At 34.5% G+C, this 142,401-nt stretch overlaps 14 protein-coding genes, 3 long non-coding RNA genes, 4 other non-coding genes and 2 pseudogenes across 24 annotated transcripts in view; 14 read left to right on the top strand and 9 right to left on the bottom strand.

The window, feature by feature from the left end:
* LOC125597612 overlaps positions 1-327 on the top strand; it is a 929-nt gene extending 602 nt beyond the window's left edge. Inside the window, exon 2 of the long non-coding RNA XR_007331848.1 lies at positions 1-327. This exon is cut by the window's left edge and continues 35 nt beyond it. This is a non-coding gene — a long non-coding RNA (uncharacterized LOC125597612).
* Positions 328-1,257: 930 nt separating this feature from the next.
* Positions 1,258-5,366, bottom strand: LOC125597611 (C2 domain-containing protein At1g53590-like). The gene is made up of 12 exons (XM_048772211.1): positions 4,906-5,366; positions 4,747-4,821; positions 4,314-4,457; positions 4,063-4,158; positions 3,855-3,986; positions 3,612-3,764; positions 3,485-3,526; positions 3,219-3,267; positions 3,006-3,098; positions 2,738-2,921; positions 2,540-2,663; positions 1,258-2,475 (listed from the first exon to the last, which is right to left on the bottom strand). Exons 1-12 carry the CDS (start codon positions 5,020-5,022, stop codon positions 1,393-1,395), a joined length of 2,292 nt encoding a protein of 763 aa, XP_048628168.1. The 5' UTR covers positions 5,023-5,366; the 3' UTR covers positions 1,258-1,392.
* Positions 5,367-19,006: 13,640 nt separating this feature from the next.
* On the top strand, positions 19,007-33,942 carry LOC111211054. The gene is made up of 7 exons (XM_048772214.1): positions 19,007-19,409; positions 30,919-31,781; positions 31,851-32,114; positions 32,216-32,515; positions 32,589-33,067; positions 33,137-33,245; positions 33,313-33,942. Exons 1-7 carry the CDS (start codon positions 19,007-19,009, stop codon positions 33,940-33,942), a joined length of 3,048 nt encoding a protein of 1,015 aa, XP_048628171.1.
* A 460-nt stretch (positions 33,943-34,402) lies between these two features.
* Positions 34,403-35,760, bottom strand: LOC125597616. The gene is made up of 2 exons (XM_048772215.1): positions 34,939-35,760; positions 34,403-34,867 (listed from the first exon to the last, which is right to left on the bottom strand). The coding sequence occupies exons 1-2, from the start codon at positions 35,758-35,760 to the stop codon at positions 34,403-34,405; spliced, it is 1,287 nt and encodes a 428-aa protein (XP_048628172.1).
* Positions 35,761-36,484: 724 nt separating this feature from the next.
* LOC125597628 lies at positions 36,485-37,727 on the bottom strand. The gene is made up of 3 exons (XR_007331855.1): positions 37,335-37,727; positions 37,164-37,216; positions 36,485-37,079 (listed from the first exon to the last, which is right to left on the bottom strand). It is a non-coding gene; the product is annotated as an uncharacterized LOC125597628 (long non-coding RNA).
* Positions 37,728-38,485: 758 nt separating this feature from the next.
* LOC125575088 (mitogen-activated protein kinase 18-like) lies at positions 38,486-41,537 on the top strand. 2 transcript variants are annotated; one of them, XM_048772235.1, is made up of 9 exons: positions 38,486-38,579; positions 38,693-38,747; positions 38,909-39,445; positions 39,524-39,583; positions 39,937-40,086; positions 40,163-40,530; positions 40,610-40,711; positions 40,801-40,895; positions 40,980-41,537. In XM_048772235.1, exons 2-9 carry the CDS (start codon positions 38,724-38,726, stop codon positions 41,375-41,377), a joined length of 1,734 nt encoding a protein of 577 aa, XP_048628192.1. In that variant the 5' UTR covers positions 38,486-38,579; positions 38,693-38,723; the 3' UTR covers positions 41,378-41,537. The 2 variants fall into 2 exon arrangements, with proteins under 2 accessions (XP_048628192.1, XP_048628191.1); XM_048772234.1 differs by having other exon boundaries at positions 38,501-38,747.
* A 1,208-nt stretch (positions 41,538-42,745) lies between these two features.
* Positions 42,746-45,429, top strand: LOC106451608 (trifunctional UDP-glucose 4,6-dehydratase/UDP-4-keto-6-deoxy-D-glucose 3,5-epimerase/UDP-4-keto-L-rhamnose-reductase RHM2-like). 2 transcript variants are annotated; one of them, XM_048772236.1, is made up of 3 exons: positions 42,746-42,887; positions 43,139-44,716; positions 44,798-45,429. In XM_048772236.1, the coding sequence occupies exons 2-3, from the start codon at positions 43,154-43,156 to the stop codon at positions 45,239-45,241; spliced, it is 2,007 nt and encodes a 668-aa protein (XP_048628193.1). In that variant the 5' UTR covers positions 42,746-42,887; positions 43,139-43,153; the 3' UTR covers positions 45,242-45,429. The 2 variants fall into 2 exon arrangements, with proteins under 2 accessions (XP_048628193.1, XP_048628194.1); XM_048772237.1 differs by lacking the exon at positions 42,746-42,887 and adding an exon at positions 42,929-43,057.
* LOC125597629 lies at positions 45,278-48,137 on the bottom strand. Of its 2 annotated transcripts, XR_007331857.1 has the most exons (9): positions 48,082-48,137; positions 47,922-47,978; positions 47,692-47,776; positions 47,145-47,254; positions 46,971-47,043; positions 46,810-46,874; positions 46,691-46,721; positions 46,243-46,479; positions 45,278-45,574 (listed from the first exon to the last, which is right to left on the bottom strand). It is a non-coding gene; the product is annotated as an uncharacterized LOC125597629 (long non-coding RNA). The 2 variants fall into 2 exon arrangements; XR_007331856.1 differs by lacking the exon at positions 48,082-48,137 and having other exon boundaries at positions 47,922-48,077.
* Positions 48,138-48,316: 179 nt separating this feature from the next.
* On the top strand, positions 48,317-48,419 carry LOC125597631. The gene has a single exon (XR_007331859.1). It is a non-coding gene; the product is annotated as a U6 spliceosomal RNA (small nuclear RNA).
* Positions 48,420-49,245: 826 nt separating this feature from the next.
* On the top strand, positions 49,246-50,364 carry LOC106451607 (phospholipase A2-alpha). The gene is made up of 4 exons (XM_013893554.3): positions 49,246-49,468; positions 49,704-49,746; positions 49,850-49,975; positions 50,067-50,364. The coding sequence occupies exons 1-4, from the start codon at positions 49,361-49,363 to the stop codon at positions 50,240-50,242; spliced, it is 453 nt and encodes a 150-aa protein (XP_013749008.1). The 5' UTR covers positions 49,246-49,360; the 3' UTR covers positions 50,243-50,364.
* A 3,558-nt stretch (positions 50,365-53,922) lies between these two features.
* Positions 53,923-60,408, bottom strand: LOC106451602 (probable LRR receptor-like serine/threonine-protein kinase At1g53430). Its single transcript, XM_013893551.3, has 23 exons — positions 60,150-60,408; positions 58,822-58,981; positions 58,652-58,723; positions 58,487-58,555; positions 58,332-58,403; positions 58,183-58,254; positions 58,018-58,089; positions 57,872-57,943; positions 57,721-57,792; positions 57,566-57,637; positions 57,414-57,485; positions 57,244-57,312; positions 57,098-57,163; positions 56,957-57,016; positions 56,810-56,848; positions 56,672-56,721; positions 56,210-56,583; positions 55,911-56,109; positions 55,613-55,756; positions 55,407-55,528; positions 55,127-55,337; positions 54,815-55,052; positions 53,923-54,728 (listed from the first exon to the last, which is right to left on the bottom strand). Exons 1-23 carry the CDS (start codon positions 60,292-60,294, stop codon positions 54,116-54,118), a joined length of 3,135 nt encoding a protein of 1,044 aa, XP_013749005.2. The 5' UTR covers positions 60,295-60,408; the 3' UTR covers positions 53,923-54,115.
* Positions 60,409-78,725: 18,317 nt separating this feature from the next.
* On the bottom strand, positions 78,726-81,113 carry LOC106451600 (ubiquitin domain-containing protein 2). The gene is made up of 4 exons (XM_013893549.3): positions 80,790-81,113; positions 79,989-80,111; positions 79,091-79,210; positions 78,726-79,007 (listed from the first exon to the last, which is right to left on the bottom strand). Exons 1-4 carry the CDS (start codon positions 80,824-80,826, stop codon positions 78,943-78,945), a joined length of 345 nt encoding a protein of 114 aa, XP_013749003.2. The 5' UTR covers positions 80,827-81,113; the 3' UTR covers positions 78,726-78,942.
* On the top strand, positions 79,387-79,458 carry TRNAC-GCA. The gene has a single exon. It is a non-coding gene; the product is annotated as a tRNA-Cys (tRNA).
* TRNAC-GCA lies at positions 79,573-79,644 on the top strand. The gene has a single exon. It is a non-coding gene; the product is annotated as a tRNA-Cys (tRNA).
* TRNAC-GCA lies at positions 79,762-79,833 on the top strand. The gene has a single exon. It is a non-coding gene; the product is annotated as a tRNA-Cys (tRNA).
* Positions 81,114-83,248: 2,135 nt separating the features above from the next.
* LOC125597617 (E3 ubiquitin-protein ligase MPSR1-like) lies at positions 83,249-83,874 on the top strand. Its single transcript, XM_048772216.1, has one exon. It carries the CDS (start codon positions 83,269-83,271, stop codon positions 83,872-83,874), a length of 606 nt encoding a protein of 201 aa, XP_048628173.1. The 5' UTR covers positions 83,249-83,268.
* Positions 83,875-86,572: 2,698 nt separating this feature from the next.
* On the bottom strand, positions 86,573-91,735 carry LOC106454977 (ABC transporter G family member 24-like). The gene is made up of 13 exons (XM_013897043.3): positions 91,326-91,735; positions 91,009-91,085; positions 90,579-90,851; positions 90,441-90,504; positions 90,197-90,343; positions 90,020-90,054; positions 89,867-89,940; positions 88,723-89,777; positions 87,986-88,462; positions 87,600-87,748; positions 87,228-87,517; positions 87,017-87,150; positions 86,573-86,924 (listed from the first exon to the last, which is right to left on the bottom strand). Exons 1-13 carry the CDS (start codon positions 91,712-91,714, stop codon positions 86,768-86,770), a joined length of 3,321 nt encoding a protein of 1,106 aa, XP_013752497.2. The 5' UTR covers positions 91,715-91,735; the 3' UTR covers positions 86,573-86,767.
* Positions 91,736-93,933: 2,198 nt separating this feature from the next.
* LOC125597618 (putative F-box/kelch-repeat protein At3g17540) lies at positions 93,934-94,323 on the top strand. Its single transcript, XM_048772217.1, has one exon. It carries the CDS (start codon positions 93,934-93,936, stop codon positions 94,321-94,323), a length of 390 nt encoding a protein of 129 aa, XP_048628174.1.
* Positions 94,324-96,266: 1,943 nt separating this feature from the next.
* LOC111211837 (putative F-box/kelch-repeat protein At3g17540) lies at positions 96,267-98,473 on the top strand. Its single transcript, XM_048772238.1, has one exon. The coding sequence runs from the start codon at positions 97,173-97,175 to the stop codon at positions 98,361-98,363; it is 1,191 nt and encodes a 396-aa protein (XP_048628195.1). The 5' UTR covers positions 96,267-97,172; the 3' UTR covers positions 98,364-98,473.
* Positions 98,474-119,664: 21,191 nt separating this feature from the next.
* LOC125597619 (putative F-box/kelch-repeat protein At3g17540) lies at positions 119,665-121,089 on the top strand (the record flags this gene model as incomplete). Its single annotated transcript, XM_048772218.1, has 1 exon — positions 119,665-121,089. A coding segment is annotated over one exon (1,248 nt), but the record flags the coding sequence as incomplete, so codon positions are not given.
* A 4,985-nt stretch (positions 121,090-126,074) lies between these two features.
* LOC106453734 lies at positions 126,075-127,702 on the bottom strand (annotated as a pseudogene).
* A 171-nt stretch (positions 127,703-127,873) lies between these two features.
* On the bottom strand, positions 127,874-130,144 carry LOC106424109 (annotated as a pseudogene).
* Positions 130,145-135,758: 5,614 nt separating this feature from the next.
* Positions 135,759-138,220, top strand: LOC106427337 (tubby-like F-box protein 7). Its single transcript, XM_048772219.1, has 4 exons — positions 135,759-136,148; positions 136,494-136,581; positions 137,271-137,400; positions 137,486-138,220. The coding sequence occupies exons 1-4, from the start codon at positions 135,831-135,833 to the stop codon at positions 138,081-138,083; spliced, it is 1,134 nt and encodes a 377-aa protein (XP_048628176.1). The 5' UTR covers positions 135,759-135,830; the 3' UTR covers positions 138,084-138,220.
* The last annotated feature ends 4,181 nt before the right edge of the window (positions 138,221-142,401 follow it).

Raw genomic sequence — 142,401 nt, forward strand, 5'->3', positions numbered from 1 at the left:
TTACATGTTGAAGGATTCTCAGGTTAAAGTTCATTTCTCAAACCGATAAGTTACAACATCTGAGACAGTGTGGCATCATCGGTTAGGACACTCCAATCCAAGGATTCTTCAACATCTCAACAACAACAAGGATATCATCATGAATAAGAATAGAACAACCTCCAATTGTGAGCCTTGTCAGATGGGGAAGAACAATTGTTTACAGTTTTTTTCTTCTCAGTCTTTTGTTTCTATTCACTTAGAGAAAATACATTGTAATCTCTGGGGACTATCTCCTGTAATATCGAATCAAAGATTCCGCTTCTATGCTATCTTTATTGATGAATATACAAGGTTTTCCTGGTTAGACCCTATAAAACAAAATTCTGAGTTCTTCAGTATCTTGGTACCATTTCAAAGGCTAGTTGAAAATCAACATTCCTTGAAGATTAAACAGTTTCAAAGTGATGATGGCGGTGATTTTTTGAACATGCAGATGAAGAATCACTTGTTGGAATGTGACGTAGAGCATCACATATCTTGTTCGTACTCACCTCAGCAAAATGGTCTAGCTGAGAGAAAGTACAAACAACTTTAAGGATATTATGTTTGTTTAGTAATTCATATGTTATTTTAGTTTTTATTTAATGATAAACAATAAAAATATACTTATGCATTCAAAAAGATAAATATATAAAAATTTGGTAAGAATAATTAATTTTTTTAGATTTTTTATCATGAAGATTTTAAAAATCTCATGAATTTCCCTTGATATTTTAAAAGTTGTCTTATGAGTAAATATAAAAAGAATTCACCTCTTAATAACAGTAAATGTAATTAGAAAAAGAGAATCAATAAGAACTAAAATTTTTGGATAACAATGGATTTAAATAGATTTTGAAAATTCTCAAGTTAATATCAATAATAATAGATTTTGTCAAGACTTAAAAAATCCATGAACCAATGACACAATGAAATCTCATAATTTTCTAAGTTAGAATTCATTTACTAACAACACCCCTCCCCCTAAAGGACTCCCACTAACTAACCCCTTTGTCCAAAGATTCACATAATTTTGGTTAGCAGTAATCTACATTTCTAGATTATTCCTATTATGTTTTCACAATTTTTTTTTTTTTTTTTGGCTTGTACAAGCAATTTAGTTTCTTGAAGCATCTTAGATTTCAAGTTTTATCTCTTGTAATCATCAGTTTATTACTAGCTAATGATATTTATCTCTTATAATCATCAGTTTCAAAACAAAAGACAAATCAAACATATAATCAAACATCTTTTATCTCTTAGAAGGGAATCAATGTGCAGAGTCAATATCCTCCCTTTGGTTTTAAGTTTTGTAACCAATAAACAGAGATATATGTTTAGATACATCAACAAAAACATGCATAAAGGTTTTTACAGTTTTACTTCTGATACTTCTTTTTCTTCCCCTTCGATGTTCTTAGCCGTCACTACTTGCTCATCTTCAGTTTTAGCGTTCATGGCGACGTCCACACCTGTGGTTTCCGAGTCTGCTTCCTCTACTTTCTCCTCTTTAGCTTCAGCATCCCTCGAGCTGTCTGCAATATCAGCACTTGGATCTTCCTTGGCTTCTTCTGCTAATGTCTTATTCGTGTCTAAATGATCCTCATCTCCTGTTCTAACAATATTCCCCTCGCGTGTAAGACCTCTCGGTGTTCCTGCCACCGTTCCCACCTTCTGTACACAGGTGTACTCATCATCATCGTCGTCAGAAGAAGAATCAGAATCAGTTACAGAATCAGACTCAGGAATGATCTCTTGTTGCCCATCTCTTGCTTTCTTGATTCCTTTAAGCGAAAACACATGCTTAAACTGCTTTGCAGATTTCTCAGCTTGTTTCAGAAAGCTCTTTGCAACATCCTTCATATGACCCTTACCGTGATTCTCCTCTCCATTCATGCTCTCACTTTCCACACTCTTCCCTGTAAGAGGACCAGAGAGATTGTCATCGACGATGTACTTAACTCCAACATCCTTTTGGTTCATTGCCTTCACATTGATCCGAGGAGACTGACAATGTGACTCCTCTTCAATGCTCCCTATTGACAAATCATCTTTTTTGTTGTTGTTCCTGTTAAACACTGACCCTATTTTCCTCAGCCCTCTACCAACAGACTTCATTGGGTTTCTTGATCCCTCTTGATTCTCATCGGTGCTGCTGCTAGTTTCGTTGTTTGGTGATCCATTGTTAGAAACTCTTTGCACTTGGTTATCAACACGTCTGCTCTTGCCTTTCCTTGGTTCCCAAATCTGCGAGACTTCAGGTCCAGGTCTTTGCACCCAGATTCCGGTATCTTCTTGCCCTTTAATGTTGATAGGCTCAACGTTGTCTGCAACGCTTGAAGCCTTTTCGGAACTCACTGAAGTGAAAGAGCCTTTGTTTGTTGTATCAGAGGCAAAAGAAGTCTGGATGTCTTCCTTGCTTAGCTTCACTCCTTTGAAGGGATCCTCACTCCACTGTTTCAAGAATCAGAATCACTTTAAGAAACTATCCTGTGTTCAGAAACAGAAAGAGGTTTACCTTTTCACTGTCCTCGATTACGGTTATAGCGAGATGAAGCCTTCCCATTTTGATGTTCTGAAGAGGCAACCACATATCGTTTCTTTGGCCGCCTCTAAACTCTCCAATGTTCACAGAACATGCACTGCAAACAAAACAAGAAACTATTGATATATTCACACTGGTTTGGAGTAATGAAATGAGGGTTGAGGAACAAACCCAAGGTTATCATCAACAAAACGATCTTTGTCTTTAACTTCAACGTTAAGTATACTTGGAGAGTCCCATGTAAAGATTGGTATCTTAAACTCTTCTTGCCATGTTGGGGACAATGTTTTCCTCTTTATGTCTGTTTTGAATCGGTAAGCACCGAGTTTCCCTCTCACATAAGGATCAGCCAAACCTGAAAACCCAAAAAAAAAAACATCCAAAGTTTTTTTCAAAACCTGAAAGAACCTAACGGTCGTGTGGTATATAAAAAACTGACCATTCAGATCAGATGGTTTAACATCTGACGCTTCAACGACTTCAACTAAGACGTGAGCAACTGGTTCTTTCTCATCAACAAAGAACCAATTCTCTGGAGGCCAACACAGACCAAAGGGTGCAAAGTTATGAAAGCTTTAAGAGATACTGATGAATGTAGACAACACAAGCAAGAAAATAAACAAATCAGGACTTAATTGCAATGAATAGATACCTGGCTTTGGGCTAACAAACTTCTCCATGTCAACAACCAGCATGTTCGGCTGCAAGCAAGTTATAAGAAGGGTATATTCAGAACCAGCAGAGAGCAGAGAGCAGAAAACAAAATTACAAAACGCAACTAACTAGTCTAGAGTAAGCACTCCGGCTTTGATTCTTGCTAGGAGGGACTATTTACATTGTTTCGGTTCCAGAGAAACGGCAAAGAGGTGAAACCGCTTTTTTTTTTGTCAAAACAAAATTAGAAAATGCAGTTCTTACCTGAACAAGGGTCTGTTCAAATGCGATAGAAAGAAGCTTGTCCTGATTAAGAAATTAAATAAAATTAAGGATGACTATTTAAAAAGATAAAACAAGAAGATTCAAAACTCTTGTTAAGACTACTTACTAGCCATCCTGCGATGCCTGGAAGTACAGCAACATCAAGGCCGTGAGTGAAGATTGGTTTAACAGTCATCTGGAAATAAGGAGGCTCTGCAAAGCACACACGTAAACGCCCCAAGAAAGGCCATCGACGAAGGAACTTCACTCCAACCAACACCTTTTCAGAGCAGAAGCAAACAAAAAAAAATGTGTTTAGTTTACAACAGTCACACATTCAGAATATGAAGTAAAAGAAAGGTGTTATTACCTTTCCTTCGACCTGCATTCCCGTCAAATGCAACTTTGTCCACATCCCAAAACCAAGCCTTTTCCTTAACTTCACAGCAAGTATCGCACTCATATCATCTGCTGCTAGAAAATTCATTCCAAGTTCCAGTACCTGTATGAACTCTACCATCAGTTCTGCTATAGATAATATCAAAGGGAAGAGATCAAAGTATAATGTTCTACTATACCAAGTGATCATCACCCTTGGATTGGCGAAGGACCCTAATATCAGTCAACAGTGGCGGTTTTTTGCCCATGTAAAGGTGCTGAATCACAGCTTTTTTCTGCACATACATAGTACAGCATGTCAATAACAACAACTAACTTCTTACAACTTGCCATGTGGTTTTCATATTACACCACTCGTAGAAGTACTAAAAGAAAATAAAAAGCCAAATAGATATAAGACTGACAAAATAAGTTTTACTAGAATACCTACCGCAGTCCAGGGTCTATACTTGTCTAAGAACCAAGGTATGATAGGACCAAGAATCTTCTCAGACGCAATCTGTTCCATGCATATAGGCCATATCTTCTCCACAGCATGATTCAACCACCGCACAGATTCAGAATCCGTTAGAACCTGAGAGGGGAAAAAAAACAAAATTTTACAAAAATTGAGAAGCAAAGAAAAACATATCAAAACGAAGTTAATCACTGAACACAGGCAAAAGTGAAAGAGTGTGAATACTTAGCATGAAGCCAGTTCATAAAGAAGCTAAAAGCCAGCACTTTAAACCATTAACCCATACTTCAAACAGAAAGATAAAGCAACCTAAGAGCTTTACAAGTTACAAGATCTCCTCTTTCTCGACATAAAAGATTGAATCTTTCCACCTAAGGTTACAGAATCAAACAAGGTTATAAATTACCCTTCTTTGATTAGCTTGCTTCCTCTCTTCAAACTGTAACTGTCTCTTCAATCTCATCACATAGCGTTCATGAACCTGCACAAAACCAAAAGCAACACTTTTTTTTATTTTACCCAATCAAGACAAGTAACCCAAGAGAAACACAAACAAAATACATACCAGGTAGAGATAAATGAGAGAGAGGAAGTAGAAGAAGCCGTGAGATCGATTCAGCCAAGAGAGAAACCAGAGGAAGAGTAACACAATCACTATATGATGCACTAGAAAAGACTCCATCGTCTGTATCCTTTCTATGATCAAACAAAAAAAAAACCCAGAAGAGAAGATTCACAAAAGATTCAATCTTTTTTTATCAAAGACCCATCTCAGGAATCATCCGAATCGATTCGAATTTGAAAGTGTTGTGTTCAGAAAGATCAGAAGAAATAAAAGAAGATGTCAAACTAGCGCGGAAGAAAACAAAAGAGAAACAAACAGAGGAGAGTTTCCTTCTTTACTCAAGTCTAAAGGAACACGATTCGTTGACTCCCAAAATGTTTTGAGATTTGTGTTTCCCCTCTAATCCTTAATCCAATCGTCTACTGAACTGGAATTTTTAGGGCTGGAAGTTCAATCTTCCATTATTAAGACATTAATATATAATTGTCTATATTAAGATTTATAAGTGGAAGGTAAAAGTATTTTCACAAAAAAAAAAAATTTGTTTAAACATATTCTTCTTTTAAATTAAATATCTTTTTTATCTAAACCAAATTTCTCGAAAAACTTTCTATTATATTTCTAGTTAAAGTTTTTATCCAAATTCCATAGAGAATTTTTCATTTACACTTTTCACTAAACTACTAAGAGTGGATCTGCTACCAAGAATGACACGTGACTAGGGAATATTTTTTTCTTTAATTGACACTTTATAGTTTATTCTAAGCAGTTAGATAGAAAGATGATGTGTTCAAAAAAAAAAAAAAAAAGATGATGTATAGTGAATCATATATATTAATATCACTAAATTAATAAACGCAGTATTTATATAAATATATTCATTTTACATTGAATTGGTTCAGAATTGACATCTACTAAAATAATAAGATAATAAAAATACTATGTAAATATATAACCATGTTAACATCATCAGTTTGTAACTAATTATATATAAATTTAATGTAAATATAAATATAAATATTATTGAAGATAATCAATCCAAGAGAAAAAACTTTTGGCTTAAAGTAAAACGCCAAGTTCTTATTTTCAAATTTCTAGGTTCTAAATTTTGGATTAGATGATTCTCATGTTTCTGTGTAAAACTGAAAACTTCTACAAAAAATATGAATATTCAAATATTTCAAAATAGAGTTGAGTTTTTCTAAATTTAAACAAAAACAAGGAAATTTGTACTATCTAAAAAGATGGACATAGCACAGATTAAAAAGAAACTATCATAGTAGTATCTATTAAATGGTTAAATATATATACATATATTTATAGAATTAGTTTGTTAATAATCATAGTTTTGGTTTCTGGGATTGGGAGGATTTGTGGTTTAGATTTAAGGTGTAATTTAGTTTTTTTTTTATTATTTAGTGAATTCTCCATCTGTTTCATATTAAGTGTCACTTTAACATTTCATAGAAATTAAGAAAACTATATAATAGACTAATATATTTTTATTTAATATATGATTATAATTAGTTAAATGAAAATAATTTAAATAAAAACTTATTAGTTATTCAAAATGTTTAAAAAAATTTAATATACTTAGTTACGTTGGAATTGTAGAATTACTCTTATTTAAAAATAAAATGATATAAATGAAACCGAGAGAATATTATTTTGGTCATTCTTTTCACTATTTGTAATTTTGTGATAAATTTTGTACTTTTTAATAAATTTGTCTTAAATTAACTGTCTGATCAATTATTGTGGTTAATAGTACAGCAATAAAACAATCATGAGCGTCTATTGTTGCAACATGGGATCATGACATGAGACTGATTGCAAATTTTTTTACTGTTGTATTTGATCGTTAATTTTTTTATCACTATTAAAAAAAAAATCTGCAACAATACAGTTAGTTGCAATGATTATCAGTAGCAAAGCTAAATGTACCAAAGGTGGGGCAGTTGTGCATAGGGGTGGGCACTTCGGTTATTTTATCGGTTCGGTTCGAGTTTGGTTCGGTTTAGTTAGTTCGGTTCTAGATTTTTTTCAGCTGAAGTAAACCATAGTTAGTTTGGTTTGGATCGATTTCGGTTCGGTTATGTTCGGTTCGGTTTATATTCGGTTTGGTTCATATTCAATTCGGTTTGTATTTCGGTTCGGTTCAGTTTAATCGGATTTTTCTTAGTTTATTTATTGTACAAGAAATTATGTTTTAATACATAAATGTATGGTTGTCATGAAATAATCATGTTGGTCATAATAAAAAATTAAGTATGTAAATTAAATTTAATATAAAACCAAAATAAAATCCTTTTAAAATGTTACAAATATAGTTTATAACTTTATAAGAATTCAATCAAACCAAAATTAACTAAATAAAAAGAAAAAAACAATATTTTTGTCTCTTAAGAATTAAAAAAAGCATGTAATAAGTCATCTTCCATGTGATATCATCAAAAAAAGTGCAACGAATCAATAATTAGTATATGTTATATATATACTATACAAGTATTTATCTATATTTTTACTATAACTCTACACCCATGATTCCATATTGTTCTTTTCACTAACAAAAATTGAAAACAGAACACGTCTTTGAGAGAAATACAATAATGGTTACACAAAAGCATGAAACCGTATAATAAATTATATTAGTTTCATGGAAATCAAACTATATTAGGATTTTCTTAGTGTAAAAGAAAATTACGTGGGCTTAATCTTAGGATTTTAATTTACTAATATTTTTAATTTAAATAACTATAAAACACTTCGGTTTATCGGTTCGGTTCGGTTTAAACTGAACTGAACTGAACCGTTCGGGTTGGGAAAATCTTCAACCGAATGATTTGAAATAAACTTTGATTTGGTTCGAATCAGTTTCGGTTCAGTCGGTTCAGTTTGATCGGTTCGGTTCGGTTTTTTTGCCCACCCCTAGTTGTGCACCATAAATTTTTAATTTAGTGTATTTCTAAAGTTTTTAATGAATATTATTTCTTATATTATATTTTGTTAATAGATTTTATGTTTTCCTTAGATAAAAATTATTTATAGATTCGCTGCCATCGACGATTATTGTCAAGATAATATGACATAAACAAACAATATTTGATAGAAACATACAAACCAATATGACTATTATTACAGTCGCATGTTTCGGTGACAGGCCGTAGTACTATTAATTGTGAATACGAACTGTGATGGACTTTAGGACCTACAAAAGAAGTTCATGTCACGATGAATCATGAAACAAGATCCTGACTGTTGACTTTTAAAAGAAAAATAATAATGTCGACCAGTTACCAGATTAACATGTCGGCAAAACACCTTTCCTTTATATTTCCTATAAACTGGGCCCATGAATATAGGCCCAATAGAATAGGATCAGGTCTACTTACTTTTTAGTCTCTCTCTCCTCTAAAGATAATTTTTTTAAACACTTTCATTTCATTAACTTGGAGATCAGAGGATCAGAGTAAATCCAAGATTACGTCGAGAAAATTAGAAACAGAGCATACCCTTAACTAAAGAGGTGACTTAGCCAAGTTGGATAATTTACTACACTATTAGCTACAAGAAAGGTCCCTTTGAGAGCATGACGAGGTTGAGACTTTACTCACAGAGTCACAGTCCAAAAAATCATTACTCCTCTAAAGATCTTCATCTTACTTGCTTTTACGTAACTTTTTCAGTGTTTTCACGACCTCTGACGTCATCACTTTTGTGGGTTCCAGAGACTTTTTGATCCATCGTGGGTTCCAGAGATTTTTTCCAGAGATCAAATTCATTACAGTTCTGATCCATCGTGGGTTCCAGAGATTTTTGTTTCAAGACGCTGACGTCATCACTTTTGTGGGGATAAGAAACCAAAGGCAGTGTTTTTAAGACCGGAGAGACTAGCGAACCAAAAAATTTTTGCGTCATGGATTATTATGGTTTGACCAAGTCTGAATCAGATTTGACCGGATTTACTTAGATTACATTAAATTTAATGATATTTTATAAACAATATACATATTCTTACAAAAATAGATCAATATATAATGTTTAGATAGCCATAATGTGTAGAAAAACTTAAAATAATAATTAAAATCTAAAATCAATATGAAAAGCAAATTTAAATTTTATTCGTAAATCTTATCACTCTAAATCTTCATTATCTTTTAAAATAAATTATATACACATTAGGTAAAAGTTATATTTTGAAATACAAATTTCACAAACGTAAATGTTTCAATTATTCAAAGTCATCAAAACAAATGATCATGAAATAAAATTTAAACAAAGTGAGAAGTAGACAAAAACAATATATTGGAGTGATATTAATTTTGTAAATCTTGTAATTTATGAGTTGTAGAGAAGACAAAAGAAAAAACCAAGAGACAATACTTTATTAATCTTCAATAAATCTTATTTTTACTTAAAAAAAGAAAAGAAAAGTAATTATTTCATTAACAAAATTTTATCTTATATACGAACCGGGGTTTGGCCGGTTCATTGGGTCGTCGGTTCCCGGGTTTTTGACGGTTCGATAGGGTTTTTAACTGGTTCAATTTTAGTTGGGTTTTAGCATTAACCCAACCTGGATTATTTTCGGTTCATGGTTCAACCTGGTCCGACCGGTCCGGGTTTAAAAACACTGCCAAAAGCAAAACAAAAAAAGAAGAATATTTATAACAACAATGGTGTTCCTCTTTTCTCAATATCGTGATGGGTTCGTCTCTATTTCTCTCTTCCTCTGAGCTTTTCTTCCGTTTGTCCTTCCAACTTAAAACCATTTGGAGGTAAATAAATTGGTCCATATCACTTATATATTACTTAAATCCTTTTTATATTTTCGATGTGGATCTTATCTTCAACACCCTCCCTCGAGATAATGGTGCGTATAACTATTAATTTCGCAAAATCCATCACATTCCTCCGAAACAATGCTTTATTTCTTTCTAGCAATCCGGTGGACCTGAGCTTTCTCATGACCATCAGCTAATGGGATGATCGGATCTCTTTCCGGAACGGATTAGTGGGTCAGGATGTGGACCTGCTCTGCTACCATGACTAGAGATAAGATCCCACATCGAAAATATGAAAAAGGACTTAGGTAATATATAAATAGATCAACCCAAGTCACTTAAATTTTTTCATATTTTTGATGTGGGATCTTATCTCCAACATCTTCCAGAAAGAATTTTCCAACTTACACTTACCTCTTGCAGACGTTTTCCATCACGATAAACCTCTTATGGTAAGTGTTTTGCTTTCACATGCTACACATGAACATACTGCAGGATGTAATACATATGTGACTGGAGGGGAACCGAATCAGCCCCCAACCAAGAATGGCTTTTACCGGTGATGCTGTACTGATACGGTTCTTGTACTAAAATATAGAAAAAAATCTGCTATGTCATGCATAAGAACTCTAGGAATCTGTGCACTCACATGCAAGTTTTCACACTATATTTTTGGAGATTATGTAAGTTAGATTGAACATATGAAGTTTGTGTTGAACATGAAACATATTTGTGAATTCCACTTTTGTTTGGTTTACTGATTGATGTGTCGACTACTACAATAATTCTATCAATTTTCGAAACAACAACAAAAACATGTGTTTGCTGCCACGCGAACTGCTAAAACCTTCAACTTAATCCAAACAAGTGAGATAGAGAGAGAATGAGCAAAGAAAAAATAACAAATATGAAACCAGGATACCTAGCTTCTGCCATTGTTGTATTGTTGGAACTCGTTTTTGACGAAATGGTTTTAAATCATTTTTGGTAAGTTTCCGAGCGAAGACGTTCGTCGGAATACCGGATGTTGGACACTATAAAGTAGTGTACCTACATGTCAAAGTCGGAGTTAGTTTTGAATGAAAAATAGAGGTCCGAAGTGAGTATTTACAAAAACTTTTATAGCTTTTAAATTTGACTAATATACAAATTAGCAAATGGTACACTTTGAATATTTGAATTTGAATTTAGATTTGAATTTGCTAGTTGGATTTATATCTAGTATTTATTCATACAATCACATTCATATAATAATTTTTATATTCTTAAATATAAAATTTATATTACCCATTGGAAATTATTTTGTTGCTTTTGACCGGTCAATCGATAGTCAATTGAACAAAATCAGTTTCGTAGAGTAACGTTATTATTATTAGTTATGGGAATCATAATGACAATTAATTTGTTACTGAAAACTCCATAACGTACACAATGTGCATTTCATGATTTGAAAGCTATAAATCATGTGTGCTCTCATTCAGAAAAACACACACGAGCAACTTAACAACAAAAAGATTATCCCATCATGAAATAGTTATGTTAATATTCCCCCTTTGTGTCTAAGAGTACATCATAAAACTAGTTTCGTTAGTATTATGATAGAGTGACGCAGATCAGAAGATTTGTGTAGTTATATCCTTGGAATTTGAGTGTTATGAAACCGTCACACTACGAGTCGTTTAAAGATTAAAAGAAAGAGATTAATTATCTCGACTCTACAATTTTTATTTGTTTGTTTGTTTTTGTATTGTATTTGTTAATTTATGTTTTTAATATTTTTATAAATATCAGTTGTTTCGTCCCCTAGACTATATTTGCGAAGTGATTTTGTCACATGTCCTCTCTACAATCATTTTTACAAAAACAATGATAACATAGCTAACAAAATTGATGACAAAGCTTATAGTTAATATGGCATGGTAGAATATGGCAATAACTAATACATTACATTTAATGTTAATTTATATTTTGGTAAACTTCTTAAAATATGGTAATAATTCATAAATCATCACTAAAATAAATATATTGAAATATGCATTATAAATTTCGAAATACATTATTTAATTGTATTTTTATAATTATACAATTTTTATTACTAATATTTTCAAAATTTTCTACATCTTTTTAAAAATATTAATAAATTGTTAATCTTAATTTCATTAGATTCTTTTAGATATCTACAAATTTTATAAATATTATTTAGTTATAAGTTTTAATAACTATACAATTTTTATATGATTTTTTAATAATTTTATACAAGTTGATTTGATACATTTAACCAAAATAAATAGATAAATTTTTATCTAAGATTCTAATTTTAAATATATTACATATACATTATTAAATGTAATTTAAAATAAACAAAATTATTTTTTTTTGCTTATTTTATGCTTAAATAATCAATTTTATATTAAACTAGATATGAGCCCGTGCGTTGCAACGAGTTTTGTTGGATGTTTTAATTTAATAAAGAAATAAATAGTTTTTATTATACTTTAAGGATTATTTTTGCATATGATGTGTGAGACTTATTTTATAATTAAGAACTCGTTTTTACACATAAAATACAGTTAATATTTGTATTTTATAATCATAGTGCATATGTGAATTTTTATCAATTTTCTACTAAATCCTAGAGAAACACTCATACCTATAACTTTAAACCCAACCCAACCTGAATTAAGAATTAGAATATAAAAAAATTGAAAGTTAAATAAGGCCAATTGAGTCAATGACAACATCGTACACTTTCTTATTTAATAATTTAACATTATATTAAACTTATCTGATGCTTAACAATTTTCTAAATTCATATTTCTTAATGATATATTTCCATAACAACATTTTAATTAAAAATGAAGCAGAAAAATATTACATAGTAAAAAAAATGTAATAAGATAACGATTAAACTTGATTTTTTTAACAAAATGCATATAAAAATCACTTCAGTGACAATAATAATAATAATTATGACCAAACATGAAAATATATATCAGACATGTGTATAATTTTCGTATGACCAAACATATATAAATAGCAATCATGAAGACATCCTAATTTTTTATTTTTGTTAATTAAATAGTTTTAACATCATACTTGTCATCGAATTCTTTTTTTTTAATTATTATTACATAATTTTACAATTTATTTTTGTTTAGATTTTTTTAAAGGAATCATTTTCATTTACAATCAAATATATTTATATATATCAAATACTCTTTTAACTTTTGTTTTAGGATTTTATGAAAGAAAAATTACTATCATATAACCTTTTACAATTGTCTTCTGTTTAAAATTTTAGAAAAATTAAATTGTTATCAAATAATTATTTCTAGTTACTATTAAATAAGTTTAAAAATACTATTTATGCAATTCGTATCTAAACTAATTTTAAACAGATTGAGTATTTTTTTAGTATCATGTTCATCATCAAATTTTCTTTTAAAAATATAACAAAATAAAATTTTATTTTGGATAGAAATTAAAAATTTGATACAAAACTCTTCTGTTTATGATTTTCTAAAAATATATCAAATATTCTCTTACAGTTTTAGGGCTTTAGAAAAGAAATGAATATTAAATAATATTTTAAAATTTAATTTTTTTTGGGATTTATAATAACTAAATTACTATCAAATAATTATTTCCAGTTAATTAACTATTTTTGGCAGTTGCTATTTTCAAAATTGATTTTTTCAATATCACTAATGTTGTAACAATTTTTCTTTGTTAATTAAATCATTTTTAGTATCATGTTTATCATTAAATTTTAAATTTTGAAAGTAAAAATTACTATTAAATAAACTTTTAATATTATATTTTGTAAGGATTATTTTTTTTTAAAGAAAAAAAAATCTTATTTGGTCAAAATTAAAAAAGGAATAATTATTTCACAAATATCTTTTATTTAGGATTTTAGTAAAAAGAAAGTTATATTCACATGATGGCATATTTTTATTGACACATTAACATATAAGTTTTTTATTGGCACATGTAACAATCATATCGGGTGAAATATTTAAATTTATTTTGGTGTATAATTTTTTTAACACAAAATTACCTATGAAAAAAGAAAGTTAGTTATTTATAAGAAAAATAATATTGCTTTTACAATTTTAGTTTATTTAGAATTTTAAAAAAAAGAAATTTACTTATTTTATAATTAGTTTTCTTTAATATTTTTTTTTTTAAAACATTTCTTGTATTGGTAGGATACTACAATTCGTTTTTGTTTAAAAATTTTGTACAGCTAATTTATTTTTAATAAATTTTTCTTTTTAACTGATTTTATATTTTGTCTTATACGTACAAACACATATTTATAATGTTTTTCATCTTCATACATACTCATGTGTGATAACACATCATAATTGAAAAAAAATTGTGTTAGCATCATAAAATGTAATAAGATTATAAAAATTTGAGTTTTTATCAAGAAATTAAAATAAAATACTTAGGTAATAATTTTCTCGTAAATAATATTTCGTTTTGTGAAAATAATATGTGAAAACTAAAACCTAAATATAGTTGTGAAATATTTATAGCTATTTTTGGTTTATAATTTTTTAACATACTTACCTATAGAAAAGGAAAGTTTGTTATTTATGGTAAAATAATAGTAATACTTTTACAATTTTCTTTTGTTTAGTCTTTTAAGAAATAATATTACTTATTTTATAGTTAGTTTTAATTTTTGATATTTATTAAATAATTTCTTGTACTTGTAGGATTTTGATAATTCGTTTTTTTTAAACAATTAGTTAATATTTTTCTTTCACAATTTTCTTTCTTTAGTATCTTTAAAAACAAAAATTATATTTTCTTAAACAGAAAATAGATATACTTTCAAATAATATTTTATAATTATTTACTTGTTTAGGATTTAAAAATAAAATAAAAATTACTATCCCATAATTTTAACAATATATAATTGTAAAAGACTATGTAATAGTAATTGTTCTTTTCCAAAATCTTAAAAAGAATTGTAAAAAGATATTTTTGTAATAATATATCATATTTTTAAATCTTAAAAAAGGATATCATATTTTTGACACATGTCACAATCTTAAAAAAAATTATTAACACATGTCGCGATCATGTTAATTAGCAACTTTGAAGAACCAAGATTTATATAATAAGATATTAGTCAAAAATAATATTTTTGGTAAACTTTTTAAAATATGGTAATAATTCATAAATCATCACTAAAACAAATATATTGAAATATGCATTATAAATTTCGAAATACATTATTTAATTGTATTTTTATAATTATGCAATTTTTATTACTAATATTTTCAAAAAAATTTACATCTTTTTAAAAATATTAATAAATTGTTAATCGTAATTTCATTAGTTTCTTTTAGATATCTACAAATTTTATAAATATTATTTAGTTATAATTTTTAATAACTATACAATTTTTATATGATTTTTAGTAATTTTATACAAGTTGATTTAATACATTTAACCAAAATAAATAGATAAAAAATTTATCTAAGATTCAAATTTTAAATATATTACATATATATTATTAAATGTAATTTAAAATAAACAAAATTATTGTTTTTGCTTATTTTATGCTTAAATAATCAACTTTATATTAAATATTAGTCAAAAATAATAAAATATATAATATTAATAAATTTCATTTTAAATATAATTTAAATTTTAAAAAATTTATCACTGCACATGGTGCAGGAAAAGACCTAGTTATAGTAAAATAAGACTGCTACACAGGTCAAATAATCTTTCTGATATTAGAAAGGAAAAAAAACTAATATGAAACAAGGATACCTAGCATAATTTTCCCATTATGCATCTCTCAACCATGTTCCCTAAAGACGATTTCAACACTTACATCATATCTCGACAATATTTCCAACTTAGATCACTCAACAGCATGTTCAGCCAAATTATCCCTCAAACAAAAGATTAGATGATATATATAAAAAATACAAGGCAAAACGATATATATACAAAAACCTAAAACAGTTACCATGGAAAAGACAAAGACAATAAACAGACCCAAACAAAAACATCAAAACACATCGAAAGTTGTCTGTTACGTTAAACCAAAAAAAAAAAGTTGTCTGTTACGTACTTAGAGCGGCTGCAACGGGAGTCCGTCATGAGTCCGTAGCCCAAGTCCTTAGGATATTTGAATAAAAATATTGTGAAATGGGCTTCTTTTTGGACGGATCTGTACGGATCAATCCGTTAATAAGGGATCGAAGGATTGAGTCCTTCGTGTACACGTGGCGTGAGATGGTTGGGCCTTGGATACTTTTGTGTTCCGTTTAGGTGAAAAAAAAAATCATTTGCGTTTGAATCCAAGGAAAAAAAAATCAGAGCTCAAGTGAAGAGGCGATTTCTCTCCTTCGTCGATCGTCGGCTTCCGTTATCTTCAAAGGCAAATCCCGTTCCTCTGTGTAGATTTAAGCATAGGTTAGCTTCGTTGTTGTTCTCGTGACCGTCTTTGGTTCGTATTTCCGTCGAATCGAATTGGGGATTTCTTCGATTTAGGGTTTCAAAAAGTTTCGATTTTAGAATTTGTTTTGAATTCGTTTATGTTCAATTGGGGATCATTTTGTTTGTAGTTTGGGTTTGAATTCGTTTTGGGTTTCAAAACACGAATTGTTTTCAGTGAAGATTTTGTCATCGATTTGTTTTCCTTGTATTGTTTAGCTTCCATGTATAGATAGGTTACTTGTATTGTTTTGAGCTAATCTTATTTTCTGCTTAGTTCCAAAACTACTTAACTAGATCCCTCATTCGTGTCTGTTGTTGCGTTTTGTTATTAATATTTTCTGTTGCTCTTACCATAATTTCTGCAGGCGAACGAACCATGGGCCAAGACTATAGCTACACTCAGCCTTCTTCTTCGTCAGAGGAGTTAGACATCACCTCTTTAATTGTAGCAGAAGGTGAACTCTACGCCAATGAAGTTGAGAGTAATAACTTCACAATTTCACAGGAGTATCAGTACGCAGCTGCACCTGAGGCCGATGAAGGGATACCAAGGACATGCTATTGCGGTAGTGAGCCTGTAGTTAAAACGTCGTACACTCCAAAAAATCCATACAGGAGGTACTTCTCCTGCAACAACGTCGACGATGGAGAGTGCCACATCTGGAAATGGTGGGATGTGGCACTGCAAGAAGAGCTCCGTGAAACGCAAATACAACTTAGGATGCTCAAGGATCAATTCTTTGAGAGTGACCAGAAGGTGGCTAAGCTAGAGAAGATCTTACGTGTGCTAAGTAAGAAGACAGCAGTGGCTAAATATCGGTTTGCGAAGGGAGTTTGTCTACTGCTCTTGCTAATACTGGTCATCGTAATGTGGAGGTAAGTTTCATGACCAAAATTTTGATAATTTCTTTGATTTAAAATTCAAATTTTAATGAAAGTCTTATCTCTTGGCTTGTGTCTTTCAAGGAAGAGCCTCGGAGGATTTAAACATCAGTGTCTGAACTCGAGTTGGCCTTCAAAGGTACTATACTTATTATAGTTTAGATATATTTAGTAAATTAAAAATAACCTCTTTCTTCATGCTTTAATGATACTTCCTAACTCCTTCGATTTGATAGAATCGTACTTGTTAGCTTTAAGTGTAGCTACTATAGAACTTATTATGCTGATAAGAGTGGTGGTAAATGCTTGTTTGCTTTCTACTGGTGGTAAATGCTAGTTTGCTTTGTAGTGGTGGTAAATGCTAGTTTGCTTTCTATCTGCCAAACTAAATGCTAAATCACTTTCTATCGCTTACTTAAGGGTCTGTGTTGCTAATAGAGTAACACAGACCATCATCTAAAATGAATACCAGTAGTGGGTACGTTAATCTGTTGAATAGTCAGAGTTCAGTTGACCTTGAGTCACCCGAACCAGCTTGGTTCGGTAGCCAAGGTCGTGACGAGTATGTTTTCAACCCTGCTGTCGAGTCTTCTGTCCAGCCTGGTATCGAGTCTTCTGTCCAGCCTTCTGCCTCAGAGAGGAGAAAATGGACTGTCAGTGAGGATAAAATCCTCATTGGTGCGTGGCTTAACACCAGCAAAGACCCCGTAGTGAGCTGTGAACAGAAGGCAGAACGTTTCTGGAAGAGAATCGTTGACTACTACAACGCAAGCCCACAACTGGTTGGGCAAGTACCTAGAGAGGTTCGTCCAGCGAAGCAGAGGTGGTCTAGGATTAACGACCAAGTCTGTAAATTCGTTGGATGCTATGACGCGGCGTTGAGGGGGCAGAGAAGTGGTCAGAATGAAGACGATGTAATGAAAGCTGCCCTTGACTCTTTCTACACCATTTACGGGCACAAGTTCGGCGTCGAACATGCGTGGAGGGAGCTGAGGCATGACCAGAAATGGCAAGCGACCTATACGGTTAAAGACGGAGAGAAGGAGAAGCGCAAACAAGTCCACGATGTTGATACAGAAGATGAAGTGGCCGAACCTGAAATTAGACCAATTGTATAGTTAGATGTCGTCTCTACTTGGATTGAGTAGTTAGTTTGAGCGGTTACTTTGACTAGTTACTTTGAGTAGTTACTTGGATTAGTTACTTTGACTAGTTACTTTCACTAGTTACTTATAGTAGTTACTAACACTTGTCTTTTCTCATGTTTCAGGTACAGCAGCAGGACATGTGAACCAAGTCACGGGTGCGTTTGGAATCTCGAAGTGTGTTGTTGTATTGCGAGTCACGGGTTGATGTTTTGTTTAAGTAGTAGTAGTATAAGTAACCCTCTCTGTTTGCGTTTCTCGCTATCAAACTTCTTTCCTATCTATTAAAGGTGTAATCTTCTTGCTGTAATCTTGTTGCTACAAACTCGGCCTCAATTTCAAGTTGTTGTAATCGAAGAAGTTTTAGGTAACTTCTCTTTATGTTCTCTTTCATCAGCAGTCTTTGTTTAATGTTTTGGCTAACTTCTATATAGATTTTGTAGTTAATATGTGTAGTTAATCATAAATATGTGAAGTTAATCATAACAACTATATAGATTTTGCTCAAATATGTGAAGTTAATCATTACTCTATTACTCTATTACAGAATGTTGCTCAAAAATATGTGAAGTGCTCGTGACAACTATATAGATTTTAACTTATTTGGACATGCGAGTCAGTAACTTATAATTACTCTATTACATAAATATTTTAGACATGTTCTATTATATTTTCTGGTCAAATTAATATAAATACATATAGATTTTATCTAATTTGGAGTAAGATTGATAAAACGGAAATGTGAATCTGTTAGATAATTTTAACTAATAGATTTAAAACTTGTACAATAAAAATATTTTTGAAACAGGATATCTAGAAATGTCATCATCTTCATCGGATGAATTCGAAGAGAGATTGGACGAAGTTTTCGATGAAATCTTTGAAGATACTTTCAACAATATAGTGGAGGCCCAATCCATACCGCCAAGTAGACGTGCTTATGTGGAACGAAACCGCGAAGGAGGACACGTCCGCTTATGGAATGACTACTTTAGCGAAGATTGTACATTTCCGGCACATTTATTCAGACGCCGTTTCCGCATGAATAAGGAATTATTCTTGCGTATTGTCCATGGCCTATCAGAGTGGTTTCCATTCTTTCAGCAAAGAAGAGATGCAACCGGGAGGTTCGGTCTTTCTCCATTACAAAAATGTACGGCAGCTATTCGTATGCTTGCTTATGGTTCTGCGGCTGATGCGGTTGACGAATATCTCCGACTTGGTGAGTCCACTGCACTTTCGTGTTTACATAATTTCACTGACGGAATAATACAATTATTTGGAGAAGAGTATCTACGACGACCCACCCCCGAGGATCTACAACGACTACTCGATATTGGAGAGAAACGAGGGTTTCCTGGGATGGTCGGGAGCATTGACTGTATGCACTGGGAGTGGAAAAATTGCCCAACCGCTTGGAAAGGACAGTACACACGTGGATCAGGAAAACCGACAATTGTCTTAGAGGCTGTTGCTTCACAAGATCTTTGGATATGGCACGCTTTTTTTTGGTCCTCCAGGTACGTTAAATGATATCAATGTCCTCGATCGGTCTCCTGTTTTTGATGACCTTTTAGAAGGTCGAGCTCCGAGGGTAAAGTACATGGTCAACGGACACATGTATAAGTTGGGGTACTACCTCACAGACGGTATATATCCAAAATGGTCAACATTTATCCAATCTATCACCCTTCCTCAAACTCCTCAACAAGAGTTATTTGCTAAAGTTCAAGAAGCAACCCGAAAAGATGTGGAGCGGGCTTTTGGAGTATTGCAAGCTCGATTTGCGATTGTGAGAAACCCGGTAAAAACATTGGATAGAGCAAAGATAGGGAAGATTATGAGAGCTTGTATCATACTCCACAATATGATTGTCGAAGATGAACGGGATGGATACTCTCCTATTGATATATCTGAATTTGAAGAAGGAGACGTCCCCAGATGTTCACAGGTGGAAACCGAGATGCCAACTAATATGAATAATATATTTCCCACGCGGAATGATCTACGTGATAGGCAAACGCATGAACGATTGAAAAATGATTTAATTCAAAATATTTGGAATAAATTTGGTGATGAAGATTAGGAATTTTTCTATATTTATGTTAAATAATTGTTTTTATCTTTAATTGTTGTATTTTTATGTTTAATTAATGTATTTTATGTTTAATTATTGTATTTTATGTTAATTTATGGTATTTATTCATCTAATATATGAAAAATTTATTTCACTAAAAAAATCATTTTTTTATTCCTAAGGATTCTAATTTTGGGATCATCATTGTACATACATTTTTCACATGAGTCCTTAACTATTCAAAAAAAAAAAAAAAAAAAAATATTACTAATCTAATCCTAAGGACTCCACAATGGGTTTCACCATTGTGGATGCTCTTAGATCTCTGTCTTAAAACTAGACTCCAAAAATAGACAAAACAAAATATAGGGCAGGCTCTCTGATTTCGAACACAACAATCATGTAAGAAATCTTTTAAGAGACTGCTCAAGCAAATTGCAATTTTAAATATAGGCCGGGTGAAATTGGGAACTAGCATAAGGTTAAACCGCAAGAACCCCTTTGGATCGGCCGTATAAACAAACATTCTCATAACAAAACGAAAACGATAAAAGGGTTTATCAAAAACGAATGTACGATATTTTCTTCAGATTTGCAACAACGAAAATTATTTGCAATGAGATGTAAAGAATAGACAGTTGGGTTTGGATTTATGCCCGCAACGGAACAAGAACAGCATGTAATAGCTGCTTTGATCTCTCATAGGCACCCTTAAAAGCGGCGATGTGTACTTATAAGCGCGAGATGACGTAGACCGTAGGTACAAATTGTCTATTTTACCCCTGTTTACTTCTCAGCGGAGGTTGACCTATTTACTGTCCGAAAACTTTGTAATCTCTGAAGCAGCCATGAGTTTCTGAAACCTCTCAAACGGTACCTATATTTTGAAAGCTACATTTAGTCCCCTCATATACTTGTTACAAGCTTTAAACTACAATTATAAATTTTTTATTTTAAACTACGTCTAACTCATTGAAATCTAATACAAATTTTAAATATAACAGTTAATGATTTCAACAAAAATTTAAGGGCTTCTTTCAAAAATATTCAAAATTTCAAGTCAAACACAAAAATAACTTATACTTTTTTTGAAACTTTATTTTATCATATTCATCCTTGAAATTCTAGTTATTCATGAAAATGTTATTATTATTATTTTCGAAAATAATGCTTTTACCTTACTATCCTCATCTTCACCAAATATTTACAACTTTGTCATTGACATCAATATCTCAACCACCAATGAACTACCAAATTGAGAGTGTTAATGCCCTAAAGTTTCGATTTTTTCTCATTTTTTCTCATTTTCTATCCACACAAACCACATATCGTACACTTTCTCTCAAATTTCATCAAAAAAAAACTGAAGATTTTGATTACAAATTATGTAAGGTTCATAAGCTCACGATTCTTGGTGATTAACGAGTAGGTATCTATTCTCTTGATGTTCTGGGTGATTGGAGAAACTACGCAAGTCATCTCACGAGTTCAAGGTATGAAATCGCGAACCATATTTTGTTTTTCAGATCTGTTCGACGAAGAAGTCGTCTGGTCAATGCATAGGTTAGTTTTGCAATTGACCTTTTGTGTGTGTTTTAATATAAAACTTCCCTAAAAGTCTTCTAACTTTCCTTTGTAAACAATTTTTTTTGAAATTCCCAGTTCTCGGATAAACATGTTACTTTTATTGATCGAAGTTGATCAGAAATTTGACTTTTTGTAGAAGACTTCCTAAGAAGTCTTCTTGGAAAAAACTTCTACATAAGTCTTTTGAAAGTCTTCCCTAAATCTTCTCAATGCCGAAAGATATCTGCGTGGGTTACTTTTGTAATTGAAAAATAATAGTATAACATTTAATATCAATGAGAAAACTTCTTTAAAAGTCTTCTCGAGTTTGATTATGGGTTTTGGTCACATCTTTGCCCGCGAGAGAAGACTTCTAGAGAAGTCATCCTACAGAAGATTTCTAAAGAGACCTTCTCTCGAAAAGTAAAATATAGTCAATGCAAAAGTAAGCCAGCAGACTTTTTGCAACATCCAGAAGACTTAGAGAAGACTTCTTTTAAAGTATTCTCCAGGTAGACTTCTCCAGAAGTCTTCTAAAAAAATTCAAATTCTAACCAACTTCGGTCAAATTCAAAAGTAACTTGTTTATCCAGAGAAGACTTCTTTGGGAATTTCGAAAAAAAAATTCAATTTCAAAAGTAAGCCAATATTTATAAAGGAAGACTTCTGAAGATGTCTTCTGTAGAGTAGACTTCTTAAGAAGTCTTCCTTCGTAAATTTGCAATTGCAAAAATTACCTAAACAGAAGACTTCTTTGAAGTCTATACAGAGACTTCTTTTAAAGTCTTCTGTGGATGACCTCCAAAGAAGTCTTCTACAAAAATCTTTATTAAACTTCAAATTTATCCAAAATTAAAATGAATTTTTAATATTTTCTTGCTAATTCATGTTTATTAGTAAATATTGGGACTACTGAACCGAATTAATAACTTAATTGGCGATAATTACGAAGTTACAAACATTGATATTTAGTAATGTTTCTAGCTAAACGTAGAAGTCTTCTTTAAGTCTTCGTCATAAGTGTTAACTTTCAAAAGTGTTAAGTAAATTCAAGAATATCAAGTCTTGTGGTTTAATGTGTCTTTTTAGAGCATAAGATATAATTTTTAACTTACCTGAAATTTAAAAAAAAATCAACTTTCACTTAAAATTCAAGTTTGATCTTTTGTGAATTTGACTAAGTTTTTTTAAAGTCTTCTCTCTTAGTTTTAGTAAATTTGACTATGTTTTGTGTTGTTGTGTTTTGTTATGAGTGTGTAGAATGGTTAAAAAACATTGTGGTATGTTGTATCAATAACTTCAAAAATGTCAAGTACTTTTAGCAAAACATGAACATATTTAGCAAATTCTTTTGATTAACATTTCCTTAAGTTTACAAAAGAATTCACAACTAAATAGTGCACATACAAATCATAAAACAGACCATAAACAAAACTATTACACATGAAACTTGATACCATTCTTCAACATAGATAAGCTTGGACTCCACTTTACTTCATTCCTTTATGCCACTTTGGACAGAAGACTTCCCGGAGACTTCGTGGGAAGTCTTCTAGCATAAAATATATTAGAAGACTTCTCAAGAAGTCTGCTAAGAGTTTTCCGAGAGTTTATGAGTCTGCCAAGAGTCTTCTGAGAGTTTTTGAGAGTCTTCCAAGAGTCTTCTGAGAAATCTTCCAAAGTCTAACTCATATCTGAAAAATCTGCATATTCAAACTTTAATGTATTTTTTGCTAGAAGACGTCCAACGAAGTCTTCCGAGAGTCTTCCAAGAATCTTTTGAGAAGTTTTCCAAAGTCTGATTTAGATCTGAAAATTTTATATACTCAAAAGCATTAAAATAGCTTCAAAACAGAGAAAACTTCAAAAACACTTTTTTACGCTTAATAATAAACAAAAAATTATCACATTAGGTTGAATTTATAAATTTTTAGAATCCAATATATAAAACACAAAAATACATATTCAAAATTTGTACCACTTTGGACAGAAGATTTCGTGGGAAGTCTTCTAGTATAAAATGCATTAGAAGACTTGTCTAGAAGTCTTCCGAGAGTCTTCTCAGAAGTCTTTCAAAGTCAGTCCCATATCTGAAAGACATGCAAATTCAAAAACATTCAAATGACTTCAAAACAGATAAAAACTTCAAAAATATAATTTTATGCTTAAATAATAAACAAAACAGTCACAATAGGTTGAATCTATAGCTTTTTAGAATATAATATATAAAACACAAAATAATACGTATCCAACATTTATAGATCTACCTTTGAATGAGTGAAAGATGAGAACCATGTAATGAAAAACATGTAAAAATAAGATAAATTAGTGAGAAGACATAAGAAAAAAATTGAGAAATGGATTTAAATTTGGTGTTTTGATGTTCAAAGAGATTAGAGAGAGGTTGGAGAGTGTTAGAGTGAGAAACATTACATTTTTGTTACAGCTATTTGAGAGGAAGAAAAATAATATGTAAATTTTCTTTATATATAGAGACAAAAATTTCAATTAGGTTAAAAGTTTTCTAAGAGAAGACTTCTTGGGAAGTCTTTTAGCTCCTAAATTCAAATACATGAGAAGACTTCTAGAAGAGTTCTGGAAGACTTCGCTTTAGGCGAGAAACCTATATTCTACTAAAATTTAGGCGGGAAACCTAAATTCTACTAAATTTAGGCGGGAATACGTCAGAAGACTTCTTGGAAAGTCTTCTTGTGAAGTCTTCTGAAAGTCTTCTAAACCATAACCTAATTAAATAACTAACTAAATAGCAAATACTAATTCATTAAACTTATAATCAACTTATAAAGTGTTAAATATACACAAAACTAAACACATGGAGGTCAAAACAAGTTTTTTAAAGTTAAGATTCCAAAATCTAATCCTAAAAATACCAACAATACTATAACATATGTTACCAAACCCTAAACTAAATGTTATCATGACTAATTATATTCACTCATCTATGTTAAAAATAATTCAAATTTAGTAAAACTAAATTTCTATCGTTTTGAAATGTTTATTAATACATGATTTCTATTTTTTTCTTTCAACATATTTTTTATTAAATTTATTAATTATTTTTAAGATCTAATACATGAGAAGACTTTCTCTAGAAGACTTCTGGAAGACTTCGATTTAGGCAGAAAACCTAAATTTTCTAAATTTAGGCGGGACCCTAAATTCTACTAAAATATAGGCGGGATATGTCAGAAGACTTCTTGGGAAGTTTTCTGTGAGTCTTCCAGACCCTATAATCAAATAACTAAGAAAAAACGTTTTCTTAACTTTTAAGATGTTTAGAAAGTGTTTAAATCAAGTTATTAGATAGTCATTGATCACATATAGGTCAAAAAAATTTTTTTTTTAAAACATGAGATTTCAAAATCTAACCCTAAAAATACTAACAATACTACAACATATGTTACCATACCCTAAACCAAAGAATATCATGACTCAATCTACATTTACTCATCTATGCTAAAAATAATACAATTTCAGTAAAACTAAATTTCCATCTTTTGGAAATGTTTATTAATACATGATTTTGACTTTTTCCCTTTTAAAATATTTTTATAAAATTATTAATTACTTTTAAGATCTAATTCATAAGAAGACTTTCTCCGGAAGACTCCTAGATGACTTATGAAAGACTTTGATTTAGGCGGAAAACCTACATTTTTCCAAAATTTAGGCGAGAACCGTAAATTCTATTAAATTTTAGGCAGAATGTGTCGGGAGACTTCTTTTTAAGTCTTCTGTGAGTCTTCCAGACCCTAAAATTAATTAACTATGCAAAAAACACTTTCTTAAACTTAAAAAAAACTTAAAAAATGCTTAAATCAAGCTATTAGATACTTACTTAACATATATGAGTCAATTTGAAAAAAAAATGAAGGTAAAATTTCATAATCTAACCCTAAATACACATACAATACTATAACATATGTTACCAAACCCTAAACCAATGACTTATGAGCCAATATACATTCACTCATCTATGTTGAAAATAATTCAATTGAGAAATATTTATTATTACATGATTTCAATTTTTTACCCATCAAAATATTTTTATAAAATTATAAATATATTTTTAAGATCTACTGAACAAAAAGACTTACAAAGAAGTCATCATAGAGAATACTTCTTTGTAAGTCTTTTTAACGGATGGTTCTAATGATAAAACTGAATACATGTTTTTTCTTTGTTCATAAGAGACTGTTGTAATTTTACTAGGTTTTTGAGTTACTTTTGCATTTGATTGAATTTGGGGTACACTTTTGTATTCAAAATCAAGTTTTGAGTCATTTTTGGCAAATCCTCAAAAATTTAATTGTTAATTTAATATATATGATTTTATGTTAATTTAAAATTGTTAGGAGGCGCTTCCCAAGTACGCAAAACTAGCTTTTTTGTCAACTCATGTTAGAGCAGCATTAGTGGTAGTATGAGGAAGAGTCTCTCAGCATTAGTTCAATAAAACAACTAGACAAAAGAGGAGAGAGGGAGCGGAAAGTAAGAGAGAGAGAGGGAAACGATTCTTCTCTGAGAGATGTTTTTAAGAGTGTGAGAGCTTTTTCTACAAGGTGTCAGCACATAATTAGTTTAGGGCTTTTCTATTTAAATTTTAGTTAAAATGCTAAATTATATTATTATTTTATGTTTAACAGAAGAGTTGAGAAACCACATTGCTGCTGATGATCTTAAAAGCAAGGTGGAGGAAGTGGACAAGTAGGCAAAAGCTTCTTCGCTATTATTCCCTGAAGAGATGTTATATTCCTTTCTAGGAAGTATTGTTCCTATTTTTTTTTTTTTCTGAAACTTGTTCCTATTGTGTTTACTTTTTGGTTTTTACATCTTTCTGAACTGTTTTGTTTTTTTACAGCAAATAAAAATGCAATTTCTCAAAACTCAACATCTTCGTCTCTCACTAAGTCCATGCTTACTGTTGTTATGAGATATGTCTGAACAACACTTGAAGCATTTTCGAAGTGCCGTCTTCTTTGATGTGATGTAGCTTCTGAAGCGAACGTACGTAGCCCATTTTGCAGATGTAAGCTCTGGTCTCTATATAGAAATTAGGCAATTGTTTGCTTTAGACCCCTAAATTGAACAAGCACAAGGTGCTCCATCTATTTTTATACTTTGTTACAATCTTTAGCATGCTAAGCAACAACAATGGTTGAGATCAGGGGCGGAGGTAGTGAAGGAGGTGTGGGGTCAACTGACCCCACTACTTTTTTAAAAAATATTTCTTTTTTATTTAAGAAAATCTGTACTAACCTCATAAAAAAAAGAAAATTTGACCCCACTAAAAATATAACTTCACAAAAATAATCACAAAACATTAAAGATTGAAAATAATTTAAAACTATATAAATAATATGTTTATTTTATTTGTGAAACATTTGATTTATATTAATTTTAGCTTAAATTTCAATAAACATGTTTTTTATATTAAATGTTAGTTACATATTTCAATAAAACCCAAATTGTTTTAGGTCCAATAATTATTATTTTTTTTGAAATTAATGAGTGAATTTGAAAAAAAGTGATTTGTGCTTCTTTTTTGGACAAACGCAAAAAAGAAAGAACTCTCATGTTACCCAAAGTTTTCTATTTTTTTTTTGTTATACACTCTCCTCTTTATTTTACCAAACTAGAAATGATTATGATTAACTAATTCAATAAAAATGTTTAAGGTTTATATTCATGATCTGAGTATTTTTTAAAACTAATTTTGTTTTTACAAGTAGATTAATCTTTAAAATTTACCAGTTAACTAATGGATCAGTTTCTGAATCGGCGAAAAAATATCAGCAAGTGAAAATTGTCAAAAAATAGTATTACAATATCGCAGTAGTAATGAGTACCTAAAATTGTTCTGATTTGTTTTATCGAAAATATTTTAAATTGTAGTAAATAATTATGATAAACAAGTTTTAAAATATGAATGATCATAGAATATATTTATAGTTTTTTGTGGTTATAAATTATGTATTTGGAAAAAAAAATTTGACCCGGTTACAAAAAATTTCTGGCTCCGCCACTGGTTGAGATCATGGTGTCTGCCGCCAAAAACTGAAGCTAGAACTTTTGACTTGATCAAAGTACTGCGAGCACCAATAGCACATGAACTTTTGACTTGATCATTACTTTCTTTTTTCCGGGTTCTTTAACACAGTGGCTCACAAACAATATTTACCACAGCTTGAGCCTTGAGGATTGAGCTATGAATTCAGTTCCACCTTCAAGGAAAACTTCAAAAGGACCTTGAAAAAAAAACACTTGAAAGCGGATAATCTCTTTTTTTTTTGTCATCAAGTAATATAGAAGTTTATAAGATTACATGTCTAACTAAAAAGTCTGTCAAGATCGAGTTCCTCTAAATATCGGAAACAAAATTTTATTGTGACTGAGATTATATTGTTTCGGCAAAGTTGAGCAAGTTTTTTACGTATTCAAATAATTAAATTCTAAACTTTATAAAGCTAAAAATATATCAAGTTTTTAAAAAATTTAAAATTTCTTAAGGTTCGAATTTTCTTTTTGAGTATCCCAGCTGAAAAATATTTATTTTCTAATTTTAACTTTAATTTTTTTATTATATTTATTTTTGGTTTTTATTTATTAAAAACTGTTACATCATCGGACTTTTTACCCGTGAATGAATAGTTTAGTTATAATTTTGACTTGATAAACTGTTACATCATCGGTTGAGGTTTTAAATTTTTATATTTTGGTTTTATTTTCATTGAATAATTTTTTTTTCATTTCATGAGAACTTAATTTTTCGTTTTATGATTTCATTTATAGGTTTTCTTTCTATCAATAACAACGTTTACCATTCGTTTGATTTTGAATGATCATGTTTGATGTTTTTTTCTTATTTTTGAATTGATTTTACTTATGTTTTGTTTATAAAATAGGTACAAATCAAGTACTTTAAACCCGAAGAACCGATTGTACTTATGTTTTGGTTACAAAATAGGTATAAATCAATTACTTTAAAACCAAATAACCGGTTGGAATCCAAAACCCGAAAGTACACCGGGTTGTACCGGTTCTTTGAAGATTTACTAACCCCGACCCGAACCCGATAAAACCCGAACCGGTCCCGAACCAAACTTTTATATAATCCGAATGGGGTTGATTTTGATAAACCCGAAAAACCGAGATCCAATTGGACAAAACCGAAACCCGATTGTGACCCGAATGCCCATGCCTATGTTAGTCAAAATAAAAATCAGTTTTGCTATGTATGTCACATCGGTGCCCTGGCCAGACAGCAACCAATTTTTTTTATTGCATCTCCCATTGATTTTTGGTGAATTGACACCTTCGCCATGAGCAGCAGCATTACTCATAGCATTGTGTGAGTTTAAGCACACCTATTTTGAACAAAAAGTTGGGTTCTCCTGCAAACATTTGAGAAATACGAAAACTACAAAACATACTAATAATGCTTAAGTGGATACATGGTAAACCGAATTCGTACACCTAACATACCGATTATGATACATGGTAAGCCGAGATATCTCTGCACTAGTTTTTAAAACCCGAAAATAAGTCAGATTTTCCTGCATCCGCTATGACTTATAAATACAAACAAAAATCTTGACAAACATAATATTTTACGCGTAATGTGCAACAGAATATTAGAATAAAAAAAACCTGTCATATCGAACAGAAGTGTCGTGTTCACTTGTGTGCGTATTATACCCTTATTCATCACAGTTTGTATACACATTCATAAGATCAATAACATTCACTTTTCATACTAAAATCATCAATATATAGTCGTCTATAAGTTATTTTTTGAAACGTCAATACAAACCGTAACTCTAATTTCAGAGTGGATTTTAAGATCAATCAAAGACATCATTGATTCTAATCTTTGGCCGGTCGTATATTATGAAAAATTCATTTCAAAGTTCTTAATTTAATTAATATAGCAAACCCATAATATATGTCTCTCTCAAATAGAAGAAACTAATATGCACCAAAAGATCAGCTATAGTTCTTTCTTACGACCTGCTAACGACTTCAGACTCGTATAAAGTTGATTTATATGATACCTTAGGCAATATAGTCTGAAGTTATTGTATTTATGGGGCTTGTGAATCGAGTTTCTATTCTTTTTATAAAGTGAATAATATTAGTTTTGATACATGTGGAAGCGTCTTTCTTCATGCTTTACGTAAGGACCAACTTCGCAACTCACTTTTATTATGTTTGAATGTAACAAAAAAGATTAGTGCTGAAACTCTTTTTTCATATTAAATCTTGACCAAATATAATATCTAATCTTAACCTTTAAATGAATTACGAGATAAACTCTTTATTTGAGCCAGACACTAGAAGTTGGTCTTTTCAATAAACACAAAAGCCAATTTGTGTAAATTGATATCAACTCCGTATCTTCACAGAAGCTATATATTTCTGTTATTTTTTTTAGAGTAATTACCTAGACTAACTCACATTCATCTTAAAATTACTACAATAACTCATATTAAAATTAAATTACTAGACTAAAATGAGGGATAAGCAAAAGTACTAAAAGCCCATTACTAATTTGATTAACTACAAAATTGCCACTAAAAAAAAAAAGTAAAACATATCGACAAAAAAAAAGAGAAAAATAGAAACAAACCTTTTCTTTCTTCCTCTCACGACGACATCTACTTCTCCGTCGTCTGAGTTCTCTGTCACAGCCATCGTCGTCAAGACCTCTGCCACAGCCGCCGTCGACAACTCCTCTGTCACAACTGCCGTCGACAACTCCTCCTTCACAGCCGTGGTCGACACCTCCTCCTCAAGTCGCAATCGGCTTTGATTTGGGTAGGAGATGAATCCCAATTTCAACTGTAAGTGCTAAATCAATTCAATTACCACTAGTTATTACACTTTTTTAACATATTTCTTGATTCAGATGTTTGATTTCGAAAACCCTAAATCCCAATTTCAACATTCTTTCACTTTGAAATTTCAAGACTTTTTTTTTCTGTTATTAAAGTTTGGTTATGACAGTCTGTTGATCGGAGAATGTTTCTAGACAAGAAACTAACTTGTTAAGTACTTTATTTTTCAGGTACGGTTTCTTCTTCGGATATAAGAAAGTATCCTCGTCGTTTGTATGAGGTTGGGAAAACCCCAGTTCAGAGTAGGAGCATGAACCATAGTTGTTATCTCTCCAACATTCAAACCGTGAGAGAAGAACTTGGGGAAGATGTTTGGTCTGAGTTGAGGGAATCAGCTATTGGAGTTATGGTGAAGCTGAAAGAGCTGCCTTATATTTGGTCTGCGAAAGTTGTTCACCATTTTCTTGCCAATCAATTGGCAATTGAGAGCAGTCATGAGATTTGGTCTTTGATAGATGATTCTATGCCATTGCGTTTCTCTTTGTATGAGTTTGGAGAGATTACAGGTCTGAATTGTGATCCTTTCGACAAGCATGACGTTTGGGATGTTGACCATCAAGAGTTTTGGCTGGAGATGAACGTTCCGACATCAGATGGACCTACATTGCTAGAGTTGCAAGCCATATTGCCGATTTGCAGAAACTGGCCTCGAGAGAAGCGAGTGATGATTGGTTTGCTGTGTCTGCTATCCATTGGCATATTTGGCATTTCAAGCAACAGCAGAATTCCTTTGCATTGTGCTAAAAGGGTGATGGACACTGCAGCTTTCCAGCGATATCCATGGGGCCGTATTGGATTTAGCAGCCTTGTCGATTCCATTAAAGTACTCACATATGAAGCAGAGAAGAGTTACACACTTCACGGCTGTGTTCATGTGCTGTTAATATGGGTTTATGAGTCTGTCCCTGGTTTAGGAGAAATATATGGGAATCGGATTGATGGAGCTGATGTTCCTCTTCTGTCATGGAAGGGATCTCGTACGCGTATAAATTTCTCAGATTTTTGTGCCCAAGAAAAGAAAAAATATCCAAAGGTATAAACACAAGTAGTATTTCTTCCATTTAAATTTTGTGTCTTACTAATCTTGTATATTACTTTGCAGGTTCGTGTGAGGCATATGATTATGAAGCCAGTGGAGGATATATATCCGAAGTGGGACAATGATAAAATCTATACTGATCTGGACAACATGATAAAAGACATCCTTAATGGTCAGCTAAATGAGAAGTTTTGGGATGCAGTGCCCACTACCAAATGCCAGAAGAGAAAAAATGGTGTTGCCGCATCTGTTGTTCCAAACCAGAGGCCTTCTACTATGCGAAGAAAAGACAAAGAACCTGCTGATGGAAGTGAAGCATCTGATATGGTATGTACAAAATGTTCTTGTAGTTAGTTAGTAATAGAAAAATGTCTTTTTTTAATTTATTTTGTTAATGACATGGTTTTGTTTTGCCTATGCATATGAAGGCTGCAGCTCACAACGTTGCCATAAGTGGGTTAGCTGAGTTGGTTAAAATCCTCACTGCGAAAATGGAAGGCATCGATGATAGTGTAGCTGACAAGGTTACTAAAGCATTAGATGCTACTATTGACTCTAAGGTGGAAGCAAGAGTGCGAGCATATGAGTCTGACTTACGGAATCAGATTGCAAAATTGGAGGCACAAATAAATGATAGTAAAAACAACGCTGATTTGAACATTGCTCCTGATGTCGCCACCTCCAAAGCGTATGAGGATGAGGAAGATGGTGCTTGTAGCAATGACTTGGTACAATTCTTTATCATTTGTTCTTGTAATTTTTTTTAAAATTGTATACTAATTCTCACCGTCTATTTCTCAGTCATGGATTGTTCAGAAGAAGATCAATTCACAAGATGGACTGCCAGTTGATTGTGTTGTGAAGAAGGAGAAAAAAGATAAGAAGACGATGGATAGCACACAGAATCTTACGACTGAAGTGGTGATAAAGACTGGGAAGAAAGCTGGAATTCCACCAACAAGAGTTAAGCAAGAGAAGGCCTTCGAGATCCCACAGCTAAATGATGAATCCATATCTTCAAAAGATTTGGAAAATCATCTACTGTGGGAGAAGAGTGTAAAATGTAGGGCGGTGTTGGAAGCACTTGCTTCAAATTTGAAAGAGCCTACACGCAGACGCAAGCCTCAGTTGACAAAGACTCAAGTTTGGCCGTTTGTTGGAAATTCAACAGTGAAGCGTATTATAAGTGGTGAGAAAGTCTCCAAGGAACCTTATGACCCATTAGCTAAGGTGGAGGCAGAGAAACTGCAGAAAGTTTTGGACTTCATCAACTCTGATTTGTAAGTTTCCTCTTGTACATCCTTGCTTCTTATTTCGATAGTCTAATAATTTATTTTTCTTGTTTGTAGGGAAGCAAAGGAGCCTGGTGTTGGAGATGAAAGTGCTGGATTTTTCTTGAAGTTATTGATCCCTAGGGATGATTGGCCAACAAAAGACTACGGCTGGTTGAATGACTCCGTAAGTTTAATTTCTGATTTTTAATCTCTACGGCTGGTTGCTGACTGTAAATTGTGTCTTATCTTAGCACATTGCAGCAGCAATGCTTATGTTTCACAGACGGTCCAGGCAAGAACAGTCTCCATATTCCTCTTCTCGAATTGCATTTCTGTCTCACTGGTTTGTGAACTCATGGGTGAACGACTACAAGAGCTGGGACCAGAACACTGAGTTGTCAGAAATGTACACCAAGGCTTTTAATGGAGAACACCCGGCTGATTTTGTCACAGGTAATAAGTGGATTGCAGACGTCGACGATCTTTTCCTCTGCCACCATGTTAATGGAGATCACTGGGTTGCTCTACGCATCGAGCTGCTTAAGGGGAAAATTCATGTCTATGATAGTATTTGCACACATGTGAGTGATAAGGAGATGAAAGAGGCATGCCGGCCTTTCATGAGAATGATACCAGCATTGCTTAACAAGATGGTGCCTGCTAAAACGAGAACGAAAAGTGGAAAGCAGTTCGGTTATATTAGGCACAAGAAGATCCCCCAAAATGAGAACCCGGGAGATTGCGGTGTGTACTCTTTGATGTACATTGAATGTCTAGCTCTTGGACGTAACTTTGATGGCTTGAATGATCAGATTATAACACAATTGCGCTTGAAGTTGGCAGGAGATATTTATGAGGAGGTGACTAAGACAGCCGAATAGTTTGGTTTCTAGCTTTAGAGATGTAACTTGATGTTTTTTTGGTTTTAGACGGATGTATAACTTGATGGTATTTGGCTTTAGCGGATGTATAACTTGATGGTTTTTGGCTTTAGCGGATTTATAACTTGTTTGGTTTTTGGCTTTGCGTTTATGAGGATGTGTTTTGTTTAAAGTAAAATCTAATATACTATAAAACCATGAGGTGGTTCTTTACTCGGGAATGTAAAGCATAATCAACTTATTTTCTAGAAAATAAAATGGCAAAGGGACACCAAGGCAAATGCTTTGGATTCGTCCTCTTACTATGCTTCTTCAGTTCAACTTTCGCACGCAGGATTCTTAAAGATCTAGGCCATGGTTAAATAGTTCTGATATATTTAAAAAAAAATCTTAATAGGAAATGAACTAAATAGTAATGAAACACCAAAAGAGTATACCAAGAAACTAAATAGAATACTCATCACTTAAGAGGACATGTTGTAGAATTGTGTCCCACATGGTTACAAATTCTACATGTGTGTTCCTTCCTTGGCCGCTTCTTGTCTGCAACTTTCTCCAAAATAGATTTATGTCTTGATTTTTTGGGTCTTCCCGGTGGTTGGCGGACATCAGGCGGCAAACAGATCCTCTTTGCAACTTCTTCTGGAATTGGAACATCAGCTGCATTGGGCATAACAGGAGTGAAATATGCATTGTAAAGGTACTGCGTCCGATAGTACTTGTGACAAAGTGATATACGTGATATCTTTCTAGCTTCCGCAGCAGCTATAGCATGAGCACATGGTAGCTTCTCCAAATCAAATCTACGGCAAGAACATGTTTTTTCTGTAAGGTTTACAACATGTAAAGATGAGACTCCCATCACTTGTGACTGATGAATGTCGATAGCTTGAACCTTTAATAGATTAGCAATAGGTATACGGCCCTGAAAATGGTAAAGTATTGTTATTAGAAACCAGTCTACCGAAATAAAAAAATTGATTATACATATATTACCTCCAACAACTTCTCCACACCACGAGTCAGAGAAGTTTTCATCAAGTCAGCATCATGTTTTCTTGTTGCAAACCAACGTGTCATCATTAATCGGATAGACTCTAAAAGGCGAACAATTGGCAAGCTTCTCACATCTGACAAAGCTCTGTTTATGGATTCAGCTATGTTACTTGTAAGGATGTTATATCTATCACCTCTAAAATGCGCTCGAGCCCACTTACACACATCAGCACGTTCCAAATATGCATGTAAATCTGGATTTAACCCTTTAATCGTCTCGAAGCTTGCTTCAAAGTCAGCTAACCTAAAAGAGTACGCAGCTTTTTTGACCAAACCAAACAGATCACGTCCTCTGTACCGTAATAAGATGTTCTTATATAAGTGGTACGTGCAAATTCCCGTGCTAGCCAACGGATAGACCACTGAAATTGCCTTTCTTATTGACTTGTGCCTGTCAGAAATTAATGCCAATCCTTCATCATCGGGTATCACACGGCTGAGTTGACGGAAGAACCATGTCCATGATTCATCATTCTCTGTGTCAACCACAGCAAATGCTATCGGAAATATCTGAAAATTACCATCCTGTGATGTTGCAATGAGAAGCGTTCCTTTGTATTTTCCTTGCAAGAAAGTACCATCAACCACCACAACCTTTCTCATAAATGGGAAGCCAGTAATGCTAGCGCTGAATGCAAGGAATAAGTACTTAAATCTATTGTTTGCATCAACTTCCAGTCGAGCTAAGGTCCCAGGATTTGCCATTCTAATCTTGTGCAGGTAAGAAGGTAACTCCTTATATCCATTCTCCGATGAACCCATTACGAGATCTCTAGCAACTATAAGTGTTGTACATAAACCCAGATTTTCATTAATAAATCTGCCGCAACATAAACAAAAAGTCTGCTATCACGTAAAGAAAAAGTCTGCCACTTCATAAAAAAAAAAGTCTGTCAACAATCTTAAATCGGCTATATAAATCTGCCTTAAGAAAATAAGTCGATCACAAAAAGTAAATCTACCCAGAAAAAAATAAGTTGATTTTATAAATCTACCATTTAGAAATAATCTACTACCATATTCGATAGACATATTCTTAAAAATCTGTTTTTTAATCAAATCTGACAATTAAATCTGCCGTGTGAACAAATCTGACGTTTTCTAAAAAATCTGCCACCACTTTAATAGTAGTTTTTTTTTTCTACACAGATTTTATAAATAGACTTATTGGTCGATAGATTTATTTTTTTGAAAACAAATCGGCCGTCGATTAAATAATAAGGGCATTTGGGTAATATTTTTTTTTTGTTATAACTATGTGTATGGGCAATTTCGACCAAAAAAATATTTTAATAAATTTCAAAAAATATAAGTCATTCTAGTAATAACATAACTAATTTGTGTCATTTTAGTAAACTTCCCTTTTTTTTATTAAAAAAAAAAATAAATCTTGCAGTAGCACTAAGATTAAGAGATACCATTATTCCAATGAGGATTTCAACCTTCTTCTTTTTTTTGTTTAGATTTTTATTATTATCACGAATATGAAAAATGACTAAACACACGAACGAAAGACAGATAATCAGATATGAAGCCAACCACTTGATGATATACGGAAGATCGTTTTCTCGATATTGGTTTGAATTATATTGAACTAGTATTATCTCCCGTGCATTGCACGGGAAAGAAGTTTGATGTTATATCTTGCAACAATCCCTTATAAACCCAAACTGTAAATTATTGATCGTATTTTCAAAACAAAATAAATCATTATACATGCAAACAAATTGAGAGAAGGCATATCTCTTGCACAGAGCAAATTAAAATACCAATCTTTTTGTTTTTTTTTTTCCTTCGTCTATCTGCTGTTGTTTTCTTTGGTCAATTCGTTTGTATCATTTTCAATGAAAATAAAAATATAAACATGCAAATAAAAATAGGAAGACTAACCTCATCAGATTAGGTCTTGCTCTTGAAAGTAGACATGAATCTTTATCGTTTCCCCTACCATCCGAGTTTCTTTATCACATTTGTTACCTTCTGGTTATCAACAAATTTTTCTCTGTTTTTTTTTTGTGGTGCTTCTAAAGTTAGAAGTCTTGTGCATGTGCTCCCATAGGAGTCTCTCTAACTCTCGTTCCCTGAATAATCAACCACAAGCACAATATATAAAACATATATATTTCAGCGATAATAGATTTAGTCCATTTTGAAATGTTACCGACATATTTTGATCGCGTCACTTTTTCATTTTGCAATATGTAGCTTCTGCTAATATCTAAAAGAGGAAAAAGGTTATAAGAAGATTAGGAGAAAAAGATCTGTGAATAAAAAATCAACATAAAGAAAATTATCCTTTGAGCATAAAGAGTTTGGGCATTTTAAGTCTCACTAACCTCACTTTAACCTTCATCGGCCAATTTTGTTGTGCGCTTGTCTATCCGTCGCCCATAGCAAGAGACTATGTTGATCTCAGAAATGTAGATACGAACATTAGAAAGTTTTGATCTATTTAGTTAGAAACTGAAATGTCATCACATTTTCGGAGAGAGTCATTGGAGTCTTTGCAGAAAAACTTAGGAATTTACGTGCAATAAGAGATGAAGTTGAATTTATGGCACTGTAACAGTTTCAGATATAATGAGATCATGGGAGTAGTTGTGAGAAATATTAGGAAGATTTTATATAAAAAATAAATAAAAATAATACATAGAAATCAGTTAAGAAAGACGAAACTGTTTATATTTTTTTTTGACATTTGTAATTTTTTATAAAATTGTTAAACATATTCCATGTGTCAAAATTTTGTTGGTCTTGTGACTTGTGCTTTAGTATATAAGGGATGTTTGTTATCAAACATGTGTCTTTAGTGCCCTCTCTGTTCAAAATTCTATTCAAACTGGTTGATTGAGATGTCAAAGATATAAATTCTACCAAAAAAATCATGTGTCTTTATCCTATAACAATTTCCCTAATATAATTCGTGTATGTCATCGTGTTTGAACTTTGAACTGGTAAAATCTCTAAGAATAATTAATAATCAATGTCAAATCTGTTGCCAAATTAATATCTTCTAAAAATAATTGTTCACATACATGAATTTAGTCAACTGGTTAGTTGTTTCCTCAAAAAGAAAATTAAAGATGGATGAATGATTTGTTTTTATTAATTAAACCGGATAATTGAATACATATGAATTTAGTCAACTGAATAGTAGTTGTTACCTAAAAAAGATAGATTAATTGATTTGTTCCTTAATTAGGAATTTGTATTGATCATAATAAGAAAATATAGTACTACTTTAGTTGATTAAATTTCTCTTCCACGTGGAGGGCTAAATGGACCACTTGGCAAAAAGAGGGGATATAATTTAAATCTGAAATAAAGAACTTATCAACGGTCCAAGTCCAGGCAACAGTTGGCTTAACCCAATGAGTACTTTTCCAAAGAGGTCATGGAAAACTATCAAAACCTACATACACACCCTTAGAGTTGCTAACAATAACGAAACTGCCACTCATCTGAGACTTTTAAACCGTACGCAATAAGTAGCACGAGGATAACAAATTCTATTTTGATAAAAGCCTTTGGGGTTCTCTCGTCTCTCTCTCGTCTCTTCTTCTCCGATCGCTGCTTCTAGGGTTTGTTTTCTTCTTCTCTCTTGTCTTCTTCACTATTGTGCGAATCTGTCTGAAGATATAGTTTTCTGAGTTTTGAGTTTGTGGGTTTGTTCGTATCGATTGGAATCAATCAGGGCAAGGTTAAAGTCGATAACTTTGAAGAGGATGCAACCAAATCAAGCAAAGAGGGTTAGTCTCTCTCTCTCTCTCTCGCTCTCTCTCTCTCTCAATTTGTTAATCAGAGATTTAAAAGTCAAACCTTTGTGATAAATTAACAACCTTTACATTATTGCATGATCAAAATTTGATGTATTTAGTAGTGTTAAAGTTTATGTTTTGTCTTTGATTAGGACACGAAAGAGATGGACTTTTTCACAGAGTACGGCGACGCCAACCGATACCGAATCCTCGAAGTCATCGGCAAAGGAAGCTACGGAGTTGTGTGCGCAGCCATCGACACGCACACGGGAGAGAAAGTCGCAATCAAGAAGATCAACGACATCTTCGAACACATCTCCGACGCGCTTCGGATCCTCCGTGAGGTCAAGCTTCTGAGGCTCCTAAGGCATCCTGATATAGTGGAGATCAAAAGCATCATGCTTCCTCCTTCCAAGCGAGAGTTCAAAGACATCTACGTTGTCTTTGAGCTCATGGAATCTGATCTTCACCAAGTTATTAAAGCTAACGATGATCTGACTCGCGATCACCACCAGTTTTTCCTTTACCAGATGCTTCGTGCCTTGAAGTTTATGCATACGGCTAATGTCTACCATCGTGATCTTAAGCCGAAGAATATACTGGCGAATGCAAACAGCAAGTTGAAAGTTTGTGACTTTGGGTTGGCTAGAGTTGCGTTTAATGATACTCCTACAACAGTCTTGTGGACGGTTTGTATCCCTCGTTGTCTCTTTCTGTTTGTTAACTGTCTTCATGTTCTGTGTGTTTGACATCTCTCTTCAATGCAGGACTATGTTGCCACAAGATGGTACAGAGCGCCTGAGCTCTGTGGATCATTCTTTACTAAGGTATGTGTTACTGTGTACTTAATCTATGCACACTGGTTGGTTCTCTGTACTTGTCTATGTGTATAGGATATGGTTGGTGTAGAATAATACTGTAACTGTTAATAGATATAGTTGTATTAGAGTTGTGTAGTTCCTGTGGGATAAAGAATATTGAAATAGTTCTTGTTCAGGGATGACTTTTGAACTCTCCTGGAGGTTGAAAACCTGTGAAATCAGGTAACCTTGTATCAGGTTATTATGTCCATTGAGTGCTTTCTTTTGCATTCTCCTGCAAAATAATATTTCTGATTTTTTTTTTAATATTAATTTTCTCATTTTTAGTCTGATTTAAGTTACTATCTATTTATTTGCAGTATACTCCAGCTATAGACATATGGAGCATTGGTTGCATCTTTGCAGAGGTACTAACAGGGAAGCCATTGTTTCCGGGGAAAAGCATTTCTCATCAGCTGGAGTTGATTACTGATCTTCTTGGCACACCAAAACCAGAGACTATTTCTGGAGTATGTTTACAGATTCATGACCATTTATGTTTATTTGAAATTGTAATAGCTAAAACATCTGTATATATCATTACAGGTTAGAAATGATAAAGCTAGAAAATACTTGAGTGAGATGAAGAACAAAAATCCGGTCACCTTCTCTCAAAAATTCTGCAAAGCAGATCCTTTAGCAATCAGACTCTTGCAGAGGCTGTTGGCTTTTGATCCAAAGGATAGACCAACTGCTGCAGAGGCACTGGCTGATCCTTACTTTAAGGGTCTTGCTAAGGTTGAAAGAGAGCCTTCATGTCAGCCAATCTCGAAGATGGAGTTTGAGTTTGAGAGAAGAAGGTTGACAAAGGATGACATTAGGGAACTTATATACAGGGAGATACTGGAGTACCATCCTCAGTTGCTCAAGGACTATATGAGTGGTTCTGAGGGATCAAGTTTCGTATATCCTAGGTTTGTGTTGTTTTTTTGCCTAATCATTCACTTCATTTCATCTGTTTTTTGCTAATTTTCTTTGACGTCTTTGTTGCAGCGCCATAGGACATCTTAGGAAGCAGTTCAATTACTTAGAGGAGAATAGCAGTAGAAATGGTCCGGTCATACCTCTTGAGAGGAAGCACGTTTCACTTCCTCGGTGTGTTTCTTCTTTTTTCTTATTGTTCTCTCTTCTGATTAAACAGAGTTTTAATATGTTCTCTACCTCTTGTTTATCATCTTCCACAGGTCTACAGTTCATTCAAGTGTAGTCCATTCCACCAGTCAACCAATTCCTGCAGGAACTAGAGCTTTAGGACCTCCTCCAAGAGTACCACCATCTGGTAAAAACCTATTTATCTCCTAAAGTTTGAGACTTCATAGAACCCATTGTAATCAATTTAGTCTCTGTGTGTGTGTGTCTACAGGTAGAGCAGGACGTGTTGTGGAATCATCTGTTAGTTATGAGAATGGTAGGTACCTCAAAGAAACTTACTTCAGAAGCGCGGTATCATCTCCTCACTGCTACTTCAAAGCAAACACCATGATGAACCCAAATAACAGCAAGGTTGAGGCTTCTTTTCAGCCTAAACCACAAGAATTTGTCACCGTACCTCCAGCTGCTAGGACTAACCAAACAAACGTGGAGATTGTGAACCGCCCAAACCCTTATTTCCAATCACAAGTCCCTAATGTAGAACACTCAAGCAACAACAACAATATGGCCATCGATGCTAAGCTGTTGCAATCACAGACACAGTTTGGTCCAGCCGGGGCCGCAGCGGTTGCAGTAGCAGCACACATGAACATAGGCACAACTATTTAGGGTCTCCGGTCCTAGTTTTTTTTGTGTAGAGAATTATTGGGCCAGGGTCTGATTTGAACAGCTTTCAAATGATATAATAAAAGACTTTCTGATGTTGTAACTCACAAGATTTGGTTAGATCAGTCTGATCCCGGGTTGTTACCGGTAATGGTTTCGGTTATCTTGTTGGCTCCATAGTCTTTGAATTTGTTATAAGCGTAGTTCATGGAAGAGAAGAAGACGGTGGTGATTATATACTTCTTAAACTTCAAGATAGGTCCCATTACTACCTTATGGGTTGGTTCTTCAACAATGAGGGAAAGTCTCTTTGGTTATCGGAAAACATTGTATCTAAGATGTTAATATAGAGAATCGTTAAGCCGATAAACATGGAATAGTTAACAAAAGGCATTGGCTATTAGATCTTTACCCTCCGTGAATCATACTTCATGCACATTATAATTAGCCATTTTCTCAATGGCTGCCAGAAAATAAAAACCAAACCGGTTTTAAGGAAACCGGTTTATTAGGCTGGGACATAACCCCCATATAAGCCTGAACCAAGCACATGTCACTGGGTTTCCATTTATTGTTAACGACTTTCTGTTTTCTTTTAATAAGCACATGGAAGAATGTATTTGAGGAAGGAATTAAATTATAGCGTTGCGTGAATTAAGCATCTGCATTGAATGATCCGTTATGTTTAATCTCTGGTCTTTTTCTTTTGTTGAATTGAATTAAACTGATACTTAATCACGGGTTGACATGTAGATGCATTCAATCTAGCATTGATAATTTTTAAACTGGCATGTGGCGTTCGTTACACTTTAGATCATAAACAAACAAGTGATATTAATCCTCAGGTGACATTTCTGGTACTCATGTTCGTTACACTTTACACATTGATTTTAATCAATTCCCAATTCTAACCATATGATTAACGAAAATCATATTTTGTCTAGTTAAATCAAACAAGTGATATTAATCCTCAACTGGAATATAAAATTAGAGAAATAATGAAAATAATTTATTTTGCTCCATTCTTTTTTAATAAGCAATTAATTATTTTAATTTATCCTTTTTGATTATTCTTGAATTTTCCTATTATAAATGCGTACGAGAAAAAGACAATAAAATGAACAAACAAGAAAAAGACATGAGTTTAAATGTTCAAAAAAAAAGAAAAAAAAGATATGAGTTTCTTTAGAAAAAGACATGAGTTTCTTTTTTTTTTTTGTTAAAAAAAAACATGAGTTTCTTTAGAAAAAGACATGAGTTTCTTTATGTCGGACGCTAAACTCAAGTGAAAACTGTAAAAAGTAAGACAACTTAGGGTAAAACCGTCAATTCGCTCCTACGGTTCTCCGTAACTGTCTGAGAATATAAGAGGCGCAGTGTCCAGAGACGCTCCGTGGACCGTAGATTTTCCTTCTTTCTCTTCTTCCTCTTCTTCCTCCATACTGTTCTTTCTTTTTGATCTCTCTCTCTATCTCTTAGGATCTTTCGTCCTAAGGTTATCTGACTTGTGTCGGTACGTGAAATGTTTCTCTCTTTTTCTTTCTTCTGAAAATTATCTAATGCTTTACACTAGATTTGCAAATGATGTAACGTGAGTAACGTAACATGCGATCTAGTTTCCTGGATGTTGTCTGTTTACATGATCCCATATCAATGTGTCATTGTTTTCTTCTTTAAGACCTGGTGATTGGATCTGGATCTGTTTTTTTCTGTATTTGCTTGCATCCATTTGATGCTGTAACGTTGTTTTTGTTGTTGTTACAGGTATTTCATTTTAAAATGGCTACTACATATAAGCCCAAGAACATTCTCATAACTGGAGCTGCTGGATTTATTGCTTCTCATGTTGCCAACAGACTAATCCGTAGCTATCCAGATTACAAGATCGTTGTCTTGGACAAGCTTGATTACTGTTCAGATCTCAAGAATCTCAACCCTTCGCATTCTTCTCCAAACTTCAAGTTTGTCAAAGGAGATATCGCTAGTGATGACCTCGTTAGCTACCTTCTCATCACTGAAAACATCGATACCATCATGCACTTTGCTGCTCAAACCCATGTTGACAACTCCTTCGGTAACAGCTTTGAGTTTACCAAGAACAATATATACGGTACTCATGTTCTTCTTGAAGCCTGTAAAGTAACAAGACAGATCAGGAGGTTTATCCATGTGAGTACCGATGAAGTCTATGGAGAAACAGATGAGGATGCTGCTGTTGGAAACCATGAAGCTTCTCAGCTTTTACCGACGAATCCATACTCAGCTACTAAGGCTGGTGCTGAGATGCTTGTGATGGCTTATGGTCGATCATATGGATTGCCTGTTATCACTACCCGTGGGAACAATGTTTATGGGCCTAACCAGTTTCCGGAGAAAATGATTCCTAAGTTCATGTTGTTAGCTATGAGTGGTAAGCCGCTTCCGATCCATGGAGATGGATCTAACGTCAGGAGTTACTTGTACTGTGAAGACGTAGCTGAAGCCTTTGAGGTTGTTCTTCACAAAGGAGAAGTTGGTCACGTGTACAACATCGGAACAAAGAGAGAAAGAAGAGTGATTGATGTGGCGAGAGACATCTGCAAACTTCTAGGGAAAGATCCTGAATCAAGCATTCAGTTTGTGGAGAATCGACCTTTTAATGATCAGAGGTACTTCCTTGATGATCAGAAGCTGAAGAATCTGGGTTGGTCGGAGAGAACCGGGTGGGAAGATGGGTTGAAGAAGACAATGGAATGGTACACTCAGAACCCTGAGTGGTGGGGTGATGTCTCTGGAGCTTTGCTTCCTCATCCGAGGATGCTTATGATGCCTGGTGGAAGACTCTCGGATGTTTCGGATGAGAAGAAAGACGCGTCGAGCAACACCGTTCAGACATTCACGGTCGTAACACCTAACAACAAGACTGCTGGTTCTAATGACAAAGCCTCGTTAAAGTTTTTGATCTATGGTAAGACTGGGTGGATCGGTGGTCTTCTAGGGAAACTATGTGAGAAGCAAGGGATTACATATGAGTATGGGAAAGGACGTTTGGAGGACAGAGCTTCTCTTATTGCTGATATTCGTAGCATCAAGCCGACTCATGTGTTTAACGCTGCTGGTTTGACCGGGAGACCTAACGTTGACTGGTGTGAATCTCACAAAGCCGAGACCATTCGTGTCAATGTCGCTGGTACGTTGACTCTTGCAGATGTTTGTAGAGAGAGTGGTCTCTTGATGATGAATTTCGCCACCGGTTGCATCTTTGAGTACGATGCTGCACATCCTGAGGGTTCTGGTCTTGGCTTCAAGGAGGAAGACAAGCCCAACTTCACTGGTTCTTTCTACTCCAAAACCAAAGCCATGGTAATGTTCTTTATTTATAACTCATAACATTCTCTCATTACCAAGAAGTGACTCTGTTTTGTTTCTTCTTCTGGTCACCAGGTCGAGGAGCTTTTGAGAGAGTTTGACAATGTATGTACTTTGAGAGTCCGGATGCCAATCTCATCAGACCTAAACAACCCACGAAACTTCATCACCAAGATATCACGCTACAACAAAGTGGTGAACATCCCGAACAGCATGACCATACTAGATGAGCTACTTCCAATCTCCATCGAGATGGCAAAGAGAAACCTGAGAGGGATATGGAACTTCACCAACCCAGGGGTGGTGAGCCACAACGAGATACTGGAGATGTACAAGAGTTACATCGAGCCTGGATTTAAATGGTCCAACTTCACAGTTGAAGAACAAGCTAAGGTCATTGTTGCTCCTCGAAGCAACAATGAAATGGATGGTGCTAAACTAAGCAAGGAGTTCCCAGAGATGCTACCTATTAAAGAGGCACTGATCAAATACGTTTTTGGACCAAACAAGAGAACCTGAGCCCTCAGTGAACAATACACTATTTGCCACAAGTGCTTACCTATAACTGTTTTTTTTTGGCTTTCTTTTTACAAAAATGTCTTTTTATATTTGCTCGCATCTTACATCCTTGTAAGTAGTTTCACTATATTGATTCTACTAAAATATATGATTTATCATTACTATTTATAGAGACGAGAGTTCTTCAATTTCTCAAATACTAGCTTTCTCCTAAGATTTTACTTACTAAGACAGTAAGCTTATAAAAAACAAAGAGTCACTTACTGGTTGTGACCATTAGTGCTTATATCCACTCAGGTTCAAAACACTTGAATTTGATCCTTCAGCTACAACCTGGGAAGTGATGCAACAAGTGTTGTTTTTTTAAATGAGAATTCGGCCAATAAAAGCACAAACTTTGCAGGAATTACCAAAAAAATATGAACTTTTGAGCTGACCAAAAAAACACAAAACTTTCATTGACTTTAAAATTAACTAACAATGTTTTCGTTGACTTGCCAATTTAGCACGCCGTCAGCAAATTTAACAGAAAAATTAACGTCGGATTCGAACTCGAGTTGGTTGGGGCAAATTGCAAAGTATTTTACCACTGGGCTAGTGGCACTTTCAATGGAGTTACCAACACATTTAATTTTATTTGGTACTGATTGAATATAAAAAATTCTCTAAAAACTTTAAAAGATCTTTAAAATTCCAAAAAATTGAAAAAATAAAAAAAATTCTAAAATTTTCAATTTTTTAAACAATTGCTAAAAATTGAAATTAACTATACACACATAAAAAGATACCCACATATTAAAATGCTTAAAATAAATATTGTACCCATTATGAGTGCGATTTTAATTTTTAGCTGATAATTGTAATTTTAATTTTTTGCATTTTCTTTGAATTTTTAAATTTTTTGGAATTTAAAAAAAATGAAAATTTTGGAAGATTTTTGATTTTTTAAAGAACAAAAATTTTATTTTTAATTTTAATTTCAAAATTAATTTTATTTATACCTCTTGTTTATCCTTGGTCAAGTTTTCTACCTCTTGCTCCATCATCTGACACCTCTTTCCCATCTTCTGATATGCTGTATGTACCTGCTCCATTTTCTCGTTAAAATTTGCTTGCATGCCCTCACATTTCTGACGACACTGCGCAACAACTCTATTCATCTTGTACTGCATCTCTAAGTCTCTTTGCGAGATGTAAAACATTACACTACATTACACTTCGGTATGCACTCTTCATCACTGGATTAAATTAAGGAAAACAGAAGGAGGTTCGTTGAACCTTATACATGTTGTTATCAACTTTTACAAATGCAAAAGACACAGAACAGAAAGAGTTAGAGCAATTGAGTTTAGATTTAAAACAGAGGGAAATTGTTCAACTGAAGAACATAAATTGCAACTGAAAAAACCTACCAAGAGTAAAAAAGGAGTACAATTAGGGAAAGGATACGTATTTGTGGAGAAATTCCAGCCATCACCATCTGATAACAAAGGTAAGTAATGAGGATATGTAAGATATGGAATATCATAAAACTGGAAAGTAAGAAAAGCTATAGCATCTTTGCGTACTCTTAACTCAACAACTTATATTTACCCATTCTTCATTTGGATTGGTATCCACAGGTTTCATTAAACTAAGATAGAAAACAAAGATAAACTGTCAAGTAGGAAACAAGAAAAATAAGGCTAAACTAAAGATAGGAAAGTAGGTTAGGAGGGAGCTATTTCACCTCTTGGAGAGTACTTGATCACAAATGGGACAGGCCCCATCATTACTGAGAATCTTGCTAGCATCTTCAGTACCTTCTCATGATGTTAAGGGTCATCGTATCAAGCTCACAGGTAACAAGGCGGAAGAAGGCAGATAGAGTATAAAAAGATAAGTAGAAGTGTAAATTGGATACATAATAAGTGACCACATGTGGTGGAAATGGCACGGCCTTGCAGTTCCCTCCAGCAGGCGTTGCACCTCATGTCAACCTCTAATATAAGTATATCTCAAGCTGCTACGCACCTGAATTCATATCAAACTAGATGAGGAAATATGCGCCAATTAAAACTTTCATTCTACAGAGTCCTCTCGCTTTAGAGTTCCATTTTTTTTAATCTATCAATCAGCCAAAGTGAAGCGTTTAGACAACTATAGGATTAAGAACTAATTGAAGTCACCAATCAAAAGACACAGATTTTAATTAAATTCATTCTAACTGCTGCAAATTCGATTCATATCAAACTAGATAAAGAATCATGCTCTAACTGGAAACTTTAATCCTCCAAAAACCTCTCTATTTAGAGTTCTATTTTTGAGTATATCCACACCACGAGTCAGAAGCCAAACAGGAAAAGTAAACTCGTTGAGATTATCAAATCAAAGAGTACTAACAACACAGATCTGTCAAGCTTCAGTATAGGATGCAGGTTTAATAGGAATCGCAAACGTACAAAACTTACGATTGCTGTGATAATCGTTACTGATCGATCACGACGAGATAAAGCGATTTTTCAGGACGGTAAACCTAGAAAGTTCTGAAGAGATCTACAAAACACACTGCGAAGTAGAGATTACGGACGCGATTAAGAAGATGTGAACACAGATTAGGGTTTCAACATCACAATGATCAACCTCGAAGATGCATAACGGAGACATTATAAGGTTCACTGATTTGAAAATTGAAACTTACCTGCGATTCCGAGAGAGAGAGGGAGAGCGAGGAAGAACAACGATGGAGGAACGGAATCTGTAGAAGACCACAAAAAGAACAATCAATCAAAGGATCTCGAAACTAAAGAATCGGAGAAGAAGTAGATACGAATTCGAGAGAAGACGCAAGGATCTGTTACCTCTTTCTGTTGGGTCGTGAAACCGAGATTTTAAAATATTTTCTGAAATAATTAGCAGTAGAGACAATGAGTTTAATTAGCCGTTGAGAAGCCTGGCTAAGTTATACTATATGGGCTCATTAAGTTCATTTAAAAGGCCCAACAACGAGTCTTCGTAAGTTTATTGTTTATCCCACATCGGTTATCGAAGAAGCTGGAGCTGAGTTTATATACCGACGGAGTCACGAAGGTGATTGTCCCTTCGGGGACATCCGATAAAATTGGAACGATACAGAGAAGATTAGCATGGCCCCTGCGTAAGGATGACACGCACAAATCGAGAAATGGTCCAAATTTTTTTCGTTCTTTTTTTTCTTTCTGATTTGTTGTTGTTCAATCGAATTTTCGTTTTCTGGAGTTGTTGTAGTTCATGTTTTCGATGAACATCTCTGCAAATCATGAAACTTATGTTCTCATATGAAACACAATGCTTGGGGCTTCGAAATTAGTGAATCTAAAACCCTAATTTTGGGTGTTTTTGTTGATGGTTCATGTAATTTGATTTTGCATAATATACCGGCGAAATTGACGACGCTCATCGTTGCTACACCGGTGATCGGAAACCTAATTCCCAATTTTTCAGTTTGACAACAATTGAAGTTTGTTAACCAGCTTCCCGGTACAAATTAAAGTGAACCGGATATCGATTGGTTATACATCTGCTGGTTTTGGAGAATCGGTTCCTCCTAAACCCTTGACGAGTCTCCATCATCTAGACAAGGTCTCGATGCTTCAACGGAGATGTCTTATTGATTCAAACTATCAATCAGTGAATCTGCTAATTTTCACGTATCTTGTTCGTTTCTCAAGCTTATCCTCTTGAAGCCGTGGCAATTAAATCATTTCTCCAAATTCTTTAATTAAAGTTTTTTATTTTTTGTGCAACAATTAAAGTTATTCTCCAAATTCTTTAATTAAAGTTATCTCAAAAGGACTAAACCAGATAGTTGAAACTTAACCAATGAATGGAATTAGAAACCTTGAATGCTTACTTAACCAACCAACTTGGCCCAAAAAGCTTTATAAAGCCCAATAGATTGAAGAATCGGGTGAGCTTTCTAATGAAGAAGACGCGCATGTGGTAAATGATTAGTAGAGTAGTCACGAGACATGAAACGACAAACAAAGTCAGTCACGGACTCTTCGTCTTCTACCTTCACACTTTCTTCCTTTATAATGTTTAGTTTATATTCTTCTCACTTTCCGAGCTTTTCCAGTGGACTTTTCTTTTACAAAAACAATGGCGGCTCCGATCATACTTTCCTGTTTCCTTTTCTTATTCTTCTTCTCTGTCTCCGTCTCTGCTCTTAACGTCGGTGTTCAGCTCACACATCCCACCGTTTCTCTGGTTAGATATTTTTTTTCTCTCTGTTTTTTTTTTTTTCGTTTTGATATGAATCAAAAGATTGTTACGGATCATGAATACAGAGATAAAACTAGTTAATAATGGAGCCCTTTAGGAACACACATAGATCTGTTACAAAAAAAAATTCTTAATACAAACTAGAAATTGGTATTTGGTATCTCCTTTGGTTTACATCCGGTTTAATACTGATCATTGATATTTGAATTGTTTTGGGCAGAGCAAAGAATGTAGCCGGAAATGTGAATCAGAGTTCTGTTCAGGTGAACAACCTCTAAACTAAATAAATAATACTACTAAAATTCACACACGTGACATTTTCTTTATTATGGAAAATAATAATATAATGCTTAATAATCTGGACAGTGCCTCCACTTTTGAGGTATGGAAAGTACTGTGGACTATTGTACAGTGGATGTCCTGGAGAGAGACCCTGTGATGGTCTTGACTCATGTTGCATGAAGCATGATGCTTGTGTCCAATCCAAGAATAGTAATTAACCACATACATACACTCAATTTTTCTCTATTATTCCAACTTTTAATTTACAATTTTAGCTAACCATAAGTTGATATTGATGTAGATGATTATCTAAGCCAAGAGTGTAGTCAGAAGTTCATAAACTGCATGAACAATTTCAGCAATACGAAGCAACCAACGTTTAATGGTAACACATGCGATCCCGATGAAGTCATTGATGTCATCTCTATTGTCATGGACGCCGCTCTTATCGCCGGCAGAGTCTTCCGGAAACCCTAAATATGTTTTTTTTTCTTCTATAGTTTGAGTTAATTGTTTCTCTTGTTTTCTACTCTCACACATTTGTCTTTGTTTTATCTAATGTCTTCATTTTATATATATATATCTGTTTTACGGGAAAACACACTAATACGAAGCGTACCTTTAAGATTCTTAAGGGACTGAGGCCGTTTCAGAAAACTAGTGACAGTGTAGATGTACATGTACGTGATGATGAGAAATATGGTCACGAGGAATAAATGGCCGTTTTGGTCGATAGAGATATAGAGTTTAGACAGATCGTTACTCGCTCGTTATCAATCGTGTAACTGGTTTACGTATTAAAAGGGTGTTCTTACATGGAAATGATCTACACAATCTACAATTTACACACCAAGTGAGTTGTATTCTGGTGATAGGGCTTGTCACTTCCGGTTCGGTTGTTTTTGATAAAATTCAGATTGATTTCAGTTTGGTACTTTTAGTTTTCGGTTGGGATAGTGAAGTTGAAGCACACTAAGCTTAATGACAAGTCATGCTTCTCTAAGCATGAATTATTGTGGTGACTTAGTAAATGAATCTTTCTAACAAACATACTGAGTTTTTTTCTTATATCAAAGTTTGCTTTACCTATTTTCCTTTTTTATTTTTTTAAAGAAAAGTAGCATCTTCTTGATACTTTTAGTCAAAGCTTGTATCATCATATCTTTTTTGTTTTTTTTTTGTTGGTGTATAAGTAAACTTGCAAATGAAGTAACTCCTCCCAAAATAGGTGTATGGCATGCCATCATATCTACACCTAACAATAAGCAAACAAAGAAAGGAAAATGGATTTTTTTAATGAAGTGAATTTAGTTTCTTTTTATAGTCTTCTGATTTTTAGTAATTGTTTTATTATCAATACTACTATTTAGGTGTTGCAAACACTTTTGGCTGTTCGGGCTCTTGTGTGACCTCCCACCTACTGAAGATTTCGAAACTTGGTTTGACTCACCAACAACAGTTGGAGGTTCTTCCTGGTACATATTCAATTAAACCGGATACCGGTTTGGGTTATATGTCTTGGATCTATGCCCGTCTATAATTAAATTGAAGCGAGATCGGTTCTAATCTCTCTCGGGTCTAGATTCCTTCGTCATAATTCTTCACAATCCATAATTTTCGAACGGCTCTTCTTGATCGGCTCTAATCGCTCGACGTAGGTACCTCCATTGATTCTTCATTTATCACCTTGCTTTTCTTTATGTCTTTGTGTGATGATGAATCGAAGACTCTTACAAGAAACTGTACTGATCCAGTCAAAATCAACTCAAGAAATCGTAGACATGACAATTGCAAATGATAAGGATTCAATAGTATGCAATCTATTTTTTTAGTTTTTATTTTTTATGTAATACACATCGAATTTCTCTATTCGCGAACCAAACACTGCCTTTTATTTCAGGAATACAATACAAATAGGTGAAATACATTGATGGTGAGATGGAACAAGGGTTGAATCTGTACCCTCACAACATTGATGTGTCAATTCCATTCGTGAGTACATTAGAAAGTCATTAAATGTAAAATGAGAAATCTTGTATATTTTTTTTTAATTAGTAAAATGTAAATCTACTAATAAAATCTTTAATTGGATGTAGTAGAGGATATATATACAATAAATCATAAAGAAGTCTCTCGGATCCAGTTGCATCTTCATTCCAGTCACTAATTTTTGGGCGGCTCTTATTGAAGCGAGATCGGCTCTAATTTCTCTCAGATCTAGATTCATTCGTCATATTTCTTCAAAGTCTATATAATTTATGAACGGCTCTTCTTGATCAGCTTTGATAGAGTAGGCACATCCATGGATTCTACTTTTATCTCCATGTTTTTTTTTCTTTTTTGATGATGTATCGAAAAAGTCTATATATTCATTCGTCAGATCTAGATTCTAATTTCTAATTTCTCTCAGATCTAGATTCATTCGTCATATTTCTTCAAAGTCTATATAATTTATGAACAGCTCTTCTTGATCAGCTTTGATAGTTCGAAGTAGGTACATCCATGGTTTTTTTTTTCTTTTTTGATGATGTATGGAAAACTCTTACAAGAAACTGTACTTATCTAGTCAAAATCAAGTCAAGGAATTGTAGACATAGCAATTGCAGTACCAATCAATTTCTTATAGTTTTTATTTATTATGTAATGCACATCTAATATCTCTATCAGTGAACCAAACACTGTCTTTTCTTTCACAAATACCATACAAATAGGATGAAATACATTGAGGATGAGATGGAACAAGAAATGTGTCGATATCCATTAGTGAGTACATTAGAAAGTACGGTAATCTACATAATGATGAGGTTGTCAAAGATGTTGATGTATTTCTGGAAATTGTCTTAAATAAAACTTTGCTAGGGAAGATAATGAGCAAGAAACTTTTCTAGACAATTGTATTTCTGGAAATTGTCTTAAATTGATCAAATATTTGAAGCTAATTGTGATTTTGTAGAAGAAGCTGCTCTTAGTCTCTATGATTCAATTGCTCAAAGGATTTTGTAGAAAAAAATCGTTCTCAATCTCTATGATTCAATTGCTCAAAATATTCTCGACGAATATCCAAAAATTAGTTACTGTTGGGAATTTCTGACGGAGTCTGATGGTTATCAATGTAGTCTTAAAAATATAATAATTTAATAGTTAATGGTCTCAAAATATTATCAAGTCATAAGATGAGTGTAAAAAAATTGGAGTAAAAACTCAATTTTCTTAAAAAAATAACATCACCTAAATCTTCTTCAATGGGAAGTTTGATATGGTAAATCTCGTTTTCTTTAGAAAGGGATGCATTCACTTTTGTCCAGCTTTGTGGTTATTAGAGCTGATACTCCTCTTGCAAGCGCTGCTCAGCCTTCTTTCTCCATCCAGCTTAACAATGCTTTCGCCTCATGTTACTAAAGTTGTATGTAGTAAAACCTACGTTGCACGGAAGCTTCATCGGAGGTCCGCTTCCCGCTTCGGAACCGGAATCGGAATCGGAACCTTGTGGAAGCTTGCGGAATCTCGCTTCCAAAACGTTTCTAAAATATTTTCTTTAAAAACCTGTTGGAAGCTTACGATTCCGTTTTGGAATCACGCTTCTGTTTTAAAAAAAATACAATGTATATCAATAAAATATAAAACCATAGTTTTAATCTATATAAAATGAAAAAAATAATAGTAATGAATATTGAGTTATAAATATACAAATATCAAAAATAATACTATAAATTATCTTTATACATTGAGATTTTTTATTAAAGATATAGCACATATTGAAACATATTGTGTCAATTATTTATGAAGTATTAAAAATAATTAATATAATATTTTTTGTAAACTTAATTTATGTGTATTTTACAGTTTTAATTCAAAATCATTTCAAAATTATTATAAATGAATAAATGTTTTATTTCAAATTTAAATCATATAATTTTTAGTCCTAATTTTTTTTAAAAAATTTACATATATATATATATATTTATATATGGATATACGCTTCCAACACGTACCCGCTTCCTAATATTTTAAAAAATCTCGCTTTTGCGCTTCATTACGCTTCCGCTTCCACGTACCCGCTTCCGTTTCCATGTAACATAGAGTAAAACTACAAATCAAATTCTCTAATCCAAAAGAAATACATAATGGCATTAACAAAACTGAAAGAAGGTCTCTAATGGCAACTAAAATCAAACTCTGTAATCAAAAAGAGAATTACACAATAGCATTAATAAAACTGAAAATTTTTGAAATCTTGATTAAACAACAACAAAATAATCTATACAGTTCTTTGTTTCATCCAACAGTTTCCATGACAAATATAATTAACGTTCTCCTTGTTCCAAGCTAGCTTCTTGGCTCTTGAGTTCTTTACTCAACCTTCACCTCGGTAAGCTCATCTAAAAGTTTCCTTGACGATGATGACGAACGTTCTTCTTCTTCCTCTTGTTTCACGTTACCATCTTTGCCAGGCGCAGAGAAAGAAGAGTCAACCCAAGGACCATCCATCGACGACGAGCTTTTCTGTTCTCTATCCCTTTCAAAGGTCGAAGCCTGTGACTCGCTGTCCTGTGATAAAAGCTCAAACGCCCTAAACCTCATCGCAGCTGCACCAGTTGGATCAGCTTCACGTTTCACCAACGGTGGTTCCACTTTGATTTTTCCTTCCAACATACTCACAACAGATGACATTGGTGGTCTCAGCGTTGGAGATGGGTTCGTGCAGAGCAGAGCAATGTTCAACATCCTCTTCGCTTCTTTCTTGGAGAAGTTTGTGCCGAGATCCATGTCCACAAGCTCTAGGAGATTCCCTTGCTCTTGCAAGACGTAAGCCCAATCAAGAAGGTACACAAACTCTTCCTTTGGTCTGTAGTTTGTGTTGCTCTTCCCGCTTACAATCTCTAAACAGACAACTCCGAAGCTGTAGACGTCAGCTTTGTCTGTTAAGTAGCCTCTCATTGCATACTCTGGAGCCATGTAGCCTCTGCGTCAACCAAAACAACAAAAGTTGGTGCATGCTAAATAAGACAAAAAAAGTATAAGACTTGCCATGAGTTTAAGAACACTCACATTGTTCCTGCGATCCTTGTGCTGATATGTGTGTTCTCTTCTTCGTCGAGTTTAGCAAGACCAAAGTCAGAGATCTTAGCGTTTAGAGACTGATCAAGAAGCACATTCGTCGCTTTTATGTCTCTGTGGACAATCTTCAGCCTTGACTCCTCGTGTAGATAAGCTAGCCCTTTAGCAATCCCTATGCATATCTTGTTCCTTGTTGCCCAATCCAAGTGAAGTCTTTGTTTCTCTGAACCTGTTTAAGGAAAGAGACTTTAGCATAAAGTTTTCTAAGGAAGTTTTGATTATATAGATGAATAGAAAACTAACCAAAGAGTGCACGAGCGAGACTGTTGTTCTCTAAGTACTCATACACAAGCAAAAGCTCTTTCCCTTCAATGCAACAACCATAAAGCTTCACAAGGTTAGGGTGTTGCAAAGCAGATATCATCCCGATCTCAGTCACAAACTCTCTGTTCCCTTGCTTTGATTTCGATGAAAGCTGCTTCACTGCTATGGTTGTTCCATCACCAAGTACACCCTAATAACCAAAAACACATCAGTACTTAATACTATAATCTCACAGAAACTATGTAAAGCAATTCATCACCTTATAAACCGGTCCAAATCCTCCTTCACCAATCTTGTTTTCTGGATCAAAGTTATTAGTAGCACGTTTGATTTGTTTCAGTGTGAATGATCCTGTCTGCAAATCAAGACCCCTAAGCTCTTCTGATAAAACAAAACAAAAGAAAGTGAGATATTGAAAATGACTTAGAGATGTTCTTGAATAATAGAATGATGCTATCTTGTTACCATTGTCATCCTCTTCTTTTCGACCCAAGTAACCTGTAAGCCTAAGGATTAATAGAACAAGAAAGGCGAAAACCGCACATGCTGCAACTACAATGCCGGCAACAGCTCCATTTGACAATGGCTTTCCGTCATCAACCTTGTAATCTACAACAGCAGAGAGAAAGAACATTAATACAGCTGCTATGAAACTAATATTACATGCTGCGGTTTCGGGCTTGGGCAATTACGGGCTTGGAATTAGGCCCCGAACCTCCTGGTATTAAAAAAAAAGTGATTTATAAAGATTGAAGAAACTCACTTGGTGTAATGGTTATAGCGGATATGAGAGGACCGTAAACACCGCGTTGTGGTAACACGTTTGTGCCTTTCCCTGACCATAGCAAATGAACCTCCAACGTACTTCCATTCACTTGAACTCTATCAATCTGTAGTGTGAATGGCTGACCAACTCCACCTGCTCTCTCTGCTATGTTAAAGTCCTTCACCAACAAGTTCCCCTGCAGCAACAACAGATCTTTCTCTTGTTAGAACAAAGAGATAGAGAACAAAGAGATAGAGACTTTGAGACTTTTTTTCGTTCTGCTAAATGAAACTCACTTGAACATAAATGTCGAAGACCCGTCTCCCTATGCTACTGTAAGTCTGGTCATTAGAGAACATTATCTCTGCAAAATGGAGCTGCAGTTTGTAACTCTCACTTCTCAAGCATAGTCCATAGTACTTGAGTGATTGTGGAGCGAGACGTGCTCTTTTGTAATACTGTGGAACCGATTCATTTAACAAGTTGAATCTTTCGTCTGTTGCTAAATAGGGAACTCCGTCATCGCCTATCCAAGTTCCAGAACTGCTGTATCCCCATCTATCACTAACAGGCATGAATATTGATGCTCCTTTATTGTTCAAATCTTCCTCATACGTGTCTTTTCCAACCTCCACTGCTTCTCCTCCACAGTTGATGAATAGAGAGGAATCTGAAACGTACATATGTGAGTTAACACTCTGAATGATTGAATCTTTAAGGTGTAGATGTTTATTAAGTATATATATATATACACTCACGTTTGGCTTCTGTGGGACATGGAAGATCCCTTCTCAAACACCATTGAACACTACACAAGCAGACATTGTTTGTTTTGTTTCAGCGGTTTTGCGATTTAATGAAACCGAAAAAAGAAGGGAAAAAGAAAGGAGACTAACGAGTTAGCTGTTTCTGACCGGTAGCTGGAGACCAAGTTACTGAAAGTTTATTACCAATAAAGCTGATTAGATATCAAACATTAAAAAGTAAAGTAGACAATAAACATAACAGAATTTTCAATGTGAAACAAGAACAATAGTGCTTACATATCAGGCATACTACAGCTAAGAGAAGGTGCCTGAGTGAAGTTGTTGTAAGACAAGTCCCTGAAACAAATCATTAAAGGACATGTATAAGCAGATAATTATACAGAGCCACAGGGTAAGTTTTTTTTTTTTTTTGCTTACACCGAGTCTTTACTGTCTATGATGAACTGAGGAAGTTGACCTGATAGTGAGTTATTACTCAGAAACCTAAAGCACCAAAAAGAAGATTCAGTTTTTTTTTTCAATCATCATCATCATCTAGTATTTTAATAATTTCAAAAACTTACATAAAGTTATAATCCAGATCCCTAAATGTATCTGGAATTGGACCAGTTAACAAGTTTGAGCTTAAATCTCTGCAGCACACATAATTTTAATGTGAGATCTTGATCAAAATTATTAGCCCTTTAGCCAAATAGATTTAGCAAGAGGGAGAGAGAGAGAGTATTAAACTTACAGTGTCTTTAGCTCAATCATGGAACCAATGTAATCCGGGATACGTCCCCTTATCAAACAGTTTCTCAGTACACTGATGAAGCATGCAAAAAAAGATTGTTAAACATATTTGTTTAATGAAAACATAACTATAGTCAACCTTATTAAACTTACAGTCGTTTTATATTGATCAAATTTCGCAGGTCTGGAAAATCAAAGGCTGGTCCATTCAAATCGGTTATCCTCCTGATAATGAAAGACAGCTTTCTTTAAGCTAAAAAATATTTGGATGACGTGCATGGCAAGAAAAACTTTTTTTGCTTGCTTACAGTTCAGTCAAGTTCCGCAAGTTTGAGATTGAAGCTGGAATTGGACCTGACATTGATGTGCCTTGAAGATCTCTGCAGTATATCATAATAATTTAGCAACCACAAAATGTTCTTGAGAAGAAGTAATCTGAGAGACAATGCTTTTACTCACAGCCTATCAAGCTGAGTCCAGTTTCCAATAAACTCAGGTATCTTCCCAGATAAAGAGTTCCCATCGATCCGACTACAAGAAAGCTGTTCTTAAGAATCATTCTAAAGATTACACATTGTTGAAATCCTCGGTGAATATCTACTTACAAGTTTGTCAAGTTCTTGAGATTGATTAAGGGCTGAGGGAGTTGACCAGTGAAATTGTTTGCAGAGAGAAGCCTGTGACATAAATCAATCAAATCACTTAAAGTAAAAATTGTAATAACAATACAGAAAGTAAATAAAAAAGGTATATATGATAAAGGATTTTACAAGCTTTTTAAACTTGTTAAGCTCCCTAAGCTTGAAGGAATTGGTCCCGAGAGTAAATTAGATTCTAGATTCCTGCAAATGTTTTGTTCCCTCGTTAGCATCTCTTCAGTTTTGGTTTCAAGAAAACGAATTAAGATATGTAATATTACAAATTAGTAAGTGTAGTAACGTCTCCAAGTTGAGGAGGAATTGGTCCAGAGAGACGGTTTCCGGTTACAGACCTGTTTATTTAACAAAACAAGAATCAGCACAACTATATCATCACAAGAGCACAAAACAGAACACAAGTTGAGAGCATAGTTACAGGATTTCAAGTGGGGTTCGAGACAAGGTCATAGGTATTGTTCCATTGAGATAGTTCCGAGAAAGATCTCTGTAAGAAAAAAAGCACAAACAAAGATTGCTTGAGTTCCAAGTTTCAGAAACCCTAGAAACAGAGATCGTTATATGAGTAAAATGGTAAACGTACATCTCTAGCAGACGTGTGAGGTTCCCGAACTCAGGGGGGAAAATCCCAGGCAAACTTAAACTTTTAAGAAATCTAAAATCAAGAAAGAAAAAGCCCTAAGTTAGTTTCTTGTTTCACAAGTTAAAGAGTAGAAACATTGAAGAAGAGAAAGTGTTCGTTTGTTTACTAACATTCGAGTGACATGACAAGTGGAGTTTACAGTACAGTCGCAGATGATGGTACGGTTTCCTTCGCCGGAAGTGAAATTCGAATTTCTGTCCGAACAAGAAGTCCTTTCGATGTTCACTGGTCGGTGTTGAAGCTTTGCGAAGATCGTCCGCAATGTTTGAACTGTAAAAACAAAGTCAAACATTTGACAGTTGAGATTTAAAGTCAGATTTTGATAAACACAAATGAGGAAAGGTCAACTAATGAACAAGGTAATGGACTAATGGGAGATAATTGAATATCTCAACGTCTCTCTCATTGACCCAACTTGCACTGAAATACACATCTTTGAAAAATATATATGTTATATCCAAATCGGTACATTAAATATAATTTATTGACTCTGAGTTTTTATTGGAATAAATTAAGCATATCAATTGAGAAACTACAGGATAGATAATTGTATGAATCATATAAATGTATGTTTTAGTTGACGGAGCTTGATCGATCTTTATATATGTGACAAGCTCGACCATAAAATGGTTTAGTCTAAATCTGTAGTTCATAAACGAAATTAAAATGTGTGCAAAAAAAGGAAATGGAAATATCGTAGGTTCTCTGCCGATAAATAATACTATTAATATATTCACCGAATATTTCTTTATTCCAGCTTGTGGATCAAACACTAGTGACGACGATTCCATTATTGAGGTGGGTCCACCAAATTAAATAAATAATTCCAATACTTTCCACTCATTTGTCAAATTTAACTATATATATAATCTTTCCGTTTTATTTTAAATGTCAGTTTTAAATTTTTTATTCAAGCTAAAAAATATTTAATTTTATAAAAATATTAAATAAAAATATCACAATTTAACCGTTGTACTCTATTTCAACCAATAAAAATTAAAAATAAGTTAAAAAATTTTATATTAAAATTTCAAAATAATATTTATTTTATTACGAAATTTTGCATTATAAAAATTAATATAAAATGGAGAGGACATATCCTAAAAAACAGTTGCAGTTCTTTGTTTTTATTTCAGTTTTAAGGTTTTTAAAGTTATTTTTGTCAAAAAATAATCTTTATTTTTGATAATAAAATTTTTACAGATAGTTTTAAACAAACAAAAAGAGAAAAGAAAGTATAGTTTTTTTTTGTTGAGAAAAGCAAGAGAGGATAGTTATTTTTTTTTTGAACTTTAGGATAGTTTCGTCCTAGTTTAAGAAAGATAATTTTTTCAATAAATTATTTGCTTTGACAGGGAACCGACGAATAATTGTTTCTTCCAATTTCAAGTTACTCGAAATTTAAAACATGAACTGAAAAGAAAGAACAGATGCGCACCTTCATCATCGGGTAAGAGTTGAGCATTTGATCCGAAAATTCCAAATAAGATGGCGATGAAGAGAAGAACATTCATAACTTTCTCGGCCGACAAGATGAAACAACTCATCTCTCTTTTTTTCTTGGGAGAAAAACAAACAAACATACTCTCAGTTCTCAAATATAGACTTAGACGATTAAGAGAGAGAGAGAGATCGAGGAGATGGAAGATGGATATGAAGAAAGAAAGAAACAGCTGGGAAAAGCTTTGTGTTCACTTACATATATATAAAAAAATAGTATTTACATATACACTAAAATCTCATAAAATGTACTTATGTTTTATATTCTAGCCGCCAGAAGTGATTTTTTTATGTGGGGTTTCGTGAGTCATGACTGCTTTTTGATTATTATTTATATTTTAAATAATGGCCTAAAATTTCGGTGAATTTATATTACTACTAATAATAACAGTTCATTTTCTCACAATTTCCATTTCTTTTCTTCTTTTATTTTCTTACATTTTTTTGCAGTTGTATGAGTATTATAATTTCTCGAATTGAACTTCATAATGTTTTGTAAATAATAATAAAAAACACTGGTCTGATAGTTTGTAAAAATAATACCTTTATAGTCATGCTTATGATTTAATAATGGTAGCTTGTAAGTAAGTATAAACATAATAGAAAATCACTTATCTTGATCTATTCGTATATATAATCCATAATTACTAAATAATAATAATAATTGATAAGAACACTACCAAATTATATATTGCTAATATATAGGAGAACTGCACATGTGTAAGATAAGTCTCTCGTTCCGACAACTACACGGATCCACGTTTGGCTACCATTGTTTTTGACAGACATTAATAACTAATTAGTCCAGTCAAATACTATATTTTCGTAATAAAACAAGACCGTATCCAGCCATGCAAAAAAGTTAATTGATTCGACTTTTTACGTAAAGATTTAAACAATGGCTATAGAAAAAAGAAAAACCAAATGGTTTTTCTTAGTGGGAAAGAGGTTTGAGTTGGAATTTCAGTTTTATATTCGATTTTCTTTGGTCATCCATAGACTTCTTAAGTGGTAAGAAAATCAGATTTTTATGGACATTTTGATAATTAGTCCTTGGTTCTAAATTTTTTTTAGAATCACCAAAGTTATTAAAAAATATATATATTAAAAGATTTTCTCAAAAAAAAAAAGAATATTAAAAGACTTTTTGCTTTTCTTGACTGCTTTTTAGTTTTACTTTGAACATATTAGCTTCTGTTTTTTAAGAACATATTAGCTTTTTTAACTTTTGAATTTCCTATTTCATGGATCGAGTCTACAACGAAAGGCTGTGATTTAGTCTATAAGCAGCCCTACTTTGCCTAATCTTGAATGCTCACATTAATTAATACGGGTATTTTTATCGGCATCATGAGTGGTGTACACTATAAAGAAGATTTTGCCTACAAGAAAAGTCTAACCGGTAACCATTACATAAACCTTAGAAACATATATGAAAACGGAAAGGAATAAAATTACAGAAATGATGAAGAATAATGATTCCTCGTTGTATTTGGTATGATTGGTGACCAAAGAACGACGAAGAATAATGTATTCCCTAATGTTCCTAAAAAAATCACTATTCATAAAATATAAATTTTCCTTCTTATTTCATACCATTCCTTTTTTGTAGAGAAATAAAAAACAAAGTTATTCTTTGTTAAATATGGGATGGAACAACCATTCATTTTCATTTCTGTAATTTTATTCATTTTCGTTTATTTCCTATTTGTTCCTCTTGTTTACAAAATGGTCAACAGTTAGTGAGGTTCTATATTTCTCTACAACAAAAAGAACGAGAAGAAATGAAAAGGAAAAAGTATTATTTATGAATGGTAAATATTTTCAGAAATGTTAAGGAATACATTGTTCCTCTTCATTCCTTGGTCACCATTCATACCGAAGTTTAATTAGCTATATACAGTACATATGTTGGCTAACATAACATAAAAAGCAGTCTCTAAATTTTTTTTATCTCCATCCTCTCTCTAAAACATCTCTTCTGATCATTCTGATCGGTCTCTCCGCCGTCGACGTACGCATTGTCATTGTCAGTGTAAGAGGGCTCCGTCCTCGTCGTCTTATCTTTATCGACGGATTATTAAGTGGTTATGGTTGCATGTAGTCACTGAAACTCTCTCCTTTTCGGTCATGCGTGGTCTGTAGACCGAGAGGCTATGATGATTCCAGCCGATGTTCATGGAAGTGGGTGTCAGATCCGGCTTCTCCTCTTCGAGATCTCACTCGAGGACGGCGAGATTGCAAAGGACACTCCTCATATCTAGATTTTCCGGTTCTAGCAAAGTCACGCTTCGTGGTCTCGGTTCTATCGGCCATGGTGAGTTGCACTCGTGTCAATATTGGCCGGTGGAGGTGGTTTATCCTTACAATCTCCACAGCTCTGGCAATCACCAGGGCCGGCTGAAGACTAGGGGCAAGCTGTGCACCGGCCCAGGGTCCCATTGCTGGAGGGGGGCCATTATTTTTCTTAATGTACTAGTATAGTTTTTTTTTGTAAACTATAAATCTAAAGTTTTTGTAAAACGAAATTAATAAATACGAAATTTATAAATCTAAATTTATGGAAACAAAATCTTATTTATGTTAATCTGTATAATTTTTTTACCAAATTATAATTAACTAATAAAATATTATAATTAATAGTTACCGTAATGTGAGCTTACCGTAATATCTATATTATTAAAACTGAAGTACCTTTTGGTACTGTTTGGAAACTTAAATAGTAGATTAAATGAAAGTTGTTTGGAAACAAGGATAGCAGATTAATTTTTTTTAATTTACATATTTAGTCACTGTATTTCTTTCTTATTTACAGATTCTGTCGTTTGGATATTTGGATAGCAAATTAAATGAGAATTGTTTGGAAACAAAGATAGCATATTAAATATTTTTTTTTATTTACACATTTAGCCATTGCATTTCTTTTTTATTTACAAATCTGTCACTTCACTTAAAATCAAAATTTTAATTAATTAATTACAATGAATTGTTATTTATTTTTGTTGAAAAAAAACACAAACTGTAATATATAGTATATATTAATCTGCTACAGTACAATTTTTAAGAAAACCAAATATCATAAAATTAATAATAATTCATAAAAACCTACTGTAAAAAATTAAATCATTTTTAAATAAATAAACAAAAAATCAATAGGTTAATATATGAATATTACAATTACATCAAATTGCATCAAGTTATAAAATTATAAATATAATATTACGTACAGATAAAAAATTATTATCAAACATTTATATTATAATATAATAGATTCTACTCTAAAAATATTTTACAAAACATAAAAATATAAATTGACATTTTATAAAATTAATGGTTTATAAATTTATATTGAACGCAAGTTAAATCCAACACTCGTGCGGGGTGCGGGTCAAGATCTAGTTATAATTATGGCGTCTTCTTCTCTTCTGTTAAAACTGTTCATATTTCCCCTGCATATTTCAGTGACGATCAGGCCTGGTGAGTGGTGACGATACAACTTTAAAAGATTTCAAGATCGTTGGTTCTTCCTGTTTTCTTCAAGGATTGCATCGTTGATTGTTTTCTGTAAGTGATCTTTCTTATTTTGTTTACTGTCTTGTTTTTGTTCTTTCTACACAAGCATAAATTACCAATTAATGCAAGAGAAGACAATCCTGGAGAATACATGCGCATAAACACAGATCATTGATTTTGTTTTGGTACTGAGCAAAATATTTTTTTTCTTTTCTAAAACCTCCGAGTATCGTTTTTGTTTTCTTGTTTCAGGTATCCATTTCAGTTTCAGCTTCATCCAATATTCATCAATTCAGTTTTTGCTTCTAAAATCCAGGTGTAATTTTCCTTTTACTTAACTTTTTTGCTTGCATCATGACTGGAACTAATTCTGGATGTCAAAAGAGGAAGAGAAAAAGACTTCGTGAATTGTTTATTGAATCACAAAGAGGTTCTTTAGATAAATTTTTGATAAAAAGAAATGCTGATAAAAATTTGAAATCTGATTGTGTGGATAATATTCCTGAATCAAATGATCATTTTGGTGATGGGATTAGTCATTTGAGTGAGCATGATAATGTGATTAATGCATCTAATGTTGAAAGTCAGAATTTTTTTGAAGAACCAAGTTCTTGTCTTGATGTTTATGATCCTAGGTCCTGGGAAAATCTTGACAACAAAAAGAGATGTGCTAATTGAAAAAGAGCCTAAAAGAGAAATGAATCTTGTGTTTCCTTTAGATAAGTATTCTAGACATTTCTCATATAATTATTATTCTCGAAAGTTGAGTAATGGAGAAACTAGTGATAGAAATTGGTTGGTTTACTCAAAACATGTGGACAAAGTCTATTGCTTTTGTTGCAAATTGTTTAAATCCATTGGCTGCTCAAATATGTTAGCAAATGATGGATTTAAAGATTGGAAACATCTTAGTGAGAGGCTTAAAGATCATGACAGAAGTATAGAACACGTGACTAATATGAAAACTTGGAATGAACTAAAAGTTAGATTAGAAAGAGATCCAACAATTGATAAATAACTCCAAAAATAAATTGCTAAAGAAAAAGAACGTTGGAGGCTGGGCTTAACTAGAATAATTGCTATTGTGAAATTTCTTTCTAAAAGGTGCTTAGCTTTTAGAGGAAAAAATGAGAAACTTTACCAAGAAAGCAATGGTAATTTCTTAGGAGCTATTGAAATGATTGCAGAATTTGATTTGATAATCCAAGATCATATTAGGCGCACTCAAAATCATGAAATCCATCATCATTATTTTGGCCATAATATTCAGAATGAATTTATTTCTCTTTTGGCTCATAATGTTCAGCTTTCCATTATTGCAAATATCAAAGAGGCAAAATACTTTTCAGTGATTCTTGATTGTACACCAGATGTGAGCCACCAAGAGCAAATGACTCTAATAATAAGATGTGTGAACATGTCTGATAAAAAATTTAGAGTAGAAGAGTATTTTTTTAGAGTTTCTAAAGGTAGATGACACATCTGGTCTAGGGCTCTTTGAAAAATTATTAGCTGTTCTAAAGTCTCTTACTTTTGATGTTGATAATGTGAGGGTCAAAGTTATGACAATGGTTCTAATATAAAAGGAAAACATCAAGGTGTTCAAAGACGATTGCTTGATATAAACTCAAAAGCTTTGTATATGCCATGTGCTTGTCATAGTCTTAATCTTGTGGTTAGTGATATGGCTCATTCATGTTTGAAAGATATTTCTTTCTTTGGAGTTGTGCAACGCATATATTGCTTGACCATGTTTCTTTTTTTACAGTGAAATCATTATCCAATACTCGTTGGGAAAGCCGAATTAATAGTGTGAAAGCTATCAGATTTTAAGCTTTGCAAGTAAGGTCAGCTTTATTAGAATTGTATGAATCATGTGAAGATGCTATGACAAAAAGTGATGCTGAAAGTTTAATTATGGCATTTGATAATTTTGAATTTTTACCTGGCATGGTCATTTGGTATGAAATTTTGTTTGCTATTAACTCGGCCAGTAAGAACTTACAGTCTAAATCTATGTGCATTGACAATGCTTTAAAACAACTTGAAGGTGTTCTCCTGTTTTTTTTAGAAATATAGAAATGAAGGGTTTAATTCTAGCTTGAAACTAGCTCAAAATATTGCTCATGAGATGGATGTTGATCCTGTTTTTCCAAATACGCGTCGTGTCTTTAGGAAAAAGCAGTTTGATGAAACTGATTCAGGTGAACAAGTACAATTATCAGGTGAGGATGCTTTTAGAGTTGGCTATTTTTTTGTTGTTGTGGACATGGCTATAACTTCGGTGAAGAACAGGTTTGATCAAATGATGAATTTTAAAAGTGTTTTTGGGTTTTTATTCGATTCGTTGAGATTAAAAGTGTTAGACGAAAGTGAACTTCGAACTCATTGCACAATCTTTTACAATACTTTTTCTAATGGCGATTCTTCTGATGTTGATTTGAATGATCTTTTTTCTGAATTGAGAATACTGCAAACGACTATACCCGGTGTATCTATAGAACCTAGTGAAGTTCTAGAGTTTGTTGAAAGTGTAGGCTGTTATCCACATGTTTCAATTGCTTATCGAATTCTTTTGACTACACCTGTGACTGTAGCCTCAGCAGAGAGGAGCTTTTCAAAATTAAAGTTATTGAAAAATGATTTAAGATCTTCAATGTCTCAAGGATTGAATGGTTTAGCTATTTTATGTATTGAAAAGAATATCTTAGAAATCATTGATTTTGAAACTGTCATACATGATTTTGCATCGAGTAAAACTCGAAAAAACCGTTTCTTATGATTGCATTTCTTTTTAGGATGACTACCGTTTTTTTTCTTTTTCTTTCAGATTTGCGGGAAGATGTTATATTTTTGTTTGGTTCTTGTTTACTTCGGTTTACTAACTTTTATTTTTGGTCCAATTTTATTATTGTAATCTCTTAACCAATGCTCAGTTTGGGGTGAATATTAATATTAATTATATATATTAATATTAATATTAATATTAATTATATATATATATTCTTACAAAAACTTTAGCCATAGTACTTAAATACACTTTTACATTTCACAAACAATGTACATTTTTAATTACACTCCTAGGTGGTTTCCTTCGCAATGCATAATAATAAATTCTTTACAAAAATTTATGAAATGAAAACTTAAATTTATTAATTAAAATTTTAATTTAAATATATAAAGTTTATAAATATTTTTTTGTTATTTAGGTTTTTTTGTTTGATTTCAAAACAAATCGTGTATTATATCGTTTAAATTCAAATAAATTCAGTAATTGTCAACTTCACTTTATTATGTTGATTTATGAATATACGAATTTTTTTGAATATTTAACTTAGTTAAAATTATCATAGTTTTGTATTTGCTAAGATACACTCACATTTATTTTTTTATATTAAGTTGATGTGAAATTTTATATGGTATGTATCCAATTGTTATTATCTCATTCTAGGAATCTGACAAATAAGACACAATTTTATATACCATAATAACATAACATAACAGAGCGAAGTTTTATAGAGCGGTCTTCTAGGAGATCTAGAAGGCCATTTGTCCGACGCTATGTGTAATGACCCGATCTCGGTTTCAGAACTTATTAGCCGGCTAAAGCCCAAGCACTACTTAAAGATCCAAGATATTTTCCTATAAATACTTTATCCCCATTATTTTTCCTCCAGCAAAAGAAAAATCAGAAATTAAAAAAAGAAGAAAAAGAAAAGAGAGTTATAAGAATAGAGAAATGGAAGATGTTGTGGAAGCTGAGCCACCAAGATGATTATCTCCAGAGCTACTGCATGTCTTGACCACGCCAAGCTCGTCACCACCGATCACCGCAGCTTAGAATCGCCGGAAACCGCCATGTAGTTAAGCTTAGTTTCGTCCGTTTAGTAATTCGTCGGTAACTCTCTAACCGTTGCGAATCTCGTGCATGCAAGGCGGCCTTCATCGTGTTCCTCTCGTTGAGACGAATCCGTAGACACCGACCACGCCGCAATCGGAGCTCAGACGAAGCCGTACGCGTCTCCAGAAGTTATGCCGACTGCGGGCGTTTCGTCCACGCGCCGTCGCCGGAAATCGCCTCTGCCGTCGTCTTCCACCGCAACTCTGCTGCCGCCGGAAATCGCCTCCGTCATTGCCGCCGGCGAACTTCCCGGTAAGACGCCGCCGCCCGTCGCCGCCGTCGCCGCCGGTGACTGACACCGGTGACTCGGTCAACTCAGCCGAGTCAACTCAGCGAGTTAACTCGGTTGACTCGGTAAACCGGTAGGTTGACTGGTTTGACAGGTTTAAATTGATTTCGGTTTGGTTAGGTAAACCGGTCGGTTATGTCAAATCGATTTCTGGTCAAGGGTTGACCGGGTTGACCTTTGACCAGCGGGTTGATTTTTCCGCAAGCTTGACCAGTTCCGTTTTTTACCGTTCGAAAGGCGTTCTGACTCAGAATTTCGATCTGATTTCAGATATGGAGTCTATTTGAGCAGCTGGAGTTAATAGACATTACTTCTCCTAATTGCTATGGTGAGGGTCTATTCCCGAACTTCTCGTACACGGCTTAGGACCTCGAATAAATATAATTTATTTCTAATGTGTTCCGTCTGTGTGAAATCGAGTCTGTCATTGCTTGTTTAGTTATTAGGTTCTTTGTTTAAACCGGAATTAGGTTGTTAGAGAATTCAACATTGATTGTTTCACTTAATGTAAATGCTTAGCTAGGATTGTTTTTGTGTGGAGACGGATACAGATACGAACTTCTGTATCCCGGATTGTAAGAGGTTATGGCCAACTATAGTCGACCGGTTGAGCTGTAGCCTGGAAGTGTCGATAAATTGTCCACGGGCGGTGTCCGAGCACTATCTCGAGTTGTGTTATGTTTTTGGCCTGTTAGTGGGCGGCGAGTGTGCACCTCGCTAGGACCATTGTTTGTTGCTTGGGTACTTTAGGTACCGTGTTTGACATGCATTAGAATTAATTTATATTTATTCGGAGTGCTATGTCCGGGTCCATGGACTACGGGGTAGCATCCCATACCTCACTGAGCGATTCTCCTGTCGCTCACCCCTCACTCTTCCCCTTTTCAGGTGAGACAAATAAGTATGTGATATTTGGACGGACTTGGTGCTACTGGACTTTTCTTTCGGATTTTATTTGGGCTTGGGTGAGTGTTATTCAGTTTATGGGCTTTTATATTACAGAATATTGTTGGTGGCCCACCGTCCTTAGTGAGAGGAAGACGGGTGTCACATTGTTGTATGATAACGCGTCGGGGGTGACTCGCTGTCCTCCATATAGGAGGTGACGGGTGTCGAAATTTTGGTATCAGAGCGGGGTTCCATCCCGGTTCCGTCCGGGATGGCGATCAGAGGATTTGGTTTTCATTGGTTTTCAATGTTCTTTTTGTTTAAAATATATATATATATATATATTTATTTATATATTTCGAAATTCTTTTAGCACCATTTTGTCCAGTAATTACTAACTCAAATGTCTATTTCTATGACAATGAGTAAAATCATCGTCATTCGTCCTTTGACTAATAGGGTTCTCGCCAGATGTTCAACAGTTGGGTGATGTTTAAGTTCGTCAGCTTTCTCGGGAGTTATCAGTTTCTTCGGTCATGATTTCGAGGTTCTCCAGGAGTGGATATGTGACGTTTCTGCCACCAGCCCACTTCAAGTAATCGTTCCACGAGTTTTGTTATGGAGATTATGTGATGTGAGGTATGAGCCATTGGTTGGCATGTGTACGAGTATATTGACTATTTTGGAGGTATATTTGTTTTGTGAGTTCGTGGAGATCGCTTTTGAATTGGGGTGCAGCAGCTTGCGTTGTGTGGATGTTGGAGTTACACTTTGGTATGTTTACCAATTTTGGCAGTGTTGATCTTTTCAGAGATGTGTCAGTTTGAACAACTGACATAGGACATTGGGAACTATTTATATTCATCGCAGTGTACCAGTTATGCTTGGAGGGCCTATTTCTCCGGAGACTCGTCAGAGATGGAGCTACGTTTTTACGATGTCATCCTTAGGATGGATTTGCTGTCACGACATCGAGTAGTGTTGGATTGCCTGAGGGCACGAGTTCATATTGCTGGAGCAGATGGAATTTTTTATGCATGCATGCTACATACTGAGGAGTTATGAAATATATGAACATAGAGATTTTTGACTACCATTTCGATGGTTAAGAATGATGGACAGCATGAGCTGTAGGATCTTCCGGTTATTGCAGAGTATGAAGATATATTTGTGACCTTTGGAACGGTCACTACAAGACACATGAGACCTTATTGCGAATTGTTTGGAGCAAACAACACTGGTTTCACGAGTTTCTTATCGTCTATCACGAACAATGATGACTGAGTTGAGAAAGCAATTGGAGGAACTCTTTGATAAGGGATTTATCAGATGAAGTACTTCACCATGGAGAGCATCATTGTTGTTGTAAAGAAGAAAGGTGGGAGTTTCAGATTTTGTATCGACTACATAGACTTGAACATGGTAACCATCGTATTGATGAGTTGTTAGAAGAGATTAATGGAGGCTCATCGTTCTCGAAGTTTGTCTTGGCATCAGGATACCATCAAATTGCTATAGCTGAGGAGTATGTATGGAATGCAGATTTCCGTTATGGATATTATGAGTTCGTAGTGATACCATTTGGGTCGACAATGGCACCGTTGCATTCATGAAGATATGAATGACGTTTTCGTGAACAGTTGGATAGGTCTGTGATTGTATTCATCAACGACATCCTGATTTATTTTGGAATAGAAAGGAGATTTGTGAGCATTTAGCAGATTGTGTTGGATAAGCTTGGAGAGCATCAGCTGTTCGCTAAGTTGAGGAAGTGTAGCTTCTGACAGAGGGATGTTGGATTTTTTGGGTAACATGGTTTTGGAAGCAGAATTTTGATAGATCCAAAGAAGATTAATACCGTTCCGGGGAGGTCGAAACCTAAGAGCACTACAGAGATCTGCCGTTCTTTTTGGGTTAACAGTGTACTACTAGAAGTTCATCAAGGGTTTCACCGTTATAGTAATGTTGAAGATACAGTCTACATGTAAAGACGTTAAGTGTGGTTGGATAGATTTTTGTTCGAGAAGTTTCACTGAATAGAAGCACAACTAATGAAGACACCAGTTTTGGTTCTACAGTGGCTGAGGCTTACTCTGATGTGCCATATACAGGCTTGGATTTAAATTGAGGTAAGAGGATTAAGTCATTCATATGCATCACACCGGAGAGGTTGTAGCGGTATTTGCGTTATAGTTTTGGAGCTCGTAATTGTAGGGAAGGAAGTCCAGATTCTCTGGGATTATTAGAATCTGAAATTTATCTTCATTCATTAAAGCTTGTACGTGGACAGTGCAATAGGATTGAGTTTTTAGCAGACTACAGTTTGGATATCGCATGCCATCTGGTAAGGACAACCATGTGACAAATGTCTTGGGTAGGCATATGAGCGACGTATCTGGAACCAAGGAGGTTCAGGAGTTTACTGGGACAATTGCTAGTCTCAGACGGTGTGTCGTTATTATCAAGGGAAAGACATATGACCTTGAGGTTTGGAGCATGCAGATTTGCTATGCGGGATACACCAAGCGCATGTTAACATTCTGGTTTTGGCTGATCGATATTGGGGGTATTGGATATCATACATCTTTGAGCAGGATGTATCTATATCGAAACCGAGTTTGTGTGTTGGACGATAAGCTGTTAAGAAAAGGGATCTTACAGCAAACACATCACTCGTGTTACTGTACCCATCAGAAATATCAAGGAGTTCAAAGATATAAAGCGTTATAATCATTGGCTTATTATGAAAAAGATTGTAGCTACATTGCGTCTATGTCAGATGGTTATGATAGAGGATCAATTATCGATCATGTTATTTTGAGCTTGCTTTTACTAGAGTGGAAATGAGGCTTGTTGATTATGGAGGTTGTTACTCGATTTTAAATCACCATATGTGGAAAGGATACCACATGGGTAGTCATGGATAGACTTACCAAGTCAACCCATTTTCTAAAATAATTTAGAAGACAGACAGAGTTGATCAGTTGGTGCAGATTCACATCAGCGTGATTGTAAGGATTTGGAGTTTATGTCAGCATTATATTGGATTGGCATTCGAAGTTCACGTCTGCATTTTGGAGTCATTCAGAAGGCGTTTGGGACAAAGATCCATAGGAAAATAACTTATTATCGGCATTCAAATGGTCAGTTAGAGAGGACTACTCAGAACTTAAAGGATATGTTCAGGGATTGCATCTTCCAATGGGATGGAAGTTCAGAAAGCATCCACCTCTAATAGAGTTTTCTTATATCGACAGTTATCATTCAAGCATTGAGATGGACCGTACAAGGCTGTTTATGGTAGGCATTGTCGTATACCACTTTGCTGGACCAAAGTGGGGGAGCGATATGAGTTAAAATTACTAATAGTTCAAGAGACGTAGAGCAAATGGATATGCTCAAAGATTGGCTTTAGAAAACCCATAGCCGTCAGAGGATTTATGCAGCTAAGCGCCATAAGGATTTGGAGTTACATATGGGTTATTTAGTATACCTGAAAATAAGGACATTTCATAAGGGACCTAAGACTCAGAAGCTAAAGGAGCTTAAACCAAGGTACATGGGATTGTATCCTTCGCTGGACCGGATTGGAGTAGCTGCTTGCAGTTGTTTTATCAGCATTGTATCAACCTTCCATGACGTGGTTTATGTGTCAGCGTTGAAAAAAGTTGAAGGAAAACCAGAGTTATTTTGCGGCAGACGTCAAATCACCGCAGGAAAATTATACTCGTCTTGTCAGCTAGTGTAGAATTTAGATCATCAAGCGAAAGCAGTTTAGAGAATGTCGACTGTGTTTTTCAGAGTTTGTTGAGAGTGAGATGAGACCTGAGAGACCGACCATATTGATTATTCAGAAGTTTGTTTCAATAATGTTGGAGAATTAACGGATGACTCGAATTTGGGGACGAATTCTTTGTAGTAGAGGAGAATTGTAACGACCCGATCCCGGTCTCGGAACTTATTAGCCGGATAAAGCCCAAGCACTACCTAAAGACCCAAGATATTTGCCTATAAATACCTCATCCCCATTATTTTTCCTCCAGCAAAAGAAAAATCAGAAATTAGAAAAAGAATAAAAAGAAAAGAGAGTTATACGAATTGAGAAATGGAAGATGTTGTGGAAGCTGAGCCACCAAGATGATTGTCGCTGGAGCTACTGCATGTCGTGACCACGCCAAGCTCTTCACCACCGATCACCGCAGCTTAGAATCGCCGGAAACCGCCATGCAGTTAAGCTTAGTTTCGTCCGTTTAGTAATTCGTCGATAACTCTCTAACCGTCACATACTCTCGTGCATGCAAGGCCATCATCGTGTTCCTCTCGTCAAAACGAATCCGTAGACACCGACCACGCCGCAATCGGAGCTCAGACGAAGCCGTACTCGCCTCCAGAAATTACGCCGACTGCGCGCGTTTCGTCCACGCGCCGTCGCCGGAAATCGCCTCTGCCGTCGTCCTCCGCCGCAACTCTGCCACCACCGGAAATCGCCTCCATCGTTGCCGCCGGCGAACTTCCCGGTAAGACGCCGCCGCCCTTCGCCGTCGCTGCCGGGGACCGACACCGGTGACTCGTCGGTGACTCGGTCAACTCGGTCGAGTCAACTCAGCGAGTTAACTCGGTTGACTCGGTAAACCGGTTGGTTGACTGGTTTGATTGGTTTAAATTGATTTCGGTTTGGTTAGGGTAAACCGGTCGGTTATGTCAAATCGATTTCTGGTCAAGGGTTGACCGGGTTGACCTTTGACTTGCGGGTTGACTTTTCCGGAAACCTTGACCAGTTCCGTTTTTGACCGTTCGAAAGGCGTTCTGATTCAGAATTTCGATCTGATTTCAGATATGGAGTCTATTTGAGCAGCTGGAGTTAATATACATTACTTCTCCTAATTGCTAAGGTGAGGGTCTATTCCCGAACTTCTCGTACACGGCTTAGGACCTCGAATAAATATAATTTATTTATAATGTGTTTCGTCGGTGTGAAATCGAGTCTGTCATTGCTTGTTTAGTTATTAGGTTCTTTTTTTAAACCGGAATTAGGTTGTTAGAGGATTCAACATTGATTGTTTCACTTAATGTAAATGCTTAGCTAGGATTGTTTTTGTGTGGAGACGGATACAAAGACGGACTTCTGTATGCCGGATTGTATGAGGTTATGGCCAACTATAGTCGACCGGTTGAGCTGTAGCCTGGAAGTGTCGATAAATCGTCCACGGGTGGTGTCCGAGCACTATCTCGAGCTGTATTATGTTTTTGGCCTGTTAGTGGGCGGCGAGTGTGCACCTCGCTAGGACCATTGTTTGTTGCTTGGGTACTTTAGGTACCGTGTTTGACATGCATTAGAATTAATTTATATTTATTCGGAGTGCTATGTCCGGGTCTATGGACTACGGGGTAGCATTCCATACCTCACTGAGCGATTTCTCTGTCGCTCACCCCTCACTCTTCCCCTTTTCAGGTGAGACAAATAAGTATGTGATATTTGGACGGACTTGGTGCTACTGGGCTTTTCTTTCGGATTTTATTTGGGCTTGGATGAGTGTTATTGGGTTTATGGGCTTTTATATTACGGGATATTGTTGGTGGCCCGCCGTCCTTAGTGAAAGGGAGACGGGTGTCACATTGTTGTATGATGATGCGTCGGGGGTGACACGCTGTCTTCCATATAGGAGGGGACAGGTGTCGCACTATGACTTCTGGCAAAGAGAATGTCGGCCGACCAGCCGTGATGACATCTTCATCCGACGACTTCACGCCGACGAAGAGCTCGCCGCCGTGACGATCCTGACGACATCATCCCGACAGAGAGTTTGCCGCCGTGACGACATCGACGACTGAAGAACCGAGCATCTTTCCCAGGTGCTTCTGCGACGAATTCGTTCTGACGAGCACTTGTCGTCGTGCCAACCCCGTCACCATGAACCGAAGAGCTCACTGACGAACCGACATCTTTCCCTGGCGCTTACCCGACGACTTCGTTCCGAAGAGCACTCACCGCCATGCCAACCCGTCACCGAAAAACCGAAGATCTCATTGACGAACCGAGCATCTTTCCCAGGCGCTTCTCGACGACTTCACCCCAATGACGTTAACCAAAGCTATCATCCCAAAGAGATATTGTTCCATTTCTAGCTATCCAACTGTCCGGTCACTCGGTTTCAGTATTAATCATAATCTCAACTTCACCACTTGGAAGGTAAACCCAAAAAAACCACATGATGAACTACTTGTGGCTTGATCTCTCTTAAGAGAGTACGTAGGCAGCTTTCCTACAAGGTGCAGCTACAAACACAAAACCACCCGTTATCTCTTTACCATCGTCTAGATACAACTTCATTAACAAAGTTCTCGGAGCTCCACATCTTACATCGATTACTATAATATTTGTTTGACCATTCATCATGTTTGTTGACCTTAACGAATTTGGGCTTCATCAGCCGGGAGAGCTCGAGACACCCGCTATTTAAAGCGGCAAACATGATCTCCAGAGGAAACAACGGCATCAATTTGGGGATGATTGCGGCCGCGTAGAATCTCTAGAAATCAAGTCTCAAATATAAGATTGTATGAACTCCCAAATAAGAACTCTTCTTATTAATCTCTTGAGGAAACTATCTCAAAATCTCAAACTCTCAAACTCATAAACTCTTAAGTTATGCAACACCCTTGCATCTCCTTATATATTAAACTAAAACTCCTAAACTCATTAGGTATTATATTATTTAGAATATTTCCTAATCCTTTAGATAATCACAAACTCAATAGGATTAGGAAACTTGCTTCTTAAGCTTTCTTCAAGCTTATTCCAACAGAATCTAGAGTTTTCTTTGGTTCTGGTTTATTAGGCTTTGATTTTGGTCAAATTTTGTTATTGTAACCCCTTAACCAATGTCTGGTTTGGGACGAATATTAATATGTAAATAATTTTTTAAAAATTTGCTATAGTACTTAAATACAGTTTTACATTTCACAAAAAAAGTATGTACATTTTTACTTATACTACTAGTTATTTCTTACGCAATGCACAATGATAAATTCTTTAAACTTTTTATAATAAACAAAAATTTAATTTACTAATATTAAATTTTTCATTTAAAATAAATAAATAAATATTTGTTTGCTATTTTTTTTTTTTTTGACTTAACAAACCGTGTATTATATCGGTTTAGTTTCAAATAAGTTCAGCAATTGACAACTTCACTTTACTATGTTGATTTATGAATCTATGAATATTTTCAATATTTAACTCTCAATTAAATGTTATATTTTAATTAAAATTATTATAGTTTTGTATTTGTTAAGATACACTCACATTTAATTTTGACAAAATTATAAATATTTTATACAAAATTGACTGATTTTGGATATGAAGTTTTGTATACATATATGGTATGTATCCAATTGTGATTATCTAATATTAGAAATCTTACAAATAAAACAAAATTTTATCATTAAAGTTCATGCATAATAATAGAATGTCATGTTAATTTCTTCATTAAGTCATGTCATATTTTATTTTGTGAAAATGAATATAACAATGACATGCAATCAAAATTTTTAAAAAATATTTCTCAAATATTTTTTAGAAATAGTCCTCTACACAAGGTAAATTGTAACTAAAAGAAAGATGACAACTAAAAGAAGATGTCTAAAGCATGACAGAAAGTTACTCCCTCCATTTTTTATATAAGTCGTTTTAGAGAAATTTTTATGTTCCAAATTCTATAACGTTTTCGATTTTCTATGTAAAATTTATTAACATTTAACGTTATATGACCAATGATAATATACCCTTTATTTTATTATTGGTTGATTTGTGATTAGGTAAATAATTAATGATATTTTTGTTTAGAAAATATAAAAAGTTAATGATTTCTTAATCTATGTGCACAATTTTAAAATGACTTATATTAAAAAACGGAGGGAGTATGTTTTTTTTCTTTTTACATTTTGACTACAGGGTTGTCTATGGAACAATAATCTATTGTGAAACAACTTTGGACATGATAAAAAGAAGGGAATCGCGAGTCCTTGAATGAGATTTGGCATAATTTCAGCTATGCAACACCCAAATATGGTCAATCTATATGTATGTTGTGTTGAAGGAGACCAGCTTTTGCTTGTCTATTATTTTATCACTAGGTAATAACCCCGCCTTGCGAAGGATGTGATTATTAGTTTTGTTATTTTAAATAAAAAGACATTCAATCTGTTTAATCTGGATATTTGTTCGGTTTTAAGTTTTTTTTTTTTGGTTTTAAATCTTCTAAGATATAACTATTATTTTAAATTAACATTCATTTTAGTTTATTCGGTTAAAATATTTGATTTTTTTATTTTTCGGTAAAAACCAAAAATTAATATTATTTGTTTATTTTCATGTTATGAATTTTAGATAGTCATGTCGAACCAATAGTTTCATATTATAGTTTTTTAAACAGATAGTAGTTTAAGAAAAAGAAAAAAAATTATTAAGACAAATCATTTCACTACAATTTGGCCGATAGTGAAAGAAGCATTAAGAAAAAATATTTCAACTTTCAAAAAACTTAGATACTTCAATTGTGGTGAATACTTAGTTACAAGGTGCTCACATCAAGGTGCACATGCATGTGCATGTAAAAAGTATATAAAATTAGTTGACAAATATATAAAGATATTGTTAATTAGTATTAAATGACATTTTTGTTCAAAATAATACATGAAAGATAAAATTAAAATTAATTTAAAATAAAAAAGTCCTTGACATTAGTCATTTTTCATATAAAAAAAATAAAATTGTATCCATAAATAGGGGTGGACACGGATCGAATATCTGGTTATTTGATCCGTAACTAAAATAAAATTTTAAAAATAATTGAAAATTTTAATAATAACATTTTATTACAAAAATAAAATATTATTTAACTTTTTAAATTCTAGTACCTAATAATAAATTTAATTCATAAAAATATTGTAAAACTGATATAAAGTATACGATACATAACATATATATATATAATTCCTTACATATATGCATATATATAAAAGATCGAATTAGACATATGTTCCAAAAAATATTGGTTTTTGTGATTTGCTTTTTTTTTTGAATATTGTATTTTAGTATTTTATTTGTTTTGTAGAGTTATGGATATCTAGATTTTTTTTTGGCTCCAATCAAAACGGATAACAAATCGAGTCAGAATTTATGAATATTTTGCTCAACTTTATCCGTAAACAATAAAAATAATATATATATATATATATATATATATATAGTTTGGCTTATGATTCGTTGTCTATTTTTATTCAAACCGAAAAATCCAGAGTTTTAGTGGAACCATATATGTGAGTTATATTAAAAAAAAAGCGCAAAGTACATAGTGTGAACACATTTATGAATATAGTGTGAACGCATTAGCATACTTATTATGAAATTTAATTTGAAGTTGCCACGTGTCTATTATAGTGTGAATGCATTTATTAGAATGTTTTTCTTTTAATATATAAGAGATTTTCAAATTAGATATCTTTGAAATCTTTTTACACAGATCAAAAATAGATAAATGTCTTTGTAATGAAAATTTTAATTTTGGTACGACACTTTATTTGAAACCAAGGGAGTATGAGTTAATGAAAATTTTAATTTACAACGAAGCATTAGAAACTAAGGGACTATGAGTTTCTTGAAACAACAGCTTCACTCTAGCATTGTTTGACTGATTGGTTAGCCACACGCTAACTCCTTAAAAGAAACGCTCAAACTTTGATTTCGGTCATCAAGAAACTCGGTTGAGACTGGATAGGCAAACAAGGCGGAAGATCTGTAGCTAGAGGACTAAAGATTGTTTACAGAGACATGAGAACATGAAAACGATGAAGAAGTACGAGCCTCTCCATGCCATGACTGAACAAAGTACCTCTTCAAAGCAATAATATACGTATAGAAATTGTGTAAAATAACAGATCAATATGAAACCCCAAAGACTTGTCTTTAGCATTTGAGTTACAATTCTTTGGTACAACAAGTCAGTGTGATAGAAAAAGTGGGAATCATTTTTCAAAGTGTTAAATAGACAAAAGCAGAGTCTCCTAATGTAAACTACTTACACAACACAAGATTTACATTTTTCTTGTCTTCTCGAAATGTTCTTGATCTCTTAAAAATCAGTTGTCTTCCACCATGTTGGTAGGCTCGCTTAGAACATACTTAGGTAGCTCATACTTAGCACCTGCAGCGTAAGAATATGTACTGGTCAGGAGTATGTAACCAATATGAACATGGAGGCAAGCGAAAAATATTTGAATTTCTGACCTCTCTCGTCATAGCAGACAGTGAGATCATTGTTCTGAACAATGACTCCAGCGCTGTCCACGATTGCTTGCGCAAGAGATATGTCAGCTTCAGCAGCAGCCCGAAGTGCGTCCCATATCTCTGCAGTGGATATTAAGATCAGAGGCAAACAACTAAACAAGAAAACACAAATGTATATCATTTTTCCGACAGAAATATTCTATGATTTCCACTGATCCATCACTGTGGTGTAGATTACACTGACACACTCTAATTCAAGTTCAATTTCATTAGACATGTGAGGAATAACAAACGAAGGGTCCTTAGCTCAGTGGTAGAGCAATTGACTGCAGATCAATAGGTCACCGGTTCGAACCCGGTAGGGCCCTTAATACTCTATTTTTAACTTCATTCCAACATCTAATATTCCCCTTTAACAAGCCCTTCAATTAATGCCTATTTCATAATCATCTTAATATATCACTAATCTATAAACAACACAAGGGTCCTTAGCTCAGTGGTAGAGCAATTGACTGCAGATCAATAGGTCACCGGTTCGAATCCGGTAGGGCCCTCACAACTCTTTTTTTTTCTCTCTTCCTATAACCTATTTTTTTGCAAATCCTTGAAACCAAAGACTCTCTTAATTACATAATGATCTCTTTTGTCAAACTCATTTTTGAACAACAAAGGGGTTCTTAGCTCAGTGGTAGAGCAATTGACTGCAGATCAATAGGTCACCGGTTCGAATCCGGTAGAGCCCTTAAAAAATCGGTTTTGTTTTCCCCTCTCCCAATCATTATTACCCTTTTTCTACAAATCCTTCATTTCTTTTGTAATTAATGGTATAAAAAAGAAAGCACCAATCAAAAACTGAAAGAAGGCAAGCTAGAGAGCTAAGTAAGCAGGTATCAATTACCTTTCCTACCGCCATAGTGAGGAGAAGTGTCCCAAAACTCTTCCCTCAGTTTCATAAGCTCAGCTTTAGTGATCGGCTGAGTATGTTTCCACGGTTTTGGCTTCCTAATTTTCTTCACTGACCCTGTAAATAAACAACAAATCCATCAGCTGCCATATAAAGCAATGACAATCTCCGTTGTATGGATCTATGTGCACCATCAAACATATGCATTCATCGTACTAGTGCCTAATTAGAATTAAAAAAAAATACTAATTAGCCTTATTGGCGTAGATCCATCACTTAGTTTCTTTCCAATTAGAGGAAGCCAATCATAGTGTTAAGGTAAAGATTCCAAATGAAACAGAGTCTTCTCAGAGCAACAACGTCTTATCTTTTAGGATCTCTTTGCATTGTCAGATTAGAAAAGAGATAATGCACATAGACAAAAGACAATACACGCACAACATCTGAAAACAAGCCTTTTTCTGGTCCAACTAGAACATTACATAAGGCTAGAAGAGATCCTAGCAAAAATATAAATGTAGACAATACGCGCAGAACATCTAAACACTAGCTTCGTCTGGTCCAACTAGAATATCACATAACTCAATATAAAACCCATAAAGTTTAGGTAAAACCTAAAACCCCAAAAACCTACTTTTAGGGGTTAGAGGGTTGAACATTTCAGCACATCGATTATAAATCTAGGGTTTCTAAAAATAGAAAGTCCGCATCTTTATCTCCTAACAGAAAAAAAAATGATTTCTTTACGCCCAATCTACAAGAGATCCGGGAGAGATAATAGAGTGGTGATCTCACCTTCTCCTTGCGACTGTGTCGATCCAGCACAACCCATTTGTGTTCTTGCCTTCTTCTTCTTCTTCTTTTAACCCTTCAAATCTCAATAGGAAAGAGACCAAATCAATTCAGGGTTTGTCGAAGCTTCATCGGAACCAATCAAAGTCGCAAACTTTCCTTCCCTTTCGGACAAAGCTGATAGATTTTCTTCGAATCTTGAGACAAAGGCTAGATGTCGGCAGAAAGGAGAAGACCGAGTTGAAGAATCGGTGTTGATGATTGTGACATTTATTTGTTTGATAAATAAAGGTCTTTGGCTTCGCTGCCTTCTCAATTAAAGGCACAGCTTCAAGGGTTCTAAATCCAATGCCAGCCACCAATCACTTTTAGCCACGTCATCGTAATTTTATTCTTTTGATATAAATACTTAAGCTTTTTTATTAATTTGACGATAAATATACTCAAAGAAATTAAGACTTTTTTTTTGTTTTTTTTTGAGAAGATTGAATTTTATATGGGAGAATTTGCTTAGTAGCCAAATTTTGAATGAAAATTAAGAAAATAGGATTGATTTTGACGTTATTAAGTAACTAGTTTTTGTTTCATATTTTTTTTGTTTATAACCTCTTCATTAGCAAGTTTCAGATGAAAAAAAGAGAGTGCATGACGTTATCACTTGGTGTTATGGATAAGAATAAAACACTATTATTTTTACCTCACGTAAATCAGCTACGTCAAACACTTCTTTACCTCATATAAATAAATAAAAAAATTAATAAAAAATATATTCCATATCATTCAAGTAGTATATGAATCTAACCTTTATATACTAAATTTTATCCCAACCCCTAAATACTAAATACTAAATCTAAAACCCAAATCAATAAACCGTAAACCCAACTATAAACCATACAAATATAAACTCTAAACCCTAATCACTAAACCATAAACCCACATATAACCCTAAACCTATATAGAATGGAACAAAATAAATAGCATAGTATATATTGATGAAATTATGAACCCTAAACCCTAATATAAGCCATCAACCCAAATATAAACTCTAAACTATAAACTCACACATAAACCCTAAACTCAAATAGAATGGAACAAAATAAGTAGCATAGTATATTTTGATGAAATTATGAAATGTCTCTGATTCCATAGAAGCAGTTAATGCTGACTCCAACTATAACCACTCACTTTCTAAATACTAAAATCTAAACCGTACACACTAAACCCTAAACCCATATACCCTAAACCCATATATTAACTTAACAAAATTACAAACTATATTTTTAAACAAAATAAAACATTCTTTAGTAATTGTCAAGTGGAATGGAACATGCTAAAATAGTATTGTCAAATGGAATGAAACATAATAAAATTGTTAAATGAAATGGAACAATATTGCAACCGTGACTTACAGTAGTTAAAAGTATTTTCCGCAAAACATACATGGGAAGTCGGCAAGAGTTCAGTTATATTGGCACCGTGCCTAGAATTGTTTGTCGCATATGTAGATTTTCGAATCTCCGATGCTTCCCGTCCATCACCGCTAAAGCCTTTGCAAAAATAGACTTCTTCTTGCTAAAGCTATTATGGATTTACCAAATAAAAAATAATTTACAAAATGTTTTTTAAAGTTGGAGGCCACGAATTACTTTTGTTGTTAATAATTAATAATGTAAACTATTTTTGTTTGCAGGTTTTGCCAGTAGGATAGAAAGACAAAATGACAATATTATATAAAAGCCACATCATGTATAGATGTATTAAGGAAAATGGCCATCAAACTAATTAGTGTTTTTTTTTCATAGTTATACAGTCCAATTTCCCTTATATCGTATAATTGATTATACTATTAAATGCAATTTAATACTCTCTCTGTTTTTAAAAGATACATATTCTAGATTTTTCACATATATTAAAAAAATTCATTAAATATGCATTGTTTTTTTGTGAATAACAATTTTCTATAACTTTAAGCCAATAGAAATTCAATAAACACCATTAATTTTTTTGAAACTTACAATTTTTCATAAAATCATACATTGAATGTATCTTTTTAAAACAATTTTTTTTCCATAACATACATCTTTTAGGAACGGAGGGAGTAATTTATTTTAGTATTTATCAACCTACAACTGTAACCCCTTTTAGCGATGGACTTTTGTTTATATTATACTTACTTTTAATTAGATAAAAAAATTGATTTGTTAAAAAGAAGTAATACTAAAACAAACAAGAATTCCCGTAACAGATTGTAATTTCAAATCCTAATACTATTCGAAGTCATACACTGATAGGAAGTTTTTTTTTTTTGTAAACTTACACTGATAGGAAGTTAATTATATGTATATAAAGAGCTTTTATTCAAGAACTCCTAAACCAACAATCATTGTTTTGATCTTCATGCAACCAGGAAAAAAAAAAAAAAACGAAAGTGTATCAGTTTGATTATTTTTTTGTTTTGTTTTGTTGATCATCGTTCTCACCAATGAAATTAGCTAAGTTGTACCACAAAATCAATTACCATGCTCATCACAATACCTTCAGAATCAATGTAATAGTCTTACGTGGAGACGATATCTTAACATACAAGACCGATTGGGTTGACCAAGAATTCATCGATTGTGCGTACGAGAGTTTAGAATATTTCTTGATAGATGAATCAGGAATAAGAATCAACGACGACGATCTCGATTATTTGAGGGAACGCATGTATTACCTTATTGAAGAAGTAATTTGTTGCACATTTGGGTATGCTTTGGAAGTGTGGTTCGAGTTGGATGATGATGATGATGCTCAAATGTTAGAAGCCGCTCAACTTTCGTTTGATGAGACCAGTAATATTACGCCACGACCTGTTAGTAAGCTCGTGGTCAAATCCCTAACCAGGAGAACATATATGACCAAAACTGAAAAGGAAGAAAATAATAAGATTGACGTGGAAGGATGCACAATCTGTTTGCAACAGTTTAGCAACGGAGCAACAGTTGTGACTTTACCTTGTGGACATGACTTTGACGATGAATGCATTGTGAAGTGGTTTGAGATCAATATTCTTTGTCCAGTGTGTCGTTTCGAGTTGCCAAGTGAATAGAATCTATTAGGATTATTGGTTGGTTTGATTTTCTGTTTAGATAAGATTAAAAACAATTATTTTGCAAAAGATAATATGGTATTAGAGCTATATCTTTTTCATCTGCTGCTTAATTTGTTCGATTCGATATGACTTTCCCTGCATGTATTTTCTCACGATGTTTTGCCTTTTTGCCTTTTTTCTATGCATAGTGATTTTTTTTTTCGCTGCGAACGTTATCAAAATGAATAAAGGATCCTACAAAAGTTTGAAAGTCCTACACTAATGTTTCCCAGACAAAAAAATAAAACAAGGAAACATTACAAAATAATTCTCCTAAGAGAATTCGATTACATCAGCCATTTGGCCATTGAGTGGCATGAATTTTTTCTTTGATCTTCTCCCTAAAAGGGTGTTACGGATGTCTCTGTCGATCAGCCTGAAGACTGTGCTTGCTGGGATGAGGATAGTGATTGATGATCATTATCTTCTCCCTAATGTTTTCTATGCATAGTGATTGATGATCATTATTTTTGCTTTTTCTATGCAACGTGATTGATCTTTTCATTCAAATTTTTCACAACAATGATTATACTGATCTTGTTCTCATCTCCGATCAAATGTCCACTGCTTATGATTTCTACTCTTGGAGATGTTTTTCCTTTATTTTTTTTTAGTTCGCTTCAACGCCAAAATCTAAGAAACAAGCTAGCCAAGATTTTAAGAGGTTTAGAACATCTCCAACATACCATTAAATTCTCAAATTTGAGGTTTTTAGCTCTCCAACAAGTTTTTTTTTGTCACAACTTATATTATAAAAGCTGAGAGAGCAACAAAGCTTACAATCAAAGTAGAAGATCCCGGAGCCAAGCTCGACGGTGAGATGATAATAAAAAGCATTACAAAACATTGAAAGATAGAGCTTTCAAGGGGCGAGTCAAGCTCAGCAGTATAAAGAGTCCCATGAAGAAACTTCATCTTTTTCCCTAAAGCGAACTGATAGTTGAAAACGACGTTGATACACCTGTAAGCAACAGTTGGAATGATGACCGACAAGAGCTTTTGGTGAGAAGCTCCATGACCGTATAGAAAACAAAGTCCTAACTGACTTGATTTGGCATTGACTAGAATAGATGGACTATGTGAATCCAGTAATGAGTAGATGACTATATCCACGACATTGAAAATATATTCAGGCTTGACGAGAACTTCTAAAGCAACGATGAGCAATGAGTTAAGACAAGAGCTTCAAGTTCCAGCATTACCGTGAAGGAACCATGAAGGTTTGGCCGAACAAACGCCAAATTGCCAGTCGTCGGACTCAAAAAAGCTTTGCATGAACGAGTTAGAGTCGGGATTTTCAGATGGGAGAGCTTCTTGTGGTGATTGCATAGGAGAGGCGCGACTACGCAGCGGAGAGCTAGTCTCACGTCCGGTAGTGACTTGTCCAGGAGGCGGTGGCGTAGCAGGTATTAGATCTGGCTGGCGATGCATATAATCGAAGAGGTGAGAACGACCAGATCCGGTGAGGCCTCCCTCGAGCTGAAAAGCTCCGGCGTTTCTAACACCAAGAGGAGAAGCAACAGCGACGAGAGGAAGTGTAGAGGAAATGGCGACGGCGTGGTGAAATCCGGCCCGGAAGGGAACATGGTGAGCGGAGGAGCGGTGTGAGGAGAGTAACATCGGGAGGAGAGTAACGTCTGGAGGGTCGGTGGTTCCGGAGGGATGACGGGAGAGAGACCTTCAAGCGGGATATTCAAACACGACGACGGCGGCGGATCTGGAGGGGGCCGGAGACATGACGGAGGAGTAATGATCATCATAGCCATGGAGAGGAGCATGGCTGCTTCAGAGGGAGGAGGAAGGAGCAGCGTGGCTGAAGCAGGGGAGATCCATCGGAAGCGCCTTGGGATGCAGATCTGAAAGAGTTTCTCTCTAGGGCAAACTCGCTCTCCAACAAGTTTTCAAACCCTAAAATTTTGAGAACTTGAATAGTGAAACTTCAAATTTGAAATTTCAATATTCAAACCCTCAAAATACTATTTACTTCCATTTTGGTTCTATAGCTTTGTAACTTACATATAACTATACTAATATTAGTTTTCTTATCACTTTAATCTTTATAAATATCTATTGTGGATGTTCCCGCGGGAAAAGCTATGCGGTTTTCTCCCATGCTTTTGTTGGTCAACACCAACAGTAGATAGGAATTGGATTAAATATTCTAATATATTTTACATATATGTTATTATCGATACATAAAATACATAAACATGTTAAAATTAAAATTAAATAATCTAAAACAGAAATGTTATGCATATGTAGCTTAATCATTTCGTAACTTTTTTTCTAATATATGCACTTTTCAAAAGATTTTTTTTTTTTACAAAAATTTGGTGAAACCAAAGCATCCATGTATGAATTATGTAAATATTATGTTTTGCATTTTATTTCGTGTTTATTATCTGTTTATTTATAAATTTCAGTGCCTATAATTAATTATTATGAAGACTGATGATTAAAATGTGGTATGTAAAATTTTAAAAATATGTCTGAGGTTACTTGCTGGAACAACCCATCTTCAAACCCTCATTTTGAAAATAATCGAGACTCAAAATAAGGTTTGTGTTAGAGATGCTGTTATAGATCAGCTTATGCAACACTTTCTCTCTCTTTTTTTTGTGTAAACACCAACATCGAAATCACCAAAAGACCTGAACAAAGTCTGTAACTCTAATAATAAGACAATGAACTAAGATGAGAATAACACAATTAAGAAAGCTATATATATAACTTGGTCCTCGAATGTAACCAACTAACCAAACGCAGAACCATTAAACTCTTCTCCTTCTTCCAATCCTCAGAGCCCTGAGAACTAAAAGCAGATATCAACCGTAATGGAAAGACCTTCTCTTCACCTCTTTTGAAGTATAAGCATCCCTACAAAGGCAATATTACGAGTGACCACACCAATGAGAAGCAATATCATTATACATAGATTCCACTTATTAATGTCGTAGCCACTCTTCATAAGCGATCCACATCGAGTGATCATCCATACTCCATAGTACCTGAAGCCCAAAAATAAAACCGGATGATATATAAATCATCAAACCAAGCTTTTTCAGGCAGAAGATAGAGGCAATGTCTTTTTATGCCTTACTTTTCAGCATTTCCAATCACAAATGCCTCCAAAGCCCACTTTGGATAACATAGATCAGCTATGATCTTCATAGCCTCACTATTCTTAGGTTGAGTTGCGACAAGTGTTAGAACTACTGGAAGCAGAACAGAAACCTGCATAGACCCAAAAAATGTTTGCCAAATTTAGAGTAAGCAGAGAGGATGATTCTTCTACTAAAATGAAAAATTACCAGCTGAGCAGAACCAGGTTGGAGGAAGATGGCCAATGCATATGCAATACCAGTCACACAATATACAAGGCAGACCAAGACGATATAGTTATCGAAAAACGTAGATCTGGGGTTAGTGAAGAAGTAGAACATGGAGAGATAAACCAATGGCTTGACAAGTGTATTGAAACAGTCTATTGTATCTTTGGCAAGAAAACAAGCCAAGCTACTCATCCCTGAAGCACTTTCTCTCCAGTAATGTAACTTGTCTAGTGAGAATGATCTTAAAGCTGCTATTTTACACAGAAGAGCTGACAAAAAAGGACCAATAGGAAACTATGAAGAAAAATTCTTAAAAAGAAATTTGTATAACAAGGTAAGTTTCCTACTTACAAACGGCGATAATAGTGTAGGTATAACCAGGTGCTCCGAAGCTCTCATCACTTGCTTTAATAAGTGATCCTAAACAAGCACCAGCTAGCAATAAAATCAAATAGTCTGTGGCTTGTAACTTAGCTTCTCTCATTCGCTGCTTAGCTATCCTGTAAATCAAGAACATTTATCTTCTCTTAAAACCAGAGCCAGTTCTGGACATAGCTAAGTGAAACATTAGCATTGAACCCAATTTTTTTTTTTGAAAATGATATATAAGTATAGACTTCCAAATTATATATTTAAAAAATTGGTTTAAATTCTTACTAATTTGTTTATGGCTCCCAAAATTTCAGGGTCGGTCCTCTTTAAAATAGTCTTGAAGATTAATGTTAGAAAGTACATACCTTCCAAGGAAGTATTTGTATTGTAGCCAGATAGAAGGGTTTCTTCTGCAGGACAAATCTCTGGACTGTAAGAAGTTATGCCGTATCTTATCACTATGCATTCTGAAATTACTATTCACATCTCCCCACAGCTCTCTGACAAATGTTTGTTCTGCATTGCAGTTCGTATTGTTTACAACGTCTGGATTCATTACAAGGTCCTTGGCACTGTTGTTGTTCTGCATATCTAATGGAACCGAGTACCCTTTGTGAATCATCCACCTTTGAGGAAGCTCTTTGTAGCCAACATCAGAGTTCAAATCAGTCACAATTCCTTCCAAAACATCTATGTAATAGTCAGGAGGGTTGATACGTTCTGGTACAATTATTCCAAGACCTGAGAAGTATTCCTCGACCTCCTTGACTGGTCCGTGGTAAACAGTAAGGCCACCTTTAGCTAGAAGTACTAGATCTTGGAACATTCTGAACAAAGTGTAACTGCAACAAAGAAACATTATGTTAAAAAGACATTTTCTACGAGTCTAAAGGATATATAATTTGAGGCTGCATAAATATGAGTAAGGAATTTGATGCTGTATAAATACGAGTCTAACGGTAGTAAATTATTAATTCTTTCACATAATCAAATATATAAACCCTGAAACGGGTATTTGCCTCAATTGTGTTTTCTCTCTAAGTGTTCTTATTTTCTTGGTGGTTAATTTGAGTTTATTCACTACAGTTTTTAAGATATGTACCTTGGTTGGTGAACAACCATGCAAACATTGACTCCTTCAAGAGCTTCATGTCTAAGTGCTTTAAGAAGAAGCTGTGATGAGGCACTATCTAAGCCAGAAGTAGGCTCGTCCAAGAACAAAATGGATGGCTCCATTACCATTTCTAAACCAACATTCACTCGCTTCCTCTGCCCTCCAGAGATTCCCCTCTTCTCTACCGTACCAACTAAACAACTCCTCACAGCTTGTAGCCCCAAAGAGTCAATGACTCTCTCAACCACAAGAACTTTATCGCCTTTTGATTGTCCTGCAGGTAACCTGCATTTAGCATGGAACCAAATGTTTTCCTCAACTGTCAAGTTTCCATGGACAATATCATCTTGTGGCACAAAACCAATGATCTTCGTATACGAATGGATCGACTCTTGCTTCCCATTTATAAGAATCAAACCACTCAAACTGCATCCAACGGCTTTGCCAGCCAAAGCAGAGAGGAGACTTGTCTTTCCTGCTCCTGATGGACCCATCACAGCTGTGATACGACTTGGTTTCATGGTGCCAGTCACACATCTCAACAGATGCTTACCATTAGATTTCAATGTAAGAGTTAAATCTTTGAAAGAAAGCTCCATGAGAGTCCTCCTCTTCCTCACCTCAGAGTAAGTAGCCATGTTAACTAATCCTGAGAAGGTAAGGTCTTTATTCTCTAGTTCCATGGCTTTCTCCTTCTCGATCTGACTATATGCATCCTTCAAGATTTGGCTAGATGATTTCTTGATTTTATCATCCTTGACCTCATTGCTAGATTGTACAGCAGAGGAACTCTCAGGACTTGAATATTTGGAGATGCCTACATCTGAAGAGTACCCACGATCCAAGATCTTGTGAGTTTCCTTAACACCAGAGAACGTCCGAGTTATTTGCGCACGTATCTCAGTTCTAGCAACTTTCCATCTCTGATGAGCTTTAGCTTTCTTCACAGCTGCTTCTCTTGATTTAGCCTGCCTCTTCTCCCTCGTTGTCAGGATTTGATCAGAACAGTTGTATATAATGAGTAGAATGGTAATCACACCAAACTGCACAAGCGTATTGACAAGCTCAAGAATCTTAATCTCTTTAAGATATATTCATTATAAATTAATAGTAACTGATAAAGAAACCTTACAATAACCATAACCCCAAATGCATGCATGTTCTGATTTGCTGTGTTGGGATTGCAAGAAGTTAACTTAAAGCAAGCTGTAAGACAAGAAGTAATTAAGAAACATGAAGAGACAAGGCAGGTTAAAATGGTAAACATAACTCCCAAAGGCATTACGTTTCTCAGATGTAGACCCCATACGACAGTAGTTCCTGAATCAACATTAAAAGCATAGTTAGTTTGAACGGATCAGCCGATAGGACATGTAAAAAAAAAAGCATGGTAATAACACAACTTTTGAGGATAAGGTGTCATATAATAGAAGAGAGCTTGAAGGGATATAAAAATGAATACCCACTATCACACGCTACTTTTCGGGTGGTCGATGGACAATATGATCCTGCAGAACAGAACACTTCACCGCTGCTTCTGATATCAGCCCATACGTTTGCACCGCCACAAGTGTGGTTTGGTCGTCCTGGTGGTAACTGATAAGTATACCTATACAGATATAACATTTCAACATCGTATCCCATAGTAAGATCACATTGTTTCATATTAACATATATCTAATAAAAGACACAAAACAAAAACTCACGGTTCACACAAGCTTGTTCTCTTATTAAGTGTACCTAAAGGGCAATGGGCGCCAAGAGGGCAAGCTTTTCACAAAAAGAACAAACTTAGAACTAGGTTCAGACCATATAATATATGATAGAGTTTCTAGATTGCTTACGTATCATACAAGTGAGTCCCCTGGGGCAGAAGAAGCCTTCACAACAAGACATACAGTTTCTTGTTCTTTCTGGAAAATCTGTAGAGTTTTGTAGAACAACTTGTTCTGTTGGATCGATGCTGCAGGCCCAACCAGGTTCACAACCAGACACCCATGAAGTCAAGTTGCAGTTCCCATTTTGTTGCAAGTAACCAGGGTTACTTGATTTAAAAAAGAAAGCATTTAAATAGAACTTCATCTCTGCTGCTGTGCAGATACGCCTACCAATATCACCTGTTCAAAACGGAATAAGTCACAAGATTGTCCATGAAACACACAAATATCTGAAACTAAGTCAGCAGATAAACTTCAAGAACCATACGATAAAATTTGGAGTTCTTAATTAAACAATCATCAAACAGTCTATTTTTCTAAGTAAAAAGTTGGTTACCTTGGGTTTTCTTAATGCAAGAAGACAAGAAATCCAAGTTGGTGGAGAAATTAAAAGCTCTGTTCCAATCAGCATCCCTGAGATTGTGATTTCAACACAAGGATAATCTCAAAACATTTGTAACATTTCACCTAAAGATATCAAAGCATTGTAAGATCCAAGAATTGACCTCTTGAGGGCATGTTATCTTATTACACAAACAAAACAATATACTAAAATATTGTTTAAAATGAGACATTTGATTGCACCAATGATACAGGCATCCAAAAGTATAGAAACCATGCGCAAGGATGTAGTTTAAGAGCAAGGAAACTAACGGGTCTTTGACGCAAAACTTGGCTCTAGTAGCGAGCTCGTGGCTAAGTGAAGCAGTGCTGTTACAGAGCTTACGGTACACCATCTGTGTAAAGAGGGGAAGAGCAGCCGGATTGTTGAAGTCATGTGTGTCCTCAAATTGACCATAACCAACATAACAAACCAACCACAGAACCAAGATCACCAGTCTGAGGTTAGCTGCATTTTTGAGCAAGTATGGCCGGTTTACACTCATCTTGAGCCTTAAAAGAAGACACATTAGAGAAGTCAGATATATCAGATACAAAGCATAACAATAGTAGCTTGATTTCTCAAGAAGAGAGGGCTTGTTCAAATATTTTAAAAGGAATGTTAGAGAATGACATTTACGATTACAAGAGGCAAGAAACATGAAGGAAGGAAGTTGGAGACACGATGGTCAATTGCTTTTGTGTGACATGAAACGTGACGAACTATGTGTGAAACGGTCATCTTAAATTAATTCTTAATAAAATTAGTTAAGCTTGATTTTGGATTTAGTTAGAAACCAAACATAGTTAGTTACTTAACACATGTTTTGTTCAGATTAAGAAGGAGAGAGTTGACAAATTTAAACAATCTAATTTCAAGAATCTCAAAACCCATAACTAAGACAGAACAAGTTCTTTAAGAATGAACTGGGATCATCAAAACAGATAAAAACATACTTATTTTTAGGCATTCAAGTGCAAGAACTGGGAACTGAAGAATCCATGTTCTTGGCGAAACTTCTTTTAAAGTGATGTACAAAGCTTGAGACTTTGCAAGTTAATGTGCCATCATTGACTTCGACGACAAGGAGGAAGAAGAAGAAATGCGTTGAATGATTCTTTCGTTCGTACAAGGGACATTTACAGTTGACAAATTTAAAAAAGAGTACTAAACTTTTTGATGGTTGATTATGGAATATATGTATATATTTTCTTTCTAAATTTAGTCAAATATATCCTGGAAGTATAATATTATTCTAGTGTGATAACTTTATTAGGTAGATAACATATTATAGAGAAATTTTCTAGGATAACCCTTTTTAAGTTTTTGTCATAAAAATAGTTTTCAATGAAGAAAATGACCAAAATTTTTTTTATTAAAGGATAAGTTTTATTATAAATTTTATCCTAGGATTAACTAATCTAGACTTAGGGTTTAGAGTTAAGAGGTGGAGTTTTGGGGATAGGGTTTCCAATTTTAAAAAATAAAAAAATAAATATTAAATTTTCAAAATGAAAATGGACTATTTTGGTCATTTTCTTTTTTGAGGGTTATTTGTGTGACAAAAACTTAAAAAATGCTATTTGAGAGAATTGCTCTATATTATATTGCATTCAAATTATAAAAGTGATTAAGAGAAAAAAATCTCTTAGTCCAGTGGTTTGAGCAAATGTTCATTAATGCTTATACACCATGAGTTCTAGGTTTCATTTCTCGGAAAAAGCGAATTATGCAGAATATTGGAGAGAAGGTTAATAGAGATCTTCGGTATACCGCAAAGAGTACCGTCATGAATGGATCTTACATGGCAGTTTAGAATGATGCAGTCAGACGTGAATCATCATAAGACATGTAACATTATCGGTCGTATTATTGTTTATGTAATGTTCTCGTAGTATTATTGTTTATGTAATGTTCTCGTAGTTTGTAATAGCATAATTATCCGATGTTAAAAAAAATGATTAAGAGATTATAATTCTAGTGTCAATATGCATTACAGAGTACTCTTTCCAAATTCAAACTATAATCTGCATTAGCTTAGCCCCTCTATTACATAACTTGTAATTTGACAACTTGTGACATAATTTTCTTAGTCGTCATTGACAAAAAATCCCTGATCAATTACAATTTACAATTACAATTTTGTGACGCATACTGTAATTAGCCAAGGAACATAAACTTGTGTACATGTACATGCCATCATGAGAAACTGATCTTCGTTTCATAAATATCCTAGTCGATCCATAAACTTGTGTATGTCATCATAAGAAATTTAGGATAGATTTTGAATTGTTTTATATGTATCAATCAACTGGTCCCTAATGTTAAATTGTTTGGGGTCCAAATTAGAAGATAGAAAATAATAAGAAACTGAAATTGTTACTTGAATGCAGTTTTGGCGTCAAAACATTAATTGAATGCAATTTTGGCGTCAAAAACATTATATTGAGATATGTAATGGTTGAGTGTAGAAATTGGTCTTGTTATGCTTTTATTTTGAATCCAGATGAATTCTAATTTTTATCACAAACTTGGTACCACTTTTCAAAATTACTTAAAAATAACAATTTTTCATAAATACTTTAAATTTATGATGAAAAATAATAAACTAACTCTATTAAATAATTTATTAATATGTAATAATCATTTATAAAATTTATAGATCCAACTCTAAGATACTTTTGAAAAAGTGATATTTATCGAATGGTATTTCAACAATTTTTCCTTAATGATAACCATTTTCATAAATATTTTAAGTTTATTATGAAATGCAAATTAATCCTGCTATATCATTTATAAATGCTCAACAATTTGTTTAGCTCTGATTCTTGGAGGGTTCTTGATTCCTTTCCTCTTGACTACTCCCTATGTTTCGAGGGCATGTCTTTGAAAGGAGATACTTATTGGCTTCCTAGAGATAAAGTAACCGAGTTTTTCTTGATCAAGTTCGATTTCACGGCAGAGAGATTTGTGCGTCTCGCTCTTCCGTTGCAGAGTGTTGAACGTGTAGATAACAATGTACTTTCGGTTGTTAGCGATGAAAAACTCTCGGTGTTACACATTGATGGCAGATCAAACGTGATGAGGATATGGGTGAGCAATAAGGTTGTTGATGAGGAGGACTTGTCGTGGAGGAGCCATTGCTTCTTGGAAGGGGGTTTTGATAAATTTGAACTGCATGTGGAAAGCTTCTTGTTGGACGAGGAGAGCAATGTGGCAATTTGTTCTAATGCAGACTATGTGGAAGATGAATATAATACGAGAATCTAAATTATTGGTGAGGAGGATATGTTTAAACGAGTTTATAACGATTCTGTAAAGGCATCTTGTTTCAACTGGCCATGCCTCATCACTTATGTTCCAAGCTTAGTTCGCATTCACTAAGAAAAGAAGGTTGTTCTTTACATGAATTACTTGATGCATAGATTGTTTGAAAATGTTGTTTCTCTTTTAGTTGATTCTTGATTAAGCTTTTCTTCTTTACCTTTCGAACATTCCATCTTTAACACAATTACATTGTTCTGTTTCATTATAGCCACTTTCTGGTCTTCTGTTGCTTTTGAAATGGGATCGATGATTTATTAATCATGTTTACTCCCCTTGCGTCTCCAACTTCTAAAAAGACGAAACATTATTTATGATATATTGGGATTTTGATGAACAAAACCGTCGTTACATGATTCGTTTTACTAGGAAGAAGATGAAGTTTAGTCTAGTGTTTCTTCTTTTTCGTATGTTTACTTTTTTCAAAATTTTACCAGCCTTAATTCATATAGATTCCAACGTGTTCGTTGGATCCAACCTCTAAAACCGTTGAACTGAGCCTGCCATAGATAATTAATAATAATAATTTACCATTAGAGTCTTAGAGATGTCAACTCTAATAGTCGGCATAGCAAAATGAAATATCCAAACCGAAGACGAACCGAACCCGAATAGATCTTGTTTTATGGTATTTCGGGTTATGGGTATTATCCAAACCGAATCCGAACTTAAATGGATATCCGATAGAACTCCAAACTTTCAAAATTCTAAAAAAGAACTTGTACCAAACATGAACTCAATTCTTAATATATAATCCAAAATACACTAAGATATTATTCTTAATGTTTTTCATTTCTTGAGAGCTTGGTTTTTCGTTGTATGCTTTCATTTATTTGGTTTTCTTTCTATCAATAACTATGTGTTTACCTTTTGTTCGATTATGAATGATCACGTTTGAGGTTTTTTTCTTATTTTTGAATCGATTTTACTTATATTTTGGTTACAAACTAAATATAAATCAAGTACTTTTAAAATAGAAGAATCGATTTTACTTATGTTTTGGCTACAAAGTAGATAATCGAGAATTTTTAAACCGAAGAACCGATTGAGACCTAAACCCGAAAGTACATCGGATTGTACCGGTTCTTTGAAAATTTACTTACCCGACCCGAATTCAATAGAACCCGAACCGGTTCCGAACCGAACTTTCATATAATCCGAATGGACCTGATTTTCATAAACTCGAAAAACCGAAACCCCATTGAACAAAAAAGATTGGGATCCCGAATGCCCAAGCCTAATTCAAATTGTGAACATATCATTGAACGTGGTGTGATAATGAGATCGAAAATATTTTTTGAAAAAAAAATAATTTTTTTGATATTAATTAATTGTTAAATTTGCCACATGTAAGAAACTGATTAGTCAGGTCAATTGTGATTTAACACCAATTATTATTTGTAACCAAAAAAAATTGTAACAAAATAATTAAAAGTATTATTCTTGTGTAAAGTATAATAGAATAGATATATTATTGTATTGTGTTTGATAATAAAATACAATATGCATATATATAGTGGTAACATTAACATAATGTTAACACTAAATAATGCTAACTTTCCTAAACACTTAATGTAAATATGCTAGAATATCTTGACAGTAACTTGTTCTTCAAGTCTTTACTTTTAATTTTTGGAGTCTTCATGGATTTCACGGGCTTCACAATCTAGGTCCGTAAGATACATATCTTCCGGCCCAATGTATCTCTAATACTCCCCCGCACGACAAACGTGGAATGCAACACGCAAATCTGCAATCACAAAGCAGACCACGTATGTCGTGGACACTATGTCGAGGAAAACAAATCACTAGATTCCTTCGGTAATAAACTTCAACTTAGACAAGGAGAGATGAAATCTTCAGCTCTTCTTCGGTCTTGACAATGAGAATACATCTCGTGGGCGCAACTGCAGCTCCATAAACAATTATCCTTGACAGTCCATAACACGGACTAAAAAACTGACCTAAGAATTTGAGCGTTCAATTAGAACTCCCCCGTAATGGTTAAACTATAACCAATAAATCCCAAACTATGGAAAAAACAACACGACATAAATCTGAGAAATTCTAAACTACAGAAAATCTCTAACAAAAATAACCCATGTGAAATCACAAACCCTTAGCATTACTAAACCCTCAAATTCTTTTGCACTGATCACCCGACCAAAACCCAAGAAAAAAAACAAAACAAAACCCTAATAAAAAAAAACCAAAACCCAACTTCACGTGAATCAACGTCGTCATCCGGATCATCTTCGCCGTCTTCATCGTCAACACCACCAATGAACGCCATCAAAGCTCTAAACTTATAATGCGGAAGTTTTAATTTTGATCCCTAAAAATCGAATACTCTGATACCATGTAAAATATAATAGAATAGATATATTATTGTATTGTGTTTGATAAAAAAATACAATATACATATATATAGTGGTAACATTAACATAATGTTAACACTAAATAATGCTAACTTTCCTAAACACTTAATGTAAATATGCTAGAATATCTTGACAGTAACTTGTTCTTCAAATCTTTCCTTTTAATCTTTGGAGTCTTCATGGATTTCACGGGCTTCACAATCTAGGTCCGTAAGATACATATTTTCCGGCCCAACGTATCTCTAATATCTTGCAGTGATTTCGATAGCACTGCCTTTGCGATCGATCAAGGAGTAATATCAAAACTAGGTTGGGAATTTGATAAACCAAACCCTGATATATGTATGAAGAGGTACCTTTATATATAGATAAAAGCTTTCTTCGTCTTCGAGAAGTCAAGACGAGAGGATAGACAATATGATGATAATATCCGATCTTCCACACGATTTAGAATCAGAGATACTCTCTAGGGTTCCGGCCAAATCTCTATGGGAACTGAGAGCTACTTGCAAACGTTGGTACGCTCTACTCAGAGATCCGTGGTTCGTGGAGAAGAACAAGAAGATGGGTAAAGCTGTAAGAGAGTCGATGTTACTGAGCAATCTTAGGGTTAGTTCAATTGCTGGCGACCTTCATGGACTTTACAACAACGGCGTCGAACCATCTATCATGGTCACCGGTAAACTTGGAAGTCTAGAGGATTCAAAGGATTTGAAATTCTCTCATATATTTCACTGTGACGGTTTAATGTTATGCTACACAAAGGGAAACACTAGACTGTTGGTTTGGAACCCATGTACTGGTGAAACGATGAATATCGAACCCAGAACTCGTTACGAACGTAATGATACCTATGCTCTAGGATACAGCACATCTTCTTCTTCTGGCCATAGCTACAAAATTTTGAGGTATTGGTATTATGAAAACGACCAGAAAGAGTGGATTGCTGAGAGTGAGATCTATGAGCTTAGCTCTGATTCTTGGAGGGTTAATCTTGATTCCTTCACTTGTGACTACACCTTGTCTTGCGAAGGCATAACTTTGAAGGGAAATCATTATTTGGTTGCTGAAAATGAAGAAACCGTTTTTTTCTTGATGAAGTTTGATTTCACGACCGAGAGATTTGTGCGTCTCCCTCTTCCGTTTCAGAGTTTTAATTCTGAAAACACCGTAGTAGCTCTGTCTGTTGTTAAGGATGAAAAGCTCTCGGTGTTACATCAGAATATATATCCATGGTCAAATGTGATGAGGATATGGGTGACCAATAATGTTGATGAGGACTTGTCATGGAGGAGCGACTTTGTCTTGACGGTGGATTTTGATAAATTTGACCTCCCAAGTGTGGTGAATGTGACAAGCTTCTTGTTGGACGAGGAGAATAAAGTGGCAGTGTGTTGTGACAAAGACCCGGATGATAAAGATAAGACCAGAATGTACATTGTTGGAGAGGATATGTATAAACAAGTTTATAAAGATAATGTAGAGGCATCTCGTTTCAACTGGCCACTTGTCCTCACTTATGTTCCAAGCTTGGTTTGCATTCAGAAGAAAACACCAAGAACAAGAAGGCGTAAGAGAAGAAGATTGTCCTTTAAATGCATTAATTGATCTTCTTTTGAGCATAGATCACTTACGGTGTTGTTTCTATTTTAGTTGATACTTGATTAAGCTTTCCTTGTCACTCTTTCGAACATTGGATCTTTATCACAATTACATTATTCTGCTTATATCCACTTTATCATGATCTAATCATCTTTACTCAATTGTTCCCTTGCGTCTTCAACCTCTAAAATCATCGAAAAATTAAACAGTGTAATCATCTTTACTCAATTGTTCCCTTGCGTAGTAGACATAGTTCGTTTTACTGGGATGTTTATATATCCAGTGTTTCTTCTTTTTGTTTTTTTTTTTTGTTTTTTTTTTGGTCTAAATGTTAAGAAATTTGATGATTAAAAATTTGAACAACTTTAATTCATACAGACGCCCAACGTATTTTTTTGTCCAAAACTAAATAGAACTTCAAAATATAACCTGATAGAGTAGCGGTAGCTATGAGATGAGGTCACAACAAAGACTCGCAAGAATTCGTATGAACTAGGCTTCGATTTAGGCGATTCTCTCAACAAGATCAAAGATTACGAGTGGAGAAGTACTCCTCTAGTTATTAAAAAATTGAGAGACTTGTTAAATTTAGAAAGATTTGTAGAGAATTTTGTATATTATGAAAATCTGTGAAAATAAAATATTACTAGGTGTTTTGTTCACATTTGTGGGCTTAATAATTTACAAAAAAATTGTAAATAGATATATCATCAATTCAAAAACATTAAAATAAATTATTTTTATGCTTTTGAAATATTTAATAATTAATTCAATATTAAAAATTATAAACAATAAAGTTTTTTTTTTAATAAAATATCTTTATTACGCAAAATAAACTTGAAAACATTAATATATACATAAAAGAGTGATTTATATAATAAGATATATTATTTTTGTAGAACAACAGAGATTTATATTTATTTTTAAAATATTATTACCTTTTTAGCGGAATAGAGATTTATATTTATTTTTAAAATATTATGATGTGAGATATTTTTGGATAACATAATATATAATATTTTCGTATAATCTATATTATTATTTGAGAATTGTATATGCTGATCTATACTATTATTTGAGAAGTATATATGTTGATTTGTCATACTCTCCATAATTTTAGGATCATTTATATTTTACGCTCAATTTTTAATCTTAATAAATAATTTTAGTGATCAGCTGATAATTTATAATTATCTAGAAAATGATTAAAATTTTTTAATCTATACTATTATTTGAGAAATCTATATGTTGATTTGTCATGCTCTCCATAATTTTAAGATGCTCAATTATTAATCTTAAAAAATAACTTAAGATGTAGAGGCATCTCGTTTCAACTGGCCACTTGTCCTCACTTATGTTCCAAGCTTGGTTCGCATTCAGAAGAAAACACCAAGAACAAGAAGGCGTAAGAGAAGAAGACTGTCCTTTAAATGCATTAATTGATGTTCTTTTGAGCATAGATCATTTACGGTGTTGTTTCTATTTTAGTTGATACTTGATTAAGCTTTCCTTGTCACTCTTTCGAACATTGGATCTTTATCACAATTACATTATTCTGCTTATATCCACTTTCTCTTCTGTTGCTTTTGAAATTTAATCATGATCTAATCATCTTTACTCAATTGTTCCCTTGCGTCTTCAACCTCTAAAATCATCGAAAAATTAAACAGTGTAATCATCTTTACTCAATTGTTCCCTTGCGTAGTAGACATAGTTCGTTTTACTGGAAAGATGTTTATATATCCAGTGTTTCTTTTTTTTTTTTTTTGGTCTAAATGTTTTTTTTTTAACTGGCTTTCATATTAAAACAGAGAAAAAGGTTACAGAAATTAACATGAGAAACAGAAACAATAAAACAAAACAGCTGAGAAATAAGAAAAACAAAGACTCTAAATCCGATTTGAAACAGCCCTAGAAGGGGATAAACAGAGGCTCACAAGAAAGACCCAAGTAAAATGGTACTACAAACAACAGACAGCTCTAAAATAGTTTGATACACAGACAAGTGGAATAGGCAACTCCGGATCTTACATCCTAATGCCGTCACGTTGTTGTAATCCTGAGAGGAGCTGGAGCTACCTCACTCAAGTCCACACTTGAAAAACCTCTGACGAATAAGCACACATAAGGAGAGGGGCTTCATACCTGAAGGGCACGAGACACACGCAAACCCACTGGACGAAAAACGGGCGTTAAGGAAAGCTGCTTGATGAAAGAGATTACAGGACCTGCACTGAGAGGAACAAGACTGTATCTGCCAAGGGCAATCAAATGAGGCACCTCGACACTGGGATGATACATCCTTAATCGCGCCGTCCAGGAGGAGAAAAACAGGGCTCCATGACCACGAACCCGATAAGACACCACCCACGATACTTTTCCTCACATGAAAAGGGGACAGTCGAGACAGAACGACACGAAGATGAAGAACAAGATCCTGAAAAACCAAGAAACCCAGAAAGCTCACAGCCAGGAGACGGGCACTCAAACACCAACGCCGTGAACCGGAGAGGACAAAGAAGGAGCAGCTTGACGAGACAGTCGACGCCTGAGTACCAGACACTTCCACGCGCCTAAAACCATCCTTTAAGCTACACGCGCCGCCAGGAGAATACACCTGACACCGCCAAGATTTTCAACACCGTCGCGCACCAAGCGAGCAAAACCCACGAAGTCCAACTTGGGGATGATTGAAGAAGCTGCTACCCCCGAGACACCAAGGGAGAGAGAAATACCCCACGACTATTAACGCAAGCCCACCTTCTCAACCAAATCAGACAATGGGCCTCGACGACAAGCCCAACGACTCTAAGACCACTCAGCTTCAGCCCAAAATCATTCAACGGTCATCTCCAAGCTTAATTACAAGCGACAAAGAAAGCCTGAGAGTGATGACGTTCGGCAAGGTACAATCTGGTCCCCTCCAGTTTGGAAACAGATTCGCAGCCCTTGATTCCTTGGAGCTTCCATGATGTTGCCACCTGTAGAGGAACTAGGGTTTAGACAAGTTTTGTATAAATACCTATGCTAAGCTATTGTAATGGACAAGAGATTGAAATACAAAACATAACCTTTTCAGTTATCTTCTTGAAGCATTGCTTCAGATTTCATGGTATCAGAGCTTAGGGAGTAGAACCATGGACATGCAACCTTATACTCCTCCCGTTCTGGATATTGTGAACTCAGTCACAGTCAAGCTTACGGAGAAGAACTATATCCTCTGGAAGCGACAGTTCGAGACCTTCCTCAATGGTCAACGTCTACTTGGCTTTGTGACAGGATCTAACCCAGCTCCAGTCACAATGCTTCCCGTACCGGGAATCAACGGCACAGCAACCCTGGTTCCTAACCCAGACTATCAACTCTGGTTTCAGACAGATCAAGTGGTCCAATCTTGGTTGCTTGGCTCGTTCGCTGAAGACATTCAGAGCATAGTCATCCACTGTCACACAACTCACGAGATCTGGGTCACTCTTGGTACTCATTTCAACAAACCCTCATCATCTCGTCTGTTTGAGTTACAGAGAAAGATTCAGACTACTTCCAAGCTAAACAAGACAATAGGAGACTATCTTCGAGAGATAAAGAACATCAGTGACCAGCTCACCTCCATAGGAAACCCTCTTGACGAAAGGATGAAAATTTTTGCTGCTCTTCATGGTTTGGGACAAGAGTACGAGCCTATTAAGACAAGCATTGAAGGTTCTATGGATCTTCACCCTGCTCCAACCTTTGATGACATCTCATCTCGTCTCAAAAGCTTCGACGACAGACTTCAGAGCTACATGGTGTCTTCAGACCCAAGTCCACACCTTGCCTTTCATACTGACAGAACATCACAATATCCTAGTTATGGTAACAGAGGCAGAAGTAGTGGTCGGAGATTCGGAAGAGGAAGAGGACGATTCTTCTTCTCTACAAGAGGCCGTGGATTTCATCAGCAGCTATCCTCCTATCCCAGCTCTTCTGTTTCCTCTGAGCAAGGTGATCGCCCTGTTTGTCAAATCTGTGGGAGACAAGGACATGTAGCACAACAGAGATTTATATTTAATTTTAAAATATTATTACTTTTTTAGCAGAACAGAGATTTATATTTATTTTTAAAATATTATGATGTAAGATATTTTTGGATAACATAATATATAATATTTTTGTATAATCTATATTATTATTTGAGAATTGTATATGTTGATCTATACTATTATTTTAGAAGTGTATATGTTGATTTGTCATGCTCTCCATAATTTTATGATCATTTATATTTTACGCTCAATTATTAATCTTAATAAATAATTTTAGTGATCAGCTGATAATTTATAATTATCTAGAAAATGATTAAAAAATTATAATCTATACTATTATTTGAGAAGTGTATATGTTGATTTGTCATGCTCTCCATAATTTTAGGATGCTCAATTATTAATCTTAAAAAATAACTTTAGTGATCAGCTGATAATTTATCATTATCTAGAAAGTAATTCAAAAATTCTAATATATACTATTATTTGAGAAGTGTATATGCTTTAGGGAAATTTCATGTTTACCACTTTCATGATACCATTTTTCATCTTTACCAACACTAAAAGGACATTTTCAAAAATACCTTCTTCATTAAGTGGCAAAAGACTCTTATACCCTTGTTCTCTATATTTATAATAAATTATTATTTAAATAAATAAAATAAATAAAATAAAAATAAATAAAAATATTTTATTTTTATGTTTCTAATTATAATTTTTCAAATTCAAATTTTTATTAAAAAAAATTTGAATTTTTTTTATTTTTTTTCAAATATTCATTTTGAAAACCGAAAATTATGTTTGAAACTCTGTTTTAAATTTTTTTTTTAATTTTTTAAGTATTTATTTATATTTTTATTAGAATCATAAATTTTATATACCAAAAACTATACCCCACCGCTCAACTCTAAACCCTAAGTATACATTAGTTAACTTTAGGGGTATAAGTGTCTTTTACCCTTCATTAAAAGTGAGGGTAAAAGTGATTAGTGTAGATATGAAAAGTGGTATTATAAAAGTCGTATTTGTGGCAATTACCCATATGGTTTTGTGAGTTATATAAATAGATAATGATTTTAAGAATCTAAAGAGTATTATATAGTACTAGAGCCGGTGTCCGCGCTTCGCGCGGATTAGATGTTTAATTAAAGTACCAGTAAATTAAAATTGGGAGTTTTTTTGTTTTTGAGAAGTTTTGTTTTTTAGAATGTGAAGACGGTGGAAGCGCGTCATTTGTTTCTTTTTTTTTAAACTAAAGTAAGTCAAAATCGGATGCTCATGGAGAGGCTGGCCATCAACCAGCTTAAGGTGGCCAACAACATCTACAACACACAGTCAAACGGTTAGAAACAATGTATTAATAAGCTATACGGGTTTAAATTTATAAAACAAACAGATGGTTAATAAGTTCGGGATGTTGTATAAGTTTGAACTTGATAAGAAATCATCTAATCCTTACCGTGAAGATCCCCTCTGAGATCGCAGCTGGCTTCAAAATGTGAAAAGGAATGGATTCTGAAGCGCTCAGTCAAAATGCCTTCAATGTTTTCTTCAACTTTCTTCAGGACAGAGGCGTGTGAAATGCAAATTACCAGCTTCTGATCAGCAACATGGTACATCACCTTGCTGTTGGATGCATAGAAGTTTGTCAGTGTGTAGATGCTCCCACGCTCGAGATTTTTCTCATATTCGTTGCGCCGGTTCTGACCGATGAACCCCTGAGCTAAAGTACCCTACATAACAGAGGGATAATATTTTTTTGTTACTTATAAGCGTTACAATAGAAAGATATACCGTTACAAAACAAACTTTTCAGTTCTATCGCAGCACCCTCGAGTAATCCTCTCAAACCAAAATAATGTTTCTCTCAAAATCACTACTATCATAGATCACTACTAAGCCAACAAAGTATCTGAACGTAGAGTTTTAATTAAAACAAACTTTTCAATTCTCGTTTTAATCCAATCTCTATCACAACATTCTAATCCGCTCAAACAAACAAAGCAAGAGTTAATAGATCACTACTAAGACAATAAAGTATCTGAACGTAGAGTTTTAGTTAAAACAAACTTTTCAATTCTTGAAACACTTCAATCTCTATCACAGCACTCTGATCCGCTCAAACAAATAAAGCAAATGTTTATTTCAAAGTTACGCTTTTTAATACAATCTCTATCACATCACTCTAACCGCTCAAACAAATATATATCAAGTGTTTTTTATAAGGCAATAAAAAAACCTCTCAATTCTCGTTTTAATCCAATCTCTATCACAGAATCGCACAAAGAAATAAAGCAAGGGTTTTTTCAAAGTTAAGCTTTTTAATCCAATCTCTATCACAGCACTCTTCTCCGCTAAAACAAATAAAGTAAGTTTTTTTTTCCAAAGCGACGCTAATATACCTCTTCGTCGATCATAAGCATCTCAATCCCAAGAAGGATGCCAGGTCCTCCTTTCACATTCTTGCGAGCTTCCCAGTGATGAAGAAGCCTAAACTGCATGGTGGAATCTCCTGGCCCTGGTAAAACATGTCGGAAGAGGAGAGGGGAAGAAGCTTCGCCGGTGAGGATTGCGGTTTGTTTGGCCATGATGAAGGTATAGATTTTTTCGATCTGAGGAAAGAGTGATGTGGAAGGATGTATAAATAGTCTGAGAAGAAGAGAACACAAAGAGATAGATATCATCAAGCCGGAGGAGAGATATGGAGGGTCAATAGTCATCTTGATTAGAGGATTTATGGCAGACGACTAAGCAATCCAGGGACCGGGACGGGAACGGGGACGGAAAACGTCAAACTTAAAATTCATAGATACGGGTACGGCATATATATATATATATATATATATATATAAAATACCTATACATCAACTAATTGAAACCTCCCACATAAGATTTAAACAGTTTTTAAAACAGTTAGAAAACAATATAATAAACTAATAATAGTTATATGACCAATACGAAAATAAACAATCAAACATATATATATATGTGTGTGTCAATTGTCCTAAGCTAAACATAAAAGTAATAGAAAATCTATAGTATTAGTATAAACAAATTCAGATGGTTAAATATTGTTTCTGAGAAAATTTCAAAAAACAACTGCAGACTATAATTTTTGGGTTCGACTTCTTTTGTTCATATAAATGAAGGTCAAAATGGTCATTGACATTTACCCTTCATCTTCTCTACACGATCTGAAACTTAATCTATGGCCGCCATAATTTTTCTTACTTGATTTCTTCTTTTTTTTTTATCAACTTTTCTTACTTGATTTATATGGTTCCATCATCTCATTTTAATTTCTTTTAACATGTAAAAGATAAATCTAAACATTTCTTAATCATATTTCAAGCAAAAAAAATCATGAACATGGCTTAGAAATGTTTCCAAGACGTCTCAGTCGACTAACCAAACCGTCCCCATTTGAGTCCTCTCCGTCCGTACCCGTGCCGTACCCGTCCCCGCGCCGAACCCGATACGTGAGACGGCACTAAGTCGGCGTACCCGTGCAACCTGACGATTGAAGTTCCATCTTGAATGGAGGCGTTATGCGGGAGGCGATGGGGAAGAGGAAGGGAATCGATGTCGGCATCGAGACATCGATACAGGGGAGGCTGATTGTGTTTCGCTTAAGGTTACGGAGGAGATGATATTTATTTTGGACATAATACGTAAGAGGCTGGGCTAGTACGTGACTTTTTCTGATTTTTGGGCTGAAGCCCAGTCTAGGATAACATGGTATATTGGTTGGCTAGGAATTTTTTTGTCCATGTAGCACACCTTGGAAGCCTCTAAAATAGTCCCTTTTATATAGTAGGATAATAAATCTTCATTTCAGTTGAGAAATATAAATTCATTTGTAGGTAGGATACATGAGTTGTTTTATTTCTTGGTTCTAACATATATTTTTAATTTAGAATAAGCATATGTTGGTCCGAATATAACACATGTTAATTTTATTAGTTATTTAATATCTATTTCTGTGCTTTCATGTTTTATAGTGTTTGCATCTTATATATTAAAACAAAAGTCACAACCTTGATTCATATGTGTTTTTTTTCTAAATGGACCTAATGGACCTATTTTTATAAAGTCATGTTACATTTAATCTATAATCTTATCATTTAAATTTTGGAACTACCAGAATTTTTTATTGGCTATCAATAACTGAATTTAAACAATAGATGATCCATTAGAATTATAGATAATATAAATTAAATAGCTATAGTTTAATATTGTAATATTATACATCCATATGTTAATTATTTAAATATTTGTCGATTTTAAATTTTAAAAGTATAAAGACTTTTTTTTAAATAAAAAAATCATATTATCTAACAATGATTAATATTTACTACCTTAAACCAATGAAAACAAATTTTAAACTATATAGTTTATTTTAAACATTAAACAAAAACTAAATGTTTAATTATTTACTCGATAATATAAATCTATGAAGGGAAAATTTTAATTTTTTAAAAACTTTCTAGATTTGTGAAATATTACAATATCTTTGAATATGACATTAAAACAATATTTTACTAATCTTTATATATATAGTTACGATTTTAATAATGAAATAATATTCCAAAATATATATATATATAGAAGAATATACAAATACATAAGAAAGTTTGAAACAATCTATTCAATGAAAAAATATACCGTAAATTTATTATGTTTTAAAAATTGATAGACAAATATATACCAATTTAGAATTAAAAACAAAATATTTATATAAAAATAAATTAAAACAAAAACCTTTGCGGTTGCGCGGATCGAGATCTAGTATTTTATTAAAGTATAATTTTGTTGTATAAATGTGAGAACTAATTTTCTATTTATATATTGCAAATTTATTTAAAGTATGCGTTGATGGTTAAATGTTTCTTTAATGACACATCCCTTTATCTATTTTAGGACTGACCCTTTGGTATCAAAATGTGGCAAAACAAATAGCTACCATACGTTAATAGTAGTACTATGGGATTATTAATATTATTAATTTGATTTTTGTAAATACCATGGGGTTATTATATTCACCTGTATGCATTTTTCTTTTGATTGATAATTACAGGAATCTTGCGAGTTATGACTCTTGTCGATTTGCTCTTTGTTTCCAAATTAATGCAACAAAAAGTAACAAAAGATGAAAAATGTGTTAGAAATCTTGCGAGTTATGAGGGGCTCAGCTTGGAAAACGAATCTCTCGGACTCGTGCTGGAGAATCAAGTGACCACGGCGATTTTCCTCAGCTTTAACTTGGCACAGTTAGAGTCTTCTAAACAATTTTTGTCTCCACTTGATTATTCCTGGCCGCCAGGGCAGAAGAAGGAGCCACAAGTGTACTTGACGGACTTGACACTCAGAGAGAGCTAACCAGCCAGGTTAAGGAGAGGCGGGATAGAGAGGAGGAGCTTGGTGGTGCCACAAGTCTTTATGATGACTTTGTAGGGGTAGACAAAGAAGCTGGACTCCGAGAGAACGCAAGAGTCGAAGTGATCGTTGGAGAGAGAAGAAACAATCTCGCAGGCAGCAGGAGTGTGTATTTCGTCAAGCTGGGACCTGGTCAGAGTACGGAGACCCAGTCCCTTGGAGTCTTGAAAGATGCTAGGCTCAAAGAATGAGACCTCGGGCGGCTTCTTGTAACTTCGAAACCGATTGCAGATAAGGCCATGTCACCTTGTTGTCTTAACTTGTAGTAGGAGGAGAGAACGATGGGATTGGATAACCAAGCAGAAACAGAGCTTAACGGAAAGTAAATTATAAACTGGAAATTAAAGAAAGCAGCTATAAGTATAGTGAAGACTCGGTGCGCTACAACTCAGGATGGCCTCTTAGCACACTGGAAATTAAAGTAAATTATAAACTGGAAATTAAAGTGAAGACTCGGTGCGCTACAACTCAGGATGGCCTCTTAGCGCACTGTAAATAAAGAAAGAAACATTGTTAAGAAACATGATACTGTAATGAAGAGAGAGAGTAATGTAATGAAGGGAAGAAGAAGCTTTACGTTGGAGTAGACAGAGATTTGAATTTCTTGATTCCACCGTTGGGGTGAACATCTTCAATGCTGTAACCGAGAGGAGCTTCGTAAAATAAGGAACTACTACTACTGCTGGACTTCTTTTTACCATATTTTGGCTCCATCACAATCTCATTCACGCTTTCTGCAATTTCAAGACCAAACCATATGTATTAGATGCAGGAAAGAAAAACAACGCTTAATAGAGACTTATCAATGTTCAAAGTTTTCACATTTCAATAACAAATCTCTAAAAACGTTTAATTTATCAGATGAGACATGATGAGAATTGTTTCATTAGATCTACAACTATGAGACTTAAAACGAATATAGGTATATATATATGTAAACACAACATCAATCAAAACATAAATCGTCTGATTTAGAGTGTAGGGATGCTAACCTTTTTACCTTTTTATAATCGAATATCGGCCGTCCTCGAAAAGAAAAGGTGATATTGAAGATAGATCGATGGATTTACGAAGAAATTTAATAGGAATGACCTATGGATTTCTGGATCAATAGGAAGAAGATGAAAAGTTGGTTTGAAACCTAGAGATAGAGACGGAGAAGAGAGAGCAAGATGAAATTATATTATAACAAAAGCCCAAAATACAGACCCAAAACCACATAAGTCCAAATCCGCCCAAACCCAAGTAATCATTTAATGACGTGGAAGAATGCTGCAATTCTACTGGACGAATTTCCAGTCCGACGTGGACCCCTTTAGAGGGCTTTATATTTGGTTCTCTAAAAACGTTTAATTTATCAGATGAGACATGATCAGAATTGTTTCATTAGATCTACAACTATGAGACTTAAAACGAATATAGGTATATATATATGTAAACACAACATCAATCAAAACATAAATCGTCTGATTTAGAGTGTAGGGATGCTAACCTTTTTACCTTTTTATAATCGAATATCGGCCGTCCTCGAAAAGAAAAGGTGATATTGAAGATAGATCGATGGATTTACGAAGAAATTTAATAGGAATGACCTATGGATTTCTGGATCAATAGGAAGAAGATGAAAAGTTGGTTTGAAACCTAGAGATAGAGACGGAGAAGAGAGAGCAAGATGAAATTATATTATAACAAAAGCCCAAAATACAGACCCAAAACCACATAAGTCCAAATCCGCCCAAACCCAAGTAATCATTTAATGACGTGGAAGAATGCTGCAATTCTACTGGACGAATTTCCAGTCCGACGTGGACCCCTTTAGAGGGCTTTATATTTGGTTTTTAGTATAGTTTAGATTATCAAAATCTTGTTTTGTGAGTTAATAAAGTTAAGAGTACAACTTCAAATAACACTTATTTTAACAAATTTGTAGAATCATTAAAATCTAAATTTTTTGAATAACAAAAGATTTTGTATAAAATTATAAAATCATAAAACCAGTAACACTATATTTTAATGAAAATGTGAGAATATATAAACCAATAATACTAGACATGAAAATTCTAATAATCATATAAACTACCTAACGTTAAAGCAAATCATTTAAGGGAACCTAAAATCCTAATCCTTCCAGGTATATTGGAGTAATAATTATCTACGAATAACTAAATAAGAAAACAAGTAAAGCTAATCGGTTTGGGTTTAGGGTCTAAGACTTGGGTTTAGGATATAGGGTTTAGGTTTATAGTCTATTTTTGGGTTTAAGGTATATAATTTGGGTTTAGGATTTAGGGTCTAAGATTAGGGTTTATGGTATAGGGTTTGGGTTTAGGGTATAGGGTTTGGGTTTAGAAGTTTGGATTTGGGTTTAAAATTTAGGGTATAAGATTTAGAATTTAAGATTTAGGGTTTAGGATTTCGCTGGAAACGTTAGCGTCGTTAAAATTAGCGTTTTTATTTTTTTTAGCTATTTTTTTATTTAATTTAATATTTTTTAATTAATAATCTATGTGTCATTTTTATTGGTCATAAAGTGTATGGTGAATTTAAAGATTCACCCTAGGGGGTGAATCTAAGTTTTGTTCCACAAAAAAAAAAAAAAATACTCTAACTTATCTCACTTCCTTAACATTTATTCTCACTAACCCACATATTTTTTCACTATCCCTTCCCAAACGGAAAACCACAAGTTGTAATACATAAGCTGGCAGCCTAATCGAAAAGCTCCAAAACCAAGAGCCCACATGAAGACGGCAGCTAGAACCTACACAGGGGCGACTTAAACCCATAACAAGGTGACTTAAAGAAAAAACATAAAACTTAAAACGCTACTAGATCCGAATACAGTTAACATCTACGCAAGAGCATATAACAAGAATACTAGCAGACTTTAAAACTATGAAAAGACCAATGATCGGGAGTTACCGCTGCTGCTCATAGCCTGCTACCCAGTAACCTCCACTTCTGCGCCCAAACCACACTTATCGCTGCTGCCTCGCCCGCCAAACGATAAGACCAAGAACCGGAGCCTTCTAAACTCGACAAGGGGAACCATAACTAGGTCCACGCGCCTTGGAAACGGATGTGACGTAAACAAAACGTCCAAATTCCTACGATAGAAGCTCACCCAACACACCATGAATATGAAGCCTTGCCAAACAAACATCTCCGGAATCATTCACGGAAAAGAAGCAATAGCAAGCAAACACTGAACACATTAACCCTAGAGGGAGGACTGCTAAAATTAAGTGACACACTCCAAGCATAGAATCAACCACATCCTTATTTGAGCAGGATCAAAAGAGAACCACCAACAAAACTCACCACAAACATCAAAACGCTCACTCCTTTGGCGCATATCAATCAACCACCATTTCTTCAGTAAAACCACCATTCCAACCCTTAGCCAAAACCTGAACAAGGCTGTTCAGATTGAAAATTCGGCCTTGACGTTAGCTTGCATAACGAAGACACCAAGTCACAGCTTCACAGATTCAGGGAACCAAAGAGACCATCCTCTGTTCACCGCCCGTTACGCCACTCCTCCAACCGTCTCACCGCCTAACTTGAGGAGACGTCTCTCCTGATCACGCGCCGCCGTCTTGACAGATTCGCCAAGATCCCAAAAGGAGAAAACTGGATCTTACTACTCCGTCGGACCTCAAAGCCGACCCTCATCTTCTCCATTCTTCCTTGAGCCTCGTCGTATCTCCATAAGAAGCCAGGACCGTCTCTGTCGACGAATAGAAGTCTATAGACAGGTCACGACAGCACAGAGGTTCTTACATGTCAGCTGAGGATGAACTTAGAAGGTGAGAGCAAAAAGAAAACGAGATTAAGGGGAATAGGATGCGCCTCCGCCACCGATGGCTCAGCGACGGAGCTAGGGTTTCAGTTTAAACTGTCGGCGTCTTCCTTCGCTTCTTACCTTTTTATTATATTTTGTTTCTTTTTGCGAGCCCACCACCACTCTTTTTTTTTTGTGTTTTTAGAGCATGATTATCCCTACAAACCCATAAAGTTTCTTAAGTACACTTTAATGATTATTTAACTATTAAATTTTAGCTAAGAATCTTACTTAAAAATCACATAATTTTTGTGTTACAATGGTAGTTTCTTAATTTGGGTTTCTTAAAAAAAAATTAACTTTTTTTTAACCATTCGAGTAAATGCTTGACATACAAACAAACACCACAAAACCATAGAACACTTGGAAGAGGTAGACGATCAATCATTATATAAAAAATAATTTGGAAGGTCAAACCACCTAGCTATATTGACCCAACAGTTACGTATGTATCAATATCATGTGTGTCGTGTTTTAATTGATCAATGTAGATGGAGAGATTAGGAACCTGATAACTGTTGTTGAAGTTACCGTACACGAAGTGATGATGCTTGTTTTACCAACACCTTGATCGCCAAGGAACACGAGTGTTAGACCTTCTTCTTCTTCTTCTTCTTCTTCTTGTCCAGGTATGGATATTTCTGGTACAATGAGATACTACTAATCACGAGAGGAAGAGCCATGAGTCAATACGATGAAGGCGGTTTTCCTTCAAACGCAAACTGCAGCAGAGCGGTGACAATTCTTTAGCTCCTCATCTTGATTAAATAATAGTCAGTATGAGGGAGATGTAATCTCAAATGCTCTGTTTGTGTTTATGAAACTCTAATTGTATTCGATTGAAGGCAATAGCTATAAATAGCATTACAATGAAACAGAGAGCTCCTGAAATAAAGCAACAACTAACTCAACTAAAACCACTAGAACTGGAAACTACTTGGTCCTAAAGAATAGGACATTATTGAAACAACTAACAAACGTGAAAGACTAAATCAAACCTCCAACGGCTACTAACTTCAAATGATAGTTTGCTCCAACAAACCCTCCCTAAGCTAAACTTGGTCTTCAAGGTTCAGCTTATCCTTGACTGAGCAAACTCCAAGTCTGCTTCTCATCTTCTCGAACACTTCCCTCTTCAATGCCTTTGTGAATACATCAGCAACTTGTTCTTCAGTACCACAATGTTCCAAACTTATTTCTCCTTCATTTACCAGATCACGTAGGAAATGAAACCTGACACCAATATGTTTGCAACGCCCATGAAATACAGGATTCTTAGATAGCTTGATTGTTGACGTGTTGTCGCATTGAATGATGGTGCTCTCGTTCATCTCATGTCCCAACTCCTTCATAACTCGCTTGAACCAAATGGCCTGACATGCGCAAACTGATGCCGCCACATACTCGGCTTCAGTCGTGGACAAAGTAACTATTGGCTGCTTCTTGGAACACCACGCAACTGCCCCATTATCCAAAAGGAAAACATACCCTGAGGTGCTCTTCCTGCTATCGATATCTCCAGCAAAGTCGCTGTCAGTGTAGACACATAGCTCCCCTGTTCCTCCTCCATTGTACCAGATACCAAAGTCTGCTGTTCCCTTTAAGTACCTCAGTACTTTCTTCACTGCTTGTGCGTGGAGTCTTGTAGGTTTTGACATGAAACGACTGAGTAGGCTCACCGAGAATTGCAGGTCAGGTCGTGTGGTTGTGATGTACATGAGGCTCCCAATCATTTGCTTATAGAGTGTCTCGTCTACTCTCTCTCCTTCAGCGTCCAGGTCAAGCTTCTCTCCAGGCACCATAGGATTTGTAACTGGGTTACAATCCTCCATGTCAAACCGTTTCAGAATCTCCTGAGCGTACTTGGCTTGAGATATGTGAATTCCATTCACCTTCTGATTCACCTCAATGCCCAAGAAGTACCTCATCTTCCCAAGATCAGTCATGTCGAACTCGTCTTGCATAGACTTCTTGAACTCCATCATCATCTCAAAGCTGCTTCCTGTGTAAATGAGGTCATCAACATACACACTTACGATCAGGATATTACCTTGATTGTCGGCTTTGAGAAACAATGTCTCCTCGTTCTGTGACTTTGTGAAGCCAGCTTTCATAAAGTATTCTTCAATGCGACTGAACCAGGCCCTTGGAGCTTGCTTCAGACCATACAATGCCTTGTGAAGTTTGTAGACACTGTCTTCCTGTCCCTCCACTACGTATCCTTTAGGTTGTTGTATGAAGACATCTTCAGTGAGGATCCCGTGAAGAAATGCTGACTTGACATCAAGCTGGTACACGATCCATGATTTCTGAGCTGCAGTGGCTAGAATGGTTCTGATGGTATCCATGCGTGCAACAGGAGCATATACTTCAGTGTAATCGATTCCAAGCTCCTGAGAGTATCCCTTAGCCACCAACCTTGCCTTATACTTGATAATTTCACCGTGCTCGTTCAGCTTAGTTTTGTAAATCCACTTCACGCCTATGCACTTGGCTCCATTAGGTAAAGTGCATAGCTCCCACGTCTGATTCTTCTCAATGGAGTTTATCTCTTCTGTCATCGCATCTCTCCACTTCAAGCTTTTCTCTGCTTCCTCAAAGTTTACAGGATCTGTCGCATTTATCTCCACCATGTTGACCACGTCTTCTTCATCATCAATGGTCTCGATGCAGTGCACATAGTCTCTTAGGTAACTTGGAGGTCTTCTGGCTCTGCCCTCCCTGATTTCTGCAGTCTGTTCTTCTTGATTCTCTACTGCGTCTTCTACAGGCTGCTCAGCCTCGTTGTTGTTATCTTCCACCTCTCCATTGTTGTCTTCTTCATCACTTTCCTCCCAATCCAAATCATCTCCATTCCATGTTAACGATCCTTCCGTGAGATGATCTTGATCCTTGTTCCAATCCCATTCTTTTGTTTCCTCAAACACCACATCTCGACTTGTCACCATCTTCTTAGTCTTTGGATTGTACAGTCTGTAGGCTTTGGATTCTTCAGAGTATCCAAGTAGAACACATGGTGTGCTCTTATCATCTAGCTTGCTTCGTTTCTGATCAGGAATGTGGACATGTGCAATGCATCCCCAGACTCTGAAGTGTTCCACACTTGGCTTCATCCCGCTCCATGCCTCTTGTGGTGTGACGTTTTTCACGGCTATAGTGGGGCACCTATTGAGAACATAGAAGGTCCACTTCACAGCCTCGGTCCAGAAGATCTTTGGAATCTTCTTGTTGGAGAACATTGACCTCACCATGTTCATGACTGTGCGGTTCTTTCTCTCGGCTGTGCCGTTCTGTTGAGGAGTGTAGGATGTGGTTAGTTGACGTCTGATTCCGTGCTCCTTGCAGTAATCTGAGAACTCTAGTGAGGTGTATTCTCCTCCCCTGTCTGTCCTTAACCCTTTGATCATCTTCCCGGTCTCAGTTTCTACCATCTTCTTGAACGTTTTGAACTCAGTGAAGGCATCAGACTTCTCCTTTAGTAGATACACCCAACCCTTTCTGCTATAGTCGTCTATGAAACATAGGATGTACCTCATTCCACTGTTGGAAGTGGGATTGATTGGACCACAGATATCCGAGTGGATTAGTTCCAATGTCTCTTTTGCTCTCCATGTACTCTTCTTCAGTATGGCCTTTCTTGGCTGCTTCCCCACCAGACAGTCTGGACATGTAAAGCTCTGAACCCCAAAGTCTGGTAGACCCCTCACCATGTCTTTGCTCTGTAGTGCTCTCATTCCTCAGTGACTTAAGTGACCATAGCGCTCATGCCATAATTTTGGCATATCTTCAGAAGTTGTCTTCAAACACCTCTGTTCACTTGAGTTTGAGTCACCTCTTCCTTGATCAGCTAGTGCAAACATTCGGTTTGAGCTCATCCGACTCTCAGCTATCAACCCCTTCTCTTCATGATAGATTTTGCAGTAGCCCTTTTGAATGATGATTGTGATCCGTTTTTCTTGAAGCTGTCCAAGACTCAAGAGGTTGTTTTTGAGTTCTGGTACATAATACACATCACTTATTACGTAGTTTGCTCCGTTCAACATCAGCTTTGTGTTCCCTTTCCCAACAACCTCCATCTTCTTGTTATTTCCCAGCTTCACCGAGTGCCTGAAGTCTTCATCTAGCTTCGAGAACAGACTCTTGTCTCCACTCATATGGTTTGAACAACCTGAGTCAAGAAACCACACTCTCTTCTTCATGTTTCCTTGATTTCCAGAGCTCGCCATTAGTGCACTCTCTGTCACCTCTCCGTCTTCGTGTAGTTCCTCTTCATCCATTTCATCAATGAATGCCATCAACAACATTTCTTCATTCTCATCAAAGTCTGCGTAGTTTGCTTCTTCTTCCCATTTTGGACATTCGTTTTGGAAATGTCCAAGTTTGTGGCATTTGTAACATTCCACCGTGCTCTTGTTGAAAGAGCTCCTGCCTCGACCACGTCCTCTGCCTCTTCCTGAGAAGCCCCGACCTCTGTATCCCGTTCCTCTTCCATGTGTGATCTTCAATACTTGATCATCACCTTTGTCAATCCTTTTGAACTTCTGCTCATGGACCACCAAGGAACTCTGCAACTCGTCCAAAGTGATTGACTCAATGTCCTTGGATTCTTCAATGGATACTACCACATACATGAACTTCTCACTGAGAGTTCTGAGGATCTTCTCAACTACCTTAGAGTCCGTCATGGTCTCTCCATTGCCCCTCATTTGGTTGGTGATCGCCAACACTCGGATGAAGTATTCTTCAACACTTTCACTTTCCTTCATCTCCACCACTTCGAAATCTCTTCTTAACTTCTGTAGTAGCGATCTCTTCACTCGAGCATTGCCACCATACTTCGCCTTCATCGAATCCCAAATGATCTTAGAGGTCCTCCTGTCTAAGATCTGTTCGAACGTCACTCTGTCAATGCTCTGGTAGAGGTAATGCTTGACTTTGTGATCGTTGGTTCTGTTGCTCTCCAATTGCAGGTTTTGTTCTGCAGTCAGTACCGTCGCATCAGATGGTTCTTCAACGCCGGTTTCGATCAGACTCCATAGCCCTCTGGCTCGGAAGAAGTTCTCCATGACTTCACTCCAATGGTCCCAATGGCCATCAAATTGCGGAAGCTTCATCTTATCATCACTCATTTTTTCTCTCGTTTGGTCACAAAGCTCTGATACCAATTTGTAATCTCAAATGCTCTGTTTGTGTTTATGAAACTCTAATTGTATTCGATTGAAGGCAATAGCTATAAATAGCATTACAATGAAACAGAGAGCTCCTGAAATAAAGCAACAACTAACTCAACTAAAACCACTAGAACTGGAAACTACTTGGTCCTAAAGAATAGGACATTATTGAAACAACTAACAAACGTGAAAGACTAAATCAAACCTCCAACGACTACTAACTTCAAATGATAGTTTGCTCCAACAGGAGAATCGTTGAGTTGTGTACCAGTGATACGATTAGGCCCACCAATGCATCCATGATATGAGTTTTGTGATCCCACAACGACATTCCAAAAATCTGTAAACACAATATAATTGAGATGGAATCCAAGGTAGAAGCAATTGTAAGCAATAGAAACTTACCGAAGAGAGAAGACTTTATTGGTGGAGGAGGCTGTTGCTGCTGAACTTTCAGTGAACACTTGATTCCTTTTCCAAAACCTCTCAATTGATTCCTCTTCCTCAAACTAAACCCACCTGTGACAACTCCAAACATGTAAACTTTCATACTCTGGGAACTTAACCCAAAACTATCCAACTTTTAGAGCTAAATCTCAAAACTAGAGTGGTTCAAATGCGAAGAATTTACAGATAATTGAGTCATATGTCACAAGTTTGAAGATACCCATATGGCAAAAGTCTCCAACTTTCTGAGGTAAATCGAATAATTAGTGTTTAAAATCGAAGAATTTACAGAGAATTGAGTCATATGTTACAGTTTGAAGATACTTGTTTAAAAGCCTAGGAAGAACTAATGAAAGATTGAAGCTTTTTTTTTTAATCCAAACCTGGTATTTTGGATGTTGGATTGAACCTAGAGGTATCCAAGAAAGAAGAAAGAGATTTGGAATCACCTGGAAGTTGGATCGAATCGAAGACCTGCTGCTGGTATTGGCCGAGCTAGTGCCATCATCGTCCGGCGGAGACCACAAGAGAAGAGAGAGAGACGACAAAAAGAAAAAAAAAGAAAGAGAAAAGAAAAAATAAATGCACTTTTAATGATAAGCTGACACGTGTGTTAAAAACCCTCTTAATAATCGGTCTCCACAATCCTATATTAAGGATCGGTAAGAGACATTTTATTTCATTTTGATTTAATTAAATGCTTCATTAACTTTTAAAACTCTCTTAAGAAACCCGGATAATCATGGTCTTAGGTTCTAACCTTATTTTTCTGTACAGGTCATATTTTTTAAAGTATTTTTTCAGAATTTTAAAAAAAAACTATTAATGCTTAATATAGCTAAAAATTATGGGAACAGTTTTCTATTTATCGTAAAATAATATTTTTATAACTAATAAAATAACAAAATAATTCTTTTAAATCGAAAATTTATTTTTATTATTGGGGCATATAAGAATAAATTTGGAAGTTCTAGGACATATTAGAATATCGTGCACAAAGAAGAGGATATGAGTTAATAATGATAGATACATGTGCAATGCACATGAAAAATAAATATAAGAAATAGAAATATATTAATTAACTTCTTTATTAAATGGAAATCGTTAGATTTTCCTTATTTAACTGTTAAGAAATATGTCAAGGATAAATCCGATCCTATAAGTATATAGTCAGTCTCCCAAGACACAAGATATTCATTGTGAATATAGCAATAGTCTTGATTCTGAGAGAAATACTTAAAAACTTACAGACGACATCACAACTCCAGCACCTACCTTTATATATAGGAGCTTTCTTGGTCGAGAAGTCAGAGGATTACAACACAGACAATGACGATGATATCAGATCTTCCAAACGATTTGGAAGCTGATAAGATCATATGGGCCTCGTCTGGATTGAAAAGAGTTAATGGGCCAAGATCAGAGAAGCCCAGCAGTGAGGGAAATGTCTTTTACGTTTTAGTATTTATGTTATGCTTTGGCTTGTAAACAACTTATCGAATTACGATCATTAATCAAAACGGGTTCAATCCCTAATTTCTACCTCTATCTCTTCTGCACCGGCTCCATTCTGGTAAGTCATCAGCTCAACCAGTTCAGTTGAATCCAAGTATTCAGAATAGTTTAACCAAGTTCTCCCATTGACATTCCTACAGTTTGATACGCCTCCTGGATCCCACGCACTCTCATTTCTATCAGCTCCATTGTTTTGCACCTTATTGACGAACTCACTATAAACTCCAGGATTCCACACTCGAACAGCCAAACAAATCTCAGACCATTGTCTCCCACAAAAAGTCTTGACTAACCTCCAGGTCTGTTTCTTCAAACACATAGAGAAGCTGAAATTTTTAGTCTTATCTTCAACCAAAATCTCCACATTAAGCCTATCAGTATTTCTAACAGGGACTTTATACTCTAGTGCTTCTCTTCTGGTACTTGAAACACCTTCGGGGGGTTTACTTTTTATTTTACCACCAAAAAGAGACAACTCTAGCTGAGCTCCTCTGTGTGACTTCCAATTTTCTTTGGCCTGTAGATTACCACTATCAGCAACCTGGTAAATCTTCCTGCAACTTTTGAGAGATTGTAACAGTTGTGGACTCTGAAAACTTCCATCGTAAACGTTCTTTCCTGGCACTCTCGTTGGATACTCATGACTACTGTCATGTATCAAATGCTCATTCTGAGTATGAAAACCCAGTTTATGCTCTTTACGCTTTCTGACTTTATGATAATACCATCTGACCGTGAGCCTTCTTGTGTATTTTGATCCTCCAGTGTGAAATGATTCTGAATTTCCCATCATGAACGGTTCTCCACCTTTTGTAACTTTCTCGGCTGAGGCTTTACTTCTTCGGTGAAGTCTGGCTTTGAACCGAACCTTATGAAACCCTTGTTTGCCACTTCGAGAGAGCTCTTCCCTGCTCTTATGCTCGCTCGGTTCCTCCAACTCAGACTCCATTGATGTTACGTCCTGTAACAACTCCATCGCACCCTCAGGATCATCCTGTTCTAGCGCTTCAACATCCTCAGCGGAGATACTCTCTAGGGTTCCGGCCAAATCTCTGTCGAGATTGAAAACGACTTGCAAACGTTGGTACGCTCTATTTAGAGATCCCAAGTTCGTGGTGAAGAACAAGAAGTTAGGTAGAGCTGTAAGAGAGTCGATTTTACTGACCAATCATGGTGATGTTTGTTCGGTCGCGGGAGATCTCCACGATACAGTGGTCAATACACCTATCGAGGTCTCTGGTAAACTTACAAGTCTAAAGGGTTCAAACGATTTCGACTTCGCTGAGATATTTCACTGCGATGGTTTAATGTTATGCTCTGAATTGGGAAACGACAGACTTGTGGTTTGGAACCCATGCACTGGCCAAACGAGGAATATCAAAGCAAGAACTAGTTTCCAGACTAATCAAACCTATGCTCTAGGATACAGCACATCTTCTCCTTCAGGCCATAGCTACAAAATCTTGAGGTATTTCGATTATCGAAACGACCAGGAGGTCTGGGTTCCTCAGTGTGAGATCTATGACCTTAGCTCTGATTCTTGGAGGGTTCTTGATTCCTTCCCTCTTGACTACATCATGTTTCGCGACGGCATATCTTTGAAAGGAGACACTTATTGGGTTGCTGGACATAATGAAAGTGGTTATTTCATGATGAAGTTTGATTTCACCACAGAGAGATTTGTGTGTCTCCCTCTTCCGATTCCCATAGAGAGATTTGAGGATAGATTTGTTCTTTCAGTTGTTAGGGATGAAAAGCTCGCAGTGTTACTAATTGATGACAGTTCAGACTACCTGTCATATGACAGGTCAGAAGCGATGAGAATATGGGTGAGCAATAAGATTAGTGAGGATGCTAATAAAGACTTGTCGTGGAGAAGCGACTTCGTCTTGGAAGTGGATTTTGATAACTATAGCAAGAATTTCAGAAGCTTCTTGTTGGACGAGGAGAATAAAGTGGCAATACTGTGTTGTGGTATAGAATTCGTAGGAGAATATTATACGACCATAATATACATTATTGGAGAGGACATGCTTAAAGAAGTTTATACCGGTACTATAACGGCATCTCGTTCTCACTCGCCACTTGTCATCACTTATGTTCCAAGCTTGGTTCGCATTTAGAAAAGAGGGCAGAGAAATGGAGGCTAGCCCATAATGAATTACTTTCTTTTTAAGGTGTTGGTGATGTTCTTCTGGTTTGTATCTACTCGGCTGATGCTTGATAATGATTTTATTGTTCCTCTTTTTTTTCTCTGTGCTTTTGGGTATTGTTCAAATATATTGTTCTGCTTATAGCCATGTTCACTTCCAATGTTTGATTTATTGTGCACCTTCATAAAAGTACATTCTTGAATTAAGATCAGTCTTAAGAACTCTAGCATCAAGTAAAAAAAAAAGGTCGACATGAATAAAGAAATCTCGAAAGCAATTCTAGAAAAAAAAGAAAAGAATGCCAATTTTATCATTACGAAATTATTTTAAGTACCAGTTAGCCGTCTATGGAGAATATAAAATTATCAAGTCGTTGTCAGTTCAACTAAGGAAAAACACCATTTCTGTTTACGTTTCTCACGACATCAAACGTCCCTGATATCTCTTGCTAAGCTAAGTATTACTTTACATTCTAGAAATTAACATATAAGTGAGAATAAAGTGGTATAGTGTGCTGTGATGTAGACCCGGATGATGAAGATATGACCAGAATCTACACTGTTGGAGAGGATATGTGTAAACAAGTTTGTAACGGTACTGTCAAGGTATCTCGTCTCTAGCAATGGCACGCGGCACTTCTTTCTCAAGATTAGGGTTTCTAGCCTCCCAATTTATTCTAGGTATCTATTCTTGGTTAAGATCTGGTTGGTTAATTTGTTTGTAATTTTAATGTCTAGTGTGGTTTGATTAATCGAGCTCAATCCTGAATTTTAAGTATGGGTTTTAAAATTTTGTCTGTAAAAAGACCACAAAATTTTAAATATAGCACACAATAGTTAAAAACCGTTTTATATTTAAAACTAGGATCAGCTCGCGCTATGTGCTGGATATTTACCATTTGTCTAGCTAATGACTAATCGTTCATCATTAATTTTTGGATGAGAAATGTGAATTGAATTGTAATAGTCTGTGTTTGTTATTATATATTTTTGGGGGCGTCCCTGAACAGAGCAAGGCCTAGAGCCTCCACTTTCAATGGCCTTATTTTATTTAAAACTAAATTTTGATCCGTGCAGATGGACGATAATATTTATATTTATATTTATAATTTTAGCATCATTTATAATTATAATTTATGTTTCAAAATTAAAATTTTATGGTTTGATGATATTTTGTAAATTTTGGTTTTCGTCGAGGTTGAACTCTTGGTTTTTCGGTTTGGTTGTGGATTTTGATTTTTGGTTATAGAAGTATTGTAATAGTTTGATTATTTATAAATTTGAGTTTGGTTTATTTTGGGTTTTGTTATTTTAGTTTTTGGCTTTGTTCAAATAACAATGTTAAGAACCCAAAATTTTTGAGTTTAGTTCGAGCGCATGGATCCGAATTTAGATATGAAATTATGTGAAATTAATTATAAGAATATTCTTGAAATCGTTAAACTAAATATATGTTGAACAATACAAAACTTATTTATTGTATTTTCAGTTTAAACAATATTGTAAGGTTGGCTATTTAAAATATATATCGTTTTAATTTACATGGATATTTTTTCAAAATATATGGTTACATATGTTTATAATATAACAAAAAATATCTTTTGGTTTCAGAATTTAAACAAACAATGCACAAATTCAAAATTTTGAAATTTATAGTATAACAATAATCAGTGATTTATTCATCTTTTAATTTAGAATGATATGCCAAATGATTTTTTTTCTATTCAGAATAAAGATTTATTTTGTTCATTCTGAATTTAAAAATTGAAAGCTGAGATATAATTTATCGAATATAAAATTTGAATGTATAGAAAATGTACTGGAAAATCTATGGACGATACGCAGCATATGTTAATAGTCATGGTTTTGGTATGTAACTCATTATCTATTTGTTATATATAGTATATATAGTTTCATTTACTAAGGTATAGCAATTATATTATAAGATACAAAAGGTATGTCACTAAGAAGGTTAAATAATATTAGTGAGGTAGGATAAGAGGATTAGAAAATACACGGGGAATTAGGATTATATACTACTGAATATATATATATATATATAGTCATCTATAAAATTAAAATTATGTAAGGGTGAATATATAAGAACTATGTTAAGATCCGCGCATTGCGCGAAATGAATATTATATATAAATTATTTTTAAGTATTATATATTTTTTTACATATTATGAAATAATAAATATATATTGAATAATTAAAAATTTAGTAACTATTACGTATATAATTAAATTGGTACAAATACTTAAATAAATTTTATTAATTCAGACAAATACTTTTTTCTATTTTATATGTTATAAAATTAAGTTTAAATGATATTAACATAGATATATAGTCCATTTTTAATATTGACTTTGTTAAAAAAAAATATTTTATACTCATATTATTTCTGATCGTTTGTATTTCTTTATAACAAAAATTTTAAATTAATGATAACAATAAAAAATTTGCGGGATGTTTAATAGTTTTAGTAATTTATAATTTTAAAAACATTCAATGCAAAGTTTAAAATCTAAATATTAAGTTGTCAATAATTGTTCAAAATGTTTATAAAAAAAATCAAAGCTAATTCGAAATCAAAATACTTATGTATTTTATATGGTATATAATTTATTTTTAAAAATATTAATATACATATATATATAATATTTATTAAATGAGATTTCCTACTTATGTAATTTCGTAATCATTTGTATCTTGTTATAACATAAATTTTAAACCATGGATCACAAAAATTTCAATGTGAGATTTTTAACAACTTTAGTCATTTAAATTCGTTTTTACAAAATTCAAAATATAACATATACGAAAAAATCTAAAATTATATAATATAGTTAATGTGGTTGTTTAATTTATTTATTTTTTTTGTCGGGGATTATTTAGATATTACAATTATGAGAAAGATTACAAAGACGATTCGATTACCGACAATACTACCTGTCTTATGAGGATCTACGACTAACTGCCTCATTTGAACGGTCCTATGAAGATCACGCCTGACCGGATTTACTTGCACCATGTTGAGAAACTCTTGTAAACTTTTCTTCCGTAATCGCATAATTGTTGAATAAATCGCTTGCTCCGGGAATTGAAACCTGGATTTTCTGTGCAATCTGCAAGAAATTGCATAGTCTGGGATTTGAACCCCAGACCTGGGTATAGAAACCTTTAAACCATAACCATTAGGCTACGGTGCTTCCACAAAACACGAGTTTAATTTATTTTAATAAGTTAAAATTAAAAAAAATGATATAAAATAGACTAATTTTTATCAAATCTTTATTATTTAAAATCATTAATTGTCATATATACTTTAGCCACATTAGGTAATTCCGTGATTTTTATATAAGGAAACAATGAAGAACATTTATGATTAATTTATGGTTAATTTAATAAAAATCTTATTATATATTTATATGGACCAACATATTTTTTTAAAGATTCTAAAAATAATTGTGGTGATAACACGTGACTACAAAAATATGTTGTAATGCTTCTCTTTTAATATATAAGGGATATGGTATGTGATTCCACATTTGTCAGAATTCGTTTCTATACGTTTCTATAGAAATACAAACCTTTGTTTCAAATTTCTATGTGTAAAAGAAATTTAAATAACAACTAGATTTTGATCCGCGCTTAGAAAGCGCGGGTTTATTTTTTGAATTTAATAATTTTTAATATAAACTTTTATATAAGATAGTTTATTAGTTTGGCCATATTGTTCGGAACCGAATAATCAATCCATACCAAATTGAAAAAATAAAAACCAAACCTGAACCAAAATTTATAAATAACCGAACACATCATATATCTCTAGAACCAAGATAAATAGATACCTGAATTTTAAAATACAAATTATATATCTATAAATATTAATTATATGTAATTTATAAATAACCAAATATCTTAAATATACTATTTATAAGCTGAATTATTCAATAAACACAAATTACTCAAACATTTTTTCAAATATTTTAAAAAAATATCTTAATAAGTCCTCAACATTCAGTCTAATTTTCTAAAGGAACCAAAATACCAATAAGTGGTATCTACAGTCAAACCAGTAAACTCTAGTTTCAATTTAATTAAAAATCCATTATTTAAAATCTTTTAAAATCTAAAACTCCTATTAACTCGTGAATCTATACCAGATGACATGGTAAAAATCTAAAATAACATGATAATATTTTTCAAAATTTGATTAAATTTCTCATATAAATTTTACCAAGATATAAAATTGAATAAACTACATTGTTTTTATGTTATACATTCTAGTTTACAGGTTTTATAATGACTATTTTAAGATTAAATTTTTGAGTTTTAGAAATAAAATTATTAGTTGAGTATAGTTGAGTTAACTATAAATGTTAAAAATAAATAAAATATTTTATTTAAACATAAAAAACATTCTAAAATGCTATAATTTCCTGAGAAAATATTTATACAAAACCTTTCCCCTAATAAACCCAGTTGTAAAATATTTTCATCACAAAAATAATCTAGGAAAGTTTTCAAAGAAAAAGCTATAATTTTGAAATATAATTAAGCTTTTTGTTGTATTGTGAAGTATTTTTCTAATCGTAATTGGAAGTTAATATGTTTTGACCGTCGAATGGTATCATGTTTTTAACTTTCTGTTAACCGTACTTGCATCATGTTTTTATTTGTTGTTAAAGAAAAATGATCATGGGTTGTATGATTATTAAATCAGTTATAAAATAATCTGTTTTTTTTTTTAAATAGGTATAGTGGTACAAAAGTAATATTCCAAGAAAAAATAGGGGCAAAATATACCAATGATTCTGAATTAATAATATTGATGTATAAATCTTTGGTATATCATAGTAAGTTGAGTAATAAATAAGAGCATTGATTATTTTATAGTTAGAAAAATATAAGGTAATTGATTATTGTATAGTTAGAGAAATATAGGGTGAGACCAAAAAAATAGTTAAATCTAGTGAATAGGTCTAACAACCTTTCATAAGTAGATTTTTTGGGACTCCTTCTCTTTTAATAGTATAGATAATTAGTAGGCAATATTTAAGGAGGTAGTTATGGGGTAATATTTTAGTTTCCAAATATTATCTTAATTAGTTTGAGTTATTTTAGATGTTTAAAAATACATTGTTGTCTGCTTGTACTCACTTTCATTTAAATGTTTGTTCTTGGAGTAGAGTTTTTTTTATCTTTGAATTGAGCTGAGAGTAAAAGAAGACAATACCAAACCAGATTCAGTTCGTATCTTAGTATTTTCCTAAAAGGTGAGTTTATTAATTCGATCCAAACCGAAATGTTTGTTTGGTTAAAAATCCTAAAATCAACCCCCAAATCTGAATTAAAAAATAAATTGTAAACCAACCGGATCAAGTTAAGTATACTATAAAGAGTTGGAAGTTTTTTTTTTTTTTTTTGAAACACATAAAGAGTTGGAAGTAACTCATTGAAAGAACATGTCTAGTTTAATGTATTAGAAGAAGATTAGTTTCTTTTCACCTTCCACTGCTCCAACTCCACTGAGCTTAACAGCAAGGAGCTTGAGTTTTTATGACCACCACCTCCGAATCTCTGTGAAACCTGTGTTGTGTCTTCTTCTGCAACACTCCTCAAACTTATTTTCAGCTTGGCCGCATCCTCAAGCTCAGGGACTCTGTAAACAACAGCTCCAACGCCTCGTAATCTCATACGCTTCCTCTTCTCGGCCAATTGATTCCCTAGTTCGCTTCTAAGCTCTGCATTCTCATCTGCATTTACAGCCAAACACCAACCAAACTCCTCATCACCTCCAAGAACAATCTCATAGGACTGTTCTAGCGCCTCCTGAATCAGTTTATGCTTCCTAGACAAACTCTCTTTCCCTCTGTGGATCACACTTTCATGATCCAACGAGAGTAGCTTCTGAAAAAGTGTCTGGTTCTGATTGAGATCGTATTCGATCCCTAAGTCCACGATCCCGCTGTTGAACGCTTTGCTCCCTGGTAGTTCCCACTTCCAGATATCTGCATCTTCAATGTACTCAAAAACACGCCTCATTCTCTTGAAATCATTCCTCTCTCGGTAGTTTCCTCCAGACTCTTCCATGAGCTTCTGAGTGAAATAGTCAAACGCAATGGTGGCACAGCTTCTCCCTATGTCCAAAACTTTGGCGACGTTCTTACAAGTGGAAGAGACATCTCCAAAGCTCTCAATAGCGGTTTAATGGTGGTCGAGGATGACTATTCTCGACGTTGGGAGAGACTTGCTGGACAAAACCGGGCGGTCCTGTGAAATCGAGAAGATAGAGATGGCTGATTTCTTGAAGAGGAAGCTGGCTGATTGTGATTGGAGACTAAGACTGTGTTTGGGAAGAACAGCGAAGGGATTGAGTTTGCTGAGAAGTAGAGATGAGGGGTCAAGGCTGCGAACACACAATCATAGCAAGGATAATGGTAGAGAACCGCCTTCTTCTTTTCCACCATCTTCACTCCAAGATTCACTCTTGAACTGAAGACAGAAGAGCTCGACGCTCATGTCAAAGAGCTAATCCGAGATGACTTTGGCAAAGAATGAATGAGTTATGGGAAAACGATAGACTAGAGAAGTTCCGAGCAGAGAGAAGCAGTAGACGATGACGGAAGAACTCTGTCAGACAAAAACCATCGAACTAAGGGAACCACATTCTCGTGAAAAAGTGTAAATGACGGAAACACCCTTACACACCTGGCTCTGTTTCGGTCTTAAATAGCAATAGCTTCAACTTCATGTCTTCACTATCATCAACAAAAGAGACTCAGATGTCTACCAACGCCTTTTAGGATATCATTGAATCTCCACCATATATATCAATAGTGCAGAGAATACTCATGTGTCTGCAGATAATCCATTCTGCCCACACAACACAGCAACACTAACCTTGCACGAGAAGTAGGGTGATCTAGCAGTGCTGCATTGTTGATGAAAGACCCTCTCCCTTCAATGTTTTTAACAACATATTAACAGATCCCGATACCACAGGTTCTTTGCACACTGTAGTCATTATCACTGACCAACAATCTGCATCAACAGCACTCCCTTTACTCAAGCTACTGATAATTTTACCGAGAATCTCCAACTTTCCACTCTGACACAGCCTTTGCAGAAATATCTCTAGCCTATCCTTGCGAGGCTTGAAGCTTTTAAAAAGCATCTCGTCCAAGACAACCGCTGCTTCTTCGAACTGTGAACCTTCGCAAAGCCCATCGAAAACTATCCTATAAGACAAAATATCAGGGATGCAACCTCTTCGAGGCATATCTTCAAACAAGTAAGCTCCTTCTTTCCAGTTTTTGATTCTAAACAAGGCACCAAGTATCATGTTATAGCTTATAATATCTGGCTTCACACCCTTGTCAACCATTTCATCCAGTACTCGATAAGCTGATTCCAAATCATTCTCAACACAGAACCCATTAGTCAGCACATTGTAAGTCACTGTATCCGGTTCACATCCCTTTTTTCTCATCTCCTCCAAGATCCCTGTGACCTCGGCTGACCTTCCAGCTTTTATAATCGAGCTAATCAACGTAGAGTAGATAGCTGAGTCTACTTTAATCTTTCCTTCGTAAGCCTCATCCTTTAGCTTAAACGCCAAACTCAGTTCACCAATCTGACATAACGCTTTGATCAACGATGCATAAACATGAACCGTGGGACACACTCCATACACTTTCAACATATGGTGCTTCATCTTCAACGCTTCCTTCACCTTAAAATTCTTGCAAAGCTCATTAACCAGCGTCCCGAAGGTTACACCGGTGGGTTTCACCTTCTTCTTGACCATTTCCTCGAACAGCTTCAAGGCATCATCGAAACACCCGCTCTGAGAGTACCCATTGATCAGTATATTGTAAGTACAAGCGTCTGGCTTACCATACTTATCAATACTCGAAAGAACTTCCTTCATCTTATCGAAAGCTCCACACTTTAAGAGGGCGCTCAACAGAGGGTTAACGGATCTGACAGTGCGTTGGCATCGGTATTGAGGCATTTCGACGAACACGAGAAGCGCACGAGTGGGTAATCTTCCGCGGCCGAAGTAATTGATCACGTTGCAGAAGAGAATCTCCGTTGGGACGATTCTGTGATATAACAAACTAAGTCCCACATTGGAGAATTAGACAAAGAGTATCTAATATATAAAGAGATGTCCAACTCTAATAGTACGAGGCCTTTTGGGATGGAAACCAAAAGTAAATCCATGCGGGCTTGCCAATTAAGCCCAAAGTGGACAATATCGTACTAATCGGATAATAAAGAGTTGGACATGGGCTGTACAATCCCAACAATTGGTATCAGAGCACAGTTGACGAGAAATCTGCAAGAAAGACCGAAATACCCTTTGAATGATGAATAAGTGATGAATGGGTATCCTATGAGTTAGGAATGAGAGGTGTGTAGCAGATATCGAGTCAGAAGATCCTGAAAGTCAGTTGTGGGACACGAGATGAATGTGATCCTTAGTTTGAAGGAGAGAATGTGATATAACAAACTAAGTCCCACATCGGAGAATTAGACAAAGAGTGTCTAATATATAAAGAGATGTCCAACTCTAATAGTACGAGGTCTTTTGGGATGGAAACCAAAAGTAAATCCATGCGGGCTTGCCAATTAAGCCCAAAGTGGACAATATCGTACTAATCGGATAATAAAGAGTTGGACATGGGCTGTACAATCCCAACAGATTCTGGTATCGGACTTGAGCTGGAGGAGGACATCTTGGAGCTACCGAGTTTCGTGATCATGAGATCGTAGCAAAGGAGCGAGTATCTGAGGGGTCTTTTGGGTTTGTTGATCCTGGATCAGGGTTTCGGAAAAGCTTAATGGCGGCGGACGGGTCATCCTCACGGCGGAGGAGAGAGGCAAGCCTGAAGGAGGAGATGTTTTTCACGGCGGACATGGTTTTCGCTTGGTAATGAAAGTCTTTAGTTCTTTTCTTAGTTTACAATCGAAGTTCAAACATTTGTTATGAAGTTCAATAGGTTTATATCAGTTTAGTTAACTTTTTATTAATAATATAATTTTTAAATATCACTAAGAAATATATAAATACTTTTTAACACTGTTTGTCATAGTTTTCACATTTTTAGAAATTATATATATTTATAAAAATTAATTTTAATTTTACAGTAAAACTTTTTTTAATTTTCTTCCATGTTTTTTGTTCATCTCGGCTTTACTGCCAAAAAATTATTTAATATTTTGTTATTTGAGTGCATTTCTCTTTCATACACATTTTTGAGTTTTTAACGGTATATGAAACTTCTTGCTTTAGAGCATCTCCAAAAGACACTATATAACTTTAAATATGAAGTCTTTTGCTCTTTAAAAAGAAATTTCAAAACTTCAAAACTTCAAATTTGAAGTTTCATATTTTTATTTGTATTTTGGTCCATACAATTACATATCACATTTATGATTCATAAATATTTTCTTGTTTCTTGTTTTAATCCTTATAAAAATTATATCCCATAAATATTATAAGTTTTGTTTAAAAAATTAAAGTTTACACATTAATTAAATAAAACTTTAAAATAATTAAAATATTTAAAACTAGATTTAGATAACAAAATATACAAAAGAAACTTAACAAAAAAACTTTTAAAAAATTACATGAAGACATAACTATTACAAAAATTTAAATATTACAACAATACTAATTGTCAGGTAACTTTGATCTGGAACCTTTAAAATTTCTAAATATCGTCCAAATTGTTTTGTGTAACTGAAGATGGTTGTTGTTGTTGATGTCGTTTTTTCGTATAATTCTTTCTTGTTCATATTATATATATTCACGAGTATTAATATCGTCGATAAAAGTTAATCTTTTAACAGTATTTTATGTTTCTCTTTTACTTTCTTGTTATGATCTAATGTATTTACAAGTATTAACATCAACCGATTTCAACAATTTTTATCAATAATCTACAAATTAAAAATGAGGAGAATAGAATAGAGGTTTTGATTCCTGTGTAGAGCCATTTTTACTTCGAAATGCACTAGTAAATCATCATTGCTCTATAATTGTTCCAAAGTAAGAGCAAGAAGGACCCAACCACATATATCCCGAAGCTGTGATAGTCAAGTGATATGTTTTCTTGTTGCGTGCAAGCATGCAACACAACGGCTCAAAAATGATTACATATACAGTAAAAACTCTATAAATTAATAATGTAGGAACTATAATACTTTATAGAGTTATTAATTTCAGAAATTTTCCATTTTTGAATATATAATTTTGTTTTAAAAATTATTGTAGAAAAATGAGAAAAATATTTCATTCATAATATTATATGTTGGTTAGAGTTTAAAGATTCGGATTTTAACTATTTAATTTGATTATTTATATGTTTTGTGTATGAGGAATATATATCATATAATATAAATTTACTTTTATATGTAACTCGATAAAACTAAAATAAAATTAGAGATGAAATCCATTCTGAAGAAAGATACGCAATAAAAAGTTTTGTATGTGTTTATATAAAATTTATATATTTTAATGGAAACATATATTTACTTAAAAGCTTTTTAAATATTATTATCTTATTATTTTATCGAATTATGTCTAGTTTTACACCGGTTCAACTTGAAACCAAATAAATTTATTAATTTATAGTATTTATTAATTTAACGAATATTAATTCATAGAGTTCCTACTCTATTTTCTTTTGCTACAAGACTGTAGACAATTATACATGTTAGATGGTCACTCTTGTTCATTTCAGAGAGTGTCTCTTCACGGTCGGTTATTAAAACAAAAGAACAAGCTTTATGTAAACACAAGCTTTCCGCGTGAAACGCAGCTAACCCTTCATTGGTATATATAACTATATATAATTTAAAAAAACTGGACTCTTAACTATCAAAAATTGAAGGGACCTTAAATTAGATACTTGTCGGTCACACGGCTTGTATCTCACTCAAGCTTCCCCTGCACTCTGGAACCATCATCGCTCTATAATTGTTCCAAAGTCAGAGCAAGAAGAACCCAACCCTATATATATCCCAAAGCTGCGATAGTCAGGTGATATGTTTTCTTGCAGCACAACGGCGCAAAAATAGTCACATATATTTTCGTTTGCTACAAGATTCTAGACAATTATACATCTTAGAACAACATTAACCGCTAATACTTGTGGGATTTTTAAGAAAAAAAATATTAGTATTTAATTATTTTATTAACTATTTTAGTTTTTCTCTAAACACGTTGAAACATTGCCTAAAAGACAACTGTCTTTTTAAATACCAAACCGGTTCTAAAAAATTAGTAATTAAGAACTTGTGTGCTGTTTGATAAAAAAAAAAAGAACTTGTGTGCTGTTTCTCTTTTTTAAATTATTATTATTTATTTATTTTTATCTTTAAGAACTCCTTTTCACTTCCATGTTAGAAATGCTCTTAGATGGTCATTCTGATTCATTTCACAGTGTCTCTTCACGGTAGGTTATTAAAACAAAATAACACATAAGTGCATCGTACTCAACGAATTTCTTCCATCAAAACAAAGACAGCTACATGCACAAACCATGTACAAAAACCATGTACAAATATATAGCGCTATTTATAAAAACGAAAAATTGTTGAAAAAGAGAAAAAGAATAGGAAATTGTAAACTGATTATTACTTAAAACATTCAAAAGTGTAAAAAATTGCTCTATACTTGTCATTTTGTGATTGATATATTTAATTAAAATCAAATCTTAGTGAAATATTAATATTATATACTAGGTATTTTGGACGCACATGCGGACATAAATTTCTTATGAATACTTATTAGTTTATGTTTTATTAATCTAAAACTAGCATAATAAGTTATTATTTATGGTTTTAAATAATTAAATCAAACATCAAAGTATTTCTATATGTCAAATATTTTTTTATCAAAATATATACTTACTATTATGTTAATTTTTTAAAAAAACTCATATATTAGAAATAGTTTAGAAAATATCTTTATATAATTTTTTTGCTTGACTAATATTTAATTATCAATTGTTTTTTATCTTAACTTTTATAATTAAATATTGTTTTCAGATAACAACACAATATATATAAGAATAATCTTATTTTTTATAATTCTATTATATTATTTTATAATCAATTATGTAATGTAACATATAAACTTTATACTATTAAAATAAAATTCATTTTTAGTTATATATAAAATTCAGTAAAGATATTGTTTAAAATTCGTTTTTAATATAACATAGAAATTTAATATTATTAACATTCGTTTTTAATTATATACAATATTCATTAAAAATAATTTTAAATTAATATATTAATAACTCAGCTAATAACAAATAATAAATCAATGATTTAGCTAAAACATAATAAAAATATGACAAGTAAGCAAAATTACATAAAATCATGGAGAAGATGACAAATAAGCAAAATCACTCATAAATAATAGTATAGATATTTAGATACTCTTGATATAACCGATAAATAGTGTTTATACTAGTTTTATATTTTAGAATTTTTTGGCACCATACTAAATTATTTGCAACTATACCTTCTCCATGTCCAATCAGTGGAATTAAACTTTTCTCTAATTAAATACTATAATGTTTCTACGTTTATAGTACGAAATCATGTCCCTCTAATATGAGTAACTAGGTTAAGACCCGCGCATTGCGCGGGATGAACATTATATATAAAAATTATTTTATGTATTAAATATTTTTACATATTATGAAATAATAAATATATATTGAATAATTAAAAGTCACTAACTATTAGATATATAATTAAATTGGTGTGAACATATAAATCAATTTTATTAATCCAAAAAATATTTTTTTTATATTTGATAGGATATGTAATTAAATTTAAATGATACTAACATACATAGTATATTTTAATATATTTTTAATATTAATGTCTATTAAATGATTTCTACTCATATATTTTTTTGATCATTTGTATCTTTAAAAAAAATTAAATTACTGATAAAAAATTTTTATTGTGGGATTAATAGTTTTAGTAATTTATATTTTTTAAAATAAGTTGTCAATGTTCGTTCAAAAATTTTATCAAAAAAAATTGTTCAAAGTAAATTTGAAACTAAATTATTTATGTATTTTATATGGTTTATAGTTTAATTTAAAACGATATATATATATATATATATATATATTAAAATAATTAGTTAAATTAGATTTTTACTTATATAATTTTGTAATCATTTGTATTTCTTCATAACAGAAATTTTAAACCATGGATCACAAAATTTGAATGTGAGGTTTTTAACAGTTTTAGTAATTTAAAGTCGTTTTTAAAAATTCAAAATATAACATATACAGAAAAATCTAAATTTTTATTATATGGTTATTGTGGTTGTTTAATTTATTTAATAGTTTTAAATTAAACAAATATGATAGAAGATACACTCATTTTTTTATCAAATCTTTATTATTCAAAATCATTAATTATCATATATATTTTAGCCACATTAGGTAATTCCGTAAATTTTATTAAAGGAAATAATAAAGTACATTAATGATGAATTTATTGTTAGTTTAATAAAAAGTTTATTATATAATTAGATGGACCAACATATTTCTCTAATGATTCTAAGAATCAACCTAGTGATGACATGTGGCTACAAAAAGAAGTTGTAATGCTTCTCAAATAATATATAGGGGATTCTTGGGTTCACCCCCTGGGATGAACCTCTAGGTTCACCAACCAATAGTGTTTGATTATTTGATATTTGATATCTTTTTAAAAAGGAAACAACATTGAATTTCCAAATAAGATTATCTTTTTAAAATAAAACAATAAAAATACATAAAAATAGTTACAAAAAATAAATAAATAAATATTTTTAAGTCTTTAGCAAAATAGTAAACCATATACCCTAAATCTTAAACCCTAAACCTTAAACTTTGGATAAACTCTAAACATTTGAAAATCTTAAACCCTAAATCATACATTAAAAACTAAATTTTAATAACACTAAACCCTAAATCCTAATCACTAAACCCTAAACCCTTGGGTAAACTCTGAACCCTTGGATAAATCATAAACTCTAGAGCTTAATTTTAAATATTTTTGATTTACAGTTTATGATTTATCCAAGGGTTCAGGGTTTATCCAAGGGTTTAGGGTTTAGTGATTAGGATTTAGGGTTTAGTGTTATTAAAATTTAGTTTTTAATGTATGATTTAGGGTTTAAGATTTTCAAACGTTTAGAGTTTATCCAAAGTTTAAGGTTTAGGGTTTAGGGTTTAAGATTTAGGGTATAGGGTTTAGTATTTTGTTAAAGACTTAAAAATATTTATTTATTTATTTTTTGTAACTATTTTTATGTATTTTTATTGTTTTATTTTAAAAAGATAATCTTATTTGGAAATTTAATGTTGTTTCCTTTTTTAAAAGATATCAAATATCAAATATTCAAACACTATTGGTTGGTGAACCTACGATAGGGAGTGAACCCAAAAATTACTCCTCTAATATTCTACAAATCTTGAAAAATCTTATAAATATCGCCTATGATTATAGTCATGATGATCTAATTGTTGTTATCCGCTAAGAGTTTTAAAAGAGAAAAAAAAAAAGATAGTTTGAGGAATGTTTATCTTTTTCCTTTTTTACTTAAATTGTGGATGAATGTTTATCTTTTAGTTAGATAAAGGGATTTTCACCCGACACCCGACTCATAGAGAGACTAGAGCAATAGAGAGGAGACGTGTCCCAGTTAAACTTTCACCTATATATAAATCACAGCTCTGTCACTTTTACCCCAAATATCCTTTCTTCTAGATTTCGCACGTTCGTACTTCTCTCTCTCTCTCTCCTGGCTTTCTCTCTCTTGTCTATTTCCAGATCGAATTTTTGCTCACAAAATGCCTTTGTCACGGTCCCTCCTATCGCGGAGATTCTCAATATCCTCGAGGGATCATCAGGGACACACACCAACGGAACCCGAATCACGGATGCTTCCTCCGTCGTCAAACGTCAGCGGGTCGTCATGGTCGGCGATGCTCCCTGAGTTGTTAAGCGAAATCATACGGCGCGTGGAGGACACGGAGGACCATTGGCCTCTGCGTCGAGACGTGGTCGCCTGCGCGTGCGTATCGAACAAGTGGAGAGAGATCACGCAGGAGACCGTTAGATCTCCGAGAAACTCCGGCAAAATCACTTTCCCTTCTTGCCTCAAACTGGTATCATGCCTAATCAATTTCGTGTTTTGATTTGAGTTTTCAATTAGGGCATTGATAAAAAGTTATTAAAGGCAACTTCTTTGATCATATTGTTAATGATTGTTCTGTAAAGTTGATTGCTTTGGATCACTTGCTACCGTGTTTGGAAGTTGTGAACTTGTTCGTTGATTCTATTTCGGAACAAGGATGATATTCTTATGAGCGATTGTAGAATTCATATATATAATAATGTGCTACTGTAATTTTTAAAAGTTGTAGTGGTGAACTTGTTCCCAGTGGTTACTTTGTTTTCCTTTATTCTTTCTAAGCTATCTGAGATTTGGGTTACTGAAAATATCTGTGCAGCCAGGTCCGCGAGACTTTTCTAATCAGTGCCTAATAAAGAGGAACAAGAGGACTTCTACCTTCTACTTGTATCTCCCTCTCACACCATGTAAGTCATTCCTAAGTTTTTGTCTGCATTGAAACTAGTGGTCGGTTTGATTCTGCTAACAATGGTGAATATTACTTTATGGGTTTTCCATCTGCAAAAAAGGTAGTATAATGTTTTGATATAATCATGTGAAAGTTTAAAGTCATGTGTTGTAATTTCTATCTATAACAAAAAAAATAGCTGTGAAAACGCAAATTATGATCATGTTTGATTCTGCCCGAATTGGAGAATAGTATGAGTTTATTAGAAGGTCTAGGTAGGTTTTAAGTGATTTTACTAGTGACTTCGTACCTACTAGTACTTTTTTTTTTTTTTTGTCATCACTTCGCTAAACAGACAAAAAGTACTAGGCATGTTATTTTGAAGTTTTCTCAGTCTTTATTTCGTCAATAAATGATGTTTTATGTGGTCACCGAAAGGACTCACCCACCAGTCTTCATATATAAGCGTTGACTATTCTGTTGACCCGAGTAATAATGAAGAAGATTCTGCTCTTCTGCTCTTCAGTTCTAATAATAATAATATAGGAAACAATCAACTTGTGTTCGTCAAAGTTGAATGCATACTTTTCAGTGTGACAGTTTTCAACGCATATAAATCATATAGTTATCTGGTTAGACTCATTTTTGTACAATTGATTTAGTTTTTAATTATGTTGGTTAACTTTTGCTTTTGCTTTTGCTCACCAGCATTCACTGATAAAGGAAAGTTTCTTCTGGCGGCACGGAGGTTCAGGACTGGTGCTTACACTGAGTACGTCATTTCACTTGATGCTCATGATTTCTCTCAAGCAAGTAATGCATACGTTGGCAAACTAAGGTATTGTTTGTTCCTAGGCGGGCCGTTTAGTACATCATTATTTATCACTTGATGCTGATGAGTTTTGTATTTGGAACCTCTGCAGGTCGGATTTTCTTGGCACCAACTTCACAGTATACGATAGCAAACCTCCACATAACGGAGCAAAGCCTTCACACGGTAAAGCCAGCCGCAGATTTGCATCGAAGCAGATAAGCCCACAAGTTCCAGCAGGCAACTTCGAAGTCGGTCATGTTTCTTATAAATTCAACCTGTTGAAATCAAGAGGTCCCAGAAGAATGATAAGCACACTCCACTGCCCATCCTCATCACCACCACCACCACCATCATCATCTACTAACCAAAGGCTATGTGATGCAACCAAGATGATGAAAAAACCCATCAAGGACGGCTCAGGCTTGACGATACTAAAGAACAAAGCTCCGAGATGGCACGAGCACTTGCAATGCTGGTGTCTGAACTTCCACGGAAGAGTGACCGTTGCTTCTGTCAAGAACTTCCAGCTGGTTGCGACCGTTGACCAGAGTCAGCCAAGCGGTAAAGGGGATGAAGAGACAGTGCTTCTTCAGTTTGGTAAAGTTGGAGATGACACATTCACCATGGATTATAGACAGCCTCTCTCTGCTTTTCAGGCTTTTGCCATCTGTCTCGCAAGTTTTGGCACTAAACTTGCATGCGAGTGAAACCCAGAAAAAGTAAAGGAAAAAAGGTTTTTTTTTTTATAAGTGAAATGTTTTGAGATAATCATGTGGAAGTGTAAAGGTATGTATTGTATTTTTTATCCGGTGAACCTAATAAAATAAGCACATAATTATTTCAATACCTTAAAATTGTTGTAAACAGAAGGTTACGAGTAGGGGTGGGCATTTTACCCGATATTTAAAATTGCATCCGAACCGAAATCCGAACTAAAATAGCAAAATATCCGAACGGGTATTGAATTAGGAGAGATTGGATATTCGTAGCCGAACGGGTAATATCTGAACCCGAATGGATATCCGAAGAAACCCGAACATATGTATAATTAACCATATATTTTTATTTTACATCTTTCATTTTATATAAAATATTTATATTGTACTACCATGGTTTAAGTTCATATAATATACATGGAATTACGGAGAAAAATGATTTGTTACTCACTTAAAATGCATGTCAAACTTTTTATTTCAAGAATTAACAAAAAGTTACATCCAAAATTTAAAAACAATAACCAAATTAATGTCTTTTTTTTAGTTTCAAAATGTTATGTTCAAATCTATTAACCATTCAATCTATTAAAAATAAAAAATTAGTTAAGTGAAAGTTATATTTTTAAATACAAGAAATTTGAGAAATGAAAAATTTAATATTTTTTTTCAAAATCTAAATATCCGAACCCGATCCGAAATAACCGAACCCGAACTAAAAATACCCGAACCCGATCTGAAGTACAAAAATACCCGAACGGGTTCTATACCTCTATACTGAAATACCCGAAAATCCAAAATACCTGATCCGAACCCGAACGGGTACCCGAACGTCCACCCTAGTTACGAGGATATAACAGCTAGAGATATGTGGGTAGTAGGTGGAGGCTGGGACCTAACTCAGATCGCTTTATTTGTGACTGATGAGACAAGACTGGAGCTTGCAGCAGTAGTGGTTGATACTGTTACAGAAGGTGAGGATCGGTTAGCCTGGGGGCACACTAATAATGGGCAATTTACTGTAAAATCAGCTCATGATTTGATCACGCATGATGATACCCCAAGACCGTATATGGGAGTGTTTTTTAGAAGGATGTGGCATGTTGTGGCTCCTGAAAGAGTGAGAATATTTTTTTGGTTAGTTGGACAACAAGCAATAATGACAAATGCATAGCGGTATAGGTGGCACCTTAGTGGGACTGATGTGTGTCAAGTCTGCAAAAGAGGAATTGAGACGACTTACACGTTCTGAGAGATTGTCCAAATATGAGTGGAATATGGGAGCGACTTGTCCCAGCAGTGAAGAGGTACTCATTTTTCTCAAAGCCTTTACTTTAATGGCTGTATGAGAATCTGAGAGAGAATGGAGTAGGGAGAGGAGTTATGTGGTCTACGAGCTTTGCGTTAGCTATATGGTGGGGATGGATGTAAGATCCGATCCCGGCCGACCAGGCCGCGGTCGATGCCTCACGTCGCTCGGTCTATACACTGACCGAACCTCTAAAAATTTTGCCCTTTATTTAAAAACATCGCCCATAGGCGAGGGCTAACTCAGATTTTAGCTCAAGACTACCTTAGTCATTCCCTAGCTTAGATCATTTCAACTTATGCACAGCGGAATAACATCTATCATCCATTGGACTAAATCCAATCTAACACTTGTCTGATCAGATCACCTCAGCTACTGGTCAGTAAACACAACTGCCAGCTAGCTCCAAGGTCGAATCTGAACCTAGACCAAGTCATACAATCAGAGGTTCTGTTCCCCTAAGCCATTCTATCTAGATCTATGCAACATTGACAGATCATACCTGCATAAACTCTTCCCTTGGGTACTTAGTCATTCAGCCAACCATCCCCACAGACATAAGTAACCTTTGGGAAGTCTTCAATCAGCTAAGGACATGCATCTGGCCCTTACCGGTTCATGCACTGTTCCACATCCTTTTGCCTTATCAACTTATGATACCAAGTCCAGCTCATGGACTAATCATACCAAGTCCTCTCATGGACTAACCAGATCAAGTCCTCACAAAGACTAACAATGCCCATCAGATCCTGAGTCAATCAACCAACCACCCCACATGACTCAGAACTGATGAGTCTTCATACTTCCTAATCAGTCATGGAACCATGTCCCACTGAACCTGATTAGTGTTGCTCTTACCACCGGTGCATCCTTTGATCAATCAGATCAGACACCTTGATCCATCATCCAAGGATCAGGTCGTCCATCCTTGCCAATGATCAGACCACACACGGCCTGCCTTACCAACACCAAGGTTGATAACCAGCAATTCCTTATGATCAATATCATAAGTGACAATATGTTCCAGCACACAACATATGATCAGATATCCTAACACAAGGATCTGACCCCAATATGCCCTCAGGTGCAATTTCGACCGCAAGCAACCCTGCTCCAAAAATCAATTAACATTCATGACAATTCATGATAAATCATAACTAAGAGAATGGTCCAATCAGATTTCCCAGAACCGGCCTCCATCCCATAGATCTCGGCCAAGACCAGCCAAACCGGCCCAAGGGACTATCTCTAAATCAATCCCTAAAAACTCATTAGGATTCATGATAATTCATGATAAATCTTAACTAAGAGAATGGTCAAGTCAGAATTCCAAGAACCGATCTCAATCCTATGGATCTCGACCTAGGACAGCCCCACCGGCCACCTTGACCATCTCGAAATCAATCAGATAAAAATCCCCAAATACCATGATAATTCATGATAATTCACCACTAAGAGGATTCCAAATTCAGATCACCATAAATCCATCAGGAAGTAGGAGATCCAGACTTAGCTGCCAAACCAAGGCCATGGAGGGTTCTTCTGAACCGGTCAAGCCATGGTTCAGTGCTACTATGTCTAATAATCAATCTCAATCATAAGAACAAGGAATAATATGATTAATAATCATAAAACAGAGTAAGGTGTAACTGCTGGACCAGATCAACCCATAGTGTACCAGACTATGTCCAATGGTCTGCAGTCCCCACCTGTTACCTCATCAGGGGCGTCCATGCTCCTCCTAGCACGCCTTCATCAAACCCTTATCACATACTCCCAGTATTGATAAGATCTAACCATGGTTCGTGCCCATCACTCCTTCCATGGAACTTCCATGAAACCAGTTTCTACACTGCATCCATCTTCAAGGCTGTTCATACCTTTGAGAGTGGAGTCAAGCCTTCCCCCTCCTCTCCTAACCAATTGCGTGTGTTCCCAAGACACATAGGAAGCCTTAGACATGATCATCCATGATCAATCACCATCCAAGGGTCGTGCATCACTTCCCTCTTTGTTCCCCATGAAACTGCTTTCCACACCAATCTCCCTTTAAGGCTGCATTGGCCCTTGGGAATGGATTCCGGCCAACTCCCTCCTTTCCTCACCATTTGCGTGTGTTCACAGGCTCCAGATAAGTCTTTGGGTGTTGTCAACAATGATCAAAACCGTTCAGAGGGTCGTTCTCAACTTCCCCCTTGATCTGCCCCAAAACTGTCTCTTTATGGCCTTCACACCACCATGGGTCTTGGATTGGGAATCCGACCAACTCTCTGTATTTTTCTCTGGATTCTTTGTCTTTCTTTGTGTTTCATATGATCAGAAGGAATCAGAAATGGATCAGGAATCCATTCTCTAACTCTGAGAGAAATCGACCAGAATGGCAGAAATGAGAGGGAGAAGACGATTTAAACTGTCCCCAACCGCCTGGGCGAACAGTTACCAACCAATCACATCCCTTCTTCCCAAAACCGTCCCATAACCGCCCCATAACCGCCCATTGGCGGTTTCTCCCCTTTTCTTCCTTTGGCAAATCGATCACTGAGCCTCAGCTCACACTCTGGAAGCTTGGCCACTCCCTGTCCCAAGACTAAGACCCATTTGGTCGAACCGTCCTGCACCCGGACCATCGGCTCGCCCAGTAACCGTCCCGGACTCGCCCACACTGATCCGAACCAGAACGCACCGTTCACCGGATTGAGCTGACCTCCAGCTGTTCCCAGCTGAGTGAGCTAGTCTACCAGCTCCTGTGAGCTGAACAGATCATGGTGAACTGAATACCAGCTGAACCGAGCTGATTGAACTCAAGCCAACACTCGTCCAGCTGCCTAAACACTCACCCAGCTCATTTACCCTTATTTCCATCGTATCCTGGTTAAGTCTCAGCTGACTGATGCCCTTAACCCTCATTCAGGACCATGACACGCTTGTCCTTAGGTCATGTGCCTGACTGGTGCGTTTCCTTGCACCGCAGTCCGTCCGGACGATCCTATCCAGGATCGGGGA

The sequence above is a fragment of the Brassica napus genome, unplaced genomic scaffold, assembly GCF_020379485.1.
Source record: "Brassica napus cultivar Da-Ae unplaced genomic scaffold, Da-Ae ScsIHWf_1506;HRSCAF=2102, whole genome shotgun sequence".
Classification (NCBI taxonomy): Eukaryota; Viridiplantae; Streptophyta; class Magnoliopsida; order Brassicales; family Brassicaceae; genus Brassica; species Brassica napus.

Excerpts from the sequence above, each read along its gene's own strand:
- LOC125597611 (XM_048772211.1), bottom strand. The coding sequence starts at position 5,022 with ATGGAGTCTTTTCTAGTGCATCATATAGTGATTGTGTTACTCTTCCTC. Across the intron at positions 4,822-4,905 it reads CTCTCATTTATCTCTACCTG|GTTCATGAACGCTATGTGAT; the intron begins GTATGTATTTTG and ends GGTTTTGTGCAG. Across the intron at positions 2,664-2,737 it reads TTTGTTGATGATAACCTTGG|TGCATGTTCTGTGAACATTG; the intron begins GTTTGTTCCTCA and ends TTTTGTTTGCAG.
- LOC106454977 (XM_013897043.3), bottom strand. The coding sequence starts at position 91,714 with ATGTTTCTTGCCTCTTGTAATCGTAAATGTCATTCTCTAACATTCCTT. Across the intron at positions 90,505-90,578 it reads GGGACTCACTTGTATGATAC|CTTGCCCTCTTGGCGCCCAT; the intron begins GTAAGCAATCTA and ends TTTTGTGAAAAG. Across the intron at positions 87,749-87,985 it reads TACAAATACTTCCTTGGAAG|GATAGCTAAGCAGCGAATGA; the intron begins GTATGTACTTTC and ends CTTGATTTACAG.
- LOC111211054 (XM_048772214.1), top strand. The coding sequence starts at position 19,007 with ATGTCATCATCTTCATCGGATGAATTCGAAGAGAGATTGGACGAAGTT. Across the intron at positions 31,782-31,850 it reads AAAAGAAAAAATATCCAAAG|GTTCGTGTGAGGCATATGAT; the intron begins GTATAAACACAA and ends ATTACTTTGCAG. Across the intron at positions 33,068-33,136 it reads GACTTCATCAACTCTGATTT|GGAAGCAAAGGAGCCTGGTG; the intron begins GTAAGTTTCCTC and ends TCTTGTTTGTAG.
- LOC125597617 (XM_048772216.1), top strand. The coding sequence starts at position 83,269 with ATGAAATTAGCTAAGTTGTACCACAAAATCAATTACCATGCTCATCAC.
- LOC125575088 (XM_048772235.1), top strand. The coding sequence starts at position 38,724 with ATGCAACCAAATCAAGCAAAGAGG. Across the intron at positions 39,446-39,523 it reads CTACAACAGTCTTGTGGACG|GACTATGTTGCCACAAGATG; the intron begins GTTTGTATCCCT and ends TCTTCAATGCAG. Across the intron at positions 40,087-40,162 it reads AACCAGAGACTATTTCTGGA|GTTAGAAATGATAAAGCTAG; the intron begins GTATGTTTACAG and ends ATATCATTACAG.
- LOC111211837 (XM_048772238.1), top strand. The coding sequence starts at position 97,173 with ATGATGATAATATCCGATCTTCCACACGATTTAGAATCAGAGATACTC.
- LOC106451602 (XM_013893551.3), bottom strand. The coding sequence starts at position 60,294 with ATGTTTGTTTGTTTTTCTCCCAAGAAAAAAAGAGAGATGAGTTGTTTC. Across the intron at positions 58,255-58,331 it reads GTTACTACACTTACTAATTT|GAATCTAGAATCTAATTTAC; the intron begins GTAATATTACAT and ends AAACATTTGCAG. Across the intron at positions 57,486-57,565 it reads TTGATCAATATAAAACGACT|TGTACTGAGAAACTGTTTGA; the intron begins GTAAGTTTAATA and ends ATGCTTCATCAG.
- LOC106451608 (XM_048772236.1), top strand. The coding sequence starts at position 43,154 with ATGGCTACTACATATAAGCCCAAGAACATTCTCATAACTGGAGCTGCT. Across the intron at positions 44,717-44,797 it reads ACTCCAAAACCAAAGCCATG|GTCGAGGAGCTTTTGAGAGA; the intron begins GTAATGTTCTTT and ends TCTGGTCACCAG.
- LOC106451600 (XM_013893549.3), bottom strand. The coding sequence starts at position 80,826 with ATGGGTTGTGCTGGATCGACACAGTCGCAAGGAGAAG. Across the intron at positions 79,211-79,988 it reads TCACTATGGCGGTAGGAAAG|AGATATGGGACGCACTTCGG; the intron begins GTAATTGATACC and ends TATCCACTGCAG. Across the intron at positions 79,008-79,090 it reads TGTCTGCTATGACGAGAGAG|GTGCTAAGTATGAGCTACCT; the intron begins GTCAGAAATTCA and ends CTTACGCTGCAG.
- LOC106451607 (XM_013893554.3), top strand. The coding sequence starts at position 49,361 with ATGGCGGCTCCGATCATACTTTCCTGTTTCCTTTTCTTATTCTTCTTC. Across the intron at positions 49,747-49,849 it reads TGAATCAGAGTTCTGTTCAG|TGCCTCCACTTTTGAGGTAT; the intron begins GTGAACAACCTC and ends TAATCTGGACAG. Across the intron at positions 49,976-50,066 it reads TTGTGTCCAATCCAAGAATA|ATGATTATCTAAGCCAAGAG; the intron begins GTAATTAACCAC and ends ATATTGATGTAG.
- LOC125597618 (XM_048772217.1), top strand. The coding sequence starts at position 93,934 with ATGTCTTTGAAAGGAGATACTTATTGGCTTCCTAGAGATAAAGTAACC.
- LOC125597616 (XM_048772215.1), bottom strand. The coding sequence starts at position 35,760 with ATGGGTTCATCGGAGAATGGATATAAGGAGTTACCTTCTTACCTGCAC. Across the intron at positions 34,868-34,938 it reads GTGTGGAGAAGTTGTTGGAG|GGCCGTATACCTATTGCTAA; the intron begins GTAATATATGTA and ends TACCATTTTCAG.
- LOC106427337 (XM_048772219.1), top strand. The coding sequence starts at position 135,831 with ATGCCTTTGTCACGGTCCCTCCTATCGCGGAGATTCTCAATATCCTCG. Across the intron at positions 136,149-136,493 it reads TCCCTTCTTGCCTCAAACTG|CCAGGTCCGCGAGACTTTTC; the intron begins GTATCATGCCTA and ends ATATCTGTGCAG. Across the intron at positions 137,401-137,485 it reads GCATACGTTGGCAAACTAAG|GTCGGATTTTCTTGGCACCA; the intron begins GTATTGTTTGTT and ends GAACCTCTGCAG.